The sequence below is a fragment of the Neolamprologus brichardi genome, chromosome 12 (assembly GCF_056152115.1).
Source record: "Neolamprologus brichardi isolate AB-2024 chromosome 12, ASM5615211v1, whole genome shotgun sequence".
In the NCBI taxonomy this organism is placed as follows: Eukaryota; Metazoa; Chordata; class Actinopteri; order Cichliformes; family Cichlidae; genus Neolamprologus; species Neolamprologus brichardi.
The window spans coordinates 26404668-26548846 of record NC_142115.1 but is presented as its reverse complement, the minus strand read 5'-3'; the positions used below and the strand labels follow the sequence as shown (position 1 = coordinate 26548846).

The 144179-nt window shown below is 41.2% G+C and overlaps 1 protein-coding gene across 2 annotated transcripts; it reads right to left on the bottom strand.

Annotated features, from left to right (window-relative positions):
* Positions 1–39091: 39091 nt before the first annotated feature.
* On the bottom strand, positions 39092–142678 carry sema6a (sema domain, transmembrane domain (TM), and cytoplasmic domain, (semaphorin) 6A). 2 transcript variants are annotated; one of them, XM_006789885.3, is made up of 19 exons: positions 142284–142678; positions 96844–96994; positions 95868–95985; positions 84627–84687; positions 83291–83353; positions 82602–82703; positions 76220–76310; positions 74802–74921; positions 74216–74304; positions 72316–72533; positions 70519–70650; positions 68285–68440; positions 65617–65790; positions 63470–63610; positions 63269–63346; positions 59428–59486; positions 58493–58513; positions 54814–54993; positions 39092–43488 (listed from the first exon to the last, which is right to left on the bottom strand). In XM_006789885.3, exons 2-19 carry the CDS (start codon positions 96941–96943, stop codon positions 42326–42328), a joined length of 3066 nt encoding a protein of 1021 aa, XP_006789948.2. In that variant the 5' UTR covers positions 96944–96994; positions 142284–142678; the 3' UTR covers positions 39092–42325. The 2 variants fall into 2 exon arrangements, with proteins under 2 accessions (XP_006789948.2, XP_006789949.2); XM_006789886.3 differs by lacking the exon at positions 54814–54993.
* Between the last annotated feature and the right edge of the window lie 1501 nt (positions 142679–144179).

The window sequence follows — 144179 nt, the reverse complement described above, 5'->3', positions numbered from 1 at the left end:
AATATTGTGAGCAGATTGATGTGGACAAAAACGACTTGAATCCATTTTAAGATTAGTCTGAAACCAAAATGCAGAAAACTTGCAAAAAGGGTCTGAAATCTTTACACATGCAGTGTTGCTATGACACTAAAGCCTGCTGAGCTTCCTGCATAGTACTTAAAGTTTCCTCACTAAAAAGCATAGCTCAGGAAACACCACCACAAAGGCCGCTCCATTGAAAGGTCATAGCACTGCTTCTGTCCTGCTGTCCACATTGTTCAAAGCAGATACATCATTATTTCTTTTAAAACTAACTTCCTGTCCTCCTTTCCATCCCCACTTTTTTTCCAAAGTCTTTGCTCTTCCAAACCCTTCTAGCTATGACCATGATGTCTTTCTCAAACTCTCATCTTTCTCTGTCTCTCTCTGTTTCTGCCTCCATGCTCTGCCTAGCTGGCTGCACAGTTGGCAAATTGAATAGGCATGTTCATTCAGCTAGTGCCTCTCTGCTGGTCCACTGCCCTAGGTGGCAATGCTGGGCACCCAGCCTCGTCTGGCTGAGTATAGTCTGATTTCCATTATAGAGCCAATCGGGTGCTGCCAGGCTATACTCATGATTCACATCGTTTGCTTTTCCCTCATTCCCCAACATTATTTCTGTGAGTCATCTTTTCATCTTGCTGCCAGCCATGATGCTTAGCCAGATGGGCAGATTTTCCAATAAACAAGTTGCGGTTTTGATCTTGCGATATGATATTATGGAGACGACCTTGGCGCAGGCAAAGTTCACCTGGCATAAATGAAAGAAGTTTGCTACTGTGGCATAAGAATATTTTTATGCAGTTTTCTGTGTGTTTTGATGAATTATATATGCCATTGAAGCAGGTTTGTCTCACATATGGTGCTCTGCATCTCTCAGTGAAACAGAAACCTTGATACTGCATGTCCCTTTGACTTTATAGGACATTCATATTCAGTTTCAGCTTCTGTCAATGCACTCGGGTGCTGTATTTACCTAGGTCTTATGATATTACTATTTTTAATCAGATTTTTAATCAAATAACCTTTTGTATCCTATTAACATATGCAGAGAAGCAGCTTTTCATGTTTCACTCATGAAAGCTTATTTTAGCTACTTAACTCTGGTAGTTGTCTAACAACCAGACGACTGCAAAACAGGACAAGGCAGGTCTTTAGTGGGCAAGTAGGGATTAGTATACAGGTGGGGAATCAATATCAGGGAAACAAATACGACAAGGGAAAAACACTGGAGACACACAATAAGGCAGGGAATGTAAATCACAATGGTGGGAAAAACAGGAAGTCAGGTTCACGGACCAGAAAAAGGAGCTGATTGACAAAACAGAAAACAGAAATAAGCGTTAGGGCAAAACAACAAACAGAAGGCTGCTCTGAGCAAGTGCTCGCAGAGTGATTAAAAACTCAGTCTTACTAAAGGGTTTTATGTATTACAGGTGATGATCCGTGCAGAGAACATGAAAGAAAAGCCAAGGTTTTTTAGCTGTTTTGCCCCTAACAACAGTAATGAGTAAGAAAAATGTAACAGAATCAGGGAAGGATTTTAGGATAAAGATACCAGACTCCAGAACACAGTTGCTTCTCTTTAGTCCTGCACATCAATTGGGCAGCCGAACTTGGCATACAAGTATATTGTAGACCTTGAAGAGTCTTTTCTACATCACATTTTATGTCTTTATGATATCAAAATACCAATGGGCTAAAACGACCAATTTCTTATAACACCCATCATTTTAATTTGATGACAATAAACACTCTTTAATAAAAAATAAAAACTGTGCACAATGAATCCAGGACTGATTAACTAACTTAGACTTTCTTCTAACAAAACCTCAAGCTCCTCAAAATAATGCCATTAGCTATTGTTGTGTTAATGCAGATATTGCTAAAATCTTTTTTTTGTCAGTCTGGACCACTTTAGTCAAAACTAGGTTTTTATTTATTTTCATCTACAGTAATTTTTTTTTAGTAAATACTCCATTCTGGGAACTCCCAGCCCTGCCTTACTGGTATGTGAAGGGAGCAAATCAGCTACCACAGCAGAACAGACATGACATTGATTAAATCAGACACAATGTGAAGAGGAAAAGCTGGAATTGGAGGTGGCTTGCAAAGCTGCTTGCAGAATCAGCACCAACTGCAGTCAGGCTAAGGGAACTTAAACAAGAGATGCCAGATTAGATTTGTTAAAATGACGAACAGAAGGGCATGAACTAAAACCTACTGTTCCCTGCTCATGTACCAAATTTGAAGGATTAGTTTGGTGGCCTATCTAATCCAACACTATGCTCAATTACCACAAATGCTAGCAGGCTAGGTTAAATTGAATCATCCTAACAGTTTCACTGTGTATATGTCTGTGTAGGTTTTCAGTCATCCAGATCATGGTAGTCTAAAAAGCTAAGAAAGAAAGCAACTGGACTTCTTGAAGTTTCTCAAACACACCTCTCATCCACGAAGCTTCTTCAGTTCTAATCTCAAAACTACATTGTATATGGTAGACAGTTGGTGTCATAAACCACAGCCACGGTTCAAAAATGGTTGTCCACAGTGGATTTGCATGGCCTCTTTTGTGCCTCTTTTAAACAATCTGTCTTGAGTGACCTTTACCCTTTAGATTCAGATGTACGGCAGAGTCTTGTCCTGTCGAAGAGGCTCGTCTATGTTGTGCCATGCATTTATGGGGTGGCTATTTGGTTTCTCCTATGCGGAGGTCTGAGCACTCCTCGCTGCAATGCACAACATTACTTAGCTAAGGAATCTGTTTTTCTGACCAGGATATGTCCTTCAACGGATTCATTAAACAAATATGTAGGATTGCCTTCTTGTGCCTCCTACTGCAGTCTAAAATTAGAAACATCCTGTCTCGAAGTGATGCTGAAAAACTAAAAAGAGCATGAGCCTTCAGCTATTAGGCCCCTCTGCTGTGGAACCTGCCTCCAGTTTGGTTTTGGAAGACAAACACTCTCTACTCACAAGATCAGACTTCAAACTTTCCTTTTTGATAAAGCTAAGAGATGGTTCACGATCAGGTACGCTTCTGGTGGGAGGGGCATTCCCACTGGACTGAGCATTTCTCCTTCACTCACCTCCTTTCGTTCTTAATGTGTTTAGAGGTTTAAACCAGCATTAGTAATTATTTAACTCGATAATGTCTCTTTTGCCCTGTCTGCCTATACTTTCTTCACTTTCCCCTCACCTCCAACCAGTCATGACAGATGGCTGGCCCTTCTTAACCCTTGTCCTCGTTGGTTCTTCCTATCAAAATAGAGTTTTTCCTTCCCATTGTCACTAAGTACTAAGTGACTAAGTAAGGGCTCTAGCCTACTAAATAAATAAAACATCTCAAGCCAACTGTTGTCTTGAATTGTTGCTATATAAATAAAACAGAGTGAAAATGAAGTGAAAAATTTTAATATTTTGCTTGACGGCAAAACAAGTCTAAGAGGCCACCATAATTACCACCACCTCCCTGTGGACATTTGTTTGGTTCTGGACAAAAAGCGGCGATGTCTGCTGAAGACGTCTCCAGAGTCTAACTGGCACTGCCAAGACACGACAGCACTGTCAACACGCACTAGACTCTCCCTGCCTCCCTGGCGATTTTTTCATGGTCTACTTTTACCCCACTTGCCCTGCCTCCTCTCACACTTGTTAGGCTCCCTTCTCACAAAACTCACGTCTTGCCTTGTCTTGCCCTCTCTGTCAATATGTGTGACATCACTTCTGTTGTTTGTTCTTTCTGTCTTGTTCTTTCTTTCACTGTCTTGATTCTCTTTGTTCTCAGTGCGTAGCTTCAGCAGATAATGTGGCGGTTGTATCTTGGGTCATTGTTTACAGCTGTGATTCTGGGTCTAATGACAGACAACAGTCAATGGCTGTCACTGCTGTTTAGGGTCATGTTTTGTTACAGGGTGACGAGTGTTGGCAGTGTCAGGCTGTCGAGTTCTTTCATTTTTATTGCACGATTTCTTTCCCTCTTGACTGTTGTTGGCTCTGACTTTATTGCCAGTGCTTTCTTGAAATCTAAAAAAACATATGTTTTAATGTAAAACTTTATATCCTCTTTTCTCATGTGTTTGCAGTCTAGTCTATATCCTGACTTTTATTTTCATTGGATTTTGCTGTGGATGTTTTTTGTTGTTGTTTTCATTGCTCTGGGAAGTGAAGCATGGCACCGCCCTGCCCTGTGATGTCCTAGGCAAGGTGGTACGGGGTGTGCATCTGCAGGGTTTCTGCGGCAGCGGTGTGTTACGTAAACAGTCTCAACACAGATGGTGCAGCATGCCTCTACACATGGCAGGTTCACAGCCAGGGGAGCTCACCGTCCTCCTCTCTTCCTGCCTTTCGTCTTTCTCTGTCTTATATGTCTGTCAATGTCCTTTCCTCTCTGTGTTTCTTCCTGTCTTCTGCACCTGCTGACCTTGCCTCTATTGGTCTGCCACGCTGTCTTTCTCTGTGTCTGTCTGTCTGCATCTCTGTAGTTTTCGCATGTCCAGCACAGTTAAAGCATAATTGGCAAATAATTACTTTATTCACCATTAAAATCTTGAATCCTGTGTCCCACAAATACATTCATAAACCAGACATGATTTTTGCTGGTTATGCTTTTCTGGAATGGAAGGGTTACATTTTTGTTCCATATACAAGTTGTGGGAAGATAGTTTTACACACATTATAGTCGTAGGTGTGTAGATATGGCCAAGATGGCCCGCTGAAGTTCAAACCGATCATCAGAATGGGGAAGAAAGGTGATTTATGTGACTTTGAACATGATATGTTTGTTGGTCTCGGGGTGGCTGGTCTGAGCATTTTGGAAACTGCTGATCTACTGGGATTTTTCCCACACAACCATCTCTGGGGTCTACAGAGAATGGTTTAAAAAAAGAGAAAATATCCACTAAGGGGCAGTTCACTGGGAAAAAAACGCTTTATTGGTGCCAAAGGTCAGAAGAGAATGGCCAGGCTCCAAGCTGAGAGGAAAGCAACAGTAAGAGTATCAAATAAACCCTCGTTACAACAAACAGCATGTCGAACCTTGAAGCAGATGGGCTTAGGCAGCTGAAGACCTCATGCGGTGCCACTCCTGTCAGCTAAGAACTGGAAACTGAAGCCACAGCTCTCACTGGCTCCCCACAATTGGGCAACAAAAAATGTAAAAAAACATTGCCTGGTCTGTTGAGTATTGATTTCTGCTGCAATGATCAAAATTTGGCAAGAAACAGGATGAAAGCATGGATCCATCCAGCCTTTCATTAATGGTTCAGGCTGCCGGTGGTGTGATTGTGTGGGGGGTATTTTCTTGGCACACTTTGAGCCCCTCAGTATCAATTTAGAATCTGCGGCTACTTTGATGCTACCATGTCAATATGGACCAAAATCTAAGAGGAATGTTTCCAATACCTTGTTGAATCTTTGCCATGAAGCAGTTTGAAGACAAAAGTGGGGCCAACACCATACCAGCAAGCTGCACCTAACAAAGTGATTGGTAGAAGTTTTGTTTTAACTCAGAACATGATCTAGTTCTTGGTGCCAAAAGCTAATCAACCTAACCAAACATCAAGTGAAAAAGAGGGTAAACACAGGATGACAGCCAAAGCTTGCTATTATTGGTATTATAAGATTGCTGCTGGGATTTAAAGTCAAGTCTATTAAATGAATGACTTCTGGCTCTGACTCAAAATCTTGCCTCAATATGCAGACTTTATTGTTCTTTGGATTTGGAAGTATTAAAATTTCTTTGAAAAAACACGAATAAATAAATACAATTTCCTGACTATTCTGCAGACTGAAACAGGCTTTGTTGTGTAGCCCATGTGTCTTTAAAAAAAAACCCCATCAGGGCAGAGAATTATAGTGATGTGTGCACATCTTAAAAGAAGCTTTAACATTTGTAAAAAAAGAAAGTGTTTTAAATACTACATGTACCAGTTTAATACACTGCAAGCCTCTATACTAACTTCCTTTCTGGGTTGTTCTGCACTTTTTCTTTGGACACAGAAAAGAAAGGAATGAGAAATAAACTTACGTGTTTCTGCAGCTTGTTCATTTTGAGATTTATCAATATTGGAATAACTCTTACGCATCTACTCTTTAGTTACCCTTTGTGTGTGTTTATAATTTATTTCATTTCTAATATTTAGCTACTGCACATATGAAGTGAGAACTAGAGAACTGCTACCCAAATTTTCTCCCATGAAGGGCAACTGTAATTTAATATCCAATGATCCAAGCCAGCCAGAACAACCTTCAGCGTTCTGGCGAATTTTCCCAGATACATCCACAAAGTGGCGTTTTTATTTTTATTGATGCCACTTTAGAGCAATCAGACCAGTGATGCTATTTTCTTGCATTGAATGAGTAAAATGGAGGGATGGAGTTAGAGAGTGGGAAGATGTGAGAGGAGGAGGAGAAGGAGGAGGAATATGAAAACAGGGAAAGTAGGACAGAGGGATGACTGACTGTTACATCCTTCTGGGTATTTTGTAGCTGTAGCTGGTCTTGCATTTGGACCTGATGGGGAAGTTCTGCTCCCTAGTTCAGTGAACATGGTGTGTTACAAACCAATCCAGCCAATTCAACACAGAGTTTCCTGAAGTTATGGATAGGAAATTAAATTTTCAGTCAAGTGATTGCTTCTCTTCCAGCAGAACCTGCTAAGTTTGATTAGATGTTGTCACGATGAATCTTTTACTTTACTGTTAACTCATAAATTATGAGGAATGAAATATTTCAGGACTTGAATAAACCAACAAAATCACAATGAATAAAAGGAATCAAGACAGAATATCTGGTGGTTACACTTTAAAACCTGGCAACACAAGGAAAAAAGTACAAATCATATACATATGATGCCTTTTCTAAGATATATCGTTCTAAGAGTTGATAAGGAACAAACTAAATAAAAACATACATAAACAGCTAAAGATAAATAGCTCTGTTTACAGCTTGTATTGAACTTTCTACACATAAAAAGACAGGTATATTTTTCACTTAATTGATTGGAAGCAGAATAGCAATGATTTTGATTATCGATTGCCTCTGTAAGTTCATGCATTGAGGAAACTAAGAAAAATATGTTTGGATTCAAGGCTCTCTGGTATTTTACATTCCCCTGCTGTTTATGAATATAATTGAATACCTTTGGGTTTGGAGCTGGAGGGATTGTACTGAGAGAAATGAGGGTGTATTTTGGATTCCAACATGGGGGCATTAGTGAAAGAAAAAGAAAAGCCTAGAATAATTTTTAATAAATGTCTCTCATTTGGACAACTTCTGAATCACAAGCAATCACAACTGGACAGTAAATTAGGTGGTCTAATGGACTCATTTTTCCACAATACTGTGCCAAAAAACTCAAGCACTCCTCATTTTTGTATATTTTGCAAGAAAAAGCAGAAGCAGGTTCAGCACTTTATTGAAACGTGCGAACATACAAGAAATATTTTATATGAGGTAAAAACAAGGTTTGTACGTTTCTAATGAGCTTGAAAGTCGATATTTGGCGTGACCACCTTTGTTCTTTAACGCAACCTGAACCCTCTTATGCAAGCTTTCTCGATATTTCTTTAAGTAGTCTTCAGGGATAGTTCTCCGGGCTTCACGATTGATCCTTTTTTGATTGAGCTTTAGCAAACAGCACATGGGTCAACTGAAGGGCCAGATGCAACTCTCAGGTCCTGTGTCAGGTCTTTAATGAATTTTTCCTATTTCTTAAGGACAATACTTTTAGATACTGTTGATCTTTTGTCCTCCACTTATCCAGTCCCCTACTATTTTTTAAGGACGGGACTGAAAATGAACGTGAATGATGAATGAATGAAGAAGTGGTTTGGAGAACTATTGCTTAAGACCACTTTAAAAAATTACAATTAAGTCTGGTCTGGCTCCTTGGAAACAAAATAAATATAATTGAGAGTTGGGTCAAGACTTTTGCAGTGTACTGCCCAAAAAAAACAAAAATAGAGGTTTTGAGATGCAATTTTAAAAATGCACTTACATTGATGATAGGATACAAATATTTGAGAGAGAGAGTTGAGCTTGTTAACTGAGAGAGCAGAAAGCTATGTACAGGTACTGAAGACAACCTATTTCAGATATGAGATGACACAATTGTGTTTATTGTGTTTTTTTTTCTAGCAGTGATATTAAATGAAGCACAGGCAAGAACAAAGGCAGAGTGGATCCAGGGACAACCATGTTAGTATTGTGTAGACCACAGTAATGCAAACTGACTTTCTTTTATTTCTTCCATTCATCAAGATTCATTTTCCCTGTGCCTGTATTTCTTTATCTGCAGGTATCTTGAGGTGAAAATATAGCAATATCACTTCCATCTACTTATTTTAATATATGTGCTTCAAAGCACAGCAATAGTAAACAGAAATATGAAAAGATAGGCAGGAAGTCAGATGATATTTTAGGATATGATTCCTCTGAAGTTCTTTCTATTAGTTGGTTTTCAGTGGAGAAAAAGATATGGGATTGCAGAGAGGGATGTAATAACATGCAAAGGTCAAGAGGTACATGTCACAACCACTTGATTAGTCTCAGCAAATTTCAGTCTGACCTTGACTCATGGTTTGGGTTTTCTGATGGTGATTATTGTCTGATCTGGACAGAAACTGTAGACAATACATGCTTCACAGGAGATAATGCTATCAGCATCTGTTACACTGACAAAATAAGGAAACTCCTGCATTTTTACTTGGTAAATGTTTTTGCTTTTCCTCTTGATGATTTGTGCAACAGGCATGACAGTCAAAATATGACACGATGTATTTAGTTATATAATCAATACATTTAAATTGTCATTTTTTTGAGTGTCTCTGCTTTAAAAGGCACACTTAGCATAAAAAAAGATCATTCTTTAATTGCATTTAAGTGCACTTCTAGCTGACAAGGAAAAGTGTGTCAGTGGTGCATTTCTTCCACAGTTTTTAGGTTATTTTTCTGTTTAATTGGGATTTAGACATCGGTCCGGACATTCCTCCTGCTGTGGTGGAAAACAGGATGTCTTTAACGAATACTCCACTGATTGGGTTTCCAGATCAGCATGATTTAAACATGTTTTTCACGTCTTCTTAGTTAAAATGTCTCCCCACAATCCAGTACTCCAGATATTTAGCTTTACTATGTGTTAGCAGATAATATAGCCCTGGTGAGTGGTTTACAGAATGTCAATAATCTCATGTCTTTCTATTTTATTTGTTTTCTAACAAAGCAGTCCTTAGGCTGGCTAAACATTTATCAGGTGTGAACAGTTTTTGAGTAGGAACACTGAAAAAAAAAAAAAAATTAGGTTCCTCTGAGAAAAAGTCCAAACATTTTTTTCTTTTTCTTTTTTTGCCGCTCTTTCAACCTCACAGAGAAGGACTTTGCAAGGGAAAAATCTATATTCTCCAACTGGTTGGCAAGTGTTTGGCAAGTGGTTGCTGGCATTCACTAGTGTGAAATTCCTGGTAGTGCAGTGAAAACCTAGTTGCAATTTTCTTGGTCTCGAGCAGGTTGCCACAGTCGCCAGTAATTTTCACGGACAATGCCAACTACCAAACGTCTGCAAACAGAAAGGTGGTGAAGCTATAAAAGATCAATGCAAACCAGGAACGGCGACCATTGCCTTCAAAGTCAAAAGATGCAACTTTAATTACAGCTCAGAGTATTTTGCAGGTGTTGGCACAGAAGTTGACATCTGTCATGCAAATACCTGACAACCCCCTCCCCCCTTTTTGTCTGTATCTGTGCCCTTGAGGTTTCATTGTGTCTTGTTGTTTTGATTGTTTTCATCTGTAGCTTGTTATCCAAGTGTTTCCTATTCCCTTTACTGTGTCTGTGTGTATAAATACTGCCATATTCCCTTTGTCCTTTGTTACAGTGTCTGTATAACCTCTTGGTGTGTTTCCCAGAATTTCTCCTCAATGTAGGTTACTTTGTTCACGGACTTTGTTTCTTTTCATTGCACACCAATAAAGGTGTGCTCTTTGTTTACTCTGTCTGCCTCCCGAGTGTGAATTTCCATGGTGGTTACTCCCAGTAACAGAATTCATGAATGTGATGATGTTTTCTTCAGTTGTTGAAAAAAATGCCCAAATTAGAAAAATCTGCTCTCAGGGATCAGAGCAGGAATTGTTTGGAAATGTTTTCCTTGACTGCATCTGAAAAGTATTTTATCATTTCCTATTTTTAATTTGTTGATAACTGTTTCTTGTGTTCACCTCAGAGTTTTTACCTGTTGTGATGTGGGGAATTAAAAAACACTGGGGATTCTTTTTATTTTCACTCTAAAATTAATACTTGTTGTACTGGGAGGCTTAGTCCTGTGTTTGGGCTGGTCTCGTTTGTGTCAGTGTGCATGTGTAGGCTGTATGAGAGAGAGAGAGGGAAGAGAGGGAGAGAGAGAGGAGAGAGAGAGAGAGAGAGAGAGAGAGAGAGAGAGAGAGAGAGAGAGAGAGAGAGAGAGAGAGAGAGAGAGAAAAGAGAACGGCCCCAAACCAGCAAACCAAGCCGGCCTCATTCTTGTTACATTACGCCCTAAAATTGGGATGGATACATCAAATCTGTCAACTGGGAAAGGAAGACGGAGAAGAACATTTCATTCTCAGGACCATCCTAATCCCTTTGACTGCTCTCTTCAACCCCCCGCTCCACACACACACACACACACACACACACACACACACACACACACACACACACACACACACACACACACACACCACATGGGCTGAACCTTCTGAGCATGCTGCCCCCATCACATCCACATTATTACACAGCAGCTAATCCTGTTGCCCAAATCCCACTACCTTGGACTCCTCTGAGAAAATCCTATTGGTGCTGCACATTTCTCCATATGATTTAGCATACAGGCATCCACTGTCCTCCAGACTGCCTTTGTCTCCTTCCAGCTTGCCTTCCCGGATGTTTTCTCCTGTAAATCACTCTCTAAATCCCTGCACCCCATCTATAATCAACAATGTCTCAAGTTTATTACTGCGTGCATTGTTGTGCAGAATATCTCAAGCAGACACAAAAAGCTAACAGACAAATGGGACACTCCGTGCCTTTCTTTGCCTGCCTTCCCGCCAGTCTGTTGTCTTGCTGCAACTAAACCTAGTGGTTTATTTATTGTTCTGTTTGTTTATTGATAGAGTTTTAGTGAAGAATTCATGAGGTCGTATTCATTGCTGTGCAGCTCAAGTGTTCCTTTCTAAGAGAGAAGAGAAGATCACCTACATTCAATCTGCACAGCTTACTTCATAATTTATTGCGTGATGTGGGTGCTTGTGACATTTCGAGAGTGTGTGACTGTACTTGTATGTGGATGTGCAAGTTCAGGATTGTACACGTCTGTCCAAATGTGTGATAGCTGACAGGCTTTTCTCAGTAGCCAGATGCTGTTTCAGTGTGTGCAGCACGGCAACTGCTCCGAGACTCCAGTGCCAACAGCATGGATTATGTTGTGCGTGTGAATGAGAGTATGTGGAAGATATTCTGTGCTCTCGGCTCAACTAAATACCTGTAAGTGCTTTATTAACATCGTGGGATTTCAGAAAGATTGCATGGATCGTTGCGCTTATGCCTTCTGTCTCTTACTCTGTCTGCCTATATTTTCCAAAGCACTCCTATTTGTGTGTAAAGTCCCAATCCATAGCAAAGATATGTTTTTTCCAAGCACTTGGAAAGCATGTGTGTTCTAATGAGACTGACAACACCACTAAGCAGGAGCCATGCTGCATGCAGCTCACTGAGCTGAGTAAGATAAAGAATGCTATCTTTGTGCCATTATCTTTCATTTATGAATCTCTGATAATCTATTTCTGCAAAAACAATGCCAAACAGTTGGATGACTTTTATCGCTTTAAGTAGTGACCTGCAGTCTTCCTTGTAGGGTAGCTTGTGCTGAATGTTGCCACGGGGCACAAAGATCCACAAAATGATTTACTAGTGCTTGTAAAGCTTAAATCTGTGAGCACAGAGTAATAACTCAAGGTGACTCAGATGAGAGTTTTTGCATTTTGATCAACTCAGCCCTTCTCCCATCTGGATTTTGGCATTTGGATAGTCCTAAAACTGTAAAAATGATGGGAACAAAAATAGGTCTTTGACAAGTGAGAGCAATCCTCCACATTCACTCTTCCCCCTCAAAGTGTGTGTTAGCCCGTGCACCTACCTTTTTGAGGACCGGTTGGATTTTTGGATAGGTGTTAGAGTATCGCTGCCTGTGAGTGCACAAGGGTCTACTTGTTTCCATGTTTAAAAAAATCACATGGTGGGCACGATGCTCTGTGCACATGTCCTGAATAAAACAAGGCAGGAATGATTACTGCTTCTGTCTGCAGCTGTCTGTGTCTGCGTCAGAGTATTTACCCCTATAGACCTCCTGAGTGAGGACGCAGAGCAGCTGTAACTTAGCAGGTAAACAGGGCATGAATGTTGGGTGTAGTGTCAAGCACTTTCAGTTCTCAGGTAAAATGAGAAAAGTGATACATTTTTAGCAGGTTCTTACTTTGTGTCACTCCATCAAAGAGTGTTTAAGGATTAAACTTCACTTGATTAAAATTAGGTTAAGAAATTATCATTTTGCTGTGACATAAAGGACTATGATGCGGCATTTAAACAATACTCAGTTGATACTTAATAGTAAATGGATTGGTACACTCACTCACTCACACACACACTGCTAACATTCACACGCATCTTGTCCAAGAATACTTCAGCATGTAGGCTGGAGACCAAGTCTCTTCTTTCCAAGTAGACTAACTGGTTTCTAGTAGTTGCTGTCTGTCACAAATATACAGCACTAAAAAGCCCTTCTTGTGATTGCTTTGGTTCTTAGCAGATTGCCACAGTCACCCATAGTCTGCACTAATGACTCCTACATCTAAGTAAAATAAGTAATATTAGACAACCCACTCTACCTCCTGAGCCACAGTCACCCAATAAAAAAGGGCTACTAATGAGAAAATCAAAGGAGGTAAAGAAGATATTCTTCTACACCAGTATCACCAGCCTGAACTCTTCATATAAGGCAGGATGGATCCATGCTTTCGTGTTGTTAATGTTAATTAAGTTTTGACCCTACCACGCAAATATCACAGCAGAAAGGCTGGTCTTTTCCTGTGTACGCACCCTTTATGGAGTCAAGAAACACAATGTGTCAAAGACTGTCCTCACAAAGAAAGAAGTGTGTGTGTGTGTGTGTGTGTGTGTGTGTGTGTGTGTGTGTGTGTGTGTGCATTTCTAACACATTCATTCTTCCCTCTTCCTTATTAACCTTCAGCCTGAACCCCCTTAGCCATCTTTCACAGAGTGGTCTCGGGTTATAACAAGTGCAACAGTTTTCATCTCATAAGCCTGTAGGTAGGGTTGATTCTCAAAATGGGGAAACACAAACACTACCTTGCTGAAGGTTTCATCAACCTCTGAAATATAAATTAAGCAGCATGGCAGCTGCAATGGAGGGACAGAGACCTTTTTAGTAACTGGCGGTAAACTGAGGAAGATAAATAGCCAGTTAAACTAAATGATATCAAGCAGATTTGGACTGTTATTTTATCAAAACAACACTTACTGGTGTCAGCTATAATTAAATCACCTCTTTCTTTGCATATTAATTGTTTCTGATTTATCACATGTGAAAGGACCATTTCAGTGATTTGGGAAGCTCTATTTTTGAGTGTGTTTGTGTTAATCCAATATGAGCAGGAAGGACTTTGGGAGCTTCACCCCATCCATCAGCGCTACCGTGCCATGAACCTCTCCACACACTTCACAATATTTAGATGATCATGAACTATGTGAGAGATGGTAAAAGCTGCTACACATTTGTTGTAAATGAGCTTGTCTCTGCAGAGTAAACATAACTCAGTGTGTGTGTGTGTGTGTGTGTGTGTTTGTAAGCATGCGTGTCTGATCGAATATTTCAGATGGAGCCATTTGTTCTCTCAGGCTTAGCAGATGTGGGCCCTGCAACTCATACAGTGGTGAAAAACACTTTGCAACATGCATGATTACCACCCATTCAACCGGCGTGAACTCCTGTAATCGTGTGATCCATCAGCTAATATGCAGCATGTGCGGGACCCATGTGTGAAACCCACTGGGAATGCAGGCTGATGCACTGATGTACATTTGCAAACTTAACCCTCTTTTCTCAGCTGTTTGTGATGAAGTACTGTGAGTGTCACCCTGGAAAGTTAAACTGTTTAAATACGTATATGCTCGATTATGTTTTGAACATCAGTTACTGAAGCAATTAAACACCACGTTATTATTTTTCATCTTTACTTCAGCTACAAATGCTGCAAACTCGTACTGAAACAAAGACTACATTGATATTTAGAATTCCATTCAGTAAATGTGTTAGTAATTTTCCAGCAGCACACCTAATCTCTTGAACACTTGAACACACTTGAACACTACAAGCACGACTTATCCTGTTAACTGTTTCTCAAACTCTGATGTTAATTTACTCCAGAGGACTGCAAGGACAAAGTTTGCATTCTTCAAAGTTAATAGAAACTAAGTTGTTGTTGCTGCAATAGATCATCATCAAAAACTTTGGCCGATTAGGAACTAGAAGAGAGATGAAATTTAAACTTGCCTCTGCCATTACAGCGTAGAGCTTTATTATAATATTATTAAATTAAAAAAAATTCCAGTTCAAGTGAAAAGGATTGTTTTCCTGTGTTTTGACAGAGCAAACCTCGTGTTTTCTGTGTACATGAGTTTTTTTGGGTTTTGCAAGTTTGATACCAACTCAAAGACATTGTTTCACATCTCCCGGTGCCCATCGTCCCTGTTACTCCCTCTCCTGCTGTCTAGTATTAAAGCAGAGGTGTCTCATAATCGTCAGTTTCTCCTGTCACATAAAATCATTTCAGTATATCCACTGCATGTAAATTTACCCAATCTCCCCTGACTCTTGTACTGAAGAGTTTGTCTTTTTTCCTTTTTCTTTTTTTAACAGAAAAAATGTCAACAGAAAGGAGTCAAATAGGAGTCACAGCCCTATGTTTTATTCATTGTTGCTCCTCGGTGTGGCTGTGTTTTCACTTATATCACTTGTTTTTATAGACCCTTTCAGCAGAGAGTTCATATCAATCAGTGCTCCACCATCTGCTGGTTTAGTGATTGGAGGTTGGTCATATGGTCCCCAGGGAGCAGGGACCCTCCTCGGGCTCTGGGGCTGCCTGCGAGGCACCCTAACCAGACAGAGTCTCCAGACAGTCTCCTCAGGCTATGGTGTGACCCATAACCCACCCAAGCATTGTCATTTAAAAGAGAAATGGGCGCTTATTGTGGTTTGCTTTATTTTTTTGGAACATTTAAATCAATTAGGTGCAAAATAAATTATTCAAAATGGCCGTGCATGCAAAATAATTGACATCTGACATCCCTACAAGCATCTCAAAATAAAACCTGTTCCCAGCCTTGAACAGTGTTCGCAGGTCTTCCTTTCAGGTTGTACACACAGGCTCAGCAACCTTGGGCAAAAAGATCAACTGTGCCCTGTGTTTTTCTTTGTTTTTTCTTTTTTTCAAACATGCTGTAATAATGGAAGGCAACTCGGTTGCTATCAACCTTTTTCCAGTTGAAATCAGCAGCAGAACAACAGCGAGTTCATTCGTTTAGACTGACAAAATCAAACTGCCAACATTAAAGTGAAGAGGACAAAAGGAAATAGACTTTGGAAAATTAAGGGAGGCATCTAATTGCATTTTAATTCAGTTAAGTTCACTTTCGATTATTGAACAAGTTGAGCCTCCTACACTTCCCCAAACTCTTTCACACATCCATGTTCCATTTATCACAGTATTTCTGATGAGCTTCTGCACAAGGAGTAGAATAAGATTTTTGTGTGTTTGAATGTAACAGATCTTCTCACTCAGTCGGAGGGATTTTATGAGGTGTGTATTTTTTTTCCACTTCGACAATAAAACATGTTCCATTTTAGCAACCACGATAATAAATCCAATAAAAAGAAATTGAATGCAACATTAACTTGTAGTGCCACAATTACTGCCGAAGAAAGTATGACTGTCACGTCTGATAAACTGAGACGCACCATTTGTAATTTTATATATATATATATATATATATATATATATATATATAGGATATATAAGATTTCAGCAAGATCTAAACTAATGTCTTAGTCTGTCTTCCGTAAACGTATGTGTGTGAGGTGCTGGTGGTTCCTACCATACCATGGATATCTATATCCAGTGTGGGTTTTTGTGTGTTTCCTCTTGCCTCACTTCTCCTTACTCCTATCTCCACCAGCCAGCAAGACACTTAACATCTGGATAGGGACCCAGGTATGGTGGATAAAAGCCCCCGAGGAGAGAGTGAGAGAGAGAGAGATAGTCAGCGAATACAAGGTGCTTATATGTCTGAGCGTCTATCCATGAGTAAATTGCAAACTGAGGGTTTTGTGTGAATTCATGCCTGTGGGGGAGGGTGAATTTATTTGGAGATACATATATACACTAGGTGCAGAGACGCCAAGGGAGAGGAGCAAGCAATGCGGAGGTGAAAAAGAAAAGCATGTTTCTATGAGTGGTTTTCTGGATTCAAACGGGTAACCTCTAGCTCTGTCAGTGCATTAAATGGCTAAGAGCCAGTAGGCATGTAAATGGATGGACAAGATGAAAGGCAGGGGATGAAGGGTTGAAAATGTAAAGACGAGGAAGAAGGAGAGGCAAAAGTGAGTGGGAGACAGCCAAGAACAGCTGGGGAAATTGGGAGGGATGAAGAGAGAGGAGATGACCCTTAGGGAGTCCCTTCTCCCACATCAATTATGAAAGTGTGTGTTTGTGTGTGTCTGTGTCTGTGAGGAAAGCTCCTGCACAAATGCACTGGTCGTGTCATTCTAACCCTCCCTGCAAAGACACAAATGCTCCAATCAACCTTATTCCAGCACTAAACTTTTCTTTCTTTGAGGGGGAAATCATTACCACTGCAGCACAAAGACACAATAGTTCAAATTTGCAGTTGAATGAAGTGGTGGGAAAGGTAATCAGATACTGTGGTTACAATTAAAATAAGAAAAAATACATTATAAGTAGAAAGGTTCAAGCTATCACTCATTTGAAATTGGTATGCTCAAAAATATGTATTTAACTCTGTATTTGAACTCTTGTGTTGTACCATTATTATAGCTCCGTATAATTGCCAACTGTTATAACTTTGTATTGTATTGCAAGAGGGTTTTTAAATTATGAGTTTACACACCAACATCTACTTAGGGGTTTCAGAAGAGGTGTTTCTGATTGAATACCTTCTCTCATCTCTGATTGCTGATGCAATAACATATGAGCAGCATTTTAATGAGGTGCCTGATTTTAATGTTACATTTACCCAGCAATATATAAAAATTTCAACATTTGAAGAAATGTTAATTTCCACTAATGCATTTATGCATCTCATTACTTGTATGCTCACTGCATGTTTAGAAAATCTTAGTATATTATTTTTGCTCATTCCTTAAAGTGTTAGAAAGCAGTTTGCAAACCACAATCTTAGACCTGTGTAAAATCACAGATGTGTCCTGCAGCCACCATAAGAGTCCAGGTGACCTCACCCAGTCACACCAGTAAAAAGTACCCCGCAGCTTCACGTTAAATACAGCATCCACCACCGATTTTATGTTCTAAAGAAAATGGTTTTCGGTTTTCGAATCCAACTTGCTGAGATTTAGAGTCTAAAATAATCGAAGAAATGAAGAAAGAGTAAAATTATAGACTGCGGGTCAAATATGGCGGGTTGAAATTCATTACATGGCATGATGCCAAATGATGATTTTCATTTGCAGCAAAGCTTTTTGCATAGAAATTAGGCATTGATTTCATCCTGCGCCACTTCATCACTTATGTGGCTCCACTTACTCAGCCCTGACATGTCACCGGGAGCAGGGCTGTTAGCAGAGCAATGAACAACGCGTAATGGTGGTCCCCATTCACAAATTGTGTTTAAAGCCCACAATCACTGTTTGAAATGAAAAGCTTTTAAAACACGTGTGGGATGGAGGACGTGCCGTTTGAAACTGGAAAGCGTGTGTGCGTGTATGCATTGTGTGTCTTCTTGTGTTTATGTGCGCTTCCGTTCGTTGCACCTTTGCTGATGAACTGTCAGCAGCTTCCCCGCCCTCACAGCTTCCTCAGTGCGCTTTCTACAGAGGTCAGTACAAAATGTCAAGTGTGACGGATGCTCCCTTCACAAAAAGTACGACCCTTGACCTCTCATATAAGGTCAGTATGGAAACCAAATAACATTAAAAGTCCATTCGGAGCAAGCGTAAATGGTTCTCATTATAGAACAATTGGTTTCTTGGTCCAATAATCTCAAATAGAGATCAGTACACAGATTTTAGCAATTCATCAAGTCTTCTGCTCTCATGCATATTAAGGAAGAATCAGATGGAGGCTATTGCTCCATTCATATTCATGTGGTAAGATTGAGAAATACTGGGGAGGTGGTCATTTGAATTTCAATAACATGTCAGACGTTTAAAATTTCAGAATTAAAATTCCAGATGAAACCGTTTCCTATAACCTCATTTGACAGTTCATCCAGATCCAAGAGAATACATTTCCACCCATCCACAAAAACCATCAGCAACCTGTCACAAACACAGACCGATCCTTCACCTTTTAACCGCCAACTTTGAAATGATTCATCAGTTTGAGGATGATTAGTCTGCATGTGTGTTTATGTGCGCGTCTGTGTGTGAGAGAGAGCAAGAAAGAGAGGTTGAGGTGGGGCTGTGGAGTCCAATCTGGCATACAGTACGAATTTCCATCTGGAGTGACAGGAAATCAATGTGGAAGTTCAGACATTTGTGCTCCAGACCTGGATGTAGCTGAAGCATAATCACCTCACCGCTGACCTTCAGGGATCAGGAGAACTTACACAGACACTGACATGTGTGCATTCATGCACGTATAATATGGATAGGCTGACAAACACACAGCAGCTTGCACATATACACACACACGCTCAGATTAATGAATTTCTTCAAAAGCTGTCTCGCAGATATACATCCTGTTTTAAATCTCCTTCTATGAGAATTACACTGACACGTTGACCTAACTACTCCATAAAATGCATAATAATAATGCAGGAATGGAATAAAAAAAGGTCACTTTCTTCCCCAGAATATGAAACATTCATTGGATGAGTGGCCTTTTTGAAAAAAACAACAACATTATTATTAGTTGTTAATCGCTATAATCATGGTTGACAAAACTTTGCAGTTCAGTATTTCAGCATCTTTCAACTCATTGTTTCGTTTTGTTTTTCATTGTAAGCATTTACTGCTTGTGTTTAAATTGTGATTCATATTTTACTCGTTTGTTTTTAACTTTGAATTACAGGATTTCTGATCACATGTGAATGGAAATCTTCATATATAACCAGCTCAGTGAACAGCAGAAACCCCCCCACAAAATAATCATCAATCAGGCTGAGTTTGGCTGATGGAGTTATGAGATATGGTGAATTTATTAACTGCCACAGAGTTTCATGAGACAGCAGGTCAGTCTGATGTGGAGCCAAACAAACATCACTGCACATTGTTTTAAAAGGTTTTCAGAATGAAATGCTCAGATAATCCAAATTGTTTTAGTTAATATTGAATGCAGCTGCAGTAAAAAGTATTTTTTTTTGCTAATTAGACAGGGCAATTAATTTAAACCCTAAATTAGTCCCCAAATGTTTGAAAATTGTAGTACATACACAAACACACACACATACAGTCATTCCCCAGGAGGCGAAACTGATCTCTGCAGTCCTCAGAGAAGAGATGGTCATACCTGCAGCTGAGACACCACTGATTACAGCCCAGAGTGGCAGAAGGGGACAATCACATGCGTGTGCATGTCTATTGAGGTTACAAATACCCAGCAGCTGTGTCCTATTGCTCTGAGGAAAAAGTGACAGGTTGGTGACTGAGCTGATAAGAGGGAGGAGGAACAGGAGTGAGTTGTAGGGATGTGATAATAGGGTGGAGCAAGAAAGATGATGCAATAGTGATGAGGGGAGGTGAGGAGATAGGAAGAAACAATAGATAGAAATACAGCTGAGTGTGGAGGGCTTAAAAAGTGATGCAAGGACAGATACAGTCTGTGGATGCATATGAATAATACAAATATGTTACTGCATGCCTGTGATTTTCTAATATGTTTGCTTGTTTTGGTATATCTGAGAGTTTTGACTTCTGATAGTTGTAGGCTGAAGTCTCTGATAATCAACATATACAACATACATAAAGGTACAGTTTGTCACATATCAAGCTCTCTTAATGGAAAATAAAATCTCTTTAAGAGTTGCTTCCTTGCTGTGGTATAATAATTGAAGAGACAAGCACAAAACTGGAAGAAAAAAATTAAAACAATCAATTTAAATGTATGCTGATGAAACATGCTTTGTTGAGATAGCGTAAAATTGCCTTACTTTATATATACTATAGTAAAGTCAATTCTTGAATACATTTGGTTGAAAAAATTAAGAAGGAAAGAAGAATACATACTTTCTTCATATGTTTGGACATATATTGAGTCAAAATCTTGGTCTAATTCATTACTGGAATAACTGGAGATTTTCCTACACGCATTGCCTCCATATACACACAGTATGTTTGTTTGTGTGTGTGTGTGTGTGTGTGTGTGCTTTATCTCAGCCACACCCAGGCAGACCAGATGGCCTGAATTTTACCTTCCCATCGTCACGCATCATGTGATTATGGCTTCAGGTAATCCATGCAATTATCACCGACATTGAATTGAATTAAACATAGACATGCACCCCCTCCGCCCCACCCCCATCGTCAAGGACCGTACAGCATCAACATAGGTGGTGACAAAGGTAAACCCGGACACGGTGGAACATCTCATATTACTCGTGTCTGGGCTTTGCTGGAAACAAAATGAGCTAATATTGTTATTACCAGCTTCTGTAAAACTGAAAATTATAACAATTTGGAATTATCAAACTCAATTAAATCACTTGTACCTTGTAAAGATGACAACAATTTGCTTTCAATTTATCCAGTTACTCTTTAACTCTGCACTTCTAACATTTACATGTTTTCAATTGAAATGTCCAGACCTCACTTTCACACAGGCTAAATTGGTGCTCGTAGCTTCAATAAAGAGATAGTGGTTCGTCTATACCATGGACCTGTTGGGTTTTATTTTGTGTTTCACTAACTGCGTCACTGCTTGAACAGACTGTGCAGATGGCCCGCTCTTCTCTGGTTCTGTGTTCGTGACGACTTTGACTGAGGCGGCAGCAATTAGCCAAGATCTGCACAAAGCCTCAGCTGCAAAAGGTAAATTAATTGGACAGACATTATGACAAGGACAAATTTGTTCAGACTGTGGTAATCTTCAGACTGAGCTCAGCCATTTCAAGAGGCGGGGCCATGGGCTCTGATTGGCTGATGGACAGTCACAGTTTAATTACATACTGAGGAAACATTCAGAAAAAGACATTAAATTAAACCTGCTCCAAACCTCAAAAAGGAAATGCTTTATAAACATAAGGTAGAGAAAAAAAAACACATAGAATTTTAAAAGCTCAAAGTATGTTTCCCAAAGTTTGGACTCACTGAGGTGCAGTTATAACACAGATATGATCTATATATATAGATATCATGAACATCAATATGCAAGGACAGTCTGTGTATGTGTGTTTGTAGCAGAGACGCGACCTTGACCAACCAACAGGCAGTCACAGCTGTGAGCTGATGGATTGTACGGAGCGTTGACAGTGGCAGACGTGACACACACCGCACACAACCACTCAGCAGCCAGCCAAAAATATAAGACACCATGATGCTACCTTAATCCTTCAGTGGCACATAAGCACCATCTTTCAAAAGTGTTTTAACAGCAGGGGACATTTGGTGTTTTTACCATTAATTTAAATACCATACCACAGAAATGGCTATGTTGTGTCAACTGTCCCCACTTTCAAGTGTGCAAAAGTTAATTAAGTACTGACTTATATGCTATTAACCACATCTCTTTTCCTTCACACATAAAAGGCCAGTTGGTGTCCAGACTTTACTTTAGTCATCTCTTCATTTGTTGTGATTGAAGGCAAAAAAACAACAAAAAAACAACAACACACACATTAAAATGGAGACTGTAGAGCTGAAAGAAAAACAGTTCATTGAGAAAAAAGAGGAAGCAGAAAAGAACCTTAGTGCAGAAAATCTATATCAAGGAGCGCGACGTGGAAGGTTTGAAGGAAAAAAGACACAGCTGGCTGAGTTCAAAATAAACACAGGGCAGATCGCCCACATAAAGCAACTGCAGCTGATGACAGAAAAATTTCTTTGAGCTGTGAAGAAGAAACCCCAAACCAACAAACAATACTCAGTGACATCACCACCAGAGAGTGCAGATGTGAAAGCATCACAATCAAATAACAGCTATCAAATACTGGGTGCGCCAGCTGGTTCCTTTGCGTCATGCTTACCATTAAAGGATTAATCCCTGAAGTGCTTTCGAAATAAGATTTAAAGGACACACATACAAACCGCCATAAGTCAGATGTTCATATGAGGTTTTATCTGTAAAACAAAACGTATTTCGTCTGCAGTTCAACTCTTTTTGAAGACATTTCTCACTGTTCTTCATGCCGGGTCGTGTAGTTGAGGAAAGGAAACACTCAGCTGCTACCAATATAGGCTTCAGATCTTTCCATGTATGTTTACACACAGGGGCTGTGGGTCTCATCCTTCATGTGTTAGATTCAAACTGATTTGGGAAAATCTGAATTAGAAACCTTTGATGGCCAGCATGGCAAGAAGGAAAGAACTCAGCAAGCCAGACTTGTTGCAGTATTCAAGAGCACTCGTGCAACTAGGGCATCAGCTGGGACTCTGATATCTGTGGTCTCTCTGTTCCGATGATGGTTTTCAAATGAACCAATAGAAATCGGTTCTATATCACTTGAAATGTAAAATGTTGTTGCCCCTTTGCATGCGAGGCTATATGTGAAACACTCGGGACTGCATCTCTTGAAGAAGAGTAAGATTAAAAATGTTATTTATCGTGTGATGGAAAGTTTGTTTTGAAATGTTTTGCCCACACCTGCTTTAAATTGCTTCGCCTGCATCTTCTCACATTTCTTAGAGCTGCAGTACTTATGTTGGATTTTGCTTATTGAAAAAGCCTCCCTCTTGGGAGCAGAGCGACTGCTTTAAGTGGCCACATCTGTGGTTAGTAAAATATCCCTTTTCTGATATCAGAACTGCAGTTTGGGACAACTGCCACCACTACACACGGCTGCATCTGCATTCGCACATGCTGAGCTGATATCACGGCGAGGCTGTAATGTGTGAAGATATGGGAGGTGGATCATCTGGAAGAGGGGATCTGCTTACGCAGGCCTGTATTTTAAGGAAACAGTTTTTTTTGTATATTTCTCCCGGGAACACATTTTGGAAAATGGGGAGTCTCCTTATGACGGAAAAAACCATCCGATTTGCACACATATGCTTAAAAAGATGCTTAAAAAGATAAAAAATGTAATGATAAAATTATGTGTATAATTGTTTAAAACCAACCATAAATCTTTATGTGGAAACAATAATTTTGCTTTCAAACACGTGATTCTCTCCTTCATTTGCACGATAAATCTGAGCCATAAACGTTCCTTTTATTTGCACATCTACAGCTATCCCTGCAATATCTTTCTGCATTACCTGCTTCTGTACTTGAATTCATCTCCCTTTTACATCATATCTTGGAGAAAATAACTTCCGATGACCTTTCCACTCCTCTCTGTACACTAAAGTAATTGCAGTCTTGTGGGCGTGTTTCAGCATAACCCATTCCTCAGTCCGAGGCTGACTCCTCTCGACTGTGTCAGAGCCAAAGATGTTACACAAGCACACAAGCATCCTTCCCACGTACTGTAATATTTTTCTCACTCATGCTGCTGTTTCAATACTAAGAGCCGTTGAACTCCCCGTCTCTTCCTAACACAGTTTCAGTGCAGTTCACAAAATGGTCACGAAGGCTCCTCTGCCTCTAATTCCATCCAAATGTGATCTACTGAGGACATATTTGCACTAATATCAACTTAAAAGAATTTAGCCTTCAACATAATAATGATCAATTCTTCATCCAAGCCAAAGATGGTATTGCTGGCATGTCACATATTTTATTTTGGCTCTATTACAAACAAGCTCAATTATAACCTTTCTGTGCCAAAGATTTATAGATAGTTTGTGCCTGTCCGTCTCAACATCAAGGCTGTTCTTTTCAAGTTGTAACTTAGATAAAGTGAAAGGCTCAGCGAGACAGAGACCGAGTGAAATGATTATCATGACAAGCCTTTCACTTTTTCAGTTTTATAAAGCTTAATGTGGATGTCTGAGTCAGACAAACCAGACAATCTGCTTAGACAACAGTTGCCAGGTGTCACGAGTTCAGACAGTTTTCTTTTCAAACATGTGAGGCCGCTGAAATGCTATTAAGGCACTCTTGATCTTTGCTGAAGCCATAGAATAACTTGAATCATGAAACGACTTTTTCTTAACAAGATGTTCTGACCCAGTGGGGATGACTGGTGGCTCAAAGCCTGCTTACAAATCCCTTTGTGATCTCAGCAGGATGTTCTTGTTTTTTAGGGTATGGCTGCTAAAAGAGAAGAATAATCACACTCGCGAAACAACATGTTTCTTTTTACTCTTGTGACTGACAAGACCAGGCAATCTCATCCAACAGCAGCTATCAACAGCCATATATTTCCTGGATGCATGACCACTGTGTAAGATGAATGAATGACTGCAGTCTTCGACAGGAGGTCTTTCCAAATGTGGACCGCATTTCAACATAATTGGCACCTTCTGCATCATGGCTGTACAATAGCATGAGCTAATCTGTAAGTCCACCAAAGATTTGCAACAACAGCATCTCCAGAATATATATATATATATATATATATATATGTTTGTTTTTTCTATCTAACAGCACCTGGAGTCAATTTTCCACCTATCCAGCATTACTAAGTTTGACTCATATGTTTATGGTGTCAGTATGATGAAATATTTTGACTTTGGTGACTCCCTTTCCATCTTTCATTGCCACTGATCTATAAAAATCACTTGCCAATGTTTCCCATAGGAGTTATTATCACTTCAGTCCTCATGTGTAGAGCAATAGTCCTTTTTAACGTATCCAACAGTTTGATGTTTGATTGAGTACTTGAACTAATGGCATACACATCAGTCTCAGTTAGGGCTATTTGTCATCACTGGCAGACTGCTGATGTTGTGACGACACGGCATACTGACGCTGTAGTGACCTCGCCCGTGCACGAAGCCCAGGTACAGCGGTGGAAATAATTATTTGATCCCCTGCTGAATGTTGACGTTTTTTCTCACTTACAAAGAAATGAACACAAATTCATGGTAGTGAACTAACGATTTGATTCCCAAGCAAAACACGACATAGTGCTTGGTGGATATGGAGGACAAGCTCACCCATGTGGTGTGTACTGTGTCTCCGAAGTCGCTGAAATGGTCTATTGGAAAGATGAAATCCAATACACTTTCCAGCAACATTGCAGGAGTTGCCAGATCATTGAAGTGTGGGGCCTCAAGCAGCGTTTGGGACTCCTACTCTAGATTTTTTCTGTTGTGGTGGACTCTTGAGGCCTTTCCCACATATGCGTATTGCCACAATGTATCAGAGGTTTGAAAGTAGTATTTTCCTTCATTTTTAGATGAGCTACCCACCAAGGTTAACAAGCCTTGTCTACCCAATCCCAGTTGACTGGGCTGCCACCAAATGGGATGCTGACAGGCTGACTATTTAAACCATAGGTGAAGCCTTCATTCTGGGCCAGAGCAAAACTGGGAACAGTGGCAATTAAGGGACAACTCGATTTTCTCCAGAGCTCTGAACTTACCAAACCAGAGCCGAAGCCTCTGGATACAGTTTAATATTGTGCCTAGGACAATTTGTCCTGGTAGGTTGAGTTCGGAGTCCTTTATTCTTTGTTATTCTAATAGTGATCTGATTCCTAGAGATATTTTTATTTCTTTGATTTCAGTCTTTACTACATAATTGTTAGCATGTTGTCTAGCCTTATTGCATTGTTGATTTGCGGCTGCTGTGCAGTTATCATGTATTTTTGGAGATCTGTTTATGATTTGCTGTGCTAGTAGTTTTGAATACCTGCGTTCATCTGTCTCCGTGTTCATATTAATGTGAGTCTCTTGTCTCATAATTTGTCTTTTTACTTATTTCTTCCACTTTCTGTCTGTTGTCTCATGATTTTTCCTGATTATCATCACTTGTGTATGATTGCTTGCACCCATGTCTCACCACAGTCTTGTTTGCCCTTCTGATCAGCCTTCTGTGTATAAAATGTCCCAGCTTCCCCTTAGTCTTTGTCATGGCATCTGTTATATTTCTCCATGTCTCTTTTCTGTAAATAGTCTTGTGTTTTCCTTATATAATACTGGGTTGAAGTTTTTTTGTTTTTTCTTTGGACTTTATTCATTCACACTCCTGTTTCCAGCCTTATTACAGTAAAAAAAGGCCAATCTTTGGTTATTTTTCACTCCTATACTTAACAGGTCACATTATCACTGGAATGTGGTGCTATCATCCTGATATTAGCCTAGATCAGAACTGCACTGTGGAACCTCACAGACCCATATATACTGAGATTCATGAATCAAATTTCAAGCTGGGTGCAGATTTGCTATATATTTTATCTGCACATAACTATTTGTATCGTTATCTGAAGAAAGCTTTTCTCCATTTAAAAAGGAATCTGTCTCTAAATGTTCACCAACCGCTTTTTTCATCTTTTTTTTCACACTCCTCTCCTCAGTTGAATGACTGGCACTCGGAGAGGGGAGTAAAAAGTAAACAGCCATGAATCCCTTTGATACTTAATCATTGATGACAGCTTCATCAATTTTCTATGTTGATGTTATCCTGGAAATTTGGTCAAACAACAGCGAGAGCAACACCGGGGCAAGGCCTCTGCAAAATAAATACACAGTGAAAGATGATATAAAATAAACCCAGACAAAGGATTAAAAAAGATAGAACTTAACTAAAGAAAGATGTTATTGTACGTTTTCACAGGGACGGGAAAGACCAGATCACAACCCTTTCAGTGTAGATGGATGAAAAACCTGTCAGCAAATTAACAAATACGTGACAGCTTTCACACATGCGTGTTTTCACTTCGGTCCCCTGTGGCAGATGCCTGAGAGGGAGGGAGGAAGGAGAGACTTTCAGCAAACTACTCTTATGACCTCTTCCTCTCACATTTTTGTTGACTGCAAAGACATAAAACAGGTTTTGGGGCGAGGACTACAATGAGAGTTCAAACAAAAAGAAACCAAGTTCCTCTGTTTAAGCTGCTCTTGTTTTATTGCTTCTTGGTCTGAAGGATCAAACAGCTTCTCTGCCTGTATTGACTTGTTTGGCATAGACTGTGTGATGGCAATTTTACACACGTTGACAAAATGACAGACATTTTTTAAAGTGGCCTTGTTGATGTGAAACTGTGGCGCTATATGGCAACCACAGGTGTCACTAATCACAATAATTAAGGCTCACTTCCTAAACAGAACAGAAGCTCCATTGATGTCAGCAGTAAATAGCGGTTACAAGGTCTAATTTTCTATTTAAGCAGTGATTAGGGAGGAAATTGTTTTGTGACACTGAAATTAAAATATTTTAAAAATTCATTAGATGATATATAAGAATAAGTAGTGTATTACTCACATCTGATAACTGCATTCCAGGGGTTTATGAGGTTAGCAAAAGAAAAATAAACTCTACTGTAATAGGAAATAGCATTAATGATGATAATCAATCAAATAGTAAACACATTTGACCAATGTTTGATTGTAGGAATATACAGAGCTGCATGAGATAACTGTGAAAACATAGAGAAACCTTGGTTGTTTTCTAACCTCTGCACGCCCGGCTAATTACTTCATGAAGTGAACGTTGGATTGGTTTCAGAAACGAATGATTGCTGGATTCATTTCCCCCAGTTCTGATACCAAAAGGCACAGAGGAAGGAGGTTTCAGATGCCGTTCCAACATCTGATGAGCAGTCAGACGAGTCGAAGCATAATGATGTTATGAATATTTGCAATACTGAAGGTTTTGTCACCCCAGTTTGTCACCCCTCTTGGTTCCTCCTGTGATGACGCTATTAAGAGGAGCTCTTTTCCCATAAATTATGAATTTTACCCTTGAAATGATCACGATTTCTTTCTGCTGCTGATTGTACCAACAGTGCTGAAGTCAAGCCATATAACAGAAAGTCAGAGCTAAAGCTTTAAACTTTTCTAGACATTACCCAGTGGAGGTGAATATTAGATTAATCCAATACGGTCGACTTGGACATTTGCGGCCTTGCCTCTGCCAGCTCCCGAACAAAGTCTGTCTGATGTCTGATACAGTGCTTGTGAGGACTGCAGCCAGCTAGTGTCTTGCCTCCTCCGTCCTGTGTCCATCCAAGCATTATCCTCGCTTATAACAAATGAAATATTTCCACTGACAAGAACTTGTGGTGGTGTTTGTGTGTAAAGAAGATCCGTTTCAGACAATGTCCTGATCTGATTCTCCCGACATTGTCTGGAGTTTATGTGTGAAATCAGCTTTACGTCTGAACACAAATACAAACCGTCTTCTGTGTTGTCTCACTGAGACTTGCAAAACAGATCCTCAGACATCAAGCTGATCGTTTTGTTAATTTTGTTAAAACTGTCATTCCCGCAAAGATCTGTTTCACATTCCCAACAGTCCCTCTACGCCAGTTTACAGCTTTGGGAGTGAGTTGTTTATGTGCAAACGCAGTGATGAGTCTGTCCTGTGCAAAATTAACAACATATGTGAATTCATAAATCAAATGGCATTTCCCATTTCTATCTTTGTCACCTCAGTTGTGGTTCTTGGCCCCTTGCAGGGTGACACAATTTATAGAGGTTGCACTCCCATAAATTCTGTCTTTTTGGTTCTCTGTACATTTTTGGCCACATTTCCCTGCTGCAGAGTGCACCTACTCTGGTGGCAGTCTTTATCGCACTAAGGGCTTGTGCAAATACAACTCACACTATTTGTTCCACACTATATATATGGTGTTCAGATCAGGCCAATCGTAGCTCTGAGCTGTGACTATGAAAACACCAGGCATGTTTGCAGAAAATGTTGAAATGCCATGGAACAAAAATAATTGGATGGAGCTGTTTTGCTGTTATTTTTCCCCCCTCAAAGAGGCCGACAACACTGAGAAACCAGGTCACAGATTATGACTGTGGTATGAAGTTGATTGGCATCTTCACTCAACATTTGGAGGGTGTTTTCTCCTGGCCACTGAAAACAAGTTTCTCCCCACAAACACAGTTTCACAGGATTATCCTTGGAACTCCTGGCAATATCAGCCAGTTAAAGCCTTGTGCTGGTAGTGTGTGTGCACGAATGCATGTGGGTTTTAACTTTCTCTCCTGCTGGTGTGCCTTTTTGGGTTATCTCCCTTTTTCTTATGGTCATTATGCTCTTAGTGAATATATGTGTGAGTGTGTGCACATGCCACTGTGGATAAGACCAGAAGATGAGGAGCAGACTTCCATCCCAATTGTCAGAGCTCCCCTCCAACATCACCCATGGGCTTTGTTTTGATCTCCTCACCAGCCATTCTCCACAGCCACCTCTTAAGCCCCATGCATACTGTACTGAATGTGTGTGTGCAGGGCCACAGGGATGAATGCACAGTGTCCCCTTAAGCCTTTTGTGCTCCAAATTTACACTGTGTTGCCCTTATTCCCACTGCCAATTTCTCCCTTGCTTGTACGTCAACGTATGCAGTTCAGGGCTTATAACAGCAGAGCAAGGCTTGGCTCTTTCCCCTGTTCACTTTGCCATCAGAACTCTCAGAGGTATACTTCTCTTGCTGCTTCTTTACAGCCTAAGGCTTTTTTCAAAAGCGTGAGAGACAGTTGCTCTCGCCCTGGTTCCTGCAAATCCTTGCTGAGACTCTTCGGCTGGATACTTTTTGGGTTCAGAGAAGTTTGAGCTGAATGATGCATGATTCAGTGCACTGGAAATCATACAAGAATAGGCTGTTATCGCCATGACAGTGTTCGGCATGCTATGCTGCATCTTTCTGCTTTCTCACTGAACCATCATATCATAACACCCTTTAAAGGAAACTTTAATGGATTCCTGGTTAAAGTAAATGGACCGTGTGCGGGCCGGGAATTCTAGAAATTAACATTGTATAAATATGGACAAAAAATGAGAGTGGCTACTGGTCATACAATGATTCACTGTATTGTAGTTTAATACAGTGACTCTCATCTTCACAGTTTTGTGTCTGGATAAGGTCATAATCTATTTTCTTCCATCTATTTTTATGTTTTTGTATTTCCACATTCGACTCTGTTTTCTGTGGCTGCCAGACTTCATGATTCAATTGCACGAGCCGCTTGGAGGCCTATTTCATTGTTTAAACCTTTCCAGGTTTCTCCCACTTCACAACAAGGCCACCTAAATGCCTTAAAGATACATTTAGTGCTGTTTAAGTGCTTGAGATGTGTTAATGTGCCTCCTACAAGGGTAAAATGTCTCTAGTGTACTTTTATGTATTCTACAAGGCAATAACGTCTGCTCTGCACTGAATTTTGGCCAGCATCCAGATTATTGCAAGACTTATTTCAGCTTAATATGAATTACTGTAGACAGTGTTTAGTGCACAAGGCACCAGGTGCCATGTGAAATATTGCTGCTGCAAGAAATCCTCCACTTAGTATGGATTACTGCTGTGGTCCTTACTGCCACTCTTTATTTTACAATAATTATTCCATTTGCTTTCGAATTGATAACAAATGTATTGTTTGGCATTATATGTCATCAAGAACTTAATGAAGGCACAGAAAAAGTAACACCATCAAAAATTAATCCAGTATTTGATTAATATTTTTGTTTAATTGTAAGAGTATCTTGTGGGGCTGTTTACAGCACAGCAGCAAAAACAGGGCAAGTTCACAGGAAAATATTTTTTCTTTTCAAGGAGTCCCAGATTCTAGAATTCATAAAGACAGAATTACTGGGCACATGCAGCCATATGCACAGACAGCATAATAAACAGAAAGGAAAAACGTTTAACGAGATAAATAGACGCAAGGTTAGGCTCTAATTTACTTCATATATTTACATTTATTTGACAGAGTGGTGAAATTATGTTAAACAGGTAAACAAAAGCCCCGTTGCATTCTGACTTTCTTGTTCTGGCTAACTGGTTCTGGCAGGTTTTAACAGCTCTGGCTAGCTAGCTAATTAAGGTGACACTGCTGCTTTGAAGTGTTTGCCTCCAGACTACTTTTTGGTGTTTCAGGCTGACTTTTTAACAGAAAGTGTTGATGCTGCAGTGTAGAGTGTCTCCGTTATTTAACTTTCACATAATCTTTTTTAGCTCCCGCCTTTTTGCGTCATCCCAGAAATTTGAAGTAGCATGTACATGCATCAACATGCATCTAAAGCACACCTAAGTCAGCTGGGAGCATGGTGATTTCATCCATCCTTTATGTACAGTCTATCCCTGCAGTACTTATTCCATAACATTATATCCATGTAACTTTATCACTCCTTGTATTTACTGCTTGGAAACATGGTAGCTTACCATAATGATCTGTTTCCTTGTCATTTATTTTTCACAATATTTCAGCAATACAGGAAATACGTAAATAAAAATAACCCCAAAATTAAACAGATCTACTACTCCCACTGTCACATGTCATTAAATTACATCTTCTCTCTCATAGTGAGAGAGAAGGCTCTCCTTTTTCTTTTCATTTTCCCCTAATCGCCCTACAGGTTGCAAGATTTCAAGATTTTTTTGTGTTAAAAGGGAGTTTTTACTTCCTACCATCACCGAATGCTTGCTCATGGTTAGTCTTATTGTTGGGGTTTTTCTCCATAACACTAGAAGGTCTTTACCTTGGAGTATAAAGTGCCTTAAGGTGACTGTTGTGATCTGGCTATTCAAATATGCCTAATAAATAAGCTTGGATTGAAATGGGAATTATCTCTCGTTTTTTGAATACACTTTGATTACTATTATATTTCTTGTCTGTAACAAACCAGTGAAATCAGTTAAAGTCATGTACTTTCATTTGAGATCATTTGACATAATGTGCATATAATGTGCAAATATTCTCTTTCCTATGCTCTCAAGAATAAACTGACACATTCAAATACTTCTTTATTGATTTTCTCCCCTCTAGATTTAAACAGTTTTTTTTTTCTTTTTGTTTATTTTAAATTAAGCAATTTTTTTCTTTTACTTTGGAATATAAACTGTGTTTCTCAAAGCCTCAAATTGCCCGAATAATTACAGATGACATGACCTGAGCGTCCTCATCAGTATGATCCCAGACTATAACACGAGCACACACACACGATTGTAAAGCAGACTCCATTATGACACTGACCGTGATACATTAATGACAAACCAGCCAACATGGGAATGGGCATTTAGGGACCTACTGACCCCCATTAATGACTCATGGAGAGCAATATAAATTCACAAGGGACACATAATTTATCGTGTTAATGCGTGTGAGAGCGGAAATCTGTTTGTCTGTCTGCTTTGCTGTCTATTTTGACTTTAAATCCATGGTCCTTTTGGCAGGTAATTATTCCCTCCGCTTGTTTATTTGTCTGTTTTCTTTTGTGTGTGTGTGTGTGTGTGTGAGAGTGTGCGTGCATGTGTGTCTTTGTGTCTACTCTTTTTTCTTTTTTTCTCTGAGTCATTGTAGGAGAAATCATATTTTGGCAGAAAGATGCATGAAAAAAACATTAGGATGTATGCCATTAAGAGCAGTAACGGGTGTAGACAGTATCAGTGAGAGGATAATGATTTGCTGGATGGAACAAGGCGGATTAGCACGCAGCTAAGCTTGTTGTGACCACAGATTGTGGGGCACTCGAAATGAGCACTTCTAGGCCACGGCCAAGCAAGGTGGATTAGAGCTGTGAGGGTCTGGAGGGGGTGGGGGGCCTGCTGGCTCCATGAATGACTAGGTTAACTTAAAAGCAACTTGTCTGAAGGGTTTTAACGGCTGGGTTGTTGGTTGGTTTACTGGTCTGCTGGTAGGAGGTTGGATTGTTGGCTCATTGAAAGCCCATCAGGCTGCCATCTGTTGGGGAAAATAGCCACCAAGCTCTGGATCAACAAGTCATAATGTCAGGTTATGAGGCAGCCTTGATTGATTCATTTAGATTTAAACCAGAAAGATTTACAGCATGTGGTATTTCCCAAGCAGCTAATCATTGAGCGATTTAAATAGAATCTCTCTGGCATCCACAGTCAACGTTATATTAATTAGAAACATGCAGTTTAAACTAAATACAGTTAAATAATTAAGTAAATTGAGTTATGTAGCACATTTTAAACCAAAGTGTTTCCCAATAAGAAAAAGAGAAGGTTTTCCAGATGACTCTCTCAACCCCCATTCATACTACTTGCACAAATAACACAACAACAAACCATCTCGATCAACCTCGATCAACGTTCCAGAGATCAGCAGCATGTCTCAGATCACTTCTGAGATCATTCCAGGGTCTTGGCGCAATGAGGGCAAAAACTCGTCCCATTTTTTTTTTTGTTGTTATAAGCTTCAGTTGTGGGATGGTCAAAAGTTATTGGCATGCAAACCTTAATGATCTAGAGGGTATATACGGATGCACCATGTCAACCACACTATTGGTCAAAAATTTTAGAACACCCCAATTTTTACAGTTTTTTATTGAAAGTTATGCACTTTAATGCCTCTTTGCACCCTCAAATTAAAACATAGTACAAATAAGCAATTTGAGAAATCATAAAATCACTTTATAGACCAGAATGTATTCTAAACTTTTGACTCATTAAAGTAGCCACCTTTGGCAGATATAACGGCTGAACACACCTGTAGCATTCTTTCTACAATATAAACCAAATATTTCTTAAAAAGTTCTCCCCATATCTGTCACAGACGTTTCCATAAACGTGTGGCACTTGTAGGTTGCTTTGCTTTCACTCTTCTGCCCAGTTCATCCCAAACCAACTCGATGGGGTTTAAGTCTGGAGACTGTGGAAGACTCCATGTTTTCAAGCTTGACTTCTTGTTCTTTTTTCTTGAGGTAGTTCTGGCATAGTTTGGACTAATGTTTTGGGCCATTATCTTGCAGTAGGATGAATCCCTGACCACCTAGCTGCATACCAGAGGGTGTATGGCACTGCAGAATGCTGCAGTAGCTGTTTTGGTTCATGGTGCCTCTCACTCTGTACAAGTCACCGACCCTGGATCCAGCAAAGCAGCCCCAGACCATCACACTTCCTCCTCCGTGTTTGACAGTTCATGCCACACACTGTGGAGGCATCCTTTCACCTACTGGATGGCGTACAAAGATCCTGAGTGATGAACCAAAGATTTCATTTTTTGATTCATCAGTCCATAATACCTTCTTCCAGTCTTCGGTAGTCCAGTGATGGTGTTTCATGGCCCAGGCAAGCCTCTCCGTCTTATTCTGACGTCTTAACGATGGCTTTCTTGCTCCAACTCAAAGTCTTCGCTTCACAGTTAAAACTAAGACTTGCTTACTATGACATGCTTGAAGCTGTAGTCCTGTGAGCCACCTATCACGCAAGCTGTTTACTCTCAGAAACTTGTCCTCTGATTCAGTTGTATCTTTGGGTCTGCCAGACCTCTTCCTCCCAGAGTTTGCCCCAGTTCCTGAGTGCCTTTTGATGGTGAAAGAAACTGTACTCACTGACACCTTTGCAATTTCTCTGCAGGAAAGACCTACATTTGTAAGTGTTATGATGGTCTGTCTCTCTACCATTGTTAATTGCTTTTTCTCACCATTTTTGTAGCAACACACTACGAGGGTATGGTATCACAGTGTGCTCCAACACTGTTTGTATGCAGACAGAGGGGTTGTAAGTAGTCCAAAGAAATTGGAACACCTGTAGGTATTAGTAGCACCAGCTTTCAAGGCTTGATCAACCTCCACTGCTGCAGAACAGCTTTAAATTGTTAACCCAGTTTGCGTTCCCTGAAAAGGCCTTTTTGTATAATTCTGAAATGTACATTATTTTTCAGTTTTGAGTAACCTTACAGTTTTTTTTTTAACTCTGGCAGTTCACCGCTTACCTTTTTACCATTTCAAGCTGTTCATTAGACTTCAAAGTGAATTGCAATAAATAACTGAAAAAAATAGAGTTTTCTAAAAATTTTGACTGGTATATGGAGATGAAAGAGCATTTAAGTAAAAAATAAATGTTGTCACTTTTTTCTGGATTCTATAAGACACAGAGTACCGAGCAAAGCTGCTAACACAGGAGTATTCTTATCTGCTTTTATTTTCCCAGTCAGTAACGTGCCTGCAGCATTTGGACTAATTGTAAACAAAGCAAAAGACGATTCATCAGTTCCAGTTTACAGTCGTTTAAAGTAGCACAGTTTAGATGTAACAAAGCCTTGAAGAACTTTTTCTAGATGTCATTGATTTAGAAAAAAATTAGTCTGAGGTGGAAGAAATAACTCTGTAAATTACAAGCAACCTCCCGATAAGCTGCAGGCTTAAAAAGATGGATGTAGCTGCAAGGTCTTAAACGTGAAGCCAGTACAGAGGTGCCCTACACCATGACTCCTTTAGTAAAAAAAAAAGAAGAAGAAGAAGAAGTATAGTAGCATAAACATATAAACAACACGTTCTTTGGTAATATTCATGCTAATTTTCTATTCATGACTTGAATTGATATTTTCAAAACGTATTATAATATAAGTTCTATTAAAGAATCTGTTGTCAATAATCACAGATAATAGGCACTTTATTGTCTATTCATCTTGCAACTACAATGGAGATCTACAGGAGTGACAGATAAAACGAACTGTTGTCTCATCCACTTATGTTGCAGGCTCCATAGAAAAAATTCTGAATGTATTAAAACGATTCTTAATTATTTGAAAGGAAACAACATTTTCTTTCTTTCCTCCGTCCATCCGTCCATTTTCTCCTGCTTATCCAATTGAGGGTTCTGAGGGAGTTGGATCCTATCCCAGCTGCTGTAAGGTGACAAGACGGGGTAGACCCTGGACGGGTGACCAGTATATCACATAGCTCCATATTGTTCCATGATACTATAATATATAAAATATACTGCTTGTGTGTCCTGCTGATCACAGTGTTAGGCATTACTTGCTGTCTTTATCTATCACCATTAATCTGCCCCTGCCCCTCAACCATACCCCAGTTTTGACTCCTTGAAAGTTAACCTTTGACGTACACTCTGACTATAGCTCTGTGAAAATACCAGCTCACACTAGTCATCATTAGATACAATTGTGTGCTTGTCATGTTAGAGAAGACTTAGTGGTGAATATCTGAATCTTGATCTCTGAGTAGTGCAACAACACAGAGGTGCCTGAAAGGAAACTTCACAATGCAGCATTGTGAAGGCAGCGACAGGCCTCATTAGCTGCACCGCATCCTGGTTATCTGATCTCCATGCAAAGGCTGACTTATACCAATGATTGAGACTCGTGACTCACCTCAAGATCAAAGGCAGAGTGTCAAACTACATGCCAAAGCCACATTTCATGACAAAGCAGTAAGAAAAAAGTGCTAGAGTGCGAAACTGGAGACCCTTATTTGAAATGGGAGCTTTTCTGGTCAGTGTTAGTCAGCAGTGATCATCTGCAGGTAATGAGATTTGTTTTCATGATCTGTGAGTGAGGAATCTAATGAAAGTTATACTGCAGGTATTATAAGGTCAGACTGACTGTCAGTAGGGGAATTTGAGGTGAAGTTTTGAACTGTGGTTTTCTCCTTTGTCTCCTGTTATGTGAAACCTAAGAAGGCTCATCTAATGCCTTGATTCATTCTCATGCACCGAAAAACAATAATCTCTTACACAAATCACCCACCTGATACTACTGAGTGATGGTTTGAATTAAGCACGCCCTTAAACATTATTTAACTCAATAAAGAGAACCTTCAGGGAACCACAGAGACACTGTGAAAAATCACGACAGCATAAAACATTGTGTTAGAATCTTGGGAATCATGTTTGAGTCTTATTCAAAATTGCAAGACAATATAGTTCACAGTGTTCATGTACACTTGATAAATGCAAGTCCATTATTTCACCTCTTTTTATATTAGTTTGAGAAAAAAAAAGAGTTCTGCGCTAAGAAAATGGACTCTAATGTTAGTTTTTAGTGCTGTTGATAAAACAAGATATGTGCCTGAAAAAAACATAAATTAAAGTCAGTGCATTCAAAAGTACAGCATTACTGAAATCACATTATATTTTTCAGTAACGTGGTAATGTAACTGTACTGAATACTGTAACTACACTGGAGATAGAATTATGTTCTTACTTCCATTATAAAGGTTCTTCAATTATCTGAATGATAGTATGATAGGAAAAAAACCCCAAAAAAACCATCAAACGTGACTCTTTTTTCCTGCACTACAAACAGCTGATGTTAGTTCATGGTGAAGAAAATGATGATGTCGTCCACAACCTCTGAGGTCTGGAGATGTGGAAATCAAATTTATCGTTATTGTACAAAAGGACAAGAGTGTGATGTAAAATGCAATCGGTGTCCAAAACGGAAACATTCTGCTGACTCGAACTCGACTCTTTGTAAGGATAAACTTTTCCTTGTGTTGTTGACTTTTGTGTTCAACCTTAAGCACTAGAAGCAAAAAGAAACACTAGAACAAAACTCTTGAATGTTCTTTGTTATGATGAAGATTTGTGTCATTATCTATGTCGTAACTTACGAAGTAACTGGAAACCCCCGTTAAGCCTGCAACCCTCTTCTACGCCAGTCAGACTCGTTGCGGCGTTGACCTCACGTTTAGTTACATTTCTCGAGAAGTGCACGTCAGGTTGTGCTGAGGGTTACAGCGTAGGGTCAAGAAGGATTTCTGCATATGTTGTAAGTTACAGATAGACTTCCTGCTGAAGCATTAGGCATTAGCTTGATATTATTAACTACTAATTATGTAACAATGCATTATAGGTCATGTTACAGAGCAATATATGAAATTAATGTAACAAGTAGTGTAACAAATTATTATCTTCATTGAGTCATTAAGTAATATACCACATTGTTTTAAAGAGAGGTAATAAGTAATGTGTAATATATTACTTTTTTTTAGTAGTAACTCCAAGTCATTGTAGTACTCTGTGGGCTGATGGGATACTGTGAATGGATTTGGGGGATCACTCTCTGTGGGTTAATCTCTAGTGGCCACCTGCTTCTTATAGTCATTTGATAACAATATTGATTACTGTCATTTTGAGAAGTTAACAGGTAATGTTTTTATCTGCGTTTCCAAAGTTGAGCCATCTGACTCTGCCCTCGAGAAGGGATTGAATTGATTTCACTAAAAAGTCCACGTACACAAAACTCGCAAGGTTTTTGAATGGAAGTGAAAGAAATCTCTCTATTTCATTTGCCTTCAGAACATCTGTGAAGAATTCTGTTGATTGCCTGTATGGCATTAAATGGATTACACCAAAAGTATAATGGGCCGCGCTCCTTCTAGGTTAAAAGGTCATTTGGAGTGCTCAAAGTACCAACCTGCACACAGAAATCTGCTTTCAGTCTCCATCAAGCTGCCTGCTTCATTTAACCAACATGATCAACCATAGAAATGGAGTACAGGCTTCTTCCCTCTGCTCATAACCTTTCTCTTTTTTTCACTTATCTATAATGAAGTTGAGAACTACTTAAATTTAAGTTTCTTTTTATCAGCTCACGCTTGCTTTGTAGGCAATGTTTGTCAGATCTCAAGGGGTTGGTGGTGGTATTACAAGCAAAAATAGAATAGTGTACTTCAGGTCATAAAAGTATAATATTTTCTATCAAAAGAACGTTTAAATCCTGGGTAAAACCAAGGCTTGGTTTTCCCCAGACAGTGTTGCACAAAATCCAGCAACTAAAGATGTTCAAAGAATAAAGATAACCTCAGGCTAGGAAACAAGTGGAAAGAGTCAAGGACATATCACAGTCTTCATGACAAGAATTTTATTTTCTTTTTTTTTTTTATTACATTTTGCATTAAATTAAAGAGTTCTTTTTTTTTCTTTACAACATACATTAAGCTGTGAATCAGATGTTAAGGAAGTGGAGAGAGTAGGGCAAAAAACTTTGTGACGTCACGATATCTTACAAGCTTACAAAGTTCAAAAGTTTGAGAAGTTGAGAAGAGAGTCGATTTGCATCTAACAGCAGTGTATTATAACAAGGGTGAAAGACAAAAAGGCACACACCAAAGAACCTCACTGTCCACAGCAGCCTTCAGCCTTTAAAACGCTCAACTTTTTCTCTAATATCAAAACACTTGATGTTGCTGAATCATAAATGCACCCACAGCCAAAAGTACTTGTCTACACAGGATGTGGACATTTGACCTTCAAACCTAGACAGGTTCTCTTGTTCACATTCAGTGTGGACATGACAATTCATCCAGGTGGGAGACAACGCAACGGAGCATTTCAAAACCAGAAATACTCAGCTGAGGATAAGCCTTACTCCAGGCGTGGGAATGTTGCTGGTTCATGCACTCAGTGCACCGGAGGGTGTAAGTAAGGTGTTCAGACACTAATTTAAAGCAAAGTAGTTTTATGAAAGTCTGGAGTGAACACACGTCTATGCTTATCTGAACTTTGAAGGTCCTCGCTTCAAGTTAATCGATGCTATAACTGTTGCAGCTTTATCCCAGACCATGTTTTCGATGGGACGCGTTCCTCTCGGTTCATATTTTGAACTAATCCATTGCCCATGACCTCGTCACGTGCAACCATTCCCTTCGAGCATCTATGTACACATTAGTCAGGTCCCAGATCCTGCATGTCAGTCTTATTCGAGCTGTGGACTGAGACACTCTTGGCTTTCCTCCAGAAAGAATATTGATATCGAGAAAACTTTAACCTATCTACACATACAACACTAAGGGAGTGCTCCAATGACTTAAGTGTTTCAGTGTGGGGTGATCCATAAAAACCCTCAAGTAAAAAGGAAGTGAAATCATCTGATTAGTTAAACTCTCAGCCATTCATAAGGCTTTGATAACGAGAGTTAGTGAGGCAAAATCAAAAAAAAAATCTCTAAACTTCCCAAACTGTGTTCGCTTACAAAAAGGGGGTTAAATAATGTACAGTTTTTAATAGTGTTGTTTCAAAATGTCATCTTTTTTTTTTCTTTTCCACAGGAACCAGCCTGTTTATGCAACCGTCTAACAAATGAACGTTTCAATGCGCGCAAGAAGCCTCGACTCGTGTTAGTACGCTGGGTGTTCGCGTGTATCTCGTACTGTACGCTTGCTATGGTGCTATCGCAGTGCACCAAGGGAAGATACACCTACGTTGGCCTCCTTAAGCAACAAATGTTAATTGTTCCGTTAACCAATTAACCATCACTCCAAACGAACACCAAAAACAAGTAAAAACAAATACCAGGACTTTGTATAAAACAGGAAATCAAAAACACTCACAAAGTCTTTATCGACACTGCCAGCACAACATAAAGGGTCGTTTTAAGCGCATTAATGGCACAATCAGAAATGAATCACAAAGATGAGTGTGTGTGTGTATGTGTGCGTGTGTTTATGTGTGTGTGCCAGAGAGAGAGAGAGAGAGAGAGAGTGTGTGAATGAAGAAAGGAATTGCTCCTTCCTCTCTTCCCTCTGGTCTGTAAGTGTGTTTTGTCTAGGGACCAGAATTACAACAATAACACCTACATTCTTTAATTGCATTTTTATCAAACAAGGGAAATATCATGACATAAGAAAACAAAAAGAAAATAAAAAAATACAACAAAGAGACAGAGTTAACAGCTATTAAAGAAAACATTGTCACTACTTCAGGGTGTAAGGCACAAATTTACATGTGGAAAAAGAAGCAGGCAAGACAGATGTTCCTATAATATCCTTTTTTTCGCCCGCCCTTCCGCGTGACGCCGCTAGAAAAGACGATACGTTCCAAGATGGAGGCACCGCTCGTTTGCTTGCAGCCTCACTTACAGCTTCCTTTTGTATGCAGATCCCCCCGTGCGGTTGCTGCAGCTGCTTCTCTTATATTTGCAACATGCAACAGTGAGCTTTGATGGCACCATAAAGCCAGCAACCAATCAGGACAAATGTTTGGGACTCACACAAAACCACAGTGCTGATTGCAGGAGTGAAAGGGTGAGATTCAGGATTTCTTTCTTTCTTTCTCTTTTTTTCTTAAATGATTGGTCTAAAACAAAGGAGATTCTGGTCCGTAGAAGTAAAAGTCCTGGTCTGGCACAGTTTAAATAAATATCTCCTCGTCGTCACAGAGGTCACGTATATTCTCAAGCTGCAGGTCCCACTGAGCACACAGTAAGACCTAGTTGAACTTTAGTCATTAAGAAAGTTCTACTGGCTCCAGTTTAATGACTTTAAATATTTTCTTCCTCACTCTTGATTAATTAATATTAAAAGATCTCTTCTTTGTCCTCTTTCTCTCCAAGCCTAGAAAGTCAGTCTGTTTGTTTTTCAAAAGCACTTAATAAAAATAAATACAACAAGCTATTAGTATTAACAGTCATGTGTTATTCAGTCACCAGTACAGTAGAAGATTCTTCTGGCCCAGGCTTTCAGTCATGCCCAGGCAGGACTTGATTGCTGTAACACTGAGAGGCTTTTCACAGTTTCCGCCAGAACTCAGGCGGCTGTCTGTCCTTTCAGTCCGAACTCGTTCTCTCTGAGTGCTTGTTTGCTCAGATCCTCCTGTCCTCAAGGTATTGTACAACAATTATTCTCCAACCCCCTTGTGACGTCTTCGTGTGTGCTCTTACCAGCATGACGAAGTATCGAATCAAGTCTCAGTAAACAAAGACACCACAAACAAGAGAGCCACTGTCTTGAATGCTACAGGGTGCCAATGGATGAAATATTCAGGACAAGCATCATCTTCTTTTTCAGTAGCACATGTTCCCATGTGTGTTTACAGAGGAGCTGTGAGCCAGCCAGAGCATGAGCTCGATGACTGCCACAACCGACAACAACCATGGTATAATATTTACATATTTATATAAAAAGAAAGTGTTTTCTTTAAGAAAAAAAAACTGTGTTGCATTTCCACTGTACTGTACACCAAAAAACAAACAAAAACACGAAAAGGAGATGCAAGTTGTACAGTATTCCCTGTTTTTTCTCTCTGCCAGAAAACGCCTTTCACTACTGTCTGTTCACATTGGACCGACAGGCTAACAACCTAACTATGTGCCAGAGTCACTGGACTTGACTTTTGTGGAGAGCGAGACTACAGAGGGTTTGGGGGGGACATCAGGCTTGAGATATTTGACGCCCGTTCGAGGCAGTGATCCGTAGGAGCTCATTCCAGGCTGCCTTGACAGAGATATGCCCTGTGCTGTCATTTGTATGGAGTCCACCCTCTGAGGTGCAGGTGGTGGAGTCTCAACACGGTTGAAGCTGTGATGTCTCGCCAAATGGGAGGAGTTAGAGGAGTTGGTGTTGTGTTTCTTGAGGGCGGAGGATCCACAAGCACCAGATGCTGATCCTTTCCGAAGCCCGTAGACTGACGAGTGGACCTCCAGGCGTTTGCCCATCTGTGGGACAGCAGGTGGGATGGTGAGAGAGGCCTCCCGCTGGGGTACACGAGGTGGCAGCACCACATCTGGATCAGCAATGTTGAGGTTGTGACACGGGCTCTTGCTTGTCTTGTACTCCAGGGTGGCCCCCTGGTCGTCCATTACACCGTGGCCCATGCTCATATCACTGTGATGGGGCTGCTCCACATACTCATGTTGGTAGGACTGCTGGTGCTGTTGCAGATGAGGCTGAAGCTGGTGCTGATGCTGCTGCAAAGGTAAGACTACAACGCTAGGGATGTGCCCCGGTGAGGCCCTCAGCGGCAGGTCGGTAGAGATAACAGGCGACCCCATTGGTGGCATGTCCTTGGTGCACGCGTTGATGAGGTTCTGGTTTCTCTCCCACTCACGGCTTCCCCGGCTGGGCTTACGACGCGGCTGCATGGGGGTGGATTCAGGCGTTGGCAGAGCCGCGAGGTCCAGGTGGTGTTGGTCTGCTTTTATGAGCATCTTCCCATTTGGCGTCAGTCTTCCATTGTGCATCAAAGGTGTGAGAATTGCCTCGGGGCGACCTTCTTTGGCCTGCGTCTCAAACAGACCCGTCAGCTTGGTGACGCTGTTCATGGATCCCCGGCGGGAGTGGAGGTGGTGGGTGTCCTTTTCTTTACGGCCCGTCAGGTCCACGTCTCGACGACGATGGTCACAGACGCAGTAGACAATGATGCCAGAAAAGATGGCGCCCATGGCAAATGCTAGGATAACGGCGATGGCCAAGAGGGTTACAGGAACCAGCTGGTCACGACCCTTCTGGTAGCTCTCACGGATCACGCCTGCAGAGAGACACAGAGATGACATTCAGACAGGCAGACTAAAAAGAGATGCTTTGAAGCCAATTGTTTCAAAGAAAATAAAAGAGATGCTGAAAAAGATTCTTCTTAAAAGATGAAGCAAAACATAAAAAAACAGTTACAATAATTAAGATATCTTCTGGGCAAAAAGATTAACGGTTTAAATAATTTCACAAAAAACATGCAAATGCAGAAGGATTTATTCCATCATAGGAAACATCTATTCAAAATTGTAGCTTCAAGTAGCAAGATTCAATGTTCCCCCCCCAAAATCCAATCTCAGAGTGAAAATGTGTTTTGGAGGGGTGATTATGATTCACATTTTAAATCCCAGATAAAACCTTCTGCTGAAATGAAAAAAGATATGAGCTCCGATAAAGGAACCTGAAATACCCGAGCCCTTTCTTCTCATAGATGCAAATGGAAGACTTTTCATAAAGCTTGGATCCAATCTCATGAATCACAGCGAATACATTAAAAAGCCTCTGATTAGGCGCTAAATCCAATGAGCTGTGTCATCAGTGTCTTATGAAAGCGCCACTTTCAAAGACTGGCAAAGACGCACTGTGATACGGCCAAATAAAAGATAATTCAATAAAGGAATCTATGGAGCATTTTAGCGGTGGGTGAGCGGGAGCGGCAGGTTGTATTTAATAAAACAGGGTCAACAACAGACTGCACGCACGCACACACGAGCGTGGACACATGCACCTCCCACACATGCATGCTCGAAGATGATAGCCTGCAGCCTGTGGATGAATGCAGACATCTAATGCAGCACACTATTCTTTGGGTTAAACACACCGGTCCACAGCCGAGAGATTTATAATGCCTTCACACATGACCTGTGGCCCGTACAGATCAGTTACCACAGATAGAGGATTAGGCAGGTGGGCTCTATCGTGTAAAGGGGCTACAGCAGGGGCATCGCTCGTCTCCGCAACGTGACTCAGTTTCACATGTGTAAGGCATGTATAGATTCCTCAACACTGAGGAATCTTTACCCCAAAATGCTGGGAAAAAAATCCAAAACAAGCTGGAATGTGTGTGAAGTAATTTAAGCTGATATCCGTGAGTCTTTCCTGTACAGAGGAGGTTTGTTTACAATGAATCGGTGTTCTAAAATAAGCAGTAGGTGGGTGATATGATTTGTACAACAGCTTTTACAAATCAGACATTTTCATTTACTACTAATCCAGCTACAGGTGGAAAAAGTGGATGAAATTTTGATTTTTGTCCCTTTTGTTTCACTTCTTTGAGATTTCTCTTCCTGAAGTGCATTAATAAAATATTTCTGCTGCCAACTTCAGACTCTGTCTTATTAATCTTTTTTTCTGATATTTTGAAATTCAGTTTTTGCAATTTGGAACAGCGACACGCTGTGCAAGGAACAGGACAGCCTGAGTTATTATTGCAGATAATGAAATATACAATGGCTGCATGAATATAAACATTTGTTCACAGGCAAGCTGAACAACAGTTGTCAACAAGCAACAAGTAATTTCGTCCTTTTACAGTTTGCCGTCTTCACGAGTCACTTTCTTCATCTTCCGTGCAAATTTTTCAATTTGCCCTGTAATTTTTCAAAAGCAGTTTCCACAGAACAAACATTAGTTCCAATAATTCTCCGAAATCCTGAAGGAGCTGGTTAATCATGTTTGGCTTTTCAGCTCAGCGGTGTCACTGAGGATGTACTTGGAGAGTATCTTCTTTCTGCATTTCCTCAGTGAGACATAACACAGACACAGAGAAAGCATGGTAATCTTTTCTCATGGATCTGAAATCCACACTGTCTTAAACTAACATCCATAATCTCACTCGCTGCAGTCATACTTCATTAGTCCAACAACATGAGTTAAAGCCCCTTTTTCCAAGCCGGAGTTAAGCACTCTTTAGTCTCTGTCTGGACTTTGAAGCTCAACCTGGATAAGAAAGGACACTTAGATTTACCCAGATCATTCCTCATTTATTGTAAAAACAAAACTTCACTTTTCTCCTTAATAGAGTGCTGACAACATGCAGCACCGCCATAACTCACTAAAAGTTAAACAAAAGGTTTAAAAAAGCATCTTTCCCGGCCAAAATCTCTCCTTATCGAGGACACGCTCAGCCGTGTGGCTAGTGTGAGAAGTGATGAGCGTTATCTGCAGCGAAGCATCCACGTTTGACGAGTGTTACGCTGCGAACTTGCGTGATCAAATGGCCGGCCTGTCTGATGAAACATCTGCTTCCCATCTCATCCTGTAACATCTGAAAACGAGAGAGATACTTTTCTGCGCTGCTATCTTTAACTTTGACTTTCCACTGTCCTCACTTAGATCTTTCATTCACACTTTCTGCTACTTCTCTCCTTTGCAGAAACAATGAATCACTTTTTTGACTTTCTTTTTCTTTCACACCGTTCAGCCTCCATATGGTAAGTGTTCAATTCAGTGGAGACCGGGAAGGCTGTAATTACAACCTTGTGATCTTTCTAAGTTATCACCCTTTAGCAGAAACAACAGCGGCGGTGGGGGCTGGCTGCTCTTTGAGAGTTGCTGGGTTAAATATTTCAGCGCACACGGAAGGGATGTAAAAGGAATTCAGTTTCACTTGAGACCAGGAGACCTGGAAATGTTATGTAGGAAAATAAAAGTGCAAGCATAAACAAATACATTAGCAAATCTCTCGTTTTTCCATAATCCTTGTTAAAAGTAAATACTTTCATATGTCTCTGTCTGTGGAGCTCACATAGAAGCTGAAAAGAGGAAATCAAAACTGTAATGAATTTTCATGACAGTGAATTTATTACTGCTAAAGGTTAACTTTCTGCGACCGAGCGTTTGGACTTCATATTGAATAACAAAACCGGAGGGCGGCAGAGCCAAGTGGTTGTCCATTCTGGTGAAGGAGGTGAAGTGTGGAGCTGGATCTTTGTCTTCTCTTGTGGATGTGTGAGCTAAAGTTAAAACCCTATTTAACCTGCCCTGTAAGGCTCCTTTTTGGTCCTTTTGAAGCTTTTATTCTTTTTCTGCTCTCCTTCCTCCATCACTTACTTCTCCTGCACACGCAGACATTTCCAGAAGGTACTTAGCCCAAGGCCTTGGGTAAAACACAAAGAAAAAAAAAAAAGCTAAACTTTGAAGACTTCCATCTTTCAAGTGAGGAATTGTTTCTCATCTTAACATCAAAGAGGATGAAAGTTGCCACAGAGGACACCAAGGCCGTCTCAGTTGAATCACGGGACCTCAGGGTTTTGAATCAAGATGGCTATGCCGCTCATTTCTGATCATTTGCGATCTTTGTAAACTTTCTAAAACTTCCACTACTTGACCTTGAAAAGTATCAAAGTGTTGCTAAAACCCACAGATTTTCTGCTTTAGTCTCATCTTGTTGAGGTTCTGACTATACAGTGACTTATAATCTTCTGGTTTCGCTCTTGCCTCGCCCCCAGAATGCATCATAAGGCATCCTGCAGTTCAACACTTCTCTCAGCGGATGAATTGATTTGAATTTCACACCGCCTCGAGCCTCAACATTCAGATATTAAACACATATCTCAGATACTCAGATATGTCTTGCTGTCAAAACAGGCCGGGTCGGCAACACTTACTTATAAATCAGAAACATTGTAATCTATTGTGACTGGAACTTGTGAATGCTCTCTCTCTATCTGTCTGACACACACAGATGCTCTTCCACTCTTTTAATCTTTTGAGACGCACCAACTGACTTAAGCCCACAGAGCTTGTCTTTGTGTTGTTGCAAAGAAAACTTCAAAGGTAGTTAAAAATCACAGAGGGGTTACAGAGAGGGCCCTAACCTCTGACTGCGAGCGACTGCATAAAGACATTGTCTGCAATATGATAAAAATCTTAATTGGACTTAACTGCTACTTACTATGCTTCACTCGCTGAAAGATGAAACAGTGGACCTTACCGACTACAGACAGAAGGAAGGATGAAAAAGCAGATAATGTTAAGTGGTGTGCATTTATTTACACTGACGCGAGAGCTCGAAAAACGCCCTATTTTTTCATTAGGAACCAGTTTGTTGTCATCTTTTAAAAAGGACACTGGTATTTGGATGGTGACAACAATTCATTAACTTCTATTTAAATTCCCTGTTCGCAAATTATCCCATTAAGTCTTGTGTATGTTTGGGTTAAGAGCCACTTGCATTAATGGTGTTATTCAATATTAAAGCATTCATCAGACAATCCTGAGTCGGAGCAATGCATACTGATGAGCGAGTTAAGATATAATTAAACCCCTAATTATGTTATTCAGCACCTGAGGTATTAACATTGATGTACTAACCTATCCAACTCCCTGCATACAAACTGTAATATTTAATAGTCACAAGATATCAGCATAAATTAAACATCCCATTTTTCATCAGCTATTTGATGCCTTGACTTGACAGCGCTCCCGTTCGGATTACTGGGTGATAGATTTTTACATGCTGATTTACTGAACGCAAAAAGGTCCCTCACATTAGAGTTTAAGTGCAACTGTTAAAACAGCTTGTCACTATTTAAACAATGTAGACTTTTAAATTATGTGTGCATTCGTGTCTATAATCTCGAGTTCTTTCAATTAATATTCAATCTCGATGAGTCACTGTAATACAGCTGGTGACCCACCGAAGTGTATTTCACCATGTGGGCTGCAGAAAATGACTTCTGTGTATTACTGGAGTGCTGTGTGTGTGCTAATACGCATTGCATTTCATTGAATCCATAAAGGCAGCCACTGGTAATTGTTTAGAAATGTTTTAGTGCTCAACAAGAGAACAAAGCCTCGACTTGTATCTACTTGATGAGGGCTCACTCATGGACAACGTGAACATAACTGTTTAAATCCAGTTCAAAGTATAATAATGACAGCTGAATGTGGGTTAGACAAGCTTCAAGAGCACAAAGGGATGAGCCGCAGTGATATGAGATTCAGTCTCACATGGGCGAGAGACAAAGGAAAGCTCTTGTACGAACCGTCAACGGTTAGGGGGTCTTATTAAAAAGCGTAACCAAAACATAAAAGTGGAAAAGTAAGCAGCGAATGTGTGTTTTAAACAAAAGCAGTTTGAGAGAACAATAAGCTAATCAGTGGAGGAAATTATGGCTTATGGCTTGACGTCAGTCCGGTAAGTGCGTAATGCTGGGAACGCATCCAGTTCGCTGTTTCTATTATGATTCACAATGAGCTGCAAATAATTCATCTGCTTCACAAAGATCCAGCCCAATCTTTGACCAGTAAGAAACACTGAACCGAAATCCACTACTTAATTGCGAAGGTGTTGGAATGACAGGAACATGGGTTTTGGGAACATTTAATTAAAATTTCTTTAGTCTTTTCCATACACACAGACATTCAGCCTGCCCTAAAGGGCCACTCCATAAACTTTTAACTTAAATCCTATCATCCTACTTTACAGGATTAACCTTAATCCTATCATTCAACTGCAAGGACATATGAAACTACTAACATTAAATTTCCAAATCTGCTAAACCTCATAGGCTCCTTAAAAACTTCAGGAGCCAAGTGCATTATCTGACAGTGAGCAGAGTTCGCGGTAAACTAAGTCTAAGCCTCTATTAATTCAAAACCTCTTGGCTCACCTACAAAAGAGGGCATTCTGAAACAAGAGCCATACCTACAATAATCACACAACCAAGAAAATAATCTTTTCTCTTTTTGTTGCTCCCAGGTTGCAAAAGAAACGCAGCTACATGGTAAAATGTGATCATTACTGGTCACATTCGAGATTATGACTATGCCCTCTTCATCTATTTAGCACTTGTTGTTTTTGAATGAATTGTAAAGCTAATATAAAGACAAATCAATGGTTAAAGCCATCCTTATGCATCATTAAAATTAATAAAATAGAGTGCAATACAGTAATGTTTGGAACAATTGTTTGACTGTAAACAAACGTGCTATTTTCTCTGCTGCATAATTGAACATTTTTCCTGGTGAAAGTAAAGCTAACATTTAAGATTGACAGGGCATCCCCAGTAACTACGGTGGGATGTTCAGTCAACTGCTTTCCAGCAACTGAGATGAAGTCAAATTCAAGACTTTCTGTCATAGAAAGAATTGTGCTGCAATCCTGTCTGAGCAGGGTCATACTCTCCTTCTATCATAGCAGCCTCACCTTGGCACACAGGTGTCAGAGAGCTGCCTGCAGCTGAAAATAACCCTTGCAGAGCAGCTGTCAGATGACAACAGCTATTAATTTGAAAACCTGACACTGAGGGAAAGCATACCGCTAGAAAAGTACAGTTGTTTTGTAACATTAAAAATAAAAAATAAAAATAAAAATTTAATGCTGTACAAGAAAGACATTAAATCCAAAAAGAAGTTTTCTTCGTCCTGTTTCCTCTTCTGAATCAGTGTGGTAAACCAATACTTAATGGTACTACACGAGAGAGCAAAACATTTCATCAGATAATTATGGCCTCGAATACTTGCATTTAGTCTCTTAACACTTTTTAATACTTTCTTAGTTAGTCTACAGTAAGAATTGCACTTGTTGCCTGGATTACGTGTAATACTCAGGTATTAAAGCTTGTGTAGAAATGTCTATATGCTATACTTTACACTCAAGTCGTAGTTTCTTGAAGGGATAACACTTAACTTCAAGCTCCACACATTAGTTAATTGGTAATAAGGAAATAATAATTGTCTTATTAAAATATGAAGAACATCGTTAGGAAGTTAGACTACATAACATATTCATAAGTAAGCTTCTTTTGGCTTATTTGTCTTAAGGTGTACACACCATATGCATATGCAGCCATCCTCGGGATTTAGTTTCTAATGGTCTAAAATCTGGGATCTTTTATGTGTTACGTCAATGTGTTAACCAGCACACTATGGAGTCACAGGATTAATAGTTAATAAAAAAAAACAAGACAAACAAAATAAAAAAGACTGTTAGGAAACATGGATAAGATTTGTTATAAAAAGCATTAAGCACTTTAAATCAAACGTGTACAGTTTGTTATTGTTAGAACATTACTAATGTGTTTTTGTTACTAATATTAATACATGTTGTGTTATTAAAGTTGTTTTTATTTTCAATCACAAAAGTGGAAAATAAACCACCAAAACGCAAATTATCCCATTAAGGCTCCACACGTGGAGCTAAATGATAAGTTGACCCATTGAATATAAGGGAGCAACCAAAATAGTTTCTTCTATTATACATCCTTTTGCTACCACATCTGTGGTGGTTAGGAGTTATGTAAATTCATTAATTAAACTGTCTCCTGCTTCATGTTGGTGCTGACTTTTTAAAGGCTTCCTTGGGGTTCCTTAACATAACCCTAAAGCTTAACACAAGCCTTTACATTAAAACTGAACTGGACTATTGTGGCCATATTTTGTTGACCACAACTAAAATACTTAATTTTAAAACCTTTTATTGTTATTAATTGTAATTAATAAATCTATTCTGTTGATAATCTGGGTGTTTGTTTGTTTGTTTTCCAAAAATAAATATGCTGTAAAAAGCATTTGTAGGTTAATTTAACTGAATTCAGTTTTCTGTTTTGAAGTATGACAAGATATCAGTTTGGCTGAAATTCCCATACCCATGTTTACAGGAATGCTAATGTAATTATTATTTTAACAAAGACCTTCAACATGATTAATCACTACCAGACTCTTGTTGTGGCCCAGCTAGACTTTAACATGAAACCAGTGTTCAAGTCTAAATGCAACCTAACTGAATTAACCATAAAAATATGCAAACTCATGACTGAAAATTAAATATTTCGCAAAAGTGATATTAAACTGTAAAAAGTAATAACTGCTTGCGGTTCACGTTTTGCTTCTCAAAAGCATCAGCACGTACTGTTCAGAACCTGAGTCACAGAAAATGCTACATTACTGCAGACAACATCCTGTATTTTTGAGCAATTTGTTTCAGTTTCACCAGATGTTCAGTTTGATTGTTTTTTTCACATTCAGCTCTTTTAGCGTTAGCTAACTAAGCATAAAATATAGACTGAAAGGGATAGAGAAACAATATTGTTCACTTTGTTTAACTACAATATATTATTTCCTCTCTGATTCACCTGTCCTGCATCTTTTCTGTTCAGATCTTTCAGCTAGTTCATTCACCTGCTGTCTGTTTACCGCTTTGTTCAATGTTACATTATTGCCCTGTTCTGTCTAATAAATCTTTATCATGTGTACCTCAGTCCCTTCATTTCCCAAGTCTCTTTCCCCTCTTGTCTCGCTCCATCCCCCTTTCCTTCCACCTCTCCACTTTCCTTTTCCCTTGGATAGCTGCTGTAATGAACCCATAAATTGGAGCAACACAGCGGTGGCTACAGGTCGGGTTTAAAGGGGGAGGGGTGGATGTAAGTAGGGAATGAGGTGGGTAGATCTGAGCCTGCCAGAGAAAGGGAGACAGGTAGAAAAAAAAAGGGAGAGAGAGCAAAGTGGGGAGCAGAGCAAGGATTCATTCCTGCAGACAGGGGAAGAGATATGACTACAGTTGGAGAAGAGGCAGACTGCAAGGGGAGAAACTGAAGAGGAAGAGATACAGAGATGGTGGAGGAAGAGAGGGGGAGGGACATTTGAGGAAGGTTTCTCCATAAATTGGTTCAGGAATTAATTTGCGCTAAGGTACGGTATAGCCTTGGAACATGCCATCCCAGTCAGATGAGAGGTCCTGTGGAAGGGAGACTGATCACAATGGCAGCAGATGGTGGAAAAGGCAGAGCTGGTGGTGGTTTTGGGGTTTGGATGAGCGATGGGAGGACAGACGACGAGTGTATGGTGGAATGACAGAAGTAGAAGAAAATATAACAGAGGCAGATGATGCCCAGACACACAGACAGACCCTGAGCTCAAATGTACTGTGAAACACAAGCAGCCACCTGACTACTGTGATGGCCCCACTGGAATGGCAGATAGTGATGCTGTTGGGTGCTGAATATCATTCGCGTGCAAATACTCATCACTTTGCAGCATTTCTAATTACTCTGGTGGTGCTGGACTAATACATATTGGCAGCACTGTAATATTCATTAGCAGATAAGATTCCACAATGTCTCAACTGCAAATGAAAAAGTTAGGGACGTAATTGTAATTTGTTTTAAATCACAAATAAGCTCGCAAAAGACTTTGGATATGAGCTAATACATTTTCACTCAAGCATAAACTCGAGATTGATCGGTTAAATGTTTATCCCTGATTTCTTCTGCAAAATAGGCTGCGTGGATGTGTTGCTTTGCAATTAAAATGCAGATAAAATGACTTCTTTGCTTTCTTTTTCTAATATAGCTTATTCATGTTTGGGTTTTCACTCTCATACATGCAGTTTGCTAAGTTTTCACAGTACAGTTGACACCTGAAGCCAATCATACTGAGGGAGACAGGAAGGAACAGGAGGAAGGATGGGTGGAGCGGGAAATGAGTACTCTTGATTGTGGTGCTCAATTTGCCATGCTGAAAGCATTAAGCTGTATGGAGGCAAAACTGTGCTTAATACCATCAAAGCAATCAACACAGGAAGAAAGGCAAATATATAAATAGCAAAAAAAGACGTAGTGTGAGATCAAGCCATGCAAAATATCAAGAACTGCTCACAAGAAACCACGCAAATCAGTAAAATAAGAAAAAAACATATCATCAGAGCCGACTTTCATAACGAAGGAAAAAGAAAAGACTGTAGCTAAAATTGAACAGATAAATAGTGACACAAGCTGCAAAAGTGTCTCATAAAAATGATAATAATAAGAATAATAATGACCATACAGAAAGAAAAAAAACAACAACAGCAGGAAGCATTGTATTGAAATATGAAGTCGTCTTGCAGTTACCTGAGCACGGAGTTACCCACAAATCTCCCGAAATCAGAATGTTATTCTTGGAAAAAGCTATTACCGTAAGACAGCTTTGGCTCTCGTTACGTTTGATTCTCAGCATTTCTTGCCATTCCTCGTCGGGTTACACCTGCTCAGGCAAAGGCAACAAGGGGAGCGACAGCATGTTGTGATGCTGGTTGTAGGCATGCTGTCTGAAGTCTCTGCCACCATTGTGCTTGGATCTACCAAGTGGTGCTTAACTGCTTCCAGCTGACGTGCTTCAATCACTGCTGTGCCTCATCACTTCATCCCATAGACAGGAGACATTTAAAATGTGCACTAGTGACTTTAGCTAGCCCCAGTTTATGGTTCCCTTGTGAAGACATTGCATTTGAGTCATACCGTCATGTATTTTTAAACTCTTTTGAAATGTATTTATTCAGCGCAGGTAAAATCATCCCGTCAATCTCACTTGTCAACACTTCAGCATCTTCAAAGTCTCTTCCAAGCCTGTGAATGAGAAAGTATTCTGTATGTTCTTTCTTAGGTTGAAACTGCATTTATGCCCTGGGTAACTGAAAGAGGCATGCATGCTTTTTTTTTAAACACTGACTTCAGTAAGGAGACATTTTAGACTCAGCTCGTTAGCTGATATTTCTGTCTTTCTTTACATTTAGTATGTTTGTAGAGAGTATGCTACTGCATCTTTCAGGCCACAGTCAGAATGAAAATATTAATGTCATTTCAATTAATGTTTCGGGGTAATGCCTATGTTAGCATGGACTGCACAAACTAGCAGAAACGTGTTGCATGTTGCTGTAATGGCTTCTAAGCGTTGTCTGTGACAGTAAAGAGCAGGCTGGATTGGCAGCACCGCAGTGACCTTTTTTTCTTTCCCTCTACGATGTGGGTTGTCCCTCTCGTCTCCTCCCCTTCCTCCCTTTTCACTCTGACTCATTTATCCAGTGAGCCGTCCTTGAGGCGGTATAGCATTAGGCAGGTTGTTAACACAGGAGAAAAGGGCGTTCAATGTCATGTCACCGTGTCGCAAAGCATGACAGAGCTGGGGACTGGGCCATCTTCCCGAGGAAATAAATACATCGCCATCTTCCTTTTCAGAGTGTAATGGTCTGGATATTACATCTCCTGTGGGGCATTACAATCCACGGACAATAAATCCATCCTACAGAGTGGTGTGTGCATGAAGGTTGGTGTGCACATAGCCTACATGCTACCTTATGACCACCGAATGTCTATGTGCATGTACCTACAAATGTAAATGTGTGCGCATATGTTTCAGTGGGGGGTTTATGTGCACAGTGTGAAGCGATTTGTCCCCTAGAGAGAAAGCGATCCGCCATCTCTACACTTCGTCAGCTGGAAGCAGCTAGGCGGCCGTAAATCTCAATTACGCAAACCCTTCCCTTCCCCTTTATCCCTCCCCCTCCCTTGCCACAGGTGACAATGGACCAAACTGACTGCTATTGTGACGTTCCAAGGCTTACCATTGGCTTCTGGCTGAGTCTGAGAGGGTACGGCCATGTAGGGGTCCTCCCCTTTGTCTGAACTCATGGGGGGGTCCTTCCGCTCCACCATGCGGCCCCGGCCCAGGGGGCCATCCGCGGCCTCAGGCAGGGCCGAGGTGGGAAGGGAGAGGGTGTGGTGGTGACGGTGGTGATGGTGGCCTGCCGGACACAACACAGGTTAACTGACTCTCGTGGCAGTCAGGGACCAGATTCAGTGCATGAAAGCACAGCAGGGGTGCTTACACACACCCACACACTAACACACACTTGCTGGGCTGTGTAAGGCAACAAAGTGTGACCCCTAGGCAATTCGTTAGTGAATGTGCGTGTGTGTTTCTTTTTGTCTGTCATTCTCAGAGTCTCTATATCTTTATCATTCTTCCCCCCTCCTGTTCTGACTGACACTGTTGGGCCCGTCACAGTTGAAAAGAGTACAATTGTATTTCTCTACAATCACCGTAGGGTGCCTGCCTTTGATATGAAGGACAAGAGACAAAATTTCTTTTCCATCGCTCCTGTCAAGAAGTCTGCCTGTAACTTTTCTCCAGCTAAAGTGGTTCTAACTCTGCTCATGTTCATCCTGCTCCCTTTCTCAAGCTAACTTTAAATCTTGCTTTCCAATCATTTCTGCAGCAATGTTTAATTCATTTCGATGTGCACCGATGGCTTCTCCAACTCAAAATTGCAGTCTGTATTAAACAGCAGCCAAAAGAAAATTAATATTCATTCTGCAACCATTTTTTAAATCATTTTCAAGCCAAAATCCTAAATATTTTGCAGCCCTAGTTCCAGACCGTTAAGATTGACTGCTTTCAGTTACTGAATGTAATAGTGTGCAAAAGAAAAACATGCAATTTAATAATTAGGGTTTTTCAGACAATATGTTAAGTAACTGCACAATACAGAATGCATATTATTTTCATCTCGTCTTCACTGCTTAGATGGCATATAATATCATTATGACATAGTGTTTACATACTTCAATACACTTAACTGAAAAAGTGTGGCATGCATAAAAATGTCAAACTCTTTGGCAGGTGTCTTATCAGTTTCTGAAACAAACACATGTCTATCCTCTGCGCGGTGGAGAAGCTGCTGCTTTTGCATTGCTCTTAATTCTTTAATTATCTTTGAGTTTGTATTAAAACCAAACCATCTGCAGAGGAGAAGTTTGGCTTGGAAAGCTGCCATCTTTGGAAACCAATGTTGCGTACGTCCCCGTGCATCTGAGTCAACACAGAGGGCACGTTCAGAATAAAATGCAGCCTGAAAGTATCTGATAAACTTTACCTGGTACAGTTTTCCTACTGATCAAATGCTTCTTACACCCCTCGGAAACTCATTGAATCCCACCGTTTATTTTAACTGAGGTAATTTTTGTGGAGCACTTTTATTCTATTTGGGCTTTTAAACTGATTATAAGCAGAATATCAGGCTCCATGTAAATGTACCCATTAACACTGAACAAAATACACCAGCTGTATCTCAGAGGAAATAAATGCAGTGCTACTGCAACACAGTACTCTTTCGTTTGTGGAGGATGGATCATACCCCCCTCCTCTGTGTCCAGCTTTGCATATAACTCATACAGTCTGTGCTTGCCTGTCTCTGTCAGTCTTAAGTTTTCTCATTTTGTTTCATAGGCAAAATCTGTACATAAGCTTTGCTGGAGAGTTTATTTTTGAACCATGCTAATCACATTACCATCCCACATGCTTACAGTTAAGCCACCCTACACAATTCTGAAGAAGCTATACATTGTGTTTAATGTAATGAGCTGCGTGTTTTTTGTTTTTTTGTTTTTTGATCTTCCCTAGATGCAGAGTGACAACACTTTTATCAACAGCCTCTTGTGGAGCTCAGCCCCCAGTTACCATTTTGACACGCTATCTGCGTGAAGGAGGTGACAGCAATGTGCGTGTGTGTGTGCATGCGCATGTGTGCTCCTTTTCAATATGTGTTTAGGCGTGTGTTTGAAGGTGGGGAGGCATTTCAAAAGGCTAAGGTTGATGCTGCTGGTAGAGTACGCACAACAGCCACCTACACAACACCACCCAGAGCCTCCTCCTCTTCTGTGTGGCGTGGCAATCATTAAAATGATTTATTTAACTATTGGCCCAAGGCTGAGAGATTAGTGTGACAGGCCTATTTTATAATTCATTCCCCCACCGCCAGGGGAAGTGCAATTTAGGCAGATGACACACATAGAGAGAGCTCGGAGCCTCAGAGCTCCTCCACGGATCAGGGGAGAAAAAAAAGGGGGCCTAAACTGCCGACGGATGCACATCTCTCTCTCTCTACAGATTAAAAGAGAGGCAAGGAAGTCTAGTCTGGAGTAGGAGAGAGGAGAATAGAGAAAGGGCATTTATTTATCTTCAAATCCATATCAACCACTGACAGATAGATGCAAGGGCTGAGACTTTGTTTGGGGGGAGGGTGTTGTAAACTAGGTGTGTTTAAGTGTGTGCCTGAAAACACACAGCCCAGCCTGTGGGAGCATATTCAGCGCTACAGGGGTGTACACCAACACAGATGCTTTTTCCATGACCCTGGATTTCCAAAAGGAGGGAGATTCACAGTGGGGGTACAGCCACAGGAGGGTTAGCGAGAGAAAGTGCTGGGCTTTCTGGTACGGCTTCAAAATATCTATTCTTGTCATTCTGTATGGATCTGGCTGTTTTGATCTGGCAGCTGCGAGGTATGTGTGTGAGAGAGAAAGAGATTCACTAAAAACAAAACTAATGCCTCCTCCGATTAGATAAAAATAAGGTGGATGTGCGCGTAGGTGTGGGTGATATGGATAAAAGGGACTTTACTGCAGGCTAATCACATCTGTTTATCATCCCTTAAAGAGACTTCAGTGAGGAAAATGGCATCAATCGGCGGCAGTGAAGTGGAATCGTAATATTGTGTTGTGGGATTAAGAGAGTAAACATATCTGCTAGGAAAGGAAGCCAGCCGTAGAACAGTGTGCATGTATGTCTGTGCATGTTTACCTTAGCCCTTTTGAATTAAGCATCTCAAACTGTGCAAAGAGTCTGTGCAGTTAGCGGGAACATATTTCCAGACTCGAAACAGGCTGGTTTTATTTCTCGCTCTCTCTCTCTCTCTGTCAGCACATATCCCGTTTAATGCGCATGCTGAAGTATTTCTTTACCACCAAGGCCTTTAACCACTAACAACTAGATCTATCCAATTAGCAAAGCAAAGGTCAGGGATAATCGATGCTGTTTCACATGGGGATAAGGCGATTGGGCACTGGGAACAAGGAGGGGGAAAAGAGAACTAATAGAATCACAATCAGCATTAAAGACCTTTAATTCTGATTTCTATCACTACGACCTTTATTCTAAACACTGCGAGGAGCACGGGGAGAAATAATATGAGCAATGAAAGTGACCGAGTGTACTTTAATGTTTCATTACCTTCGTAACTGGAAGGGACGTCTATCAAAAAGAAGGAGTGAAATCAATTCAGTTAAAACCTTCAGTCATTAATAACCCTTCTTTATACGTGTGGGAGGAGTTTTCATTTCCTTGAGAGGGGATGATTGACTGACTAGACGAAAAGGTGTGGCTGAAGTTAAAGACTAAAAGGAGATGAAATGCAGCTCCTGTCTTTTATTGGATTGCCTGTGCAGGACATGTGGGGTACTTACCATTCAGGGCCACAAATGTATCTAGAAGAAAAAGAAAAGAAACGAGGGAGAAACCTGTTATTGCTTGCAGTAAAGGGAGCTTATGCTTTAACATGATCAAAAGCCATGACTTTTAAAGTAATTTAAAATCGACTGGCTGCTCGATATTCTCCCAGCCCTAATCAGTGGTGATCTATATAGCTTCTAAAGCTAATGAAGGTCCAACACTATGGGTTCCCTTGACTAAACATACTAATGAAACCAGAGGGAAAATGCATAGCCTTTATTTACTCTCAGTAAACAGTTGAAATTGAGATGAGATGGACCAAAATTAATGATTTAATATCAAATTGTTTTGAAGTTTCTTTCGCAAACTGAGCTGCTCACTAGAATATCAACAAGGTTTTCCGTTGGAGAAACCCAAGCTGTTATTTTGGACATGAAAAGATAAGAAATACTGTCTCTGTATATGCGCCATTCACTGTTGTAGAGTAAAAGAGGCCTTTTCGAGACTTTCTGGCCTGACTCGGTTGAGAGCCCCTTCTTGTTTTGTGTTTCAAAATGAACCCTGTGACTGCTCACAAGCGAAATCCCTTCCCCGTGTTTCTCTGAATGTTTGTGTTGTGTTTTCGAAGTGATTTGCAAGAAGGAACCTCAGTCTTTCGGCAATAGGACACAGCACTCTATTGACCGGGGGGACCAAAAAGCAGCGGGAAAACAACAGAGGAGGCTGAGGGCCGAAAGGACAGATGGATGGAAGTGGGTGAAAGAGAGGATTGTGAGGGTGGAACAGGCGGATGGGAAAAAGGTAACGGCAGCAAAGAAGCACACGGAGAGCCGAGAGAAGAGGGAGTTAACAAAGAAGAGAGGAATGGTGGTGGGGGTGGTTGTGTTGGTGGTGCTGGTGGGGGTACAGAGTGAAGGAGGAAAGATAAGAGTGAAGAGGGCCTGCTTACTTTGGCAGTCTCCCAGGCCATCTGTGTTGCCATGCTCCACGTCCTGCTCAAAGGCTGATCTGCAGGGAACAGAGACATCATGGTCAGCAGTGGAAAACAGGCCAGGCCATGCAGGCTCGCCACACCTAACAAAGTAACAAAGCTATAGGGAAGCAACTACAAAAAACACCACCAATCGCAGCATATTCTATGCTAACACGCAGTGTGAGCTGCAGAAAGCCCTTTGCTGGATCAGAATCAAAGAACACCTAGCAGGTGCCCCGGAGACCTAAAATCAGTGGCTATGAAGAATGCAAGCAGGTTAGTAAATCCATAGCTGGCACAAGACGTATTACCAGTAGTGTTGATAAAAACAGATTTTCTTTTATGCGATTGCAATGAAAACTATTATCTCGTGCTCTAAAGCTTAAAAAAAGCGTTCAACAATTTGTATCCCTAATTGCTTCCTTGCTGGGAGCTAGATGGGACTGATTTCTTCATCTAGAAGGTGAATGTGAAGCTAGCTAACCCAACTTAGTGCAATAACATATGTGGAAAAACATGGAGAAATAGCCTATTGCTCAGTCATTACCAGCATATATGTTGTTTGATGAAAGACTTAATATAAATTTAGTGAGCTTTATTATTAACGTGAAAGCATGCTATTTTGGAAACAGCACTTCCGGTTAAGATAAGCTTGCTCTAGCTTCATAATCATCATATAGCTGCGACAGAAGTTTTAATCTCACCACACTCTTAGAAAGAAAGCAAAAGGGTGTATTTCCCAATTTGCTGCTTTCACCAGAACTTCACTTTGAACAGTCTTGTCTTCTATTACAGAATGCGGTGTGTGACTCAACTCGCTTTAGAGGAGATGAGTGTGTAGTTACAATCACATGGGCCAAGACCAGAGCAGTGAGGGGTAACCGTGCTTGAGGGCCATCATATGACACAGAGGGGGAGAGTTTAGAGATGTGATTTTCTGATGCAATCGGCACCAAGACCTGTTTTCTCCCCGAAAGACCACCGAGCAGGCAGTAAGAAGATCTGTGAAACAGAGCGGACCAACCGTCGAGCAGGATCACGATCACGCATGACAGCTCTTCACAGTCCTCCTTAGCCTACCCCCACTCCCCACCCATCCTCTGCTGCTGCTCCACCTCCTCCTGCTCGTCCACCCGCCTCCCACCTTCTTCACCCTCCACTGGTCGCAATTACAGAATAAAGAATTATTTTCTAAAACAGCATCAGCCAACCTTTGTGGCCTGATCCGAGTTGAAAATATGTGAAAAAAGCAGCACATTTAGGAAGAACAGACAGTTGGAGCCCTGTTATTTGATACTCAGATCATATGTTTTGAAATATAGTCACAAATTAATTTACTATTCTTTTTTTTTTTTTGCCCCGGTTTAACAGACCCTTAATTTGAAAGGAGAGGGTTAATTTTACAGTTTTGATTGCTAATTTCCCCCTTCAGTTTCAAGCACAACAACAACAACCACTACACAATAGCAGTATCCTCTCTTCATATCTGGGGGTACAGTTAATCAGCTTATCAGATTTGCTTTTCATCCACAGTCATAATCACAAAGCGGATGCAGAGTTGCACATTTGAACCTGTCTAAGCACAAATACAGGACAGGCACTCTAGGAATCTGCTGGATTTTCCTCAACAACATCATTACCTCGTCCCACCCTATCACAAAATACTATTTGGCCTGCAAAACACAGGTGCGTCATGGTTTCCAATTCAGACTTATAATAGCACCACGGAGGGCGAATTAGTAATGAGCAGACATGCAATACAGATGCAGTGTCTGGGCTTTTCTTGGCACATATAAAAGTGAATGAACCAAAGTGCGAACCTTTAGTTAACGGGTTCACGTTCCATGGCGGCTGCATTATAGCAACAGAAGTGCAGTCTGTTCAAGTGTGACATTACAGATGGTTCAGCTTGGGGTTAAGATCCCACCGAAACTACATAATGCATATTTAAATCAGATTCAAGCAACATTGTACATAACTGGAGGCAGCCAAGCCCTCCATTTTATATTACCTCGCATCGGGCGTGATTATTATGTGAGATATGTGGTTGCACAGAGAACTGCTTGCCGAAAATGCAGGTCAGGCATAATAGCATTAATTATTCATATCAGAAGTGAATGGGCGGCCAGGGATTTCATATACTGGGTGTACAGTGTAAAGAGAGTAAGCATAATGTTCCCTCAAAGTCACCCATTCATTCTGATTCATGGGTTTGATTTACAAAGGATCAGGGGGCTCACAAGAGCACATTCACTCAGTTTAATCCAGAGAAAACTCACTGCAGTGTTTTAGACAATGGTGGAAAAACACTGCTGATGCTCATAACAACATAACTGGGTTTTTTGTTTACAAAATTAGTACCATCCAGGATCATATGCAATTAAATGTACGAACACTGGGCAACTAGGGGCCATATTGCAGGAAACCAGAGTGCAAGCTGTTTATAGGCAGCGGGTATAAGAGGCATAACTTCACATGGGAAAGCTGGCACACTAGCATCAGGGCCAGATGGAAGAAGAAAGGAGGGGAGGGTTACAAGAGAGAAAGAATATGTCAGAGGAAAGATAGAAAAAGAAAGATGGGTAAAAATAGAAACACAGACATGGATGGATATACGAAAGTAACGCGTAGCTGATTAGGTAGACAGTCAAGGAAGCAGGGTTTTGTTTTTTAATTTTAATGAGGAGAACGGAAAGTGAGAAAAACAGAATGAAATTGTCTTCTCTGCAGGGATCCATTTGTGTAAGCAAACAACAAAATGTCACCGACTCTCCCCTCCCTTATTTTATCCATCCTTCTGTCCAGCCTGGCAAATGTTTTGAATGGCTCACCACAGACCTGCAGTTCCTATCAGATCTAATCCCGTCCCTCTCTCACTTAAAAATATTGTACAGTAAAGGAGCGAGGTCATCTGCCCTCCTAATGCCTGTGTGTCAGCTCCTGCTCCTCCTGCTGTGGAAACTCAATCAGAACAGTCCACTGCTTTGGCTTTGCAGAGTAATAATAGGATGGGCAGTGTGCTTGCGTGTGTGAGTGTGTGGGTTTTTTTCCCCTAAGTTTTGTGTGTGCAAGCGGGAACGTGTGCCTTTGGTGTACTGGCATGCCAGACCAATCATTTTGCAGCGGGGGGATCAAATTCATTCATCGTCAAATAGCCAGTGGAGCACCGCGCCTTTTGTTATGACTTCATCTGCAAAATGTTTTTTCCCACCACAAAACTCCATATGCTGTTTGTTCAGAAAGCATAAAGTGGTCCTGTGTCATGACTACAGCCACAAATTATAGTTACTGCGACCATCCAGCTTTCCCGAGCGCTGCGTACCAAACCCCGAGCCCGCTGCAAACAACACTTTCCTTCCATTCATCCTTCCAATAGCCCCTTCAGCTGAAGGAAATTGCAGTTACAAACCATAAAATTAGAAAGATCACAGATATGACAAGCAGGGAGAGGGACTGGCACCAGGTATGACAAAAAGGCAAAATGCTGTTTTACTAGTTCGATTCAGCCAATTCCAAAGCAGTCCACAGTAACAGTTTAAATGAAAAAATACACTGTTAGAGATAAATGTATTATGAGATGATGTTGTGGGCATAGTATGTGCATCTAAATACTACAATACCCATGAGCCTCAACTCCAGTTGGAGGAAAAGGAAGAGCAGCAGTAAGCTAACAAAAAAGTGCTACATTTCCACAGAGCATATTAACCAGCTTACTAACGTATACAACTAAGTTATTAAATGCAATTTAATACATTTTCATGGAGCCAAATACCCAAAGCATGCAGCTCCTTTGACTTCGATTGTCTTTATTACTTACTTAGTGTTGCCAACCACCTGTCTGCAGGCTCCTTCTGGGACCCAACCACAATATGGGTCTCTGGAGGCTATACAGGACCTGGAGAAGAATTGCACACACCATTAGGCCCATTCTGCACATATTGTTTTCTTCTTTCAGAAGGAATGAACATTGCTCAACCACTTGAGTAGGAATGATGATTTAATAGAGTAGCAAACTTACTTCTTGCACCGCCCGTGCCTTTCACACCGAGAAAGTGGCACTTTAACCACACAGGAGGTGAAGGCGACCCACAGAGCGTGACTCTTGCTGTCTATCTGTATACCTATGATGCGCTTATCTTCTATTCCATCTATGCTGCACCTAGAGGAGGAAAAGAAGACAAAAACTGATTACTGTGTATTTTCTTTTTCAGCTGATTTATTGTGCTTTTCAGTAGATGCTGTTAAAATGGTGAATGCTCAATAAAATACAGGCAAAATTTCAAAGAAATTTCACAGTTTCATCGGGTCTTGGATCCACATGGTGCCAAAGAGAGTGGATATCTATAATCAGGTCTTATCAAGCACAGTTCTGACTGTGATCGCAAGAAATTACCTGCTCTTTAACTCTCCTGTTTGCAAGGGGTAGGCAAGCAGAAAAAGTTGGTTTAAGGAGCAGACTCGGAGCAGCTAAAACTCCTTGTTTCATTTCATGGAATGAACTAAAGGGCCAGCATAAGATAAATGAGGAACATTAGCAAAGCTGATCTAGAGTATATCGCCCTTAACTATATGGTAGTTTAAAGACAGAGTCTAGAGAAAAGTTGGGCATCATAAAATGAGATTTAGCTCATTTAACGAAAGAAAAGGGACGATTAGGATGTGGCAGAGAGACAAACTGTGAGGTCAGGGAGGACAGAGATAATGCTGGACTTGGGAACATGAGGTCACAAAGAGAGCGGGAGATAAAGAGAGATAAAGAAAAGGGTGATACAGATACAACAGATAAACAGACAGATGGGCACTGTGAGCAGTCAGCAATAACACGCACTTAACTGGAGAATCCTCTAACACTAACTCAAAGCCCCCCCAGCTCCAACATTCCTCTATCTCAGCTAGTCTTCTTTGTCTCAACAGCCCCATAGGAGTGCACTGTAATCCCTCTGGGGCGTGTCAAGCATCACTCTATCCCTTCTCTCTCGCTCCCTCTGTTCCTCTGTCTATTCTACCATCCAACTCCTGGGATTTAATCTTTCCTTTGCAGAGCTTTGGTCCTGTATTAACGCTCTAAATTGGGGCTTACAGTCCATCTACACCGGGTAATGCACAGCAATCAGGCCTACACTGATCCGGCCGGCCAGGCAGGGAAGCAGGCAGGCAAAGTCACACGCCGTATGCGGCTAAAGCCAGATGGCCATCAGCCCACGAATGCTCGGTCCCAGCCAGAGAGACACAGAACAGGAGAGAAGGGAAACAAAGAGAGGCGATACTGGGAGAAGGCAAAAGGAGACACAGCAAGTAGAAGTGAAGAAGTAGAAGTGAGGGCCTGCCCTGCATACCGGACATATGGCCCATCACATGGTCGCAGCATGTTGGATAATCAACAGTAGGAGCCTTGAAAGCCCTCCCATCAAGTCTTCCGTCTCCTTCCCGTATTCTTCTCTGCTGCCTAACACAAGCCTCTAGTCTTCCCATCTCTTCCCTCTGGTCTTTACCACTCTTCTCTCTCCCTCCTGTGTTTGTGCTTCCATCCATTACCTCTCAACCAAATATTTGTTTTGGCAGAGTGAAACTGTGGCTGATTTTTCCTTATTAACTTATACTTCAGATGTACAACAATACCCAGCTCGACCCTCTGTACCAAGTTCATGAACACACACACTCACACGCACACAAACAGACTTACATCCATACATGCACCAACAGATGTGTAATGTATTAGCGAGAGATCCCAGGCTGGCTCTGAGACACACACAGACCTCAGTGTGAGTTTCTATGCGTGTGCTTTCTTTAATCAGCCAAGGTTTTGGCTCTGCTGTGGTTGCGAACCACAGTGCTACGTTATCCAGAGCCTTAGGGTCTATGTCTTTAATTTAGTAGCTGTGGCTGGGCAGAATGTAACCTGATAAAACTCTTTTAAATGATAGAGTAGCCATCTGGTTGGCTGGCTTCGCAACATAGCTTGGGTCAGGGGAACGGACTGGTAGTGATGGAGCTGGTGGGTTGGCTGAGCCGATAGATGGTGGAAACAAGCAAAATTAAACACATTCGCTCTCTACAGAGCACACACGCATGCAATAACTGTACTTTCTGTGTTTATAGCAACTGTATCCATGTGTTTCTCTATTTCTGTCCATTGCATATACACGTATGCTCGGTTTTACATACTTGTCAGGGTTGTAGACACTGAGCTCCTCAAGAAACAGGCTCTCGTTGAGGAAGCCGTTGTTCATCTTGGCCAAGAATTTGAGGATGATGCCTTTCTCAGACCCCAGAAATACGACTGTTTGGTTTTTATACGGCCCTGCCTCATTGTCCACCACAATGCGCGTCAGACGATACCTGAAAAAGGAGCAGCAGTAAAAAAAAAACCAATCAGTCAATTAATTAGTCAGTTAGCCTGCAAGCAGAGGAAAATCTTTGCTCACTAGAAAAGCAACACCAACAGCAGGGACCTAATGCAACTGTTTTCAACTTTTTCTTCCATATCTGGGCCACTGGAAAAAGTTAGCCAAAGAACAAAATAAAATAAAAAAATAGGGGGATGTCATTTTCCAGATAATAATTACCTAATCAGCCAATCAATTAACGTAGCTTCCACCACGCATGTCAGAGGTCTAAAATAGACTAAAGAACAGCAGGGGGCGTGCATTAATCCCACTAACTAATTGTCATTTGATTAGAAGCTCACAATCAGATTGCCATAGGGCCTGTCAGGTGGTTCCTCAAGTAAAAACACTGCAAAGAAGTTGCTCAAGCAACAGATAACAAGCTCTACTTTCAATTTCTAATTGACAGCTGCTGATCGCACAGTTTGGCTTAGCACCAGTTGGATGTGCATAAAACTCAGAAGCATACCAAACACTTTAAGATTGGAAAATTAGACACCTGCCAGTCAGTGAGATCTGGACCAGCGCCCTGTTATCCTTGTGGGTGAACGGGGTTTTTAGAAATACCTCCCGAGGCTGTTTACTCTTACCGGCTGATGCAAATATCTATCTAAGATACTGTTTAAGTAATCACAAAGGCATGCTGCCTATGTGAACACCAATATTTAACCAATTATTTTTAATTGACGTATATGTGATTTAAAGATGAGAGTGTATTCAGAAATCTTGGAAGTTTGTTTTGCCCTCGTTAATGTTTACTAGATACTGTCTAGGTGAAAAAGTTTGTCATCAGATCATATTTATTTGGGGGGTAATGAGACTAAACTTAACCCTACTCGAGTACAGTTTTACACCATGAGTCCATTAAAACAAATAATAATAAACACAGCCACATCCTCTTATCCCATTCATTGTTTTTGTTTTCTTTATACAGTATATCCTTTGAAATGCTCTGTGCCTCCAGCTTTATCTAGTCAACATTACCACCGGTCTGAAGATTTAATTTGATTTTGATCTATTCACTCATAACAGATGCTCCAATAACCATTTCAATGAGGCTGATCCCAGTTAAATAATACAATCTCAAAGAATAAGACGTTCACTGTCTTTCCTACTCAAGATAATAAAAATCACAAGAAGGGGATTCTTCACTGTCTCACCCGTCTTGGTGATTCATTGTGCCCAGACAGCTGAGGTCTGTGCCACTGCACAGCAAGTCTCAAGCGGTCTCAAGATGGAAAAGATTTTTCAAATTTGAACTTCTTTCTGTGTATTGAGGTGTCCCCTCTGGGGTGTAACAAGGATCAAATCCTATTACCGATTTCATTTCCAATTGACTTCAGCTGAAGAACAGTATTCCACATTGAAACCCTGACAGATATCATAAGAAGCCTCGCTCCTCTTCCACCGCATATGCTTTCATGCTGCTTTTTGGGCCTACATAATACTTTCAAGAACCGCCTCTGACTTCCCTACAAACTCGCTGTGCTCGCTGTGATGACATTTCAAATCAAATCAAATCGTCTGATTGCTGATTATGTAAAGATAAAGAAAAAAAGCGTGTCACTCATAATGTATTCTTGTGATAAAGCACACTAATGAACACAGAGTTGTAGGGATAACCTTGATGAAAGCTGTTCATATTCTGACTAAGCCACTGCAGTATGTAGGTCAGACCTCGGCAAAGGAGCAGCAAGATGTGATATGATGCAAATAACTTGTAAAACGTATGAAGAATTCTTTATGTAGCTATCTTTAAAGTGATATTACCACCACTGAGGCCTGTCAAGGATCTGGTAAGCTGTCCCAACTTTAAATCTTGAGCAGCTGTAATCCATATCCAAGTCCAAATGAAAAACTAGATTTTATACTTTTTACCAAATGCTCTGTCAGCTACTTTTGCGCTGCCGATGGGATGGCGGTGTGCTGTCGCATTCCCCCCAGAGGCTGAAATGTCTGTGTGTAGTGCAAGTAAAAGTCAGACAGACCTTTATGATCAAACAGCATCAGCCACAGTGCACTGGCTTTTGAGAAATGGGCTCAACTACAGAAACTCAAAGGAAAAGTCACCACTGAACAAAAAAAAAATCTGGTTTTTTTTTTTGTGTTTTTTTCCCCTGTGAAATCTCCCGAGAGGATTTTAAACAAGTGACAAAGAGCTGAACTCATTGTTCTCATGTAAATGACACGTTTCAGCATGAAGATCACTAAGGATTCAAACTGTTTGCGTTAACTTCATGACATCACCACGCTGTCACTCAGAGAGAAAGCTAGTATAGATAGGTGTTTCCTCTACTACAATGAAAATAGGTCAGTGGCTGGAGTACCTTCAGGCTTTCTTTTAATGAGCCTGATTCTCACAGCAGCACTTCATGTAATTATTGTCCTGGGCTGAAGGGGCTCGTAGCATGATGATGATGATGGAAGCTGGAGTGTGCGATACTTACCGAACCATGGTCTTGAGAAACCAGGGCCTGTTAGCAATGGAGGGTACGGCCTCGTCCATCAGAGGATGCATCTTGATGAAGTTGAGTGTGTCATCGGGGAACTCATTGGATACCTTATACCTCTCCATCGGTGGAGTACCAGCACAGTTGCCAGGCCTACAAATGGAGTGGAGGAAGAGATAATGGCAGAGGGAAAAAAATAGTGAATAGAATATGGAAAAAAAGCACAAATGAAAAACCACCACTTTGACCGCAGTAGGAATGAGCCATTTTTCATGGTAAGAGCTTCAACGGAGGAAAGAAAGTTCAACTTTCTTAAAATCAATGAAAGTGCTGCTTTAAATGACTAAACTCTCATTCCAAGAGGCTTTTGGTCACATAGGAGGGCGCAAGATGTCTCCTTTTCTGTGGCTTCAGGCTAAAGCACTGAAGCATTGTATCTATCTGATCCTTTTACGGGGAGTTGGTGAGCTTCTTGTAAAAGAGAAGCTTCTTTTGATAGCATATCCCCTTTGCAGCCATCTCACCTCTGAGAGCCTTTAAAACCCTTTACTGCTTGGTCTTTGATACCCTGCCATAGCATATAATCCACAACAGATCCCAGAAATATTAGCCATCTGGCCACTAAATGTGTGACATGAAAAGACCAAACCCTATAGTCTGTCATAAAAATATACAACCCTTACTATGTGTATATGCACATGTTATTTTTAATTTATTTAATTAGAATTTTATTGACAGAATGATGCAGTGAAGCCTTTGCTGATTTGTATGAAATAGAAATTCATTCGTGATAATGAAATCCCCATGTTTACATGCAAAAACGTCACTGTATGGCATTCTGGTGCAAAACAAAAATTTGATTAGACAAGTGATCTCTATTATATGGCAGCTGTGTGCATCTAAAGCCATTAGAGACGCATGTGAATTTACAACAAATTACCTTGTGGGCTGAACATGATTAGCAGAATTTTCTGTATTATATGGCGGCCGTGTGCATCTGAAGTCGTTTATAGCAAATTATCTCGGGTGCGCAAGATAATAACTTGAACACACCAGATATAAACATCAACTTACAGGACTTTAGGGAACACCATAGAAAACATGTCAGCTGATTCTAATGTTAAGCTATTCTCAAAAGTATTACTGCTTCACTGTAAAAGAAGAGAATAATAGTTTGTGCTAGAATTATAACATTTCTGCTACTGCATTTACGTCCGGGCGCATATGGGCAGCAGAACGAAAGCAGACATCTCTTAAATACGAAAATCTGTAAATGATTCAGTATGAGTGTCTAACACATGGAGTAACAGTCTGCTGCGGAGCCAGACCTAGGTGGCTTTGTTACAACTCTCCGTCTGTTTGCTCAGTGATAAAAGGTCTGAAAGAACCAAGGGATGGAAATTAAATCAATCACATCAGTTACTACAAAAACAGTGGTGGCTGTACCTGCTCTTTGAAGCATCTGACCTTGTTGAACATAAACAAATAATTACATGCTAATTGAGGTAAGTGCGTGAACTCACACAGATACGCACATTCACACAATGCATGGAGATTAATGCACAAAATACAGTACGGGCTCTCTGATGGTGAGGAACTGTGTCCTCAGCCATATGGGACACACACACACACACACACGCACATTTATCACGGCCCAGATCTTTGTCGCAAATCTCTCTCTCTCTCTTTTCTGGAGGAAAGGAGAGCATCCTGTTAGCGCACTAATTAGTTTGCAATAGATGGGAGATTGATCAGGTTGGTACATTTGTGGAATTAGCCAGCCATCTGTAAGATGATGTCATGCTTCGTTTATTGATACTAAATTAGCTGCGTGTGAGGTGTGGGTGGCAGCGGTAAGGTGAGGTAATGGGATATGAGTGCAACTGTAAGAAAAGTGGTCTCTACATGAGTAGGTGCGTGCTGCGTGTGACACAATTTGACACATGATGAGCGTTTTCTGACGAAATTAGCGATGCACTAAAATATGAGGCAACATGAGTTAAGAATAAGTGATTATTATCACATTGTGGTATAACAAGTGTTATGAATTGACTGCATAGTTACATATCTTGTCTGTGCGTGCACGTGTGAGACAGCCAGGAATGAGGAGAAACACAGGAAGAGAAACACTCAGTGACTGGTGTGTGTGCGTGTGTGTGTGACTGCCTTAAATCCTGTGCGTGCCTGTGTGTATGCAAGTGTGCTCGCTGGTTAATTAACTGCTGCTGTACCTTGGCTTGGGAACCTTCTCTTCAGGAAAAGGTGTCCAGGTGGAGTCTGGTGATTTCTGTTCTTTGAAACGCCCTGTGAACGTGTTGGCCACCTCCGCCATGTCATAGGCACACACTGCCGAACCTGGAATACTGCGACGGCACACACAAGCACACACGACTAAATAAACAATCCTCTTGACTGAGCATATCAAAGAAACACCTTGCTATCACCAGGAGACAGAAAAATGGATTTACAATCCCTTTTCAGAAGGGTTAAATCCCATGAGGATGGCTTATTTTAGCTGTTGCCTGTTTACACTGGGTGATACAGTCAAGTTTTGAGTGTTGTGAAGGTTCTGCCAGATTAAAAAAAAAAAGAGAGGCACGTTGTTTATCCTCACTTCCCTTAGGTATACAAGAAGACACTTTACACTTTCCTCTATTTTTTAACATAATTTGATCAATTTTTTTCATTAATAAAAGCATTTATTTCTTTTGTTCTCTACCGATCACCATGTCAGAGCTTTCGTGCATTCACTTATGTGTTATTGAATGTAGTGATTTACGGGTTCACACATTCCCGTACAGTAACCTCTAACACTGACTTTCCCCGAAAGCCTCCAGGCATCAAAGTTCATCACCAGTCCACGCTTGGGGCCAAATATGGGCAACAGATTATCTTCTTATCACTTTTCATTTTAAGGGGAAAAATACCCATCTTATGATTGCAGTGGAGCCACTGATTTCTTTGTGTCTGTGTGAAATCAATGCATAGCAGATTACTGAGTCACTTTTCTATTTTTTATGCTTCTTTTCTGTCCAGAAATAAAAACTAAGGGCTGTTTACAGAAAGAAACCTCTCTTTCTCTCTCAGCTTGCTGGATTTCCATGCTGTTACATCATGGGTTAAACTCATCATGTAGACATTTGGAAGACAGCAGACACAAGGGTAGCATTATAGAGAGCAAGGTCAGAAAGCTGTTAATTCTTGCCTTAGCTACTAAATTACAGTAATTACCCTCTGCATTGAATATGTACAAAAAGTTAGACAGTCGTATGTCTGTTTATATCGGGCTGCTAACGAGACAGAATTAGCTGGCCGGTTAGCAAAAGTCTGGGCCGTGAAGCAACTCAGCAAGACAATCGAATGACACAAAACCCTGAGTGCTGCCTACTGTCTGAATGTGCTCCCTTCACCCCCTGTGAAATGGAAAATTAATGCTAGGATCAAAACTCCCGCTTATAGAAATTTTCAGAGGCGCTGCTTCATTGGGTTTTAATGTCCATTAACCATGCTCAATTGCGTTGTCACAAGCAATTGTCTTATCTGCTAAAAAGCAGCCATAAAATGGAAAATTACAATATGTGTGAGCTATCAGCCAAGCTGTATGGCTTTGTGGTAATTTTCAATTTAGATAAAAACTCCCACTGACTGCGAACACGAAAGCCGTGCAGAATATGAATTATAAGAGGGAAAATAAGATTAAGCACCTGCATGTCAAAAGGCCAACAACACTGTTTTGACAGAAGATGTGAATGTTGACCCAGTGGGTTTAGAAATTACACGCCGCCAAGAGGCACGGCAGGGACACACGCTACCAACGTTAACAAAGGTCAGACTGTCAAAGTGTTGATGAATTTCAAAATGTCTTTCAAACTGAGAAAGATAATCGGTTTAATAAAGGGAAAGTTCATGTGCTGGTGCGTGTGAATTTAGCTGAGATGCTGGGAAACGCTGGAAAAAATACCCTCAGCAAAACCAGTTTATTGCTCACTTTTCCCTGCTTGTTTACTTTTACCTTCTGTCGTCATTACCTGTTGTAAGGCGTGGAGAAAGTTGCCATCACTACATCCCTCCCATTGATGTGAATGACATCGGTCACAGCCTGCAGGATGTTGAAGTAGAAATGGGAGTCGCCAGGGATGGAGCAGTTCAGGCGAGACTTTAAAAACGAGGTCCACTGCTTCTCCAGAACACGCGGCGATCCGCCTCGGTCGTTCTTACAAACCCTCGCCACCCGTGGAAACACCACCTGAAGAAGTCAAACGTGGGTTATATTTAAGAAGCTTAAGATTTCACCTTGAGATATCTACAGTCACACATTTCACGTCGATAATCTTATTGCTATAAGGCCTTTTTGAATGGGAGAAATTGTAGGTACACCACAATGTGTTAATCTAGGGTTTCGTCACGTTATAGCAAATTAAAGACAGAAGAAAAGTGGTGCATTTGATATGCTGTTAAACAGTCAGCACCTGGCAACAGAAAGTTTAAAGTATACGGCTTCAAATAGGCCCGAGCTCTGTAATTACAACTCTGTCGTAAGTTCACGTAGCCAGAATTGTAATTAGTTGTTGTGACACTATACTTAACAGCTATAAATCTTGCCCTGAACTGAAATTGATGGTGTGAATGGGAACAACCATGCATTTAAAACAGATCCCTACTCACACACCCACAGACAACCACACACACACCCTCACTCTTGCAAACACACCACGACCCTCCGCTTTCCCATTGAACCATGCACAAATATGAATTAAGCAATGCAGCAATTCCAGCTAAGACTCTAGAACTTGCACAGGCCCGTTCAGTGTGAAATTTTAGATTACTGAGATTACACAGTGTATCAGTGGGTCACATTTCTGCACTCGCTAATCTGTGAGCGACTTGGACGCAACTCGATACACGCATATACATAAATGGTCCAAATATACACATCGCTTCGCCAAACAAACGCCTTAGTGGAGGCTTTTTAATTCACTTGTGCACTGAAAGGTTTATCCTTTTGTATTTTCTAGATAACAATGTAACAACCCCACATTAAACCTAAAGCAAACAACTTGCCACAGCGGATTTATCAGTTTGCCATAAAGCACAGACGACTGTTTACATTGTCAGGGTAGGCCAGTCTTTTTCGTAATAATAAAGAGATATCAATTCACTAAATGTTAAATTGCTCTCTGCGCCATCAGTTCTACCACCACATACATAATTATACTGACACTGCTTTCAAAACACCCGGCAGATTGAGAGGCCTGATCTGTATTCATGCTCTGCAATAACACATGGCTGTCACTTCTGGCAGTGAATCCATTATTTCTATGTTACCTCCGCTCTGTTCTCATCTCGTCCCCTCTGTCTTTCTCACTCTCTCTTACGTGTTTTCTTTCATTTATTCTGCACAATATAAAAAGAGTGATTCATTTGCATAACGTATTTTCTTCTACCTGGTGTCCAATTAAACTTTTGCAGGACAGAGCCCAAAACTGAAATGAAGAGATTAATAGAAACGTTTCTGTCCCTATGGTGTAATACCTGAGAAAAGCTTGGGGTTTTTTTCCCGTCTTCTTCTGATACTTTGTCTCACTTCTAAGAGACACTTGGGCGTTTTTTTTCTCATGGGAAACACTGAGAGGGTAGGCCAAATGGGAGCAATGCAGGATGGATGCGGACGTGCAATTCAAGTAATATATTTAGACTTCAAAATGGGATCTCAAGACATCCATATATTTTCTTTTTGAACCTATTTTAGGTGCTGTTTCCTGCCTAGTGTTTATCTGTTACTGGAAAAGGGTTTGTCCACTTTACTGCTCCTAAAAGCCTCCTTCCCGTTACCCATATCCTGTTAGTTTCCTCGGGCGCTTCCTGATTCTCCCTGTAAATAGGAAGTCACCTCTGATTAGAGTTTAAAACAATAGTGTATGTACTTACCTTTCCCATTGTATTGTACTCCATAGCAATTTCCCTAAAGAAGAAATAAATGAAGTCTCCATAATTGACTGCCTGGACGAAGTAGGGCTCTGCGAAGGGAAAAAGAAAAACTATTATGAGTCAAAGAAGCATTTTTGCTGTGACAAAACAGTTCTGACACCATATTTCACAGTAAACCTCCAGAATATCTGTCATATTATGCAGAAAGGTAGCGACTGCGAGCCTTGAGAGCCTCAAACTATCATCCATCATATTAGCAAAACAATTCACATGCAAGAAAAGGCGGATTTCTCTATTGAGTTTTGACAGACTGGACTTGTGCTTGTTTCTCCCCAGGGCAGAGTAATTTCAACACTACTTGTGCAGGCTGGCAACATGACTGCATCAACCAGAGCATGTAGCATAAATGCTCCAGCTCTTCATACCGTCATTCATACACAGAGGGACAAACACATGTTTGCACATGAATCATAAAATACAAACACGTGGTCAAGCATGCATGTCCGAACCCTAGTTTTTTTTTCTAACTTGTCAGTCAGCCTGGCACTTTCCAACCACGGGGACTGTGTTTGTGTCCCCCACTCACCTTTCAGCCATTTGGAGTCATGTTTGACAGTGCGCAGAGTCGGGCTGTCTCCAAGGCTACGATAGATGACCGCATCGATCGCTAGAAAGTCTGTAACGGTGGCCGAGTACAGCTTGCCATCTGGTGAGCGAACACAGAGGGAGAAAGAGCAATAAGGAGGAAAGATGTAGACGAAGTGGGAGGAGGATGGACAAAAAGCGAAAGACACAGAGAGACAAGAAAAAAAGGTGAAGAGAGTACAGTTAATCAAGAAAGAAATGCATGAAGCCACCCAGAGATTCCTGCTCCCTGTGGTGAGATACACAAACATGTTTCAGATGATTCAGACCTGGAAAATGAATGAATCACACAACCAGAAGGCACTCTTTGATGGACAACAAACAGGCTGTACGCACTTAAACATTTGTAATTGGCCAATCTTGCAAACACTCTCCAAAAGCACAAACACTGTAGCCCTGCACTCGCATACAGTCTTCGAGCACCACAGAAAGCCAAAGTCGCACGCTTACATGCACATGCATACACACACATTCTTCGCAAACACAATCCACCGCTAGCATGACCTCAGCCTGCCTCAGCTATAACCACAGTGGAAACTCAAACTACATAATTGAAAGGATAGCAGTCAGAGGAACCCTGTTGATTACTCAGTGCTTCCAGCTCTGCTACACATTAACTGGTCAAGCTAGGCATTTACTCTTGTCCTCTACTTTAAAACGGCAGGGACAGATCATCAATACTGCCATAAATCGCTTCACAGCAAATGTGTATAGGGACTGGATGTCTTTAGCAGCCCGTGGGTTCACTGCACCAGAAGAATCTCACCACGCCGACGGAAAGATGACTCATTCTGGTCACATCCATGTGCGACTTGTGTTAATCTTGAGCATTTTGAATGGAAGTGAATGAGAGACAAAGAGAATGACAGAAAAGTACAATAGAAGGCGCAGACAGATGAATCTGTTACCACAGTACTATTAAAGTGTTTCCAAAAGGCTCCAATAAGAAGAGCAATGTAGCGCCAAATCGAATGACTTGCTCTAGTGCATGTAACATAGATTGGCTTTCTTTTTTGACATGTCAGAGTATTGCCATTAGAGTAAACCGCAGGGTATTAAGAAGAATATTAAATACAACCGCAACTAATCCCTCACTCAAATACACTCAACTTTCCCATCTAGCTCAAACTGTTTCCAGCGTTAAGTAACTGCAGATAGGAGAAAACTGGGAATAATGTTTTTGCCTCATGGCATCCAATGAAGAGTAGAAATATCACATAAACTATTTTAACCTTATGGAAATTTGGGTTTCTTTCATTTTAACCCAAAGCACAGTGACTGAAGTTTAAAAATCACAGTGATGTTAAATGCATTACAGATCGCTGTCAGTTTAACATGCGCAGAAATGTTTAATCTTACCAGCAAAGAGGGCAACGTTGGCGTGCTTGGCATCATACGGACAGCGCGCCATTCCACTGATCTCCTCTCCCTGAGCCTCCAAGGTGTCAATCTAAGGTCAGGAATGAGATGAAAGGTCAAGAGGGGGTCAAAGCAAAGTGGTGCGCGGTGTCAAACAAAACAATGTACTTGAAAAAAACTTAGGAAGTCTTGGTTCCCAGTTGGAGGTAAAACTCTAGCAGAGGAAATGTGTCAAAATGTCAAGACAATCAAAAGCTATAGGCAGCACTTAAAAAGTGTTGAAGTGTGAGTCATAATAAAATAGCCCTCAAAAAGCAGCCCGAGAGTTTATCAATCTAAGTGTAGCCTTAACTAATATCACTTGTATGCCATTCTGGTGTCCTGTTGAGGGCTGCCAAAGCAACTGGGAAAATCTCAAAACTGTCATGGAGGGGGGGAAAAAAGACATTTCCGCAGCAACACGTTTCACAGTAGTGGTTCGCTTCCCCCGTCATCCTTTATCCTTCAGCTGTACTCATTTTAAAGAAGCGTTATAATGACCCTGAAGACCGATCTTCAGCCCATTCACAGCACCGCTTTCCCCTGTCCTGATTTCTAAAGCTTGCGCTTTTGTTCCGAACAGAGGAAAAATAAATTAGCACACAGCCCTGAGCTGGGAATGTGAAAATTTTTCACAAAACCAGAGTACGGCTGCCGTTTTTTAAGTCGTATTTTGCAGCACAAACTTTTTCGTGTGCTAAGAGCTCTTCCTTGGGCAATGCTTACCTCCTGATTTGGTATATTTCATAAGACATACTAATTTTAATTCTGCCCCTAGACAATCTGAAAGTTGTCTTTTCTCAGCATTGTGAGTTAAGTAATTCAATTTTGTTATTCAGTCACTCAGCAGTCTCGTTTCTTAGAACTATTTTGAGCCATTGTTCATTGTTTAAAAAGTGCTAGTTTGGGCCTCCTTAGCGCGTTGATCACTGTGAACTGGAGTCCAGTCCAGTTTGGTTACAGTGCAATTGGCAGAAAATCAGATGTGGGTGAGAGGTCACTATCATCCCACCGTGGGTAGGCTTGTCTTCCCCAGCATGCCTCAGGACACTCTCTATGGCTTAAGCTCAGGGAAACACACACATTCACACAGAGGACAGGCTGCGCTGCGCTGACCAGAAGCTGAGGTCAAAGAAGATTACAATACACACACTTACCCAACAGTTCACAAATACATAGTCATTTTTCTTCTCTATCGCTGCTTCTATCTATCCCATACTCTTCTTCCTTGCCTCCCTTGCTCTCGACAAAGAGGTCCGTAGCTTGCCAAGGCTGCAAACTGCTTACGCCGCCCTTTCTGGTTTCTAAACAGGTCATTTTGTTTTCTATTCCTGTCTCGGCGGAAACGGTTATCATCTGCCCACTAAAAAGGTCACACACACACACACACACACACTCCGGCGCAACGCTAAAAAAGCTTGCCAGAGAAATTGTTGAGGCTGATTTGGCAGAGAATATTACAAGTGACCTTTTACAACAAACACAGAGCCACCAGCGGCAGTGTATTTCTCGATTTCTCATTCCTTCTGTTTCTCCAGAAATTGTGGAAGGACGATATATGGAAGCAAGCTGGACATATATTGTCATTAGATTGGGGGGGGGAGGGGGCTGTAATTATAGATTAGACTGAGTTAATCATAAGAGACGTGAGTAGCTGAAGGTCATGTGTGTCTACTGAATCACAGCGTCTGTGTGTACAGAGTGACATGGGAACTTAGTTAAGCTTGAAACGTCAGCAGCTTCTGTGTCAGCTACCTAACACAAACGCTCCCTCCTTCTCTGACACATCACAAACGCACACTCACATACTCTCATACCAAAGGAGCAACCCCCAGCACTCCATCTCCTCTGTTGGATTTCACCAAGGTAGTGACCTTTGTCTACTGGGTTTGGCCGGCTGTCATTAATCTATTCCTGCCGTTTGAACAGGGGAAGACACTCCCAACCCAGCCGCAGATAGCGCATGGCTTCAGTCTCCTGTCAAGTTTGCATGTGAAGAGAAACAACAGCCGACTTCCATGCCGTTGTCTAAAGCAATAACCAGTGTTTTTTTTTGAAAGGGCAAAAGAAATCTATAAAGCTGCCACACTAAACCACAATGTTTTTTTAAACGCTACCACGAAGAAATTTGATGTCTAAGCGGCAAGATGGATTCTTATTCCTTTACCTTGTTTACCCGGAAAATGTTATTATACTGTCAACTCCACTAGCTGCAAAAAAGAAAGAAGTGCTTCAACTTAGTGGGAGCACAATTCAGAGTAATTTGAACAGTGGCGCTGTCACACTTTGTCAGGCCTGCCTTAAAAGCGCACTGATCTATAGGGATCTACTGTAGCTTAGCAGAAGAATGTACAGCAACCTTGGCCGGGAGCGCAGTGCATCTAAGATGAATTAATTACTACAACAGCGTATTGGTGTTTTCCATAGGCTATATGCTAATTAATTAGACAAATACAATGTAGATCCAAAACATGCCCATCAGGAGTGTTTTAATTGGTTCAGCATCAGCTCCAGTATTCGGGGGGTGAGGGACATGTTCTGATTCCATGTCTCTGTTGTTTTTATGAGGACGCTTTTATGGGCTTTATTTATCATTGCTGAGGGATTTGTGAAATCTTACTGAGGACAAACATGGGGTAAACTGAACCGGCGTCCCACTTATGAAGTGTTTGCTCAGAACAGCTTCCTTGAAATATCCCAGACTTGTTTATTTAATAGAATAAGCACAGTAAAGGGCGTATTTACTGAGACATATCCATTTGCAAAACTGCGCTTCCAAAATAATGCATGACTTAGGCACCTCATGAAAGGCCAGCCACTGTCAGACTATACTGGCGCTGGCATACTGATACATTTTTACATGGTGAGCTAAAGTTAGTAGCACGCTTTCAGACCCAGAAAATTTATTTGTATGCCATCCATACACCTGCAACAACCTTCCACATCTATAAAGGTCAAGTGCACAAGTTCACACCTGGACCAGGAGCAGTTGTATAAACTAAACAAGGACATATCTCCTGGGGAGATTAATAGTCATGGCCCATTTCCCTTCAACCTGTTTCTGAGCAGTGGGAGGGTGAAAACTTTCCCCAACCACCTTTTACACCAGAGCAGGAAATTTAAGGAATTTAAGCAGCTGCTGAAATAGATACGTCTTTAGTTTGTTTTATGGGGGAAATAAAATATATATATGAACTAAAATTACTGATCTCTTTTAAATACACTTTGCTGAAGAATCACTACACAAATATAACAATTGCTTTTGTTAATTATGTGTGGTTACTATTGAAGAGTTATTCATTAATTAATGAATGCTTTTGCAGTGTATTAAATTTGTATTGTCTTTTATTACGTGTCAGTCAGACAGCCTCTGGAAAAGCTGCAGCAAAAAATGGCATGCATGGAAGCATTTTCACCTCGTCATTTCAAATGCAAAGGCTTGGAAGGGATGAAATTTCCCAGTACACCTCGGTTAGCCGGTATCAGGTCTAAGACGCATCACCTGGGAGTCGCTGCCTCCAAGACTCCCCACTGATTCCCCCTGCTTCACCCGGCAACAGGCAATGAAACTGACTCCAGTCATATATCAGCCCAGCTGGACGTAGTGTTTATTATTACAACACAGCAAGGGAGTGACACAGGGAGAAAGCAACAGAGGGAAAGATGGCAGAGTGGTGGGAGAAGTGGAGGGGGGGGGATTAAGGCTGGCGGGAGAAGAGGAGAGGTATGAGGGAGGATGAATAGAAGAAAAAAGGGAGTTGGGTGCTGTGTGGTGCTAAGGGAGAGGGCTGTGCCATGCTGCCGAGGTGTCTGCCTGTGTTTTTTCTATATGAATGCATCTGTGACAGTGCATGTTTTTTTTTTTAATGTTGACACCACCAATTGAAGAAGCAGCTAATAAAGAGAGAAAATTGGTAGGTTTGTTTAAAAAAAACATAAATGTCAGAAACTCAAAGACAGGTAAAATCAGAGGTAACCAGGCAGGGGGTTGATGGAAAAAACAACACAAAAACCAACATGAGGTGTTGCTGGTTTGGGCGGTTGCCCTCCCTGCCCCCTCTGTCTCCCTCCTCTGTCTTCCACCACCTTTTCTCCCCTTCCATGCCTCCCTTTCCCTCCCGCTTGCCCTCGCAGCGCTGTTGATTAATGTGGGATGAGGCTGGCCCCGAAACAGAAGCTCTTTTCAGTGCTGTCACACTGGGGAGATGGAGAGGCAAACTGTGGCCAAGGTGGATTTAACCACAAACACATATACGCACACAAACACACACAAATACACTTCTGACCAAGCGAAGTGGATGAGCCCAGCACGCCATCAAAGGTCTGGTATCTGCCCAGAGAGTTTGCCAGCCTGCCAGCAGTACAGTGTGTGTGTGTGTGTGTGTGTGTGTGTGTGTGTGTGTGTGAGAGAGAAAGAGAGAAAGAGAGATGCCTATTTTAAAATGTACACAGTTCACAGTCAGTGTTTGCATGGGTGCACATTTTCTTGTATATGTGTTTTGTGTGGATTTGTATCTTTGCGCCCATAGTCAGTCATATTTCGTGCATTTTAGAAGGTGTCAAGACTTTCTTGTAATGATTTTGGTAATAACTCAATTGTTTCCTTGCTAAAACAGCTATTTTATTCAACTAAACATGAGTGTTTTAGCAGGTGTGGAAGGGCAGTTGCAAACACATAAATTCACTTGGGTAAGGTAGGGCAGGGACTGAGCAAATACGAAACATGAATTTTAATGATCGTCGTTCTTTAAAGAACAATAGTTGCCTTTTTTTATCATACCGTTATTGACTGAAGTTGGACTTTTAACATAAGTGATCAATAAAAAGCATCATTTTTATACCACAGGTGCATATAAGGCTGTGTGTAAATGTGGCGTTCTTTTACCAAACCTCACACTGATGTACAACACTTCCCCTCCCTTCCCATTAACTTCAGCCGACTAGCAGCGACATCAGTGCAGCAAAAGCTAAAACACAAACCTTGAAACCATAACCGGAGGCGCTATAAAAGCTAACCATGCCTGATAAATGCGGAGACATAAATTCCACTTTCCCTATTGGAGGAGTCAGTGAATTGAAAGACGTCCACTTTGTGTGCTTAGCATGCTGAACCACAAAGGCAGTGGAGCGAAGAGGTCTTGCTTTTCTGGTAAGCAGATCTGCTGAACCAAAGCAGGGGCGTTTTCCCCACAGGCCACCTAGATAACATCTCTGTGTGCTTTGACCATCACAACACATCCTTATAAACCACAGAACAACACCCTTCAGGACAGGACTGCTACTAAGTCTCCCTGTCCTTTTGTCTCTATTACTGTCTGCATGTCTATCCGACTGTCCCACTGTCCCACATTCTTCCTTCTCTGTAAGATGTCCTTCATACTGGGTCTGTCCGGACAGCAGTGCATAGTATTTGTACAGTATTACTATGATTAAACCCCTGATACTGATCTTTGGTTGGTTTCCAGAAGATTTGTCATAGAGTATGCTAAAAAAAAATTAGACAAATACCAATTAAAACTTTAATATTTTCCAATATTTTCAACTATTGCTTAGCAAACTTAGTAGGTCAGCCAAGCTGAACGAACTAAGACTATAATGGCAATTATGTTCACTTTTTCACACTGGAGCATCAGAAACATCAGGTTTATGTCGACAGCAAATAAAAAAGGTTCAATTTGAACACAGCCCATCTGCTTTTAACGTTTGTTCATCTGCTTCCACGTATGCCAAACTTTAATCATCTCTCTGCATCTGCTTTTTATTGGCATCTCTATTTTGGTGCACTAAGTCAATCTTAATGTGTACCTGTGCTCTCCTTAGTGACTCATAGGAAATAAAATGCACCATTTCTTTTCGTGGTTTTACTTTTCCTGAAGGAATCTTGCAGCTATTCCATAAATTGAATATGTCCGGAAATATGTTTTCAGGAAAAGGTTAAAACAGATCTGGCAATGTGCGAGCATGCATGAAAGCAGGTAAGATTGAGTAGTTTTCTCTGCTTCTGAACTGAGTTTGTCAAAGTACACCTGGAGGTAAAGGCACAGGAAGACGGCCTGCTGAGTTGTGAAAGTCATTCATCTATGTCCGTGGCTGCATAGCCCACCCCCTCTAAACTCTCACATGGCTGGGGTCAAAAATCCTATAAGTGTGTGTTATGTGTGTGTGTGTGTGTGTGTATGTGTGTGAAAGAGCAAAAAAAAGAGCAAAATGATAGATGTGAAAAATGTCACTGAGATAAAACAAAAGTGGGCAAGAGCACAAAAATAGTCATTTGTGTGTGTGTGTGTGTGTGTGTGTGTGTGTGTGTGTGTGTGTGTGTGTGTGTGTGTGTGTGTTTTCCTACCTTGTAGGTCCGACAGGAGGGGTTGAAAGCATTTGTTCCACAAACAAATAAGGTGTCTTCATTTTGCTGCAGAAGGACTTTGATGAAATTGTGACACTCATCCTTCAGGGAGAGCAGGGCAGGAAAAAAAGAAAGAGAAAAAGAAGAAAGGAAGTCCATGGTGACATCTGTATCTGTAGCCACATGTGGGCTGTTATTTTTTTGCTTTTCTGTCTTTTGAAGTGCAGCATGTGGCACGCGGTGAGCAGGGAGAGGCATATGTAACAAACACAGTATCGTGACATGCATTTGATCACGGCACATAAAGGCAAATCCGCAGGAGATTTTAATGTGCCATTTAACGTCTTCTCAAACAATAATGAAAGTGTTATTAAGTTCAGGAAAAAAATAAAGTTATACAACCACGAGATATGAAGATTCCCACTGATATGCTCTATAAATTCTGACAGCCGAAGGTTATATGAACTGCAAGAGGTGTGTTATTGCACCTTCAGGATCTTGTGTCTTTAAGATGTGTGTTAAGAGTGTCTGTGTGTGTGAGGGAGAGAGAGACAATGAAACAGAGACTGTGCGCAATTACATCAGTTACAGGTTGTCTGCCATGCACAGTGTGTGACTGACACAAAAAAGTGGAAAAACTTGAGTGACGTTTGCTCTACAAATGAGGTTGTAGTGTGTGTTTTCCTTACCTTATGCTTCCCTTTCATTCTGCAAGTGTCCACATCTCCCTGTCTGGACTTCCATGTCATTTTCTGTAGAAAAAGATGGAAGTTTAACTGAAGCTGAAGAGAAAAATAGCGAGTCACAAAGAAAGCAGACTAAACAGTGAGGTGGGAGGGGGAAAAAACAGACAGCACTATGGAGCTCAATAACCCATCTATATTAAGATCAATAATCATCATTTGAGATTCTACATCATTGATTTCTCTCATGAGGCACCTGCTCTGAGGCAAACTTTATTCTAAGTTTGTTTGGAGATCATTTTACCTCCTTGAACATCGAATTTTCTGCCAGAGCGAAGGAAATACAATACTGACCCCGGATCAGAACAGACTGCCCAAGGACAGATCCGTGGACAAATCTGTGGATTAATAGGCTTGCCATCCTTGCGTGTGCACATACCCACACACACACGCACTGCCTTGACCTGTGGATCAGCCCTCTTTTACTTTTAATTATACTTAAGTTATAGCCATGCACACAAACGTACACACACACATACACAACACGTGTGTCCCTGGCCTGTGTCACCTGAGGGTCAGCTCCCAGCCGCAGGTTCAGACCACTATGTACCTGCCGCTGTTGTACAACATGTTTGGAGCTCAGCCACTGATTAAAGACCCTCAGTCATCAATCAATCTGCGCGTCTCCCACCAGCCTTTCATCTGCAGCCTGCTCTCATTAAGACCCACTCGCCAGGCTCTGACATTGAAGTGGATGAGGTGGAGGGATTGCTGGTTGTTGCATACACGAGAATGGCCTTGTCCGAATTCTGTTTGCATGCATTATGTTTAGGGCATGCGATGCCAGCAAAGAGTGGTTGAAATGGAATAAAGAGTGGGTTATTACAGTCGAGGCCCTATGTAAATATGAGGCCCCTTTTTTGAATAATTTGAAACTATACAATGGGATCTTCTTCACCTCTGCATCCATATTGTCTTTCTTCTGCTACTCATCTAACCTTTGATTTCGCTCTCCATTTCCTGCTCCTCCCCCCTTCTCCTTCCTCCCTCTCGCTCTTCTTCCGCTGTCCCCTCAGCTTCCGTTACGCACCCATCAGACCTCTAACTGTCCCACTGATGAGCGTGGATGACGCAAGCTAGCTGATTGATTAAATAATCTTCTTAACAGGGTCACCATTGCGAACGCGCCAGGTCCAATCGGTGAGCGGGTGAGTAAGACTGCTGGCAGGCACACAAATGCACCCACATGCACATACGTACACACTGTGGCAGTCAGAGTGAGGTTACGCTGTCAATCACGCAGAGAACAACACATCCTCAAAGAGGAAGACGTCTCACTCACCTTACTGAAAAATATCTCTTCACTGTTGGCAGTGTCTGTGTCCACTGTGTATATATGATCCCTGCAAGTGATTGAGGGAAAGCGAGTGAGGAAGGGAGAAAGAGATTGGGAGAAAGAAGAGGGAGAGATGAGAAGAGGTCAGACAGCAGCAGACAGTCAAAATTCAACAAACAATAAACCCATTTCTTTTCTTCCCTCTCTGTTTTCCCCCTGCAGGCAGCAAACAGCGTCAGAAAATGGGGCTTTGTATAAACTTTGTTCAAACTTCAAAAAATGACAATAAACAAAAGGAGGCCAGATCTATTTGCTCTGTCAGACAGAAACAGTCAACAAAGGTTCGGAGCGCCGTGGCGCAGGCCTGGGGACAAAAGCCTCTTTGTCCCAGAGAAAGGTCTTGGTGGGGGGTGAGGGAGGAGGGAAGGCTTGAGACGGGAGGTGCCAAGTCACTCAGAGCTGTTCAGGTCAATTAAGCCTAGTGTTTGAGCCACAGGAAATCTATACTAACACTCATTATAGCTCAGACAAGAAGACTTATGTGTGTTGGCCTGGAAATATACAAGCTTCTCCTGTGTTACACAGTCCAGCCATAAAGGCCCCAGCAGGGCATATGGAAGACATAAAAATCACAAGGGTTAACTACATCTCAGACAGACAGACAAGGCTAGTTGACCAGCCATGCCGCTACACCTTCTTACCGTGGAGAATTGGGGTGCGGACATGGAGTGGGAGGATACAATGGGTGTAGAGGTGGGAGGTAGAAGGTGTAGAGGTGGCATGAACGGAAGAGTCAGAAAGCAAAGCTGGTTTATTTCTTTTGAGGAGAGAACCAAAGGTGACCGTGCCAAACGATGTAACCGCTTTAATTTGTTGAAGATTAGCTGTTGAACGTGTTTTTAATCAAAGTGTGTAACAGTGGCATCATCTGACTCACGGCTTAATTATATTCCAGCTCCCCAACCTGCGCTTAGCCAGCCTGCCTGCCTTGCTCTCTCATTAACTAAATCTAATAAAGTCTTTGGAGGAACAGGCATCTTGAAATGAATCCACTTATATCGCTTTCCTGGGGGCCACCTCAGTCTCATCGAGGATAAAACCCAGTCTACTGTACATTATCAGCCACAATTCTTAAATTGAATAATTAATCTTTAAGAGTGGTTGAAATTAGGAAAACATTTCAGCTTTCATCACATTTCCAGAGAGGCCGGGGGCTAAATACCTGTTTTTTCTGTCGGTTTAACTTCTGAAATTCCTCAAAGAAACTGTAAAATACATCATGTGAATGCCTGTTTTCTTTTTTTCATTTCTCCACACTGAGGCTGTTTATGGTTTCTATAGTAACTGCCCAGTGATCCGACCTATCAGTATAAAAAAAATATACATAATTAATATCATCACCGTCAAAAACAAAAATTCCTTTAGCAAATTGCCATTTAACATTTAAGAACAAAAAATGTCACGCGTTCAATTTTTTTTCATCCCTTCTCAAACTAATTTTCCACAACAGCGCACTCAAAAGTCCATTTTTATGGACAACACTGACTAATTTCAAAGTTGGCCTGTGGATTACCTCTCATAACTAAATGTTTGTGATTATTGCTTTCAGCTGAAATAAAAACCCTTTTCATGAAAAAAGCCAAGAGCAAAGTCAGCTTTAGGTCACTCAGATTCATCCCGTGGCCTTCCTTCCAAGTTCCTTTGCTCAAGCAAATGCCAGATGCTGACTGTCGCTGCGCAGTCTGCCATGATTAAAAACTGAGCAACAACAAGTTACAGGTTGTTGCGGCTCAGGCCAAAACCACAATCTCCCCTCCAAAATGTTTTTCATTAGGCCTAACTGGTTCCACTGCCATTGAACTGCTCTGTGCTAATTGTTCTGGACTGATTTTCCCGGGTCAGTCGGTCTTGCCTTTTTCAGTATCCCTTTCACTGCAGTCAGAATTACATGTTCTAGAGTATATGTGAATATTTAAAAAGCTGGCTTATAAAAATCAGCACCACTACATTTAAAATAGTGGAAAAACAGAGACACATTTAAATGGAGATGAAACACACGAGGTGATAAAAACGGTGGACGATGATCAGTAAAATGTTCTGATTTGTCTCCTTAAGTTCAGCAAGTTAACTTGTTTTATCTTTATATTAAAATTCAAACTTCATATTGAAAAGACCTAAATAAATCAAAAGCTATTAAATCAAAGGATTACTTAGCGGATTTATTGCAATCCCCTGGGTTATTTTACTGTCTGCAAATTTAAAGCAGCTCACGAGCAATCTGTAATTGACTTCTGCATAATTTTCAGTAGTAACCATCCCAGCGATTCTCCCTGACTTGTGCCTCTCTTATCCCGGTGCTGACAAAGTCCTCTGGGCTGAGGCCTTCCCGCCGCAGGTTTCTGGTTCCAGCAGAGATTAGAGCGAGCCAAGCGATGAGGCGCTCCTCAAACATCCTGACTGGAGATGGGGGAGTACAATGGAGCGGCTGTGTCTGTGTCAACACCAGCTTTCCAAACACACACACACACGTGCACGGAACAACCCCCCACCCCTGAGTCTTTACCCCAACCAAATTTCACATGCACCCTTTCCCCTATTCAGCCCTGCACCTGAACTCATATTACAACACAGTCACTTCCTTGTGGTCTCTGAGTCACATCAATGAAACACTCAGAAGAAAGAAAAGAAGCAGAGGCAGAGTTCAACATGTATCTGTGCAACATTAAACTGGATGTTGTAAACATCAGTACTATTTTTTTTTTTATTTGAAGTTTTAAAATCAATTATCTACCTTCCAGGCATTCAGTATGCCAAGTTATATTTATCTTTTATTAAATGAAAGTCAACTTCCAGAGATGAAACCTGCATAAAACACATGATCCATCACAGTCACATTGTTGCTAATTTGTTATTAGTTATTGTCACGAAGTATGATCCAACCTTTGTTTCCCACACTCCAATATAGACGCCCTAAAATGTACATTTTTCTTGTCATATAAACCCACCCACAAAATATCCAATGCATATTTTCTTAACAGGATAAGTTCTGAGAAAAACAGCACATCTTCACAGAGCCAGAGAATCTTTTGACATATTTTCTTGAAAACATACCTGAAATGAATAATGGATTTTTCTTTTCTTTTTTTAAATAATTGCTGAAAAAATTGATTCTTGGATTATAAAGGCTTCATATAACCTTTTCACTCGTCTTCGAGAACGGCACATAAATTGATTTTCTTTTTCAGATTGTGGTGGGTTGAAAGGAAGTCGTTAATTTGAAAAACTCTCAGGAAAATTATCAGGAAACGTTTTACTACTATTTTTATGTTACTACAAAATAGGACACCTTCATCGTAGATGTCACTTTGAATATATTTCAGCATTTCATCTGATGGTTTGCAAATATTTTAGCCCCCCAAAATAACCCCGCAACATATTCTGATTTCAGAGACGCTCTTGCCTGCTGAGCACGGTACAGACTAAACAACCTGTTGTGAGTAAAAGCTTTTGTTCTGCTGGGGCAAAAGTATGGCAAAGACCAATTTTATTATGCAACAGCCCATTTCCATATGTGCTGAGCAGTTCACTGAGAATACAATAATAGGTGTCCCATTGTCTATTGTTTTCAGGCTTGGAATCCATTTGCCGTACAAATTTTACTTGTAAAATTATTTATGAGAATGAAAAATGTGATACTCTGTTTAATTTGCATGCAGTATGCAGCTTAATCCAGGTGTTTTAGATCAGATAAGTGTCTTAGAATCAAGTTTTGTAAAGAATTAGAGAGCATGGCATATGTAATAATGACTCTTAGCTCACATAGATTATCCACAGAATTTCTTCTTTGCTCTGCTCCCTTTAGGAGTTACCACACTGGATCATCTGCCTCCATCTCATCCTATTACCAGCATCTTCTTCTGTCACACCAGCCTTCGTCTTTCACTACATCCATGAACTTTCTCTGTATTCCTCCTCTCTTCCTCCTGCCTGGCAGCTCCCTGTTGCCCATTATATCCACTATCCCTCCTCCGTACATCCAAACCACTTCACCCTTCTTTCTCTAACTTCAGGAATATAAAAAGTCATGGTATTGGTATAGTCTACGCTTTATTGCTTTTCTGAACCTCAATACTTTAAAAATTACGATTTATTGTGGGCTACAACTTGAGCCGTGTTGTGTTAGCCTACATTTGTTTGGCAAATTGGCAACATTAAAAGAATGAAATATCTGCACTTGGCGGCTCTGCAGTGTAACTGTAGATACAAAACTATCACTGGATTACTTTGGTAGTGAAGAAACTGAGAAAAGCCTAATCATTCCCATGCAAGTCGTGGAGTTGGCAGGAGTTTTGTTTTTCTCTTATTTCTCATGAGATTCATAGATGTTTATTCATGCTGAATGTGGGAGATAAATAATTACATCTCCAGATCCTGTAAGATGCTCAATTTGTGTGAGTGTGTTTAAAGTTACAGTTTTGACACAACTTGCAACAATCAGCTACAAATTCAAAAGTGTTTTTCGAGGAGCTTCTGCTGCAGTAACTGTGAGAGGTAACCGTGATTAAACCTCTTCTAAAAGACCAGTATGCACCTGTATCTTTTAGTTTAGGCAGTATATTTGTCTCGTGCCCTCTGCCGACTCTTTCTCCTCCTCCTCCCAATAACCTCCTCAAGAGGCACTCGTCACATCTTGAAATCTTTGCCGTGCTCTTTACAAGTTCTGCTTGTTCTGATGTTAAAATTTAAAGTCCAGTGAGTTTTTTTTTAAAAGCAAATGCGTTTGACACGGTCTTTACTTGGTTAAAACTTTAGTAACTTTTTAACTAAAATCCACAGGGTGCTTTGCTGCAAGTCATTCACTTTCCCATAATCTTCCCGCTTTCAGCTGTAAATCAAACAGCCTGAGGATGGCACAGTACTTTAACACAAAGGAAGCGCTTCTATAGCGCTGTGGTGCAGATGATGAAATTAGAAACACCGTGAGATTGTGAGGAACGAGAAATAACAGGCGTCTTTGACAGTGGATGAACGCGACACATTGGGTATCAATGTGAATCACTTGGCGTAGGCTTCTCATTTCCCGAAATCCTGGGACAAGAAATGCGTGAGTAGGATGGAAGGTATGCAAATATCCTCTTAGGGACAAAGATGGAGACACTGTAAAAAGATGGGTACACAGTGAGGAAGAGCTGAATGATCCAGTCAGAACAGTAGACTAACTGAGCGTGGGCAAGAGTGTGAGATTGAGTGCAACAGAATGACAGAAAGGGTCTGCGTCGGACATGTAGCCATGCGTGGCCACGAGAACACAGGCTCTTTGTGTGGAGGAATGTCGTTTTCATAACAGCGCATTTCTTCTGGGGTAACCACAGGCCAGCGCGGTCCATCTGCTGGGCCTTTGTGAAACTATCTCCCACTCCAGTGGCAGAAAATAGGGGAACACAATTAGCATGCGCCCCGCACCTTAATCCACCATTCCACTTTCTGCAAACCTAATTCCTGCAATCCACCCTCCCACACTTTCTCTCTCGTCACCCTCTTCACCTATATTCCCCTTTCTTCATAACTGGATCATGGGTGGTGGAGGATGGCCCGTTCTGCATTGTTTTGGCTTTCACTGGTTCAAATCCTCTTCACAAAGTAGGCGGGAGGGAACTGGGGAAGCCAGCAGGCACCTTCAGGCTGTGAAGAGAGCTGTTGAAGTTCTGAATGAGTTGAGGGCATCGAGAGGCCCTCGGTGATGTGGTGGCATGAAATCCAACAAGCCAGGGTTCACTCACCCCCAGGCTGAGGCAGGTTGTTCTTTTCGAAGGTTGAATTTCTCATTATGGTTTTCAGCATTCCCTCCACCTTTCCTTTTGTGTGTATTTGTATGTGAATGTATTTGTGTTTTTTGTGCGTGGCTGCTTCAGTATGGTAAGGGGCATGTGTTGAGGGTGCACTCTTGGAACAATTAAGCAGATATGCATAATCACAGTATAAGATGTGATTTATTTACTGAACCTTACCCAGTAATCTTACATTTAACTTCCAAGGAGATCAGTATGGGAAATATTTTGTTTGTCATTCCTAATTTTTAATTGTTTTTTTATTCCCTTGTAATTAAATTGCGAATTGCCTGTGCACCCCAATTCCAAGAACATGCAATTAAGCAAATTGTTAACATACAGTAAAATAATGCTGAAGATGTTCTGTTGTCTAACACATTTCAACATGATAGTTTTAACTTTTGCCTTTAAACTACATTAATTTAAATTCATATTCTATACGTGCATAAACTCACATAAAGGCATCTCAGTGCCTTTTGCTATTACCCAGGATACTCCTCACTAGCTAACCAGACAAGCTATGAGAACAATGTGGCACTAATTCTAGTGCAGGAGTATATTTTGAAATAATTTTCTTATATGATCAGCAGCAAATGTCCAAAGAATGGGTGAAAGGACATTTTATTCTACATGCTTGCAGAGTTATTTTATGAAATTAAACTTGTTCCAATTTTCATTTCAGGTGATTATGATTACCGAAGCTGCAAAAGTTGGTTCAGAGGGTGGACATAGCTGGATGTCGTCGGTGCTGCGAGGAGAGGGAGAGGAGGCAACCATGTAATCCCCATCATTAGTGGGTTTTAACAGGATTTGGTGGAGCTACAATAATAGAGACTCTAGTGGCCTCCACTGCGAGACCCAAAGAGACCCAACAGGGAAGAACAGCAGCCACAGAGGCATGGCTGTTCTAGAGGATTCAACGGAGATAAGGTAATCAGGATTTTTGAGTGTGCGTCTGTGAGCGTGTCTCGCTGTAATCACAAGTTTTGGTCTTTCACTCACGGCGATCACTCTCTCTTTCTCTCTCTCTCTCTCTCTCTGTCCGTCCCACACATACACATTCTGTCTCTCTGATTCCCATGCTTCGCAGCCTCATAGAGGGGTGTAAACAGAGTGTGGTTGGTGTTACCATGGTGAAGGGTGACTGTGGCCTAGGAATGGCGACTATGCCCTGCATGTGGAGAGGTCTAGGATATGCTCGCAAGGCAGGGTATATAGCAACGCGTTCACACATACCCACAAGCACAAGCATGTATGGACTGTCTTTATCATTCTCTGCATGTCTTTTCTCCAGCTGGCGTGAACCTTTGAGACACCTATTCATAGTTTCAGCCATCACGTCCTTTGGCAACACTAAGCAAACGACATATTGGAAACAGGCTGTGACATGATCGTACAGACTTTAAACAAATATCCATGTCAGTTTGAAAAAAAAAAAAATATATATATATATATATATATATGTACATACCATACGTCTATCTTCTGTAAGCAATTCTGAAATTTCTAAACTGACTTCTTCATCCAAGGTTGAAGTATTGCACCTGCCTTTGATGTCCACAAACACACACACACGGTTTTGCTGAGCAGTGGGTGATTATCACCACTATTTTGCTCTTATCCTTTCTATTTACCTCCAAATAAAGGTGGTTAGACATTGTGAGGGGATAAAAGCAGAGTGTTAAAAAGACCGTCTCCTTATGAATATAGAGAATCTGTAGGCAGTCGATGAGACGTCTGGTACTGGAAACTGCTTATAGTCTGAGTTCTGTTGATCAAACAGGTTTGGGCAGTCTTTGGTTGCATGCAGGCAAACAGTTGTGGAGAGCAATTGGCAAAAACAGTGGTTACCTTGAACAACAGCTTTTTTTTAAAGCATCCAAACAGAAAGTCTTGGTGATCCCATTTCTTTCATATATTAGCATGTGAAGAGCCGGTCTATCTGTTTCACCTAATCAAACATTCTCCAGAGTCCAGCAATTTCACTGGGGAGCACAGGATTAACAAAATTTGCCAAGATGTCACTGAAAACTAGAAAAAATATATCCCAAAAGAACTTGATCTAAACAAAAAGTATTAAAACAATAAAATAAATGTTTAAGTAACTGAGGCTCTTTAAGGTTAGACTTAGTTTGCAAAGTCTCCAAACTAAAAAGCAGTTCTCATGAAAGTGGAGGTTTGTGACGAGCTATTTTGTTTACAGCTGAAGACACACACACAAAACCATATTACTCTGACACACACATGTGCAAAGATCACAATGATGAATCTCCCACTGCACCATGAAGAATTCCCTCTGAATAGAGTACACAGTGTACCCTGACCATGAAATATGGACCTCTGGGATGCGAGTCCTCCCTCGTCCGTCTCTCACTGAACAAATTATTGCTTTTACCAAACGTGACTCTGCTGCTAAACATCTAAAATACACATGACAGCAGACACACATAAACCACCGAGCTTGCACATTAAGATGTTTTCATGTTCATTACCTGCACTTTAATATACACCATGTCTCAGTTTATCATGGATAATGTATTGTTGATTGCTTCAAAGCAATTAGTTTGCTCCAAGGCTGGATCCAATGGTCATTAGTATGACTTTACAAACACCTCTTGGCATAACTTCCATGTTGTATTTCTATTCTACTTTATTTCTCTTTAAGATCTTATTAGCAGAAGATCTGCTATGCATCCCTTTTGATAAGAGAAACTATTTAAGTTAAAGTGAAAGAAATCAATACTATACTCAATCCAGTGCCAGTCTTATTAAATCCTAACAAACAAGAGGGCTTTTGAAAGGCTGCATATGAAAAGACTGCAGTCAGATATGTTATCAAGCTGTAGGATCCCTCTGGATAACGCGCTTGATAGAAACTTGGCCATGGAATCATATTCATAATATTAAAAACCTGCAGCAGTCATGAACTGAATACATAATTAACACCCAATATATACAAGTCTAATAAAGCTAATGGTGTTTTACAAATATTAGAAGAGATATATGACCTCATCAGCAGAGGCTATTTTCTTTACACTTGTACAGACACACTGGCTAAAACAGGGCTCGATCGCCTGATTTCACCATATCAATACACTTCATTCAAGGCTTAAAACTAAGGATAAATTATCAATCGCTGCATCTGTTGCTCAGTTCACACATTGCCAAAGACTTGACTCTTTCTCTCTATGGATTAAGGCACTTTTGTCTATTTACAATTTCATTAGTTGCTATGTTTGTATGCATCTCACAGCTTAAAAATCTTGTGATTTTTTTGCCAGCACCAAAACAGGAGCCAAAGGGATTTAATACACTGAGCAGTCATTCAAAAAACAGCCTGAAACAGTGTTGGGCTTTGGACTGCGTTCACAGTGGCCATCTGCAAGCTGCTGCACACCAAGAACTGAGGCTCACTGGTCTAGAGGCATGATGGCAGAGCTGTGTGACGCTGGCTCCAGAATAAACAAGCCATTTGACTGGACAACCGTCATAAAAGCAACTATTGATGTTGCCTAGTTTTTTTGGTGTGGGGGGGCTCGTTTCCACCATTGTGCGTTGTTTCGTGGCATGAGTCTTGCTGGGTTAACTGCTGGCTCACTTTCACATTGATTTCTGAAGTGGTAATTGTCTGTGCTGTTTGCCTTAAACTGCTTGTCATTTAACTTTCACGTGTCTTTATCGACATTCTGTTAGAGCCGATGGATGTTTGAGGAAGGGCCGTCGTTTGTGTGTCTATTTTATCGACTCCCAGCATTCTTCTCTGTGTCCGGATCAATGGCGGTCATCCGACTCAGTCTAATCTGAGGCAGCCATTCCAGTCATTCGGGGGTCACATACCTCGGCCGTGTGTCTGCTTTTAGCAAGTGTAGGACTGTTGCACCGGGTCACCTCACACATGCAAGCCACTGCAGACACGATCACAGACTAGCTTCCACACCCACCAGCACACATGTTCACTACCCTTGAATGTATATATTCATTTACACACATGTGGCCATCAGACAACTGGTCAGCATACTAAACTTGACACATATACACACCCTCTTTCACTCACTCTCTTACACACAAACACACACACACACAGTCAAGCCCCTCCAATAAACCCCATGTGTCTCATTTCCCTCCCTTATCCCTAAGGCCCTACCACCCCATGTGGAGCAGGTGGGCGACAGGCAGACCAAAGTCTCTGGAAAAACCACTACACACACACACACACACACACACACACACACACACACAGACTCTCTCTTTTTTTAGTCTGGTTTTTCTCGCTCTCTATACACCTCCTCTTAATGACCAGAGATATGTTAAAAAACAGCTCTCTTAAAGCAGCAGCCTCCCTCAGCCACTTAATTTGACATGCTTCGGAGGGAAACAAAGAAAGACCCCTATTGTGGCTTTCAACAGGATCCAATCAAGCCTGCCACTCAATTAGCTATGGAGGGCAGAGAACAAGCACATAAGGATCAGTTTTATTAAGGCCTTTTTAATGCTACTGTAATGTTATATGCTGAAGGAAAACCTGCCTGTTAATGGAGCCGACTGGTTGTCAAACCACTCACTTTGCAATGAGGCGAAGCAACATCGCCATTTTTAAAAAATACCGATGACAAGAGGAAAGACAAAAATCAATATTGATTTTCTCCATGGCTCCAGATGCTGTAAGTGAGTTATATTATCTCAGGAAAAATGAGTCACACCCAAATAAAGACGCACAGGTGAAAAACACATTGATAGATGGACAAAAAGCAATAAAGGTAGGTGACAGACTGGGGAGTGGGGGTCAGCCAGACAAAGCGACAAAGAGTTTAAAAAAAAATCGATTTTTGAGAGCAACTAGGCCGCCATAAAATGAAGGAATACCTTTTGTATGTCCTGTGTTGCTGTTTATTGACAGCACAAAAAGCAGAAAAAAACGGTTTTCTTTGACATTAGTTTTTAACTTATCTGCAGTTTATCTCTGTGTTTGTGTGCTTGGATGTTTTTTTTAAAAAAACAGGGCACAAGTCTATAGGGACATCGTACAAGGTAAAGAGGGATTTGGCAGACGGTGAGCTGAAAATAGAAAACAACAAAGAGGTAATGAAGGGAAAAAGTCCAGACTGCTAAGTGATTTCAGGTCTCAGCATTTTGCTCTGAATGATTCCCTCCTGATTAACCAAAACTTTCAAAGAAACCAGCACAGCAGGCCCCCAAAGTTCAGCTTGATGGTTCAAAATGTGAGGGTTTTACATTTATTGAGCTAACACAGCAGTTCACAAAGCAACTATAATTAGTATTAGGTCATAAAGAAAAAAATAATCCTGAAGATGCTTAATTTACAATGGCCTGAATTTATTCCTTGTAATTATTCCATAAATGAAAGCAGAATTAATGCCTATCTCTCTAAAACTGCACAAATTGAGGTACTATCACCCACCTGGCAGCGATGTATAATGTCCTGTTCATAATCATGATGAGCTGAATGTCCAGTTTGTGCCGCTGCGTGTTGTTCCTTCCAGGTTTGTGGCCTACAAATGCTGGATACTGCTTTGTGTCTGCAAGAAGGAGGAGAAAAATTAATCCCTGTGCGTGCCCACTTATTGTAGCTCGTGTGAGGGATTTTGTAATTTGGCTTTCACAGCTTTTGTCATACGTCCCAGGAGTTTGGGGTCAAATGTCAACCTATGTGTCTTTGCTGGATAAGAAAACGCCACCGCAATTGTCAGCTGAGGCTCTCGTGTAACCATAAATTGTAGGCTAAAAATATGCTGCACTGTACCATGCAATTGTTCTATTGTTAGTGGCTTCGGATGAAAGCGCTTAGTTTGAATAAACACTGTGATAGAGGAGCGCAGGTCTATGTGAGGCTTTCTGGCCTGCGCTTCAGTTCCCTCGGACAGCGTTAAGCCCAAAGTGAGCACAGCAGGACAGGACAGGGAGAGACACAGAGAGAATCAGCGGAAACAATGACCATATCTTTATAGCCTGCTACAGCATTTACACTATCACACACAGCATTAGGAGCCCAACAGAAAAATAGCGGATTATCCTTTGATGTAGGGTGGGCTCCATTTCAAATTCTGCCTTAAGTCTTTCGTTTTTGTGTGTGTAGAGGGGCTATCCTTGGGCGCCAAATTACACTCCATGCCTTCAGAATGCGTTGAGTGTAGGGGATGGTGGGGGTTGCTAAGGAAAGAAGTGTTGAGAGGGATGTGGACGAGTGAAAAAGGATAGAACAAGTGACACAGATATCGAGAAGGGGATTTGCGAAGTACAAAACAAAGAGGAAAGGGAAAAGAGTGCACGCAGAGAGCGAGGGAGGACTTGTAATGAGAGAAGGGACGGTGCTCAAGCAGAGAACGAAAGAAAGACATAAAGAAAGTGAGGAGAAGCAAGAAAAAGGATATACTTACAGTTGCCGTGTGAGATGCTAATAGGCTCACTGTCTTCGGGGAAGCCCGCCCCGGCTATTTGCAGTAGTGTGAAGTAGAGTAACAAGGCCTCTGACCTCATGGTCGCACCAACACTGCTGCTGCTGGTCCTCTACTAGAGATTTGCCTCAGCCTGTACAAAGAGAGGCAGAAGTGGTGGACAAGGAGGAGGTGGAGAGGGATGACAGAAGGGGAAGAAAGGAGGGGAAAAAGGAGTTTGTCAAACAGTGTTTTCAATTAACTCTTTCATAAATTGCTTTCCTTCTTGGGTTCTGCATGAAACAAAGTAATTAGGAAGGCTGGAGACTCGAGGATAGGCAGAAACAGAAAGGAATTACCCGAAGAATTTTCACTCTACCAGATTTAGCTGTTTGTGCATTTTGTATGGCCCAATGCAGTGTGCCAGAGATGTATTTGTGTATGCAATTTTGATGACTCAAGTAAGCCACGATGGAAGCAAAACAAAATTAATTGGATTAGGGGTGGTGATATGCGTCACAGATCGATGTCAAGCAGAGAAGATCTCTGTGCCTCTCTCTCTCTCTCACTGACTCTCTCTGTGACAGGGTCTTAGTGAAGTGTAAGAGCTCTCGGTGAGATAAGCCTGCTGAGAAGTATCAGCAGCACCTGATAATGGAAAGGAACGGCAATGGCAGGCACCTAATTTGCCACTTGTCTCTTACAAAGGTAGCAATCCCATGTCCTAACTCCTACAGGTTGATGACTTCTACGGACTCAATTACCAGTCTGGCTATTAAATATTTCATTTTCAGCACTGCTCCGGTTGGAGAACTGTTTCCATTATTTCCTATTCATCTTTTTTATTTTTGCATTTGGTCTCCACACGTGGTATCTGTTCACAGGATTCATCATTTCCATGCTTCACCATTCATCGCTTCTATTCCAGCCGAGCAATGCATGCTGATAGGGTTGTGCTGGGTTTCAAACGATGGGGTGTTGAGTCATTTGCTCCTCATTTATGCAAGTTAGGGATGTGTAGTATGACTCTGGAAACTCCCCCCAAACCTTTTATCCATCCATTGTCGATGTAAAATGAAAGTTGATTCTCAACTCTCCTGATTTCTTTCCAGTGTTTTCAAAAACAATTTTGCCAGACTCAAATTTGTCAGAGATCCACCATGTTGGTTACGTTTTATAATCCATGAGAAGACAGCCCCTATGAGCCTTTCAACCAATCAGGTGCAGCTTAGTGTTTGCATGATGTAGGAGGCTGTAGGAGAGGGAGAGTCAATTTTAATCATCTATTGTGGCACTGTCTAATACAGGGGTGAGCAATTCAATTCACCATGGGGCCACATGAGAAACTGGGACTGTTGTGGAGGGCCACAACCCTAAAAGGAACCCAGTTCGGCTCATTATTAATTTTATCTCTTTATAAGCTTCTTGCCGAGGCCCTCCACAATAACCCCAGTTTTTCTTGTGGCCCCTGGGAAAATTAATTTACCACTCCAGGTCTCATAGCTTGGCCATTGATCTTCCAAAGCTGAGGTGAAGGGAGATCCCTCATGTGCAAAAACCAAAGACACAATACAAAAAGTGAACGTAACCATAGTTACATCACCCACTGGTTAGCGAGGCCTTTTTTGCAGCAATCATTTCTGGCGCTATGACAGATAAGGGACTGGGACTAGGCTAACAACTTGTCAAGCACAAGTCAGTAGCTAATTAACATATTCTGGATAATTCTCTTTCCTGACTCTTAGACTTACCATAATTTATAGAAAAGCCTTCATGTTCTATTCAGTATGACCTGAAATTAGTCATTTAGCACATAAAGCATTTACTGAGGTCATAAAGCACAGGAGCCGTAGCCCTTTTCCCATAGACGTCTATACAACCAAAAGTCTTTTTGCAACCAGAGAAGTGGCCCCTGCTGGTCATTAAACACATGGAAATTTAAGAAACTTTCATTTTCAGACCTTTAAACCTTGTCCATCTTTTATATGGTCTGTGGTGGGGGAAAAGTGCAACTGTGGACATCATCATTTAGCTTAAGTAATAAAAAACCCAGAAAACTCCACATGCTCAGCAAGTTAATTTTTCAAATGTAACTTATATGTGCCTGCAGAAGTGGATTTTATAGGAGATACCCTAAAATCTGTTGATGTAATGTGTTCATAGCACAAACCATGGCAACTGAGCTTTTGTTGCAGCAGTTTGTGGCAACCAATTACAACCATAAATCATCCAAGACAATTATTGCGTCTGTAATCTAATCAAGAATAAAGCATTTGATTTGCATAAAGCACCTTCTTTTTTTTTTTCTCTGATGAAACTGCAGGGGTGAGGTTGCTGGGTAAATGGAGTAAGGGATGCTTCAGGGATGAAGAATTGAATAAAATAGTCGATTTCATTTGCTCCAGTCTGATAAAAGTTGTTTATCCCACGCTGTATTTTCATTTGCTATTGTATGTCCAAGGGGAGCACAAACTGTAGGGAGGAAGGGGGGAGAAAAAGAGGGAGAGGGGAGGGGTAGCTTTCTCTTTTCTTTGTCATGTCTCTCTCTCTCGCTCTCTCTCCATCTCCTGTTCCCCCTTTCTCTCTCCATGCTCCTGTGAATCTCATTCAGGAGAGGAATGAAAACACTATTCACTGGTAGAATCATTTTAACACTGAGGAGAATACCAATACTAAAGCCTGGATACGACCTTGATCTCACAAGCCGCTCCATTCCCCTCCCTCCTTTCTCACTCCCTGGTCTAGTCCTCTTATCCTTACACTCGTTTTTTTATGTACTACTATATTTTATGAAGGGAAAAAAAATACAAAAACTGATTTTCCTTGCAGCTTTCCTTCATCATACAGTTCAGGCTGACTGAGCTGAGCTTGCACTGCAGACTGCGACTTTGTACAAATTGTAAATAAAAATGGGCTTTTTCTACACAGTACAATGAACAACTTTAGGGGGCTTAAATGTATGTCTGGCCTGAGTTTTGACCCTGAACTCCTCCAGTAATTGACTGATTGATGAGCAGAAAGTGGCATAAGACAGAGGGGTTACCCTATAGGGACCTAACTCAATGGATGATGGATGGAGGCTGCACTGACCATGAAATCAGGATGTGAGCGCTGTACAGTAAGGAGGAATAACTATAATTGTATTTTTAGATAGGACCTAATTATGTCGGAAATACCTGTTTCTTCCACGTAGATCCTGCACTTGTATTTTTTTTAAACATCAAGAGATTAATCATATGGTAGACATTTCTTTTAATCAGTGGACGCCTAAGGAGAGGCGCATCGTCCATCTATATCAGTGGGTTGTAAAAACTTGTTAGGCAAACCATCTCACACTGCCTACTCTGATACACAAAATAAATTGAGCACAAAATGGCTTAAGTGAAACCCCTAAGACTTCCAGTGGCCCTTTCATTACCAGCTGCCACACATGAGTAACAGGAGGCAGCGGGACACAGTCTGTCTTTACCAAATTACACTCGTTCTATGGAAGAGCAAATTGCTTCCTTGTGTGAGAGTGTTACCGCGTGTGCCTTAGACCCTTATTTAAAATGTTACCTTTATAAAGTACTGTAGACATCTGTAAAGAGGCGCGCAAACCGAGAACATCCCGCAATTCAAGCTTTGGTAATAAATTACCTGCTAGCAAACATCTGAATCGCACAGGTGGGAGCGTGTGGATTTCCTCTTTTGTAAAAGCTCTCGTTGACAAAGTGTCGTAAGAAATAAAGTGGAACAGTGGATCCCTTTGTCTCCTACTCAGGCTTTTAATAGCTAATAACATTTTGAGAACATTAGCTGCTGCTCCTTTACAACTCCTGCAGACTTGTAGTGACAAAGTAGCTATTTGTGTGTGCGCGAGAGAGAGAGGGGGTGGAGTTAATCAAGCTGGATGTTGGCAGGAGGCCGCCAGCAGGTAATAAAAACACAAGGACCCCCCAGAATCCCTCGCCGTACCACATCATCTTATGAATAACACACGTGCATGCGGGCACATTCACGCTCAGTCGCCTTGTGGTGCGCAAAACTAGAAGCAGAGAGCCTGAAAAAACACACATAAATCCCAGTGATAAAGCAATAAGCAAACGCATACATCTCGAAGAAGACAAACAATCACAGACGCAGGCAGCTACCCGTGGGGGGAGCTGACCCGAGCTGCATTACCTTTAACAATAAACAAATTAGCTGCCTAATTATGTTATTGCTGCTGTTGCATCAACATGTTAACTATGGTTGCTTGGAGCTTAAACGTGAACACAATAACACACATTTATCATAAAGACAAGGTCAGCGAGAGTGCGCTTTAGGTGATGAACGGGAAGGAAATGTTGGGCAACATTTAGCTATAGGTTTGTTTGTCGGTCTCGTTAAATCTACAAACAAACGTAAAGCACACAATCACACACCTACACACCTAGTTAGCCTTGACAAGGTCCCAAATGTTCATCTTCTGAAGTCCCCACTTTGCTAATTGCAGTGGAGTGAGAGACTGCCATTCAATTACATGTGGAGGAGACCAGCTGATGAAAGACCGATGCTTCTGAATTTGCTGGTAGCCCAAGAGAAACAGCAGCGACAGTCTGTTAGCTAAAAAACAACAATTTTGTTGAGAGACAAAGCCATCTAGGAGGATTGTCTATCAGAAGAGTGTGATGTGAAATTGGTACAAAGCCATACAGCCTGAAGAGGGAAGCTGTCTGGGTGGGTGGACGGGTCCACAAAAAGCAGAATTTAACACAAAAGGCATCTTTTTATTTTTGTTTCCTACATTTGGACCCAAACTGTGTGTTAGCGTTAACCAAGTGTAACTGTAGCGCTGTATGATCAGATAGGAGTTTATTTATGACAGCTTTGCTGCAATTGCTGCACACTCCTGTGGATACTCATGCCGGATACTCATGTATTTGTGTTTGATCGTTCGCACTTCACTTCATGGCCATCAGTCTGTACTTGAGACCTTGCCTTTGGATTGCTGCTACGTATAGGTGGATTTACAAGGCGCAGCTTTACAGAACAGTCCTCTTGGGTGGGTGTGCCTAATGTTCTCTCATCAGACAAATTGCGCAGCAGAGATGATGATATTTTCAAACATCTCATTGTCATTACAGAGTATAAGAGACATTTGTTTTTGCAATTGGCTTTTTGATCATCTCAAGGAATGGAGGAAGTGTTCCATATAAAGGTTTTAAAGTAACAGCTTCTGGTAAATGCTGTCTGACAGCTTTGATACGAGCGCAGTCTGCTTGTGTTTATATTTGGCAATCTGGGTAATGTCCACAGATTGGTTTTGAAGGTTTTACAGATGACAGGAATGCCAAAGAGAAGGGTAGCTTACTGGCAATGCGCTGGTACGTGTCTGTAATTATGGTCAGTCACCACATTTACAGCAGTTGCAGCCATTTGTATCTGTAATTGGAATTTCACAATATACATAATGGAGGCCACATTAGTATTCGTTTTATCTCTTTTGTGAATTTTCAGTAGTAATAAAAGTGTTGGCCTAACTACGTGTAGACCTTTTGGAACTACTCCTGAAGAAATAGTTCCAAAGAAAATTGTTGACACATGTTCTGTGAAGAAGAGAAACTATTAATTCAAATTCAAATTCAAATTTTATTTGTCACACACACACACAACCATACACAGTATGACATGGGGGTGAAATGCTTGTAGCTGCGCAATGCCCGACCATTAAATGACAGAAAAAAAAAAAGAAAAAAAAGTTTTACAGTATTTACAATTTACTACAAAATTTACAAATTAACTTAGGAATTTACAGTAAAAATAAAAATAAAAATAAATAAAAATGTGCAAACAGCAGAGAGAGATTATAAAGATTATAAATTATAGGAAATTATAGGAAATGTGTGGTGGTGCGTGTGGTGATGTGATGTGTGTGAGAGTCCAGTCTTATAGTGATGTGTGTGGGAGAGTACAGTCCTACACCTGGTTCAGGGCCCGAATAGCCTGGGGGAAGAAGCTGTGTGTGTGTGTTTTTTAAAAGTCATTTTGTGTTTCTGTGATTTGAGTCACCTGCAGTGTGCTTGGGTAGAGGCAGAAAAGTAAAAAGAGAGGGGTCAAAACCTGGACAAATGGAATCAGAACTGACAAAATACCTCCAAACAAGAGATAAAGCAAGGGTTCAAACATCAGTAAAACCAGTAAAAAAAAAAAAAAAAAGTATGTCTGAGAGTAAGTAGTACTTTGTATGGTTGTTGCTTTTCAGAGTTGCTGGAACCCAATGAAAGCTAAAGTGATTTTACAGGCGAATGAGTGACAGCAGGGTAATTCCAACAACTTCAGAAGTTTCTGTTTGTGACAATCTCCCAGCGTTAAAGAGAAGAAACAGGCTTTACACACGCGTGTTAACACAGCACAAATCACATCACCAGACCGCACTAAAACCAGACGCTTTTACAACACAGCCACAAAAATATCATATTGCTAAACCCTAACCGAGATGCCACTACTATCCACTATGTCACCTGTTCACAGGCCTGCTGGAAGAAATGCTGTTTGGAGGTGAAGTGTGAAAGCAGATGAGAATTGGACCAGGTAGAGAAGGTTGAAAAGACAGACAGGTGAGAGCAATGCATTGATCCACCATATGGGAATAAAAAAAATGGAACACATCCAACCACCTAGGGCTCCCAAATGGGGAGGATACCTTGGCAGGTGTTTACCTTGTCAGTCCTGGCCTGATAATCAGAGAGAAAAGACAGGAGGAGCTGTCTGCCTGAACCCAAGAGGCCGTGATAAGAAGAGCGAATGGAAAGAGAGTGAGAAGGAGGAACTTGTCTGTCTTTCTGAGACCAAGAGCCAAACTAGCATCCAATATAAACACACACAGACAGACACACACTAGCATGCATACTCCTACAACAATCCTTGAGCTATCAAAAAGCATACTGGTGTTTTCCTGTTCCTCCTCCGTTTTTCATCCTTCAGATGCTGCTTTGAAACGAATATCTGTATGGTGGTAATCCATCATGGTTTGATTATTAAAAGACAATGAAGTGGACATGAATGAGGCACCCTGTCGCTTTAGGCTCTTTATGGAAACAGAAGCCAAAATCCGAGAACGTCTCCCTTTAAAGAGGTGACGGATTGATTCTGGAGGACAGCCAAAGACGACTCAAAAAGACGAAGAGGGGGGGAAAAAAAGGGGAAAAAGAGAGACAGGAGAACAGCATGGGAATAGAGAGGCAAAGTGCCAACTTGAAACAACTGTAACCTAGCAAAGATATTCAGAGACTGGTGATAAGTGCCTATCTTTATAACACTGCTTCTGTGATCTAACAGCTATTAGGCCTCGACATGCCTCTGTGATTCTTAATCATTAAAAACAATTATCTGTTGTGAAGCAATGGATATCCTTTTCCAGGACGTTTTCAGGACACTCTTCGTAGCAAATTACCATAGATATAGAAATGAGGATTAAAAGAAAAAAGTGAAACCTAAAAGAGACACGAGGAAAGGAAAAGAAAAGATAGCAAAGCAGGGAGGGGAAAAGGAGGGAAGGTTAATGCGTGTTCACTGTCTGAGAATGATCCAAAGTAAACTGACATCACACCAACCTCGCCACCAGCACAAATCAGCAGAGGAGAAAGATGAGAGGAGATAACTACCACTCTACAGTGTTTGTGAAAGTAGGTCAGGAACTTGTTGGGCTGCTGGGCCAGAGATGAGCTTCCAAATTTACCCTGGAAAACCTCTAACAGATAAATGTTTAACCCTCAAGACAAATATATTAGATAGAGGTAGAGTTAGTTTAAATGTATGCTAGAAACAAATGATAAAGGGAAATAGCGTGCATTTTACTGCTGAAATGTTACTGTGCTGCTAAGAGGGTATGGCTCTAGCAATGGCAGAACTGGTCAGGCAGTTAGTGAATCCACCATAATACTGAACAGTTGCAATGCAAATTTATTTTGCCATTTAAACAACTGTATGTATTGTGTTTGAAATAATGCTAAATTCTTTTGTTTTTAGTGGAATCAACACATTTTTGGTGGGAAAAAAAATCTGTTTTCTTTTCTTAGTTCATTTTTGGCAGCATGGTGCTGCAGTAGTTAGCACTGTCACCTCACAGCAACAAGGTTCCTGGTTCAAACCCAGCTGGCGTCTTTCTGTGTGGAGCAGGCATGTTCTCCCTGTGCCTGCGTGGGTTTCCAGGTATTCCTCCCACAGTCTGAAGACGTGAATGATTCCAAGGCCGATAGAGTGGTTGAAGTGTGCAGAATAAAGCGCTGTATGAATGTAGCTTGTAGTCTTTGAGTGATCAGCAAGACTAGAAAAGTGCAAGTACACTGCAGTCCATACGCTACTGATCAGTCAAGTCACAGCAGGCTTTGATTGCATGCAAGTTAACAGTCCATGCTCAGTGCAAATGAGGGCTGGCTTTTGCCAAAATGCACTGGATAATGACTAGCTATACTCTGGTGACCATTTAGCTTTTTATTACAAATTTTTACATTTTTCTGCTTTAGCAATTTCTGCACATAACTTAAGATCTTTGCCAGGATATGTGCTGGCTACATCCAAAATCCCCCAAACTGGCCAGAGCCTTTAGCACACCTCAAGCCAGCAGATTAACCAGTATGTTTCCTGATTGCTTAATAAATGAATTTATAAAATTTGCTACACATGTTAATATTTTGTACTGGAAAATTACTTTCCTGTATCATCTAGTCCCATCATCAGATGAAAACAGCCAATAATTTGCTTTGTATGCACAATAGCAAATGTTAGGATGCTTATAATATATATAATATTAATTAATATATCTGGTAGATGCCAGATAAACTTTTCCACCTCGGCATGTGAACATGTTCAGCATTTAGCACCTAACCTGCAGCGTCTTAATCCAGTGTCAGAAAGTCTCTTGTTCTAAGTCTTGATTTATTTCTCTTTGTCAGGCCCACATAACAAGTTGCCCAAAATGTTCCCTCACTACCTCTCTCAGGCATAATGAAAACATTTTTTCCATTATCACCATCATTCCTCCTTTTCTCGAATCTCTCTTTCTACTAATTATATTTCCAAATCTCCCTGAGAACAGCAGCAGAGAAGAAAAAGGTGAATGTGGGATGTAGGTTGCTCCTTTCCTTTGCTTCGTCTGAAAAAGGCATTTATGAATCAAAACAAGACCCACTCAGTGACACACATTCAACCACAAACACACCAACACAAAGCCCAACTCACATCACACAAACAACGGCTGCTTAAGAGATTGCCCCCCCCCTCAAAAAACAGGAGGTTACATGTTTCAGAACTTTTTCCAGCCCTGTCAATCATTGGTTGTGACGATATTAGCAGGGCACCCTAATCACTCTGCAAGCAGCTGATACAGAGCTGTGTGGGCAAAGCAGAGAAAATTGCTGCTGATAAGGACATGCTTGGTAGCACATGGCCCTCTCTGTCTCTTTTGATCCAATTACCTCTTTGGTCTGAAACTCTTCTATCTCAGTTTCTTAATATTGCCTGTCCCTTTGCTCTTAATATGTCTTGTAACATCAAGTCATTTTTTTTGTCAATACACATAGTTGGTCATTTTGAGTAAAGATCAGCTGTCTGTGCTGTTAAGTTAAAACCTTGTCAAAAGAGCAAAAGCAGCCTAGCGATACCAACTGAGACTGAGGGAAGATATGTATGTTTTTTTTTTAAAAAAGAGTGAGAATGCCACTGAGCTAAATGCCGCATTAACTCTATGGAGACAGATGCTGGAATGAGTGAAGTGGTGCCCTGTGGAGCAGCGATTGGGGTGTTGAAACTGTCACACGGCATAATGCGCATTTTACTTAGAAACTCACTTCATGAAGGCCAACTGCAGGGTGCCTTCAGGCACTGCTGCACCCTTTCATGCTATGCTTAGTCACAAAACAGACCTGGGACCTCAAGTCTGTAAGGTTAGTGAGTCAAGTAATGCTTTAAATTAGGGTGCCTGGGGTTGGAAACATATGACAACATATTTAGAAATGTGTGCCCAATACAGGAAGAACTAAATGAATCTCAGACTCTCGTCTTTAGTAAACATCAGCTGAGCCATCAGCAGGGAGAAGCATAACAGAAAAATCCATTTCTGCGGTACTTCCAAATCCAAAATGCATGAGCCCTAAAATGAGTTTTTATGTAATTTCTACAAGCAGAAAAAAAAGTTCACTAGGAGGAAGAGGGGAAAGCAGATAAACTTGCAGCAATCCATGCATAAGTTTTCTGAGTCACAGCAGAAATTAGTGCGGGCATTTAGAGAAGCATAGGAGAAGAAGCTGAGGGACATTGTGTCCCCGGAGTATTTTTTTCCCCACAAATAAAAGAGGATGAGCAATCAATAAAACAATAGCTGTATTCTGGCCCAAGAGCTGGATAGTTGCAAACCCTTTTCCTCGACAGGCCTGGGCTGTAAATGAGAAAAGTCTCAGAGTCAATATTCAACGACGGCTCGCTAAATGGTTTTTACTACGGTTATAAAAGGCTCAAGGAGATGTGGAGGAAAGAAATTACATTTCTTTTCTCCTTCCTGGACCTTGACTAAATAAACAAAGTTGTAATCAATATGACATGTATGTAAAAAAATCTAAAAATCCTGCATCACACATATCTGTGACTAACCAGAAGAAGACAAAGAATATACCACATATAAATTCATAATTCTTGTTTTGTGTTGTTGTTTTAGATTTGCACATGCTTTAACAGTCAACCTATGCAGCTGTTTTTGTTGCATTCTTTCCCTCTGCTTGCAACTAAACTAGAAAAGCAGACACAGGATATAAGAGGGTGGCCTGCAGGGACTGAATAAGAGGTGTTATGATTTTCTGTTGTTCTATCCATCTGGTGCAGTTTTCACATCTCGCAGCCTCCTGCTTCTTCATAATAGGTGTGTTTCAGAGTTTTACGAGGTGTGATACAGTCTCTGTCAGTGCCTCATTGTGTACCTAATGCAGTCATCACTATATATTTCCATTCAGCACACTTTACAGCATGTTCAAGTGTTTTTTTTGACAATCAATCCAAAGTTGTTTTTAGGGTATTGCAAGAATTCACAACCCTGTGCTGCTAACACTGGAACATAAACGTACACATATCATAAGTAATGGGTCCAAAGAAAGAAGCACATGCTGTATAAATGCCATGTAACCTTGTAAATGAGGCTGCTGGATAACACGTTATGTGCATCTGTTTCTGTCATAAAGCCTGCAAATGCACCTTGATTTAATTTGCTGATTTTACCATCACACAAAATCATTTCAGCTCTGTTAATGACATTTTTCTCGTTGAGCTTCCAGTTCATTTGATGCAGGTTCCATTATGCTAAGTGACTGAGTCTGTGTCCTCGCTGATAACTGACTGGCTGGCCTTCCGTTCCACAGCAACAGGCCTATCAGATCTGACTGAGCATGATCCTAATCTCTATTAAGGTGGCCACGGATCGGGAAGAGAAAAGCACACCGCGAGTACACATTCTCAGTCCTTTTCTAATTATCTGTCTCAGACATTTTCAGTCAGTGTCTGTATACCTTACGTTTTCTCTTTCACTTCCCTGCACACCCCGCAACCAAACCCCAAATCCGTCTTCAAAATAGAATAAAAACTCCTCCCACAGACGCTCGCTCTTTTATGACAGGAAACATATATTTATAATGGAGAATGGAATAAACTAAACACAATTATGGTCCGTGTTAGCCCGTGATATTGTGATACTGATAACAGAGTATCTTGTTTTGTGTTAGTGCATCATATCCAATAGCAATATGAATCATCTGTGATAAACCAGGACATTCAATCCTGCCGCAGCACGAGGCCGCCGTCACTTACTGACAACGCATTGTACCACAGTAGCTGTTGTATTGCCAATGTACAGAATGAATCTGTCTGAATTGTTATCTCCACAGACCATATTGTAGGAGTGATGCAGCTCACATCCAGCTCTGTACTAATGAACGAAATGACAATGCTCCAGCAGGCAGATCACTGAGACATCCCACCAGTGTCCAAAACAAAATGCATGGAAATGAGATCTATTACACAACACCGAACACCTGCAAATAGTTCTGAATGTTGTCAGTCTGCAGCGGAGATTGTTATTACTGTTTGTCAAAGGAAGAGCTAACACAATATGACAAGTACAGTTACCAACTCTGACAAAGGGAAGACTTTTGAATGCTATTTCTTCTTTGTGTTTTGGCTTAACTGCCAATAATGTACCCTGCAGGAGAACAGAATATGGATAAACGAGTACATTTATGCAAGGGAAGACAAAATGCCTTAAATGAAACACAAGGGAAGTGATATAACCTAGTAATCCTTTACAAACCACTGTCTATGCCTGTAAACCTGATGAGAGCCAGGCCGATCAGTGTAATTAGTGTGTCACTATGCCCACGCTACACATGCTACTAGACGTAAGACACGTTTCATAACAAGATAAACGCAAGCTTGTCCAAAGGCAAGCCATGACTCAGTGGTAGCTCATGGTAATGTAACATGTTTAATGTAAAATATAAAATGTGAACAAATATGTTTGTTTTTTTATTTCCAGTCTTATAAAGTAAAGAATAAATAACATTTATTTTTATTCATAAAGCCACGCCCAAACTACTAATGAGTTGCAAGTCTGCAAAAAACTTTTTAAAAAGCACCTTTAAGTCTGTGCATACATTCCTACAATACTAGAATTTCAAACTCAATATAAATACACAGGAAAATACTCAATATAATTTTCGATACCCTGGGTGAAAAAAAAATATGTCGATTAGAGCAATACAAACAATAAAGCTATCTGACACAAACATTCAATACCACAACTGTTGAAATATTTATACTATATATCATTTAAATTATCTTAGGTGTTGCAAAAACAAATTAAAAAGATAATTGTTTGTGTTGTCTGAGGTGTTGGTGTGTTTCTGGTGACTCATTGTGTCTCAAATAGAGTTGGTTAGGCAGGTTATCGCTATCTCTGTCTACTTGCTGGTAGACAGAACTCAGCTGAAATCTGGGGCTTTAAGAAAGACCTTTGAGACACAAATTCTCCTGATATCTCATTTAATTAACACCATCCAATACATTTACAGATGGGAACCTCTCACCTTAATGTTACATTATTAACCATTTTAGCTATCAGGTAATTGCTAATAGCTAAAACATTAAGGTGCCAGGTTAACATTTATAATAATTTCAGAGTTGTTAAATGGGGGGCTTTACTGACCTCTCAAATTTCCTCATACAGTTCATGTGTTCAGCTGCTAGTGAGGGGAGGGAGAGGAGTTGACACGAATATTTAAGTCAGTTCAAGCGCCAAATCACAAAAGTGGCCTCTAGGCGCTTTGTATTGTAAGATAAACACCCTACAATAATACATTATTGTAATATCCACCCATTATCTTTTTTTTTCAGTATGACAGCCCTGAGGGTTGATTATTACAAAACCACAGTAAACTCGAGGTATGTTTTAGGTTTCGGTATATGTAGTATATTTGGGGTCTCAAATAACAGGTAAGAATTAACCTATTACCACATGATCTGTGCATCCGTTTTTTTTACTGGCAAACACATCCTAAAACTGAGAGCATTCGCATGGCAGGCACTGAAGCAAAAGTTAATAAACACTGAATGCCAGCATTATGTAATGAGCTGTATGAATACTGGTGCCACAAGAGAGGTGCATTCTTTATAATGAGACCACAAAATCAATGCAGAGGAGACGCCGCGCAGCTCTGCAAGTTCATTTAGGCAGCAGGAAATAAGGAAAGCCCTAGGATGAGAGTGAATCTAGTTAAAAATGTTATGTGATCAGCTCAGGGAGAAGAAATACAATCCTCCCAATGTTCTGATTGTTGCATAATCGTAATGAAAGTTTGTGTGGCACTCTAAATGCTTGACTGGTTTGGAAGTGAAAAAGTACATATTGTAATGGAAGTAAGAATACATGCTGTTTTCTTTTGTGAGGTAATTTCGAAACAGATGAACACACGCAGCACAGCCACCTTTGGGTTCCATACTTGACAATGAAGAGGTTTTAAACGAAAAGCTGCAATTCAGATGCACAGAGCAAAGACGTACTGTACAATGGTGTTTTTATAAAGCTGCTGGAACCAAGACTCACATCACGAGTTTTCATATGCACAGTAATCATGCAACAATTACAGTGTACCATTACACTGAGCACTGGTTGTCTGGTTGTACTTCAGACTTCGAAATCATATCTAATTCGTATTTAAAAAGTGTCAAATTAAATCTGAATCACCTCCTTTCTGTTTTTGTAAGCATCAGAACACAATTTACATTTGCGCCGAAGTGTAATTTTAACTATTGCATGAGCAATTAGGAGATGCAGCCCGTGCACGGGATCACATATATTGCATTCCCTGTCTCTGCCTTCCATCACAAATTTCAGCAAAGTGCAGATGACGGTTCTCCGATAAGTAATTTTCCATGCTATGTCAGAGCCTCTTTGTGATCACTAACTTCTTATATCGGCCGTGTCAAGCAATTTTTCTAATGGAAATGTTGCATTAATTCAGTGGCTCTGGCCATACATCATGCCTGTATATTTCCCTTGTGGGAGCTGAGGTGAACCAGGCCAGACAACGCTAGAGACTTTCTATGAAACCATACCACGCTATGTTTGGAGCGTCTAATGCATTTGTTCTTGGATCCAAAAAAAGGCCACCGTATCTGGGTGTTAGGATCACGATCACTAGATACTATATCTATTGCCTAACAATACAGAAAATATATGTGTTATCAAGAATAAAAGACAGATATATTTAAGAGTCAGACAACAAAAAGCTAAGTATAATTTGCAGAAAACAAGTGCACATTAAACTAGAAGAAAGCCTGTTTACGCATAATTACTTGGAAGGTGGAAGATACAATTACTCTTTCTTTCCATTCTAGCTATTTTCTCCTTTTCACACCATAATTCACCAAGTGTTGTTCCTCTCAAGTGATAAAAGCTTCAACAGCCTACCATTTCACGCCTACAAATCCTGATTACTTTTTTTATTTTTTTGGGATGGGAAGTAGGAGGGGTTAAAACTTGCTTTTAAATCAGCCACCAAAGAGTTTAGAAGGAAACATCACAACGTGAACCTTCTGCTAAAACCCTCGACCGAATCTTTTGCCTTTCATCTGCAACCTTCGAACCTCTTGCGTTACCCCACTCAGGCAACTTCTAAAGATGTGCATTTACGACACCCTGCCAGCATAAAGGGCAGTACGGGAGAAAATAAAAGTGAGGAGAGCCAGAGTAAACCTCAGCCCTGAACTGTTGTGCTCAATCTGAGTGATAATGAAGGATGGAGTGCGAAGACACCACAGAGAGAGGCTGCAGTGATGGAGGGTTGCGAGTGTTTTTGAGACGTGGTTATGTGCTTGCCCTTGCAGGTGTTGTGTTACAGTCAGTTGGTCGGCTGGTGGGCGTGCGCCTACCTGCAGCTACCAGGTTTTTACACCGTGGGACACACAGAGGGAAACCTGAGCCAGTCGAGCCCACTCACCGTGATGCTAAGCTAATGCCAAGATTACTGCTTCCTTTCAATCAAAACCCTGAAAATAAACCTAGTTATTTCCCTCACTGCCTGATATCTTTGTCTACAGCTCTGTCTGCCTGACTGACTGCCAGACAACAAACTCTCAGCACAATCAGGTAAACCAGTTCCCCTTAATTATATGGTTTCAAACATTCAGGAGAGTTTAAGAAGAAGTTTGGGGATCGGTTGCCGAGGCGTGCTAAAGAAGGGATGAAAAAAAGGTTCTTTTAATGTCTGGTTAAGCAGACATATCTATCATAGCTGTTTATCCAGAGGATGATGGGAGTTTGATGAATCATACGGAGGGGGGCTCCTTCTTTGTCTCAAACACTTTGAAGTTTGAAAGAGACAAAAGAGCAGCAATGCTTTATCAAAGATGAATGATTGAGAGCGAGAAGACATTGATTTATGCCTGCAGTGCCATACCTGTACACCTTCATTTTTGCAGTATATGCTATTGCAGAAGACTGATGTTTTGACTCTCTTTAGGGGGAAAACGTGTAAAAGTTTGGCAGTTAGGGCCATCATAGTAACGCCAAGATTTGCTAATTAGCACAAGGGAAAGTTCAGAGTGATAGAAGTGGAATTAGTTCAGTAACTTCTCATTAAACAGTGGATTGGACCTTTTTTTTTAAAATGATGAATGTTATTATGTTCAACTGGAAACTGATCATGATGAAAAACCAGATGATTAATAGTGTAGTGGGGTTATTCCTCGGAAGTCCAGGAATGCCCTTTTATAGCAGTGCAATAGTTAGTGGGATCTGTTCAGACTCATTCATAGATCCAGGCCTTTTTTGCATGATTTTTTTTTTTAAAATCTGAAAAAGGAAAGTATTTTGACAATGAGCAGCTGAGAATCAGCCGTCACTGTAAAGTAAGCAAATAAGCGGAAACAGAGAGCGCAGGATGTGTTCACACTTTAAAGTTTTCTGTTGTTTTGTGACAGCACACCCTGCGGCCCACACAGCCTCTGTTACATTGTATAAAAACCTCTCCTTGGCTCCTGAAGTAAACATTAACCAGACATATGCACACCTACTTGTATACAGAGGTCAGGAGAGCGGTGGCATTTCATACATTTCATTGCTTACTCTAGCACATCGCCAGTACATACACGAACTAGCGGCCAGCAAATATAACTTCCATTTCTCCAGAGGTTTGTTCCATTAATGTATGTATCTCTGCGCGCATGTGTGTGCATTTCAGTATGTCTGCCTGTGTTTGTGTGTTTGTGCTGTAACCAACCATCTCATTTCCCCATAGGAGGACTTAGTCTGGCTGAGACTGCATCCTCCAGCACACTCGCATTAACATTTCATCCTGATTGTCTCTGTCAAAGTAATTCATCATCATCGACTAAAAGACTGGGACTGGAGCCTCCCTCGACTTCACATGTCTCTCCCCTCTATCTCCCTCCCTCTGTCTCCAGGTTTCCTCTTCGTTCCCATTTCTGCCCCCATTTTTGGCTTTACCTCTCATGTCCTCTCTTGATGTTTCTCTATCTTACTCTGGTCCATCTGGCTCTTGAGATAAACGCAAACCTGGCTCTCCTCACCCAGACAAAATATCTATAAAGATGAACGTAATCACAGTTTGGTTATTTAGTCCAAGTGACCCTCCTGTGGAACATTATCCATCTGTCTACCTCGTCTTTGCTTACCTCAGTCACTCCTCTTTTTTTGGGTTTACTCCCCTCTTACTCACCAGGGTTCAGATTGACAAGCAGATTATATCCAGGGGAAAACGTGATTAATGAGTTTGTCTGAATAACGTAAATCAACCTAATGGAACTGGAGACACCAAATGATGGAGCAAGAGGGAAAAAGAGATAGAGGAGGAGAGGGACAGGGGTTGCTCAGGGTTCAGATTTCCACTCAACTGAAATGCAAAAGCAGTAAGCAGGCCTCAGCTGCTGTCACACCGGCCTTTGAGGGAAACAAAGAGGAGGATAGACCAAAAAAGTCCTCCTTCTCCTCATCTTTCCTTTCTTTTGTCTTCTTACTATGAGTCCCCGGAGTACCCTGCCCCTCCCTCACATCCATCCCTCCACCCAATCCTCTCATCCAACCAGATATGATCCCGTCCAAACCATTACCACCAGCAGCACCACCACCATCACTAATCCAAGAACAGCGACTGTAGCACCACGCACATGCACACACATGCTCACACACCTTCACGTGCACACAATCACACAGAAAACCTAAGAGACAGCACTTTACAGTCTGCTAGCTGCAACAATAAAATCTGTGCTTTACTGACAGAGTCAGGACCCCTAAAGACATAAGAGGATCAAGTTGCTCATCCGGTAACTTAAACCATTTAACCATTTGTGCACTTAACTCCATTGACATGCAATTTTTAAACAGAAAACAATGCAAAGGAGATGTCTTGTCAAACAATGAGGCTTAAGACTCTTAACCGAAATGAATTTGGAGGACTTCTCGTTTGAAGAGACTTTAACAACCTTAACAGTGGAAAAGCTGCACTTTGTGTATTTCTTTCTAATATTTTAGGGAAAAAAAGGTGCAGGGACTTTTAAAATTGGCTTCTTATTTTTGTCTTTGAAACAATAATAAACAAAACAAAAAAAACTCAGCATGGTGTGCTTGTGTAAATGCAAACTTTGTCTTTGTGTAATTAACTTAAAAGCTTAAGTGCTGCAGTCCGGATCCTCCACAACATTTAGTCTCATTGTTAAAGGAGGATCTGCGGATTACTATTGTTTCTTTAAAACGAAATCTGCAAAACAAGGCTAGTACGATGACAATGAGATAATTAGCAGCACTGCTTACAGGGGTTTTTTGGACTTAACCCGATAAAACACAATGCTAGACAATCTTGGACTAATTTTTCAGGCTTGTTTTTCTGTGTACATTTGAGCTCCTTCTTTTTCTAAGCCATTTTTAAGTGCTAAAACTACGTAAAATAAGTCCGTTAGTGTCAGTCTATTCTCTTAATCTACTTTTTTGTAAAAAGTTTTAGAATTTTTTTGATAAAAGATAAATAAATAAATCCCACAATCAGCCAATCCCATATCTTATGTAGTAAGTAACTGCAGGTTATAAATTCGAAAATGTAATCACACAATGCTGACTACAGGCAGGACTTCCCATTGTTTCTGATCTAAGTCCGATTTTACAGGAAAACTTTGACAAAGAATAAATAGTCATTAGCATGTGCAAATAACATTTAACACTGCATGTCAAATCATTTATTGTCTTTGTTTCTCTCTTTCGGGTTGTTAATTGGTAGTCCCTTTAGTTTGTGACGAACCAATTCAGTGCGACAGTCCAGAAGACTTCATTTTTCATTTTCATTTTTCTCCTGCAAAGATAAGCCATCTGTGAAATGATACTATAGAGGTTCATTCTCTCGTGGCATATTAATGTGATGAATTAAAATCCCACACTGACAGGTATGGATGGAATTGCAATGGATGCTTACGAGGTGTTTTAGTGGTTGTATGATGGTAGATTTAACAAGAAGGTCCAGATTCATATCGCCACTTTTAACTATATTTAATCGGAAGGACACACACATTATTGGAATTAAGTAAGCAAACAGGAAAGCGGGATTTGTGTCAAATGTTACAGCTGAAGCAAGTGAGAATATTGTGTGGCCGGCAGCTGTCTTTAATTAAAGCTTGTTCAAACGAGTTCCTCTCCTGGGGGGGGGGGGGGTTTAGAGCAACAAGCAAGTAAAAAGAGACTCAAAGTCTGTATCCTTCTGTCATGTTGAATCCAAGCCATTACTGTAAAATCAATCACAAGCACACAGAGGTGTGCCTGCTTCTGACATGTCTGCAAAAGAACACAGACACGTGCCCTTTGACACCATTTCTACATCTGTCTAAAGACCAAAACTGACAAGTGAAGTGTTGTCAAACTGCGGCTGGGGAGCAAAATAGCCCTTCTGAATTGCTAAGGGCACTGTTGCTACCTTGGTGTCCGATGGTAGCGGTGGCAGCTAATCCCCTCGTGCTGCAGCAGCAGAGCAGACCATAAGCATGCACAGAAGACTCAGGTCGGCTGAATGAGGTGAAGGAGGACAGAGGTCTAAGGGGATAGGTTTCTTTATCCGGAAGTGATAAAGCCCTTCAACCTAAATTCAAAAGGAAGTAATTACACTTTATTTTTTACTCCAACACAGAAAACCTGCGTCACTCACATCCTTATGGCTTATGTTCAGTACAAAAAGGTAACAGTTCCTAGAACAAAAAAGAATAACATTGGCAGGTAACATAATCCAGGCCACAATTACCTTGCCTAACAAACCATAATTGGAAAAACAAATTAGTAATACATAAATGTAATTTCTAGGGGACAGGGGTTGGATGAGGGCCACAGGACTCACAGAGCTGCATTCTCTCTAATTACATTTGACTTTACAAGTGTACATTAAAATGAATTTAGTACACAGTATTAATCCAAATGGAATAGATAATCTAGAGGGCATACAGATATAATCTCGAGACATGTCATTTCATTATGCTCAGTGATGTTACAGTTTATCAGCTACAGTAATGGTAGTATTGTTCTGTGGTAAGAATCAGAATTCAACCAACCCCATCTGCCTTTCATTTTTCAGAAAGGCTCGAGGTAAAATTACCTCTCAAACCAGAGGCTGAAGCAGTCTCAATAAATTGGCATACAAATTACAACCAGAGCACATCACTGGGCAAGGACCCAAATACTTTTATTTGCAAAACTAAGTGCCCTGGTGGCTGTGTTCACAAATATGAGATAGAGCCACATTTCAACAGAGCAGTTTTCTTGTTGCTTTCCATTCAAGTGCAACAACAAGACAAGTAGTGAGGGCAAGTCGGAAGCATCGATCTTGTGTAAAAGCAATACAACATTACATATTAAGAAAAAAGCCAGTTACTGTTCATGTCTTTTTTTACTCTGTGTATTAACACCCGATACGCCTTCAGATTACAAAATTGCCAGCCCCTTCTATCCTCAATTATAAACTCCTGTGTGTGGATTTGTCAGTTTAAAAAGTTTAACTGCTGTGTTTGCATCTATAGCTGGTGCTATAGACTAGAGCTAAAGAGATGCAACAACAACACAAGCTAATCCGTGCAATGTGCCACCGAGGGGTTTAGCTCTGGGGAGGGACTTAGAAAAGAGAGAGGGAGAAGGGAGGGGGACTTAAAGCAGTCATTGTCCCTCTGGGAGCAGATTAACTATTTTAAAAGCAAAGGTGACGTCTACTGCTGGCTCGCCCACGTTCTGAAACTCTATGTAAGATTACGGTCCCCCTTCTCTTTGTTTACTTCTCCTTTCCCTACTTTAGCCCTGTAGCATCTTTTGCTCACTTTCTGTCTTCATCTTTCTCACCCCACACTCCTTTCTCATGTGCACAGGCTTTCTTTTAATCAAGTAGGAGACAGGCATATGCTCACTCAGAGCGACAATCAGAAATGCCTGTTTCAGGAGTGGAGCCAAGGCCATCATGAAAGCACCGGGTGCACAGGGAAGACTGTGCCGATTAAATGTTATTATGCCGCTGCAATGCCACCAATGTGTGAATTGGGTTGGGTGAAGGGCCACGGGGAGGGCTCTGTCCATGGGGAGCAGCACAAATGTGCAATGAGAAAAAGGGGAGTACACAGGGGATGACACGACTTGAGAGAAGAGGGAGGAGAAAGTAGGGCACACAGGAGCGGACTTGGTTGTAAATATAAGGGTTTCTTATGAATGTGTGGAGAATGATCAGGGGTAAGGAGATGAGGCACTACAAATAATTTACACAAGGGAGTAAAGAGATAAGTGCTAGGCTATAGAAGGCGGAGGCGAGGGGGGATTTTGAAAGTAGAAGTGAGAAAAGAGAGGGCACTGCTCATGGGATATACTCCTGTTTACTTAAAGGAAAACAAAGACTGGCACTGAAAAGCCTGGCATGGAAATACAAATAAATCCCCTCTTGCCACCAAAGTCTTTTTATTGTATAAAAAACTACATGTGGCAAGGGAGAAGTAAAAAGAACTTCACTCCAATTATTACATTTCTCATGCCTTTTCTTTCTTGAAACATAAGTGTTGTTGAGTGTATGTATTGTAATAATTCGCAATGGAGTTATGTTTTTCTTTCTCCCCTTTCACAGCAAACCAGTCCCCCTGTGTGATCTGCATAATGCATGAATCCTCTGCGTAGACTGTCATGGGAAACACAAGGCACAGGAGCAACAATAGAAAGCAAACTTGATGTATAATATGTAGTTTAATGAATTATTACATAAGCCCCTCAGTGCTTCCCTTGAAACTGTAGGAGTCCTGTTCTTTCACTATATAAAGACATCCTACCAAAAGTATTCACCGAGAAGAAACATCCTGTTGATACACTCCACCACTCTAGTAAATGTGAATACCCCCTGAGCACACACACACACAGATGCACACACTGAATGAACATGCTGCACATGAACGCACATCAAGGCCTTTGTGTCACTGGATCTGTCAATCTTCTTCTCATTTTTCTCCTCCTTTTTTTCATTTTACTCAAAAACACACACGTACACACACATCCATGCCAACACAATTCAGGTCCGTCATAATGAGGCCATCATGATGAGGGAAACACAGAGTCAACAGAGAGCCATTCATAGCACAAAGCCGCGGAGCCTCCTCAAGTCTCCGTGTGGAGCTCCACTGTGTGTGTGTGGCTGCCAGGCAGGGTGGGCCCCAGAGGAGAGGCTTACATGGCATGACCTCAGCGAGAGACTTCCCTCCTCCAGGCCCTGGCACTCAAATGTACACCCATGAACACACACACACACACACACATAGATATATAGAGTGTTCCCAGCATTCCTGGCAGCACCAGTCCAACCAGAGTGGTCTGCCAAATCTTTTAGTAACTTCTTCTGATGATTTCCTCTAAGTCTCCCTGTACAGCCATGATCATTCTTATATCTGGTTTTATTCCATTGGTAGCTTTAGCGGAAAAAAAAAAAAAAAAAAGGAAAAAAACCTCTTAAAGTTCAATAAAGATGCACCATCTAGTCCTCTCAAAAACATTTTCTAAAAAGGTTTTTCTTCTTCTTTTTCAGTGCCTTGAAACTGTGAAATTAGCACAAACACAGGGTATGCCAGTTTCACTCAGTGTTCATATCAGTCAGATCTTGCTAGCCCAGTGGTAGCAAGAGCATTGGGTTTGTAAGGACGCCAAATGTTGGTCAGTCGCCTAGACCGTCAGGCAGGCGGTTAGCGAAAACAAATTTTCGACAACTTCAAAATTACAGTTTCTGTTGGTTCCCACTGGTAAACCCTCAGATCTTCTTGTTGTAGAGATATTTAATCAAAATGGACTCATAAGAAGTAAACAGCCATCATTCCATCTTCTTCCACTTATCAAGTTTAGGGTTAGGAATGGGCTGGAGCCCATCCCAGGTGTCACAGGGCAAGAGGAAGGGTACTCTAACTCTGACGCATAGACAACCATTCACATTCAAATTTACACCTAAAGCCAATTTCCCAACAGGCCATACAAAATAAAATATTCTTTGGATTTCTTTATGTTTTAGTCAGTGCAAGGAAACTGTACAGAAACTATGTTATTTATAACAAGTGAGTTACATGCTCAGCTTTAACAAACAAAACAAGATTTTTTTGTTATTTCATTCTATCCAATGTGGACTTTTTTTTTTAAATTTTGTCCACATCCAGTTTGTCATGACTAAGTCCACTTTGTTTATTATCTTTCCAAAATCCACCTTAAATATAATGCAAATCATTTCCTCTGAGCTTGCGCTAAGGGCAGAATCCCAGATTTGCATAACTATAGCAAGAGATGTACTATACTGCACATTGCTGCTGCATAATTCATCTGCATTGCAAGACATAATCCAAGAAAACCAAATATTAGAACTCTGAAAAGCAAACGAACGGATAGTCGGAATGAGTTGCCTCCATATGCAATGGCATGGAGACACTTGCGAAGTTTTAAGGGGGAAATGCAGACCTCGGTTTAAGGACAGCCAAACTTTCTCGTGTATATTTAATGTGAAAAACCATATTCTCCTCTCCCCCGCCCACAGTGTCATCACAAAGTTAGACCCGAATCGAGTTTGAATGCGGTGATTTTTCATGCTTTAAAATGAAGACCCGCTGCCAAGAGAGCACAATTAAGATTAAGTTTGTGTTCAGATGACAGACGTTGAGTCGTCATGCTAACAAACTGAATGAATTATAGATCGCCTGCATCACCCCACCCGGAGTCTATCTCTGCCTCTATCTTTCTCTTTGTCTGTCAAAATGTGATGAGCTAAGAAACTTAAGAAGCAGCTTTGGGTGTGAAACTGTATCCCTCTCTGGGGGTTTGAGCCATTTTGTTGAATTTGCATCTTAACAACCTTTCTGAGTAATTGAAAAAGTGGTGTCAGAGCCCAGAGTCTTGATCTCTGATATGGTAATTACCTTCCATTTATGCCAGAGACTTTCAGGGAGTCCTGAGATCCAGAGGCAGCAGCTGTCTTTGAGGAAAAAGCGTAATGACCTGCATATGTCTCCTTCTTTTTGGGAGCTATCAAAATGCATTCGGTTGGGTATTTTAATCTGTGGTTGACATCTCTGATTATAAGATCCAGTGAAGTTGTCTAATCTTCTAACAGCAATGGAAGGAAGGAGGTAGGGATTTAAAAAATGGAGGGATGGGGATAAGGGTCTGAGGATAGGGGCAGACCTTTCATGTGGTTTTACCCCACTCTAAAATGGGTTCCAGAAGCGAGCATGCTGCGTACACACAGCACTTAAGTCTAAGCTTTTGATCATGAGCTACTGGTTTGGTGTGCGTGTATGTGTGCTGAAAGATGCATATGAAGATCATTAATCAGTGACAGCGCTCACACGTGCAAGCACACACACGCACACAGTGAGAAAAACCATCAAGTCCTTTGTTTTTATTTAGGTTATGTGGTAAACTGAGGAGAAGATGGAATATGAGCTGAGGATAAGAACTTAAATGAGGCAACGCAGAAGTGCCACTGACTGAAGCACACGAAAAGCCTTGAAATCAGTACTTTACCGTACATTCTTTAATGCTACAAGCAATTAACTGCAACAAAGCCTTTGATGCCAAACTCTTTGCAAAGATGCAGACTAAAATGTCCACAGACTCTTTACTGTCCCACATGAACAAGTGTTTAATCTTCCCAGATGCGCCTAACACACGACAGGTGACATACATCAGCTGCCTGTTGTACTGCAGCTTTTATCATCCTATTCAGCACCATCTTTCAACTGTACCTATGGATGCCAATGCTGCGAAATGTCAAAACAAATAGCTCAGAGGAACTACTTCAAGAAAGAGACGGCTCACAGATGAATCTGCTTGTCTCGGGTAATGTAAACATCGTACTCAGCAAGGGTGCATGGATGTGTGGGTCTGTGTTGACAAGCAGACACATATACAAGTATATGTGCTACACATAACATAGATGACTCCCACGCATTGTATGATATTTGAAAAGAAAAAGAATTTCATCCTAGTGGAACAAGCAACAGTGTAATATCAGGCGAGCACACGTGAAAAAAACAGCAACAGAATCAGTTAAATATACACTTTTTAATTGTGTGTGCTTGACCTGCTGCGCTGCATATGAGTCAACACTTTCTCTCAGTCACCTCAATCACTGGATTAGCTTCAAAGTCATTTGTCAATTAAATTGCCCTCTTTTGAGAGCCGAGTCCAGCCACAAATCATGTTCAATTGGAGAGGGAGAAATTATGGTGGTGAGAAGGGAATAGGAACAAATTAAATGATCCTTGAAACCTTTGTAGCTCCAGTTCTCTGATTTATCCTTTTTATGCCTTTAAGATAAACTATTGGCATTAGCTTCATCAGCTGCTTTTAGCAGCATAAATGCATGAATATAGATTGACTATTGGTGAAGGTGAAAAGGCTAAAAGCCTCATAAAATTGCTAGATGAGAAATGATCAAATGAAGATTTTACTTTTTTTAAAAAAGTGCATTTTTCTTCTTGCAACTGAAGGTTTCCCTCTTTACGTCTTGTGCAATGTCACCGTCACAGCCTTGGTGCTAATTACATACAGGACATTATCCCTTGGTATACATGTAAGTCTTCCTCTAAGTCCCAATCAATACAGAGTTTGTTAAAGAGCCACTAATGTCCGTGGCTCCATGCTTCGCAGACACTAACGACCTCGCTCTGGAGCAGCCACGACAGCTGAAGACACCCAGCACACGCTGCAATCAATACTTTCTCATACTGGCTCAGTCTTTAGCTCGCTGTCAATCTCACCATCTGTCTTACTGCCTTCGTATCTCTTCTTCTTCTGTTACCAAAGGTGTAATCTCTCCCCCCAATCATTTTCTATACCTCCTATCTTTCCATTTGAGCCTCTCATCCACTCTTTCTCTTTCCAGCTATTGGCTGTCCATCGCAATCTATTTCACTCTGTCTCCTTTCTTTTTCCCTTCTACCCATCTTTTTCCCCTCCCTTTCTCTCTCTCTCTCTCTCTCAGCCCAGCCAACAGCTTCATTGTCCTTGGGTCGGGGTGAACAATGTCGTCCCACATGGGGCCCCTGTGCAGTCCCAGCCGAGAAGGCAGGGAGCACCAGAAAACACCCATAACTCAGTGTTTCAACTGGGCTTCGGGATAAAGGGAAGCCTCACACATGGCTGACTATGTGGGTCAGCCTAGGATCATTTGTAGACTAGAAGGCCAGCAACTGGCACCAGAATCCCCCACTGAGGGTGTATATGTGTGAGCGTGTGAATGAGTGAGTGGGTGAGTGAACGAGTGTGTCATGTCCCCTTGCAAACCCAGTGGTGTGAAGGCCCCCCCCTCCTCCTCCCCAGCTCAAGTTCATCTCAGCCAACTATTCTATGGGAAACCTGCTCTTCTCTCCATCGCCATTGCTGCATCCCTCCACCCCCATCCTCTACGCGACCGCACCCAGATCCCTTTGTGAGCAGCGGGGACAAAACAGGGGGCTCTTTGGGGCCACCAATTAGTCCTTCCCCATGGGGCGACAAGGGCGATGAATAGAAAGACCCCCAAACCGTCCACGCATATAATCTCAGCCTTCGCTTTGGAAGTTACACTGTCACAGCCACACAGATTCCACCTTGTTTTCAGAAGAGCCTTCTTGATTTAAAGACACGGCTCGCTGGTCCAAAAAGCGAGCATCCGGATGCCAGCGAGTCACTTTGTCAGAAGAATGCGATGGAACGCACTGTGTGTTCACCCCGCAAGGCACACAAGGATGGCTTTTGGGAGGTGAAGGGGGGGTTAAGAGAAGGTGAATTTTCCCCATCAATCACCAAGTGACATAAGCAACAATACCAACTTGGAATCCATTACCAAAACAAACAAAGACATAGCAGGAGAGTCTGCAACAGGAACCCAACACGGCTGGACAAGCTATGTAAACTAAAGTGGTGACTGAGTAGGAGCAGGGTGAGCCTTTGAATGAACGCAGTGATTGCTGGTGAACCGTAACACAAGTCACAGTGACGAGATGTCTCAATAGTTGCATTATCACTGTTACGAGCCCCTCCCTCAAGTGCTTATCGGAGATGGATTAGCTTTTAAGGGGAGCCTTAATTTGCAAGAAAAGGCTAATTTCTTCCTGCTTATAGATGAAATAAAGGCTTTCATGAGTCAAAATTGTAAGTCAAAATGATCTCGATACAAAAATTATTCAGACACAGACTCAAGAGATTTTTGTCTGAATTTAAAACCCCACACCTCTTAACTACGCTAACATTCATCTCCTCATCCTTTTGAAAAACAGTTTGAATGCATTGACTTTTTCTCTAAGAGATAAGGTGCCCAAGAAGCAAGCAGACAGTCTAATTAACGAGCACACACACATACATACACACACACACAGATTTAAACGTGCCATTTTCTGTTCTCACCTTTTTTAGACTGGCCATTGGCAGAGAGCTAAGAGAACATAACACAAAAGAAGGGAGAAACAGAGAGAGACCGGAGGAAAAGAGGAGGATGAATGTGAGATATTTATGGACATGAGTTTTCTCCAGCAATCCTTTCTCCTGCTGCTCATCCTCCTGTCCAATGAACTGAGTACTGACAAACCAAGACAGGTTAAGCTTTTACGGCGACCTCCCATCTGATCAAAGTAAGGCAAAAAAAGTCCCGACTGTCAGGCATTATTGTGATAGGCTGTGGTCATGCATTTACATGCATCTTAGCTCAGCTGTTTGCAAGAAGAGAGCCTCGTGCACAAGACTTCAAGTAGCTGTTTGTTACACAAGCTCTCTTTTTCAGCTAATATCTGTCTATACATACTATATAGCCACACTTAGAAAATGCCTGTAACCTGAAATTATCATTTAGACTTGCTCCAGTCAGTTGGAATAAGACCCACAATCCACTGTAACTAAATATATAGACACATGTTCACTTACTTTACTTAACTGCAACATAAAATCGATATGTTCTGTTATTTGATATAGGTTTATTGAGGCATAAAAGGATGTGTTGTCAACATTCCCAGTTAAAAATGAAAGACCAGCTTGCTCAGACCAGATCCAGAACACCTTCCACCTGGTCTGAGCAATCGGATTTCATTGCATCCTCAATACATCCTGCATGCATTTGTGCATTTTAGCTTACTTAGAGCTGTCCACTGACTGAATCCTCCAAGACCCATAATAACGCTAAGTATGAATAGAACCATAATGATGATATTTTTCTGAAATTCTCTTAAATGACACTTTAGCAGTCTTTCCTAAAACATCATGAAATTGCATCATAAATTTTCCATAGAAAGAAGTTTAAATCTTACATGCTGTAGAGGTTTATTGGTAAATGGCCTGTATTTGTATAGCGCTTTTACTAGTCCCGCCTAGGGACCCCAAAGCGCTTTACACGTCCAGTCATCCACCCATTCACTCTCACATTCACACACTGGTGGAGGCAAGCTACAGTTGTAGCCACAGCTGCCCTGGGGCAGACTGACAGAAGCGAGGCTGCCATATCGCGCCATCGGCCCTTCTGGCCAACACCAGTAGGCGGTAGGTGAAGTGTCTTGCCCAAGGACACAACGACCGAGACTGTCCGAGCTGGGGCTCGAACCGGCAACCTTCCGATTACAAGGCGAACTCCCAACTCTTGAGCCACGATCGCCCCAACACGATTTATTGAATAAAAAAATGTACAAGGTCATGCTTCAGTTAAATGATCCTCTCCAAAAAGTCATTTAATAAAAAATATATAGATAAATAAAAAACTAGGCTCCCCTCTGAACAGCAAAACAGAAACAGAGAACGCTCTCCAAGTGAGGCGCATGGGCTCTTTGTTCATCATCATCAGCAATAGTGCTCCGCCAGGCTATTTAATGCTTGGCTGGAGAGTCAGGCAGCATTTTATCTTTGTTTCAGTTCCCATACCTGAGGAATACTTTTATATTCTCAAATGTTACACAGGGCAAGTGTCATAGAGTCTGTAATTTATGAATTACAATTCACAGTTGCGGTGTACCAAACACAAAACAGAAACCTCTGCTGAGGCTTAGGTCTTTGTGATGTAAAGGTGACGGTGTCACTTAAAGCATTTTCACCTGGTCTTCTTCCACAATGGTATTTCATTACCTTACAGTATAGCCGGTATGAAGGTGAAAGCTGCTTTGTGGGTTCTCACTGAGAGGTGGGGGAGTGCAGGAGGGCTGCTAGGCAATAGATCAATGACTCCGTGTTTCCACAGAGGGAGAGATAGGAAGTACAGGGCGAGCAGCAGCCGATGCCTTAAAATAGTTCTACCGATTGGAGCTCAGCTTTAACCCAAATAATGGAGAGGCTGACCAAGGTCTGCCGAGGTCTGTACATTTTTGATTAGCTCATGACCTCCGGAGAGTAGAAACAGAAGACAGATTTTATACGGAGGAGATAGAAAAGTGGGACAGGAGCTTTTTTCTAACTTTTTCTGTCTCTGTCTGGAGCCTTGGCCAATATTTTTTATTTTATTTTTCTAATTAGAGTTTTGAGTATAAAACCAGAGAGAAAGGTGACAATGTAGCTCATGCACAACAGGTTCGTGTGTGTACTGTTAAAGCATGTGTGCTGTGTCTGAGTAATCATCCATCATATCTGTCAGATTAGACCTACCTAGTAATGGCTTCAGGCAAATGTCAAACAGTCAAACACACACGCACGCGTGCATGCACGCACACACACACACACACACACACAGTTTAAGACTTTTTTTGTATTATTAAAGACTCCTCTTCTGAAGGGACAACAGTTCAACTGCAGACTTTCGAATAACATTAACACATTTGGTATGAACTTTTTTTTTAAGGACTTTAATGACTCTAAATGACTAATGATTTTTTTAAAAAAGAAAATCTGAAGCAATCTGATATGGGCCATTACCACTTTGAGAAGTATCCGGTGGCACAGGCACACATACGTACATCCACTGCAGATGTTCACCCTCTCTTGTTCTTAGCTCTGCTTTAAAGCTACAATGTTTTGTTCATTAATGGTTTCCTCAGCTGAAGAAGATAAACTGAGGAGACCGTTTGTGGTGAGAATGTTTTTACCTGGTAACTTGATGGCAGTTTGCAGCATATCTTCACTCTTGTTTGAACCACAATGTCTCTAACAGCGCTTTACTCATGCAGCACTGTACTTTTCACTTTCTGTCTCTATAAATATATATATGTATATATATATATTGCATCAACTGTTGTTTTTATACTTTTTTGTCCCTTCTACTTTTCTTAATATTGATTGCTGTGTGTGAGCCAAGTTTCCACTCAAAGACATAAAGGCTTTTCTCACTTCTGGTGTAGACATTAGCATTATCTCACATTGGTGACGATATTGCTGTTTTGCAAAAGCGTTCACATCCGCTTCCCTGCAGGGGCACAGCATCTTTTTGACCGTTTCCTTAATATAGCCTAATGAGAAAAGACAAGACTCAGCTTTTCCCTGACCCAGAAAATGAAACAGCGGATCAGCATCCGATAAATAGACAAACCATAAATTGAACCATAAATAAGAATGAAGTATATAATTAGAAAGATGATGATTCTAGACAAGCCGGCTCATTAGAAAAAGGGACTTGCGCGTTCACCAATAAGACTTTTCCTGTCGACTAAACAGATTCCATTGGAGAGCTTCATTATGGCAGAAGTAGCATTCTTTCTTTCTCTCTCTCTTTCTGTTTCTTTTCATTTTTTCCCTTTCTCTATCTGTTCTCAGTTTTTGCCCCCTACTGCCCTGTCCATTTCTTTCTCCTCCCTCTTCCTCTGTTCCTTTCTGCACTCAGTCTTCTCCCAGCCTCCTCCACCCTCTCCCTCCGCCTTCACTCGCCTTTCTCAGGGTCAATTAAGCTACAGTAACTAAACAGCAGTGCACCCTGTCACATTCCATCCAGTCCCACTCAGTGAGTGACTACAACTTTCAGTAAAACAAACGGGCTTTGAAGGGACCCGCTTCAGCAGCTATTACCATATGAACAACTCACTTCCTACCACACAATGAACTACCTTGACAGACCTTCTGTGGCCTCAGGCTGTCCTTCGTAGAATTGTGTTATTAATGGGGTATAAAGAAGGGTCTGTGTGCAGGCTGTCTGCCCTGTTTCGCCTCTGGTGCTCTAGCCTGGTCTGCCTGGCTCTGCCTTCCCAGCATTGCAATATTCAGCTCATGAGGGGTCAGCAGCAAAGACGCTCACTCACACACACACTCACACGCACACGTAAAGTACACACGAGCTCGCAGCAGGGTACGGGCATAAGTACAGAGAACACGGAACATGAAATGAAAACTTTGATGTACACACACTTGCACACATGTTCACACAAAAACATGCACACGCTTTCAACTATGAGAGTGCCATACTGTGCACTTGAGAAGCCAACCTCCAGCAAAGACAGATCTATTTCTCTTCCCCTCGTCCACCTCCTCACACAAAGAGTACAGCATGTCAACAGCTGACATCTTTAAGAAGGATGAAAACGTTCTCGTCCTTTTTCGATATTTTCAAACTAAAATAGAAAAGTTCACACTACAACACAGATCTAATTTAAACTGCAGTTTCCCGCAGCTCGGTGGAAGTCTGACTTTTTCTTGGAGAAAATTCCTTATGCACAACAGTTTGCGTTGCACTGACAACAGGTTTGTAGAGAGTAAATAGCAAGAACGGAGCCGCTACTGTGAGCCAACGACAGTAGCTTAAGAGACACAAACAAGGCAGACAGCAACGGGAACAAAAACGAATGAAACTGATACGTTTTCATTGTCCGATTGCACTGCAATGCATCTCCGGTACGGCACTTGCTATGAAAGGTGTCATTAACTTTTCCTGGCTTGTTTTACCAGGCCAAAATATCTGTATGTGTACAAGGACAAACTGTACTTGCGAGTAATATTTCTCAATCTACCTGCAGGCAGGTAGATCCGCTTTTCTCGTGACCTGATACTTTCCTGTGCATCTCTACACCTTAAAGGCTAACACAACAAACCTGCTACATTCAAGAGCAGCCATACTGACTGAAACGGAGACGGGGGAAATATCAGATGAATTGGCTGGGCACCCGACACGAGTTTGTTTGTCTTATCTATATATTTGATCTGGTTAGGGGAGGAAGTTTTGTTCAATGGCTCTTTGTGATCCACCACTACAGCTTATAGCTTACATCCTCAGGCTGCAGGTGGGTGGGCAGGAGCACAATCAGATGGGTTCAAGTGAACACTTAATGTTCTTCTCTGCTTGAACGTAGCAAACCAGATCTATAATATGCTTCAACAGGAAACGCAGAGCACACACTGCAATCAGATCTACTTACATCACAGTGACATGTCTTTTCTCCACATCACAAAGAGGGGGGGAAAATGCTAAATTCACCACACTGCCAAAAATTGTAATTGCAGAAATACTCACGCTGTTACAAACCGTGACTCTGTGTTCTTAGTTTGGCCTCACTCTGATGTTCGCATTCGTGAACATATTGTAATTCAAAGAAATTGGAAACAGCAGATGGCGTGACAAAGTGTTATATTATGCAGCAATATTGTACCATACCTTGTTTTAGTGCTCCCAGTTGAGTTGTAGGAAATGATGCTGCCAAAAACAATCAAGCCAGAGAGATCTAGCATTTGTGTTAAGTGTGAGAGATTCGCTATTATTTCTCTCTCTCTCTCTGACTAAAACATTGGATTGATTATATTTTATATAACACCACTGTACTATGAGTGGCCAGTACATATTTTTAAAAAGTATCTCAATCAATGTAATGATTAATGTAATTCTATGATGAAAACAATTTGATTAAAAAAAGGAGCACCTATTTATTTTCTTAACCGTTTATCCACTTCAGGGTCTCGGGGTGGGGGGTGGGAGGTCTGGACTCTCCACATGTCACCAGTAAAAAACACACAACTTCTTCCAGAACTCACAGTGTTCTAATTGAATAGTTTGATTTATATCAAATACTCAGCAGTGCATGACAAAAAAAACCAAACCTACTCATAAGTGAGATCCTGGAAGCAGCAATGGTTGCACTAAATGGCTCAAATGATTAATTGACTATCACTGTAGTTGTTAATTAATTTTTAGTGGATTGTAATAGATTAACCCTTTGATTCTTTCAGTTTAAGCTCATACATCCCAGCTGACTCCTTCCTTCATCATTAAATTGTGGTCTCCAGCAGGCAACTGACGCTAGGAAAACAAAGAAAACCTGAGTCAGAGAATCCACCTTCTCATGGATCAGATCTTCAGCTGACCACAAAGTCATCTGACTCCCAGTGCATGTCTGACCCACCGTCACTTGATACACAGAATCCAGCCCAAAACCTGGATAGCAGATACCGGACAGGTAACCCAGCCCATCGAATCGCATGCCTTTAACTTGAGGCAAAGCGTGTTTCTTTGGATACCTCTGTGCACGTACCTGCATGCTTGAGCCTGACCGTGTATATTATTTTATAGAGGTCTTCTAGAATTTCCAGATAAGGGTCATAATCCCATAAAAGCTTGTCAAAAGCTTGTTATCGCTCACACATGTTTGTTCATCAAACTCCACCTTAAAACCCCTCAGAGGCGGATAAAGTTCCATCATCTGCCAGGTAATAAAATACACTATTTGTTCTCTTATACAAATGTCTGCAATACAGGTGCGCTCGTCTCTCTGTCCATTTGAGAGATAGTTATCAGTTAAAAGGGTAACCAAAGCCTCTACACTTGTCAGGTCCCCCCTTTTTTCTACATTCAACTCCTCATTAGGTCCCACTGTGAATAATATCTCCTTTTAGCTCTGTTTACTTGAGGCATATGGCAGGCCTACAGTAGTCAGCAAGCTGTTTCCTATGACTAACCTTTCCACTACGGTTTTATTGGTCCACTCTTATGAGCACATGGTGACTGCAGCATATTTGACCCATGAGCTGAACTCATGACAGCAGTGGTTTCACCGAAAAGAGGAAGACAGCGGTCATCCGTGTGAGGAGGAAAGGCACACAGGGCAAACAGTATTAATGCTTCTATTGATTACAATCTCGCCATCCGCTTCTACACTCTCGTTAGATGTAACACAATGCATCCCAGGGAACGAATAACCATTGCTAATGGCTATAAAAAGCTCTCGAGAATCGGCTAACATTCTAGCCACTAAAATCAATATTTCCCCCAACCACAATCTTTATTTAATCTCAGTATAGTGGCACGAGGAATTAAGGATGAAAAGCAGATGAGAAATTGCTCAGTCAGAACAGAGTAAGAGACACTGGGTTAGCCTAAATTGACTGAAGCTTAGCCACTAAATCTTAGCACCTAACTAAAGTTTACACAGTACCCCTGTGTGGCTGCAACTGATTCAGACATGCTCAAAAATCCACTCTGTTGCTATCCAGTAAGGTACTTTGGATAAAAATAGCGCCTCTCTTCCTGTGTTGTGTCAAACTGACTCCAATCATTCACAGAGGATTCCAAATAACAATTAATTAATGAAAAGTACCTCCCCTGTGCTCACCGCTCCAGTTGACGCTGTAGTCACAACCCAGGCAGTATTTACTATAAGTAATTAGCCTAGAGTTACAGGCATGGAAATCACAGTGATGATGGAATAACTATCTGAATGCCTCAAGGGCGGGACAGGAAACGAGAGCACTCAAACAGACAGTCATGCCTTATTATGCAAGTGGTGGAGGTAAGAAATACAGCCTCCCCAGGTAATTAAGGTCGTGTAGGCAGCTTCTTACAGACAATTGCCCTGAACAAGCCTGGTGTGAAGTGAAAGATGCTGATGTAAAGTGGAAGTGAAAATAAGTGAAACTCTGCAGTGGTCTGACCTCTGCAATCAGACCCAGAATAAAATATTAACTATTCAAGCATTAAAAGACAGACAGTTTGAGCAGGTTACACTATGGATGGATGAGTTGTGAGTTGTATCATTTTAAATATCACAAATGTAAGTGTTGCTAAAATGGCAAGCGCAACTGCATCGCATACGTATAATGTTACTCTAAACATCTGCAGCTTGAAGCACACTTCGCAGTAGCCATAAATACTGAATTCTCCTATTGGATGTATTTAAGGCTGTCATTTAATTGCTCAGCTGTCACGGGGTCCTGAGCTCACATGATTATATTTGTGCATACTTATGTGCATGGTGTCATGTGTGCGTAAGAAGCACATGAACCACTGTGCATATAAAGCATATGGCAATATACTTAGGCTACGGCAATTACTGGTAACCACATCCTCATTCTTCACAGGGTTTGTGCTATCTGTGACTGTTAAATTACCACAGTATGGGTCAGCCAGGGTTACATAGCTTGACTAACGCAAAGTACACACTCACATACACCATCATAGTTGTAAGCACACACTAAGTCCTTCACCTGTTAATGTGTGAAACAAATGACGCTTGCAGCGGCGCCAGAGCGAACACACCACCATGTCCCATCTTATCAGCTGGCTGCATAAAACGCTGTTTGTTCTAGATAGAGTCTGCAACAATCAACCAGTCTGCTAGAGGGGATTCAACTGGCCCTGGATGACTGCACCTCACAGGACTGAACAGAGAAGCAAATCCAGTGCGGGCACGGGGGAAGGATGAAGATCAAAGTCAGGTACAGACTGAATGACAACAATAGGCCTACACCATGGGATCAGCTCAATGCTCCAAACTCCCAATCTTATCTAGGTCAGAGCCACACCTCCACAGACTCATCACACTGCCTTTTCTTGCTGTTTGATTTCTTTGTTGTCATGGGTGGTGATGTAATCTAATGTAATTTTGCAGTGTAAACTCTCAAGATGAAGACCAGGTAGCAGAGCCGTGGATTTCCTGTGTGAAAACACTCAGTTTTTGGAATAAGTCAGCCAAAGAGGAACCAAAACAATAATCTTCTAAAATGTTTTAAACCCTTCAATACACATTTAAAAGGTGGGAACCAGCTAATAAGAAATAACCTTCTGTTATAAATATGATTTTTTTAAAAACACAACAATTTTACTTAAGGAAGAAGAAGGAAAAAAAAACTTCCTTCATCAGTAAAACCCTCCGAAACCTTGTAAATGATTAACTGATAGTGCGCCTACACAGCATCACCTTCCACCCAGTGTTCCTATCTAGTTACCAGGCTAGCATTACTAGACCAGGTAAAATTAGGATATCTTGTCCATCCAGGCTTAGCTCACATGTACCATGACAAAAACCTGCAGAAGGAAAAAAGACACGAGGGAGAGAGAAACTGAAGTGGTTGACTAATGAATTAGCTGTCTTCTGTTTTTCCTACCTGTCAACCAACTGAGAACAGTTAAAAGCCTTTATGAAAACAAGATTTGATATTGAGAAAATGCACAGATTGTAATAATCTACCCGAAACAGAAATAATTCTCTGTGATAAAGCCTGACCAGCGTTGACTCATCAAATTCTCTTCAGAGGAGCTCGGCACGTAGCCATCACTCCTCACTCTGATTCCAAACCCAATTAAATAATCAAGGGTTTAACTGCTGTATAATAACATAATCAATAGACAGAAAATGTCTTGGTTATTGGGATGAAGTTAAACAGATCCCACGGAAAGTACAGAAAACCATCAGAGAAACAGATGAGAAGGTCCAAGATTAGCTGAGGACGGGAGCACATCAAAAGATACAGCGTTTCTGTATGCAGCTGCTGCACTGCCCAATCAAACCAAACTCAGAGACCAAAATAAGCCTCGCTGCACATTTCTCAGTCTCAACACACACCAATTTATGCAAGAGTGCATACCTACACAAACAAGACACTAGTTCCAATACATGCACTATAGCCTTACCCACCTTCACAAGCCCAGAAGCATTCACCTCCAGAATAATCCAGTCAGCAAACCTAAACAGGTTTAGAAAAGCAAAGCTTTTTAACAAATAACGTAAAAAGGCCCCCAGTAGGCTGTGATGAATGAATCAACCCAAGCATGCTGTGAACATTATCAGAGTGGGGGATGAATGAATATATTATCATGCAAGGCACAAATTCTCTTCTCCTGCCTCACAGCTTGTCTGTCTTCCTGCCTATCAACCTGCTTGCCTGATTACCTGCCCACATACAGAGCACCTTTTGTCCAGATTAAAGGGGGATGGATGGGGCAGGATGAAATATTATTTCTTTTCACGAGAATTCATTTTGAAAAGGAGATGCATTGGTTTCTTTGCTGTGCCTCAAAGCTTCACTGCCTCCCTTCCTAACTGTCCAGACTCTTTCTATTACCCTCTTTGACAGGCTGTCTTCCTCTGTACCTGTCTTTTTAAATGTCCCAGTTATCTCTAAGTCTGCATTCCTGCATGCCCCTAGCATAACTGTCTATCTGACAGTCTTGTTTATTTTCCCAGCTCAAGTTTGCTGTCTATACTTTACGTTTATGTCACTAGTTAGCACTAACAAATACATTTTGTCAGCAACTTTCAATGATTGAGTTACATTGGGAAACTGCTACAAAACTATGTGTAATTTCTCTATTTAATTTTAAGTTTCACTGTAATTGAAACACGCCTACTGTTTTTCCCTGTTTGTCGTATTTTCGCTAAGCTTGGCTATCTGCTGCCATTTGGGGGCAGAGTCAAAAATATGTTTAACAACTGGAAATGCAGAATTCTCTATTTTTATGCGTGCACTGTTTTTGGTTCTTTGCTGCTAGAAACACCAAAGTCAAAGGTTACAAAGAACTTTGTTTTAGGTGGGTGAAACTGAGTGTAAAAATAATTAAAATGATCCCCTGCAGCTACTGTCTGTGCTTCTCCTATGTACTTCTTTGTGCTCCATTGTTTCTCCCGCTTCTCCTTCTTGCGGTGTACTGTGTTAATTCGCTTTCCTGGTTAAGCCAACCTTTCAACCAATCATCATTTGACCTACATGTAGCGTCATCGCCCAGGGGCGACACGGTGTTTGCTCGTTGAAGGACTGTACGCGAGCCTCCACGTTGTATGAATTCCCATAATCCATCTCCCTGCGTAGGTGGGAAGCTACAAAAACAGACACCGACGCGGGACCATAAATTGGCCTTCAGCTGGCTTCGAGTATAAATGGACAAAGCTTCGGATTTTTAACTAAACCAAAACAACAATTTTTCTTTTGACCAAGTGTTTCAGGAACCTAACAGCACTTGGGATTAGGAATCGGTTTACTGGTGTTTATGTCAAAGTCCTGCATTCTGCACCATTTACCCCGGCCTCCTTCCTGTGACTTTTCTGCTGTATAAGGATTTACGTTTCCTGGATTGTAAAAACATTACCTGTAAACACCATTATGGCAGCTATTTAAATATATTCAACTAGAGATACAGTTGCCTTTCTAGCTGCCTACCTGCCTGCTAGTCACCCTGTTTGCCTATCTGTTTAGTTTCCTAAGCTCAGGCTGGTGTCACACCATACATTTAATCATTACAGGAGCCCTGACTAAACCAAGCAGCTTCCCTGAGCTGACTGCTCAGGGTGTGTGTGTGTGTGTGTGTGTGTGTGTGTGTGTGTGTGTGTGTGTGTGTGTGTGTGTGTGTGTGTGTGTGTGTACGCCTTTGTAAGGCCTCCACTCAGCATAGTGATGATAAGTACTCCCAGCCCAGCGCTCTGCATGAGCTGATGGACAGACAGGCCAAGAACATTGGGAGCCTTGTGGTGAGTCGTGTGTGTCTGTGTGTGTGTGTGTGTGTGTGTGTGTGTGCGTGCGTGCGTGTGTGCGTGCACGTGCTTTCGGTGTTGCTTTTTTTTTGTTAACCAGCCACGCCACCAGAGCTTGCCACATGGCTGCAATTTGTTCATTAACTATGTAATAAATGTACACACACACACAGAGGTAATATTGTTCGGAGTTCTGCCTGATTGGATTCTGAAATAGAGGACCCTCAGGGGAATCACTTGTAGTCTACCAGCCACTGTGACCAGGGGAAGACAGATTTTTTAACAAGGGTTGAGACAAATGCTGAAGAAGCACACAGAGTCTGGATTTTTCTACCTCTAATAAGAAACACTGTGAATATAAACTAAGATAATACTGGTTGGGTAAGGTTTTACCTTGATTCTGATTGCTCGCATATGACCAGATGTAAAACTCCTTTCTTAATACCGTTCATGTTTATGTGCCTAGGACGCTAGAGACCACTGTAAATAATTAATATGAACCCGGGACCAATTACAAGAACTCTATGATCATCATCAGTGAATCAGATGAGTTTGGGATGGTTGTTACAAATCACATGCTGACTCGGATATCAATTAAAGGTTGCTTAAGGTAAGCTTGCCAAGCTCAGAGCACGCTAATGCTTGCTTGTATCACAGCAAGCAACATTAGATTATCGAACGGCAGATAATTTAAACAGAAATATTGCTGTGGAGAGAAAAAAAATCCAGAAACGTGGATCATAAACGAAATCTGTCAAGTCCTGTTTGGCTCGCGTATGTAAACCAGCAGTTTGGCTTTCAGAGACAACTGCTCCTCCCACATTCAGCGAGGCTTATAGCCTCTGGAAGAGTGACTGCTGCTCTGCCTTGAGCATACCGATCACCTTACACACTGGCTTTCCTCTACTTTGACAAGTGATACACATACATGTATATCCACACGTGCACAACCGTGCATGTCTGTTTGCACAGCTACTCACAGAGCTATAAAATCTGCACACACACACACACACAACCTATAACCCCTCCCCCACCTGGATTAATTCACCTGCTGCACCTGAGAATGCGAGCACTATGATGTCACCTGCAATCCCATTACTTCAAAAGCACAAAAGCACCTCAGTGCCATCAGTACAAAGAGCAAACACACCCTCTCACTTCTTCCTTTGTCCCTATGTCCCCTAATAGTAATTCCCCAGCAGAAAGTCCATACCCAGTGAAGGGAGAATTACAGAGTGTGCTGTACAATCAGGTATTCTTGAGTTTCTGCCCACTAGCACCCATTACGTGCACCACTGTAACAATGACAAGCTTTCTTTATCCCTCTTCAATCTCACTGACATGAAAGAAACTGCCCTGACGCATGAATTTGTGTGCACTAAAAATGCGCCTTGTGTGCGTATGAGTGAATTTGTGTGTAATTGTGTACACGCATTTGAGTGAAAGGTGGTTGTGCAGTGAGAATCCCATGATTACAGTGCTGCCAGTGGACTGCACTCCCAGAAGCCCCCACTGGAAATACTCACAAGCAGGGAATGATGTGATGAGACAAGGCGATAATACAACCACCACATTAGTGCATGGTTAGCCATTAAAAGACCCAAATGAGATTATGAGGTCATATGGGAGGTACAAAGCCTTCAGCCAAAACAAGAAGTCCTTCTGTGAAAGTACCGGCACATGTTCATGTTTTCCTTCTGCGTGAAAGGAAGCAAATATAAATCTGGAGAGAAGGAGAACAGGGCTGAAAAAAAAGGGAAAAAAAGCAACGAGATAGGCAGATGATAAAATGCTAACAGACTGAGAAACAAGAGCTGATAGCATGAGGTATTCCCTGCCTTGGAAATTTCCATAGTGGTCGATTTATGGACTAATCCATCGTGGAATAACACATGAATTCAGCATGATTTGCCATCAAAACAACCAACTGAGCATGAAACAGGCGACCCCTGCCCATCTTCAATTTCAGCTTAGTGGAAGGATTTTTCCATTGTAAAGCAAGGTGAAATAGCAGCAGTTCAATGTACTGTAACACACTGGAGATGCACCAGCCCCATGAGCCTGCTATTCACAAGATGACGCCTACTGTGAAAATATTCTTCTGCTCTCTTTAGGAAGGAGAAAGCGGAGAGATGGAAAGAGTTTATGTACGTATGTGTGTGAAAGAGAGAGGAGATAGAGGATTTACTGATGAGATAAAAATGGAATCCATTTTGGTTCTTGAAGCACTCTCACCCACAGTGTGAGGACCTGCTCGGTGCGTTATCCTGGCATTGCTCTTTCAGTCACTTCCCCTCTTCCCTCCTCTGCTCTCTTTCAATTGTTCAGTCTTCCCCACACTACACTCTTTATATAATTTCCTCTTTTCCTCCTTAGTCACACCTCCTTTCCTTTCCTTTCCTCCTCTCTCCTCCCCTTCTTTCTCTCACTTTTCCTCTCTCTAGGCAGTAACGCACCCCAACACTGTCTCAGGTCCTGAAACTATGGCAACGGAATGAGAGAGCAAGCGCTCTCTATGATTAATAGATGAGAGATGCAGTGCCAATCGCTGGGGCCTGGGGAGGAGGGACAGATGCACTCGAACAACGCCACGCAAACACGCACACACAGTCGCAGAGAGTACACACAATGAGAGCACACACAAACCCCCCCTCGCCATTAGCCACCCTCTGTGCTTTGTGGTACTATACGCACGGAAAAGGGTCTGACTTAGGCACTACACAGAGACACAGACTCATAAGCAAATTAAGAGGCAGTAAGCAGGGGTTTTTTCTGATGCTTAACATCCACATGACACACACACTTTCTTATTGGCTCCCAACAAGCGAACTAACCACAGAAATAACCACAACCACAGTAGCGGATGCAGCCCTAATGAGTCTTAAAAGACTGTGGATGTGTCCATGACTCACAGCTGGCTTCTCTTACCTGCAAAAGCACAACAGCAGGACGGGAACTAGGACATCATATTTTAACACTGTGTGCCGTGGTTTACATCATGTGCTCTGTAGCGCAAGACTTGGTTGTTTTCAAGGCCACTCATTCATCCATCTCCCAGGCAATCACACAAAGCCCTGCTGTTTTTGGATTATCCCTGCAAATGTATTTCCTTTCCATTCCATCTGAGTAATGACAGGCAACCAAACCCAGCTGTGACAAAGGTATTACCACATGTTAATGTAGCATACACTAAGTGCTTAAAATAATAATATGAAGAGAAAGTGCACAATTTAAGCTGATTTGAAATGTTTCAGTGGATGGGTTTTCATCTAGCACGCACGGCAAAGTTTGGCTTCTCTCAGTCTTCTCCTAGATGAGCTGGCTATCACTTTCTAATTCACTTAATTTCCAACAACAAAGCATTGCCAAGGACCAACAGCCAAAACACCAACAGACACTGCTTGCTTGGTCCTTCATGCCTCTGGCTTTTTTGGCATGCAGTTTACAACACGCTCAATCAATTATGCTAATGTAATGAGTATGAAGAGTGTTTAACACATGGATGGTTAATTCTGTGGATGCACTGTAGAGTCATTTTTTATGGAGCCACAAGGGTTAAGGCTAAGTGGGAGAAAGCAGCCAGTTAGAACAACACATTGAATCCATGCATGCGTCTGTGTGTGTGTGTGTGTGTGTGTGTGTGTGTGTGTGTGTGTGTGTGTGTGTGTGTGTGTGTGTGTGTGTGTGTGTGTGAATGTGTGAAAGACAGCGAGAACAAGAACAACGCGCAGAAGCTAGTGATTAGTGATTACATTCTCAATGAGCCATGCTGTGAATAGAGCATACAGGACTCTACAGCACTGATATATATCAAGTGCCTGTAGTACAGTGAATACCATTTATCATCTCATATAAACAACGAGCAACATGTTCCAGTAAAAGAAGGCTGTATGGTGTATAATGAGTAAATAAACTTTTTTTTCTTAAGGAAATCACAAATATAAGTTAAACAAAAGGGTGGATGCAAATCTGAGCATAGCTCGAATATCTTTTATATCTCTGTCAACATTTTTATTTTCAGATAAAATGATGTAGTTATCAAATAATCACAGAACTCATTGCCAACAAAAAAAGTGAGACGGAGCAGCAGAAGGTTAAGTACAAAATAATGTTTATATAGAGCAGTTGTATAATTTGTTGTAGCAGGTTAGGATATCTTCCTGCTTGTTTTTTTACCTTCTGAATCACAGCAGACTCCCACTGAATCTGAAAAGAGAGCCAGCCAAAAACAGACACTGTGCCATAACATCTGTGATGCAAAAGTTCAAACCCAAGCTTCTTTGATTGAGCTGACCCGCGTTTCTAAAACAAAATGTGTTAAAAGCGCATCCACAAAGCCGGGATTATGCTCTTTCTCCGGCTTTGTTCTGCTACTAGAGGTTTGTTATTTAGTGTTACGGCAGTGCAACTGAGGCGGCGGTAATTTAGAAAGACGTGGAAACTGAAAATGGGGTAAGCATCAATAAATCACATTCAGATGACTAAGATGCGTTTGATGCTTTCGTGTAGTCTAATTGTTTCTAAAAAAAAAAAAAAAAAAAAAAAAAAAAGCCCACACACCAAGGATGTGCATCAATAAAACATGGCTTTTATTAAATATGCATAAATACGCACACTATTGAATGCAGACTATTGACACTGACTGAATGAGGACCAGCAGTTAACTGTGGCTGACTGTTGTGGCTCTTTATAATAGAAGGCCAATTCATTTGAACAGAAGCAAAGCTCTTTATCAATTATTCAGACCCACTGTATTAAAGCAACATCTGCATCTGTCCTTAACTGGCAAAGGTAAATACAAACTCTGTCTCGCTCTTTCTATTTCTGCTTCTCTCTTCCTCTCTCTGTCTCACACACTCACGCGCGCACACATACAGTGTGACAAATGCACATCAGTCACACACAATGCCATCCCCGTTGCTATTGTTAGGGGATCGGCGGATCAAACGCTCCACAGAGCATTGCTCCAAATACAAGCAGCAACTCTGGTCGCCCTGCTTTATTCAGGGTTTTTTTTTTTTTCAGGAGGACAACAGGCAGACTGTTGTCACTAAGGTAATCATGCTGTAATTCATGTGTCAGCACAACCAACATGTCAAAATATAAAGTGCTAATAGTAGGATTAGCACTCTTATTGGTGGTGCTGTATGCTGCGTGAGGCAATATGGTGGGACTTGCGGGCTGTGCAACATCTTAAGAAAAGAAAAAATGCCTCCAGGATTTTTCAATGCCTCCAGGCTAATGTTGTAGGAGGAGAAGAGGTAACATGTTAAAACATTTTTGCTCTTTCCCCATTTAAGATCTGTGTGTAATACCCAGCACAGTGTGGATGCTGACAGCAAAAAAACATAAGGTCACACGTGAAAAAACACAGAGGAGCCCCAAATATTTCCAGGCATTTCAGGGAAAACATGAACTACAACACCCTTTCCTCTCAGAGCTGGTGTAAAGTTGTGTTTTCTTTTTCCACTTAGGAAAAAAAAAGGCTGATACACCATGTGGTGCATCTGGAAAACAGTTGACATGATGCATATTTTGCGGTCTGCATTCAAAAGTGCTTGGATTCACCCATTTCTATCAGCTCACTTGCACACTTTCTAATCTATAACCTACATTCAGAGTTTGAAAATCCCTTTTCCAGCTATTCCCAGTGCCTCTGGGGAAATCGAGGAGAGGAGAGGAGAAGGGAAGAGAGGGGCAATCACAGAGTAACTGGGTGTTGGCACTTGTGTTGGATGTGGTTTGTGAGGCCTCTATCTCTCCTCCAGGCTTGATAAATAAATAGAAATAATGTGCAGAAGCACTTCATCTACTGGAAAATCCCCTTCTCAACCTGCGCCCCTGGTCAATATTAGAAACATTTGACTGATCTTTTGGAAAAGAGTAACAGTGACCACTCCATCACCTGGTGGCTGAACACGCCCTAACCAGTGTGCCTGTCCCTCTGTGTGTATGAAACACACGCAGAAAGCGAGAGAGAGGAAGAAAGTCTCAGCCCGCAGAGTAGCTCACTTCGCAATAAAAACATGAATGTAAAATGATTAATTCACATCACATCCCTGTGATTCAATCAAGAGTTTTGTAGAAATACTGTGAAGTAGAAAGATTGTTAACAAAATTAGTCCACCCTATGAATATCTGCTTTACATACAGATACATTTACTCCACGTAATGTGGAAATAAATTGCAAATGAAAATCCCGTCATGCACTGTAATAATTAAGCGAGGATTCGAGTATTATGCGTTTTCATAACATTAACATTAATATTTTAATAAGTGTTTTTAATGGCTGTAGTTTGAAAGTAAGCACTGTGAAGTCATAGGGGCGGGAGGACTAGTCGGTCCACTCCAGCAAGTTCCTACAAACACGTTTCCCCTCCTTATTTTCATATTTTGAAATTATACACTGGTATTGTTTTTTCTCGTGTTTAGACGCACTAGCTTGATCCAAAATAGGTCTTCAGAGACCTACACTTCTTTCTACTATATGAACAAACAGCATAGGAGGGATTACGCACGAAATTATGATCTGTTTAAATCACCATATGGTATTTTTCTTGCGGAAAAGGATCACAGTTCTCATATGAATCTAAAATGTACACCTTCTGATTCACACATTTAATAAAAAATGCTTTTGTAAATACGCGAAAACATACTAAGTTGATACGGTTACCGCGCGAAGCTGGTGCACTTGTCGCCCGGTAGCCTGGCTGCACAGAAAACAAGCCTCCGGGGTTTGAGAAAGGCTGGTACGGGCTATGAGCGCATGAAGTTAGACGTAAACAAAGAAATCTCACCTTCAGCTCATGAATGGATATCCCTCGGAGTGGTTACACAGCTCTGCCTTTTAGTAATCCATGAGATGTGTCCCTCAAAGCAGTTCAGATGGTGCTCGCTTTAGGATAACAATACGAGCGCTACTTTTCTCATGCGCTTCTTTTTGTTACATGCCGCGCTCAAATCACACCACTCAAATCGGAATATCCATCGGAAATCCACACTAGTGACAAAAAAGGACGCTTTGCCTCGTAAACTTCCCTCAGGTAAACTGTACGAGCACAAACAACCGGGTGTCCCAGAACTAGCTACGGAGCTGAACGCAGTCCCTTCCACAAAAGCCGACGGTCATCCTATTTGGAGATGAAGCTTCTTACCAGACTGAAGCGGAGCGCAGCAAGCCCAGCTGTCACCCACCCGCTACACACACACTCTCTCTCACACATGCATAGGGAGGAGCTACGTCTATGGAACGGGAGCTATTGTGTCAATGGGTGCCAGTTATGGACAACTGTATTTCTATTTTTACGCAGTGGAATGCGCGTTGGAGAAAGAGAAATCTTGGGGGCTATTAATAGTGTCGACACAGGAAAAAAACACAAAGAGGTTATTGGGAATGTCAATAAGATTAACTGGTATTCTGTATTCTGCTCTGCTCCGGGCCGCGGATGCAAACTGTCACTGGTAATTTTGATGACACAATAAAGATGCAGGTCCTCCTTCGACCCCCCCGCCGCCGCCGCCGCCGCTGCTTTTGTCAATGCGAATCGGAATATGATCAGATTCAAAGTCTGCTGCCAGTTGTCTCTGCGCTGATCTCAGGGCGCCTACCGCCTTCCCTCTTAGGTGGTCCCGGGCCTGGCACGCGCGCACGCACACTGCTGTAACTGGGATTTTACAAATGAGCCCTTACTTTCCTTGACCCTCATCTCATCAGAGAGGCCATCAGGTAAAAATCTGAAAACAACAACGAAGTTCAAAAAGTTGTTGCTTAAATTTATGCTACATGAACTATCTGATGTTAGCGATGCGTGCTCCACTTAGCCTTTCCCCGACTCTCTTACACACAAACACACACAAACACACTAGTGTGTACACCCAGCATTAAACTAAGCCAAAATCAACATCAATTTGTTACATTTAAAACTGAAAGCCTGCCACAAAGCACAAACATAACTGCTTGCATGTGTGTGTGTGTGTGTGTGTGTGTTCTGTCATATACTGTGTTTTGTGTACCTGTGAGCATGTATGTCAGCATGTATGTCTACATCTAGATCATGTCAAAAAACTCATGAGAGGCAAAGCTAACTTGTGTCAGGTCTTAGGCTTATCATTACATTATAACAAGCCACCTGTGAACGCAGCTGTGTGTGTGTGTGTGTATGTGTGTGTAATTGTGCTCCTGAGTATAAGCCTGTCAGGCACTATTGCTATAATGTTACTGTAACAGTTCAGTACAGTGTGTCTCCACCGGCCCAATGCCAAACTCTATACAGTGGTTCCTCAGTGTAAACTAATGCACTCCTGTCTGCCAACCCTTGCCTCATCTGTTATCATTTAATTTGCTCTAAAAGCAAAACTCATTTAACATCATGCAGTTGAGGCATTATAGAGGGCTGTGCAATGTGATGGAGGAAACATAATCGCTTTGCTGCTTTTATCTTTTTTTCACTGCAGATATCCGTGTAGTTGTTAGAAAAATCTTATATTGAACCGGCTGGAATTAAAACGTGAGGTGCATGCAAACAAAAGCACCTCTTTGGCAATTTTTTTGGCTGGAATGAATCTCATCTTATAGTATAATTATAAGCAACAACTTTGTGTGAAATCATTAAAATTCTGCTTTTGATATCAATGAACTGCATGCTGTTGACAAATGCAGGTGAATCATTATAGATACACACAAACCCAGATGA

What these genes read in the sequence shown, in the direction of transcription:
- sema6a (XM_006789885.3), bottom strand. Translation starts at nt 96,943, where the DNA reads ATGAGGTCAGAGGCCTTGTTACTCTACTTCACACTACTGCAAATAGCC. An exon ending in ACATTATACATCGCTGCCAG is followed by an intron (nt 84,688 to 95,867) that starts GTGGGTGATAGT and finishes AATCACTTGCAG; the next exon opens with GGATCATATATACACAGTGG. An exon ending in CAACGTTGCCCTCTTTGCTG is followed by an intron (nt 74,922 to 76,219) that starts GTAAGATTAAAC and finishes TTCGCTCACCAG; the next exon opens with ATGGCAAGCTGTACTCGGCC.